The sequence below is a fragment of the Schistocerca piceifrons genome, chromosome 6 (genome assembly GCF_021461385.2).
Source record: "Schistocerca piceifrons isolate TAMUIC-IGC-003096 chromosome 6, iqSchPice1.1, whole genome shotgun sequence".
NCBI classification, from domain to species: Eukaryota; Metazoa; Arthropoda; class Insecta; order Orthoptera; family Acrididae; genus Schistocerca; species Schistocerca piceifrons.
In genome coordinates, this window is record NC_060143.1 from 398687308 (window position 1) to 398831486 (window position 144179).

Below are 144179 nucleotides of genomic sequence, written 5' to 3' on the forward strand. Positions count from 1 at the left end.
ATTTCACCCTCTAGAATTATTCTTGCCCGGAGCTGCGATATATTATACAAGCAGTCTGTTCGCATTTCAATCCTTCTGCGTTTAGTTTCCTTTGTCGTAAATTCTTTTCGTAGGTACGAAGTATCAAATCTCGTGAAGAAATGCTGAAAGTGCCATCATTTCGCATTTCACTCTTGTTTTGCGTTGAAAACGTGGACGATATCTGAGCCAAAATCAGCGACTATTTCTGCCCAGTTAATTGTAGACTTGACTATGAAGGGTGCTTCGGGAGGAATAACTAATATTTCAGGATTTGTCTCGACTAATTAGAGTAAAACATTCCCTATGATATGGATCCAGTTTTTATTGAATATAGGGATGTAGCTGGTTACAGAGAAGTTTTCATTTCGCGTGTTGGTACTCCAGTTCATACGGGTTTATTTATCGATCGTATTTTTTAAGTTGTGAAGTTGTGTTTGAGTAAGCATAGCTGAATTTTTCAGCTGTGATTTCGATTTGTTGGGCAATTGCACTGTATCGTTCAGGTATTCCACGCATGTTAAAAGATGTTGAGTGCTGTAAAGGAACAACATCGACCCTGTCCCTGACGGATCGAATCTACCTTTACGCATCTCTGCTTCTGTGAGCTAGCATCGCTGGCGGAAAGGCCCATTATACGGGCACGGTTGTGGTGCCCGTGGATCTTTAGACGGGAGAGTGGGCAGCGCGTATAGAGAAGCCATTTTTAATAGCTCGGGAAAATTTCGTGATTTGCAGAATTTCATTACTCAGAAAATAACATTTAATTCAACGGTTATCACAAAGTACCGAACAGCAACGGCTAATTCAAACAAAGTGGTATTTAGTGAACGACTGAGAATAGATTACGTAGGGACATAAAAATTGTGACTAAAGTACATAAAATCCATGTTACTGCTAGTGCTTTAGTGGGAATTACGAGCAGAGTTATAGCAGAAAGCTCACGGTCACGAACTTTCAGATCTGACTAGTGTGCCTTGAATGTAAGTTCGCTCTCATTTGTTGACAGAGCCGAAAAGTTCGATGCTTATTAATTTCAGACAGCCAAAGTACTGCGAGTATTTTTAATGGAAAAGGAGGAGCGGGTTACACTATTACGTTATGGTATTGATGTAGGGGTTTGGTAATAGAAACGCTACTACTGCTAATTGTGGAGAATACGGTTGACGACTTCCCATCTGCAGAATACCAGATTGAAGTGTGTTTTTATTTAACTGTGTGAGACTTGTTGAGTACCCAACAGTGGTACCTTATTTGAACACGTAGGTTAGCAGTATGAATCATGTAAAAGACATTATTCCGTTAGTAGAACGTACTGTAGTTGTTCACCAATCACACGCTGAGTTTCAGTTCGTATGTGCTCCACGTACAAGAACATGGCGGACATTAGATACGCGTGGCCTCTATCCTTATCTGAAGCGCGTTCAAGGAGATGATGGTAGACAGCTGGAATTTTGTCTGGCTAGTTGCAGATCGCTGATGTAGGCACTTTCATTCGTGGCGCTCTCAATAAGACTTGTAACTCAAATCAGCGGTCCCACAAAAACACACATGCGCTTGTAGACACACATTTTCAAGAACGCTTCAGTGTAAATGTGTGGTGTGATAGAGCAGTTGACTTCTATATTACCGCATCGTCTTAAGAGCACCGCTTAATCTAGACGTTCTAGAAGAAGAGCTTCCAGCATTCTTGAACAGGTTACTTTCGCTTCAAGGATGGGTATATTGTTCCAGCATGATGGAACCCCGGCACATTCTAGTCGTTACGTGTGCTTCTGTCACTGCCTTGCTCTTTCTGTTCTAACACTACTGTCTTCTTTCACTGTCAGTGCCTCCCTCTTTCTGCCTGTAACTATACTGCCTCATTCATTCTTTCCCATGGCTGCTTCTCGTCTCACTGTCGCGATCTCTCTCTTCCTCGTCATTGTCATAGACTGTCTCTCATCACTGGCTCTCACGCACTTATGCTTTCTCTCGGCGTCGACAAAATCCACAGCCACTCTTTCACTTGCACTGTCATTGTCTCTTTCGCTCTTTCTGTACCACAACTACTGCCTACTATCTTCCAGTATTTACTTTTCCATCTCTTTGCCACTGCCACTGTGTCCTCAGCGTAAACAATCGCGAAAATGTTCGTAGGCCAAATTTTTTTGGAAAATTTTTAAAGGTTGCCGAGGAAAGTAGAATGAGGCAGCTGGTAAGCCACTTCTCAGTCGTTTTTTTAAACAGGAGGGTACTCGCCTTTTTTGTGTTTCTATAGGAGCACTTTTCCGCTAGTTCCTTCTCTTCCTTGTTGTTGCAGGGCATGTCATTCGTATGGGGGGGAAAAAAAACTTTACAGGACAGTAAAATTTTGATAGTTCCCTTATGTGAAACTGAAACAGCGCAAAACAAATTTTTTCACTCAGAACGAATTTTACGTGCACACAAAATTTGCATGTGTTTCAGAATTAAAACATGGAATCCTTCTGCTGATAACATAGATACTTGACAGAATACGTACCCGCGCTACGTTACTTCATAAACTACGTTTCCGTCGCGCACCGGATTTTACGTGCGCATTTTACGTGTACAAGCAAGGTAAATTTGAACCTCTGTATCTCGACAACGGTTAAATATATGAAGAAAAGTTTCAAGGATTTGCGAGATAGGTGAAATTTTTACGATGTATTCTTAAGATCTCTATTTGTTATGCATTGCGACCTTGTAATCCTCGACTCGCTTTTGGTACTCAAAAACCATGATTTTGCGGTGTTTCTCGATAACGGATAGAGGTTTCTGAAAAAGAGAAGATTTAACTTCTAGATAAATTCCTAAGCAATACACCGTTAAAATTTGACCAATTTTCTGCGGTTAGTTGTTCGTATATCAACTGCTGACTGGGAAAAACTGGTGAAAAACGCTTTCCGATTTTCTCAGGAACCACCCACGAAATAAGTGATGACTCCTTACACCCTTTAAGGCGCATCGTAGACATCTAGTGCAAAAAGACCCACACGATTTTCTCCATTTGCCTAAGCTGGAGGAAGTGTGTAATGTTTAAACTTTGACCCTGTACCACGGTTTAGTTACAGTAAGACGATCCTTATGTTGGGCATACAAATGGTTCCTAGCCCAAGGGCTATCCAAAACGCTTAACCCTACCTTTTTATTGCCAAGAAAACCCGAGGTAAGAGTCATGGAAAAATCCCGCTTTTATGCGGGGCAGTTTGGATCATGTTGGTAGCGCCTGCTGTCACGTGTGTGACTATTACTGGTGTATCCATAAAGAACGCAAAGATGACCGCAGAAGAGCTACACGGAGCGTTGTCGATATATTTCGAAAATACGTTGAAGTTGGAAATGGAATTGATGGAAATCAATTTTAATCATTTTCCTTTGCGTGATACCTTCTGAGTATTTGTTACATTTTAATAAATAAAAATTAGTTACGCGTTATATGGAATATTTTATTTGAATTAATTAGTACTATCAGCTCCAAAAACATTTCCTATTTCTTCCAGAACATTTTCTGAGTAGACAGCGCTACGATATTGGTCTCGTTATAAAGGATGACGATCAAAATTTATCTCGTCAACCCTCCATCATCCGTGGCGGCCATACTTCGTGAACTGCGCATAGAGTACCAACGCACGATTTTCTGAGTTACAGATTTAAGTCTGTACATTTGGTCATATCGCAGAGGCTGATTAGATAATCGTACTAACCAGGCGTGGTTTTCATAGGGAATGTATGTGTTAATCCTCATTCCAGGTGAGTATCTCAGAAACACACAAGAACGAGACCGTGGATTAAAAGCGTTTGAACTTTTCTCTGTTTCAGTAAGAGGACCTGGATTTAAACATGTATCATTTTCATCCGAATACCTGTAAAGTAAGTTAGTGATCTACAATACGTTGCGGTTTTATCTTAACACTGCTTAACATTAACTAAAGCAGTATTAGCCGTTACATTTATGTATAATTGTTTAATTATTACAACACTTTCTCTACAAGATTAATTTTGAATTCTCGTTTAGTTTTCGCTACCGCTATCTAAGGCATCGAGCGTGTAATATCACTGAAACTGTGGCAGCTTACTCTCAACATCCATAAAAATATCCTACATCTTGTGGTATGGAGTGTAACTATCGAAACAAATTAATAACGAAGCTTCCTGGCGGATTAAAACGGTGTGCCGGATCGGAATTTGAACCTGGGACCTTTCCAAGACAAATTTCGTGAAACCTGGAAGATGGGAGATGAGTTACGGTCGGATGTGAAGCTTTTTTTGTGAGGGCGAGTCTTGAGTCGTACTTGGATACGTCTGTAGGTATTGCGCTTCCCTGAGAGAGGCAAATGTCCCACGTTCGAGCCCCGCTTAGGCACATTATTTAAATCTACCAGGAAGTTTCAAGCAAGTGCACACTCTGCTGTAGAGTGAACATTCATTCTAGAAACAATAATTCGTTTCACATAATACAATGGGTAGGTGAAAACGCTAGCTGTTAAAGTCCGCGTCCCCTAAGGACGTCACTTTGTATGAGGTCGAAATGCAACCAAAATACCAAAATCTGGCATGGAGCGAAAAATTTTAAATTGTACAACAACGTGCTGAACTACTGCTAATATAAACACGTAAGCACGCTCGGTCGACTTGCGCATATAACAGAGATGACACCAGAAACAACAGAAGAGAAACCATACGAGATATCACAGGTACACAGTAGGCAAAGCTCTAGGATTAATACCACGCATATGTGACCAGAGCTGTAAAATTTGAATAGTTTCCTATGTGGTTTCGTGTGGTTCTTGACCTTCCCGTTTTCGCTACTGGCGGCTTTTTCTATCCCGAAGTTCATAAGATTAGTCTTCTGAATGCGCTACATGCAGGACATTGCATTGTTTTTAGTAGTCGTTGAGTTTACATGGCCGGCCGCTGTGACCGAGCGGTTCTAGGCGTTTCAGTCCGGAATCGCGCTACTGCTACGGTCACAGGTTCGAATCCTGTCTCGGGCATGGATGTGTGTGATGTCCTTAGGTTAGTTAGGTTTAAGTAGTTCAAAGCCTGAGAACTGATGACCTCAAATGTTAAGTTGCATAGTGCTTAGTCATTTGAACAATTTGAGTTTTCATGCGACTTACATTACGCAATATATTTTGGATATATGGCAGCTACGGTCGTAAATACTGAAATCCTTTATTTTACACATAGATTACGGTCACTCTGTGACAAGAGCAAAATTGTACAGGTATTACGCAGGTGTCGGCGTAATAGCTACAACGACGCACCGCTTGTAATTTGACTCTCTTCCTCACAGGCTTGCGTAACATTATAATGATAGAAGTCTAGCGATAAATTCACAGTTACAGCTGTTTTTAACGTAAAATTTTTGCTGCGTAATAAAAAGCAAAAGCAAACGGGATAAAGGATAACAACCCATCTATGTCTCCCCCCCCCCCCTCCTCCCAGGTCCCAGGGCTCGCCTCTCTTTGGCGGGTTCGTGCTTGGCTACCAAGGAACCCCAGCCTTCGCAGCATCTTTGCCCTCCCGTGCTGCATTTCTATCCTCTTGCTGTTCTTTTTTCCCTTCCTTGAGGAACGTGCCTGGGGTGCTTTTGGGTATGTTCCGCATTGGCCGTAGATGACATCAGAACAGTCTCACCACTGTTTTTCTTTCCTTTATCCCTTCTTCGTTCACATTCTCCTATTCTTCCTCCACTTCGGCATTTGAGGTTCCTCTTTTTCTCCTTCCTTCCTGTCCGTTCCTGAATACCGGACCACGCGTCTGACGCTTAACGGGTGACTGAGTAACGCGTTATTCTCAGCCCTGGGTCGACAGGTGGGGTTCACACGTAACCCCTGGTAAAGACCAGGCCCAGGGAGGGATGATTGCCTGAGATGCTACCTTCCCAGGTGTTCGGGAGGCGTGATCTGAGCTGTGCACAATCACCTAAGAAGGTTGCACTCCTTTCTGAAGGGAGCTCCCAGTTGGAAGGAGGCCCGCCATCGGAGATGCTGCCAATCAAGAGGGATTTTCTCACACAGTGAGCCAGTCATCACCTTTGCATCCCACGTCTACATAACGTAAACCCAAAGAAGATCCAAATTCAAGGACCCTCCCAGCTGTACCACCGTTCCTCATGGTTTTACGTACTGAAGACTTTCATTCCTTTGCAACGGTAAACCCGTCTCCAATTCAGAAAGGTGTTGATACAGTTTCCGGCCCTGTCAAATACTGCTCTAGTTTATGCAGTGGAACTTTGTCTTTGGAGAAGACTTCTGATTGCAGCTTCGCTTCCCCATGGTATCATTTTCGTGTCGGAAACCATAGAACTCGGAATTCTTCTCGTGGGGTTATTTACATCAGGCTGCTCGATTGTCTGACCGAGGCTGAAATCCAAACGTACCTCTGTTATCAGGGTGCCATTGCCTTCCACCAGGTGATGAAAAAGGTAGATGCCTCCTTAGTGCCAACACGCACTCTTCTTGCCACCTTTGACAATGGTGCTTCCATCCGAGATCAAAGCAGGCTATGAAGTTACCACAATCTGGCCGTCTGTTCCGAACCCAGTGCACTGCTACCAGTGTCATCGTTTCAACCACACTAGAGCGCCTTGTCGACACATGGCCAAATGTGTAACCTGTGATAGGGATGCGCACAAGAGCCATTGTCCTTTTTTCTCCCCGCTGTATCAACTACAATGGCGACCATACCACCGACTCTCGAGATTGTCACATGTTCCTCAATGAGTGGCTGTCCAAGACATTCGGGTAAAGGGAAAAGTATCTTACCCGGTCGCTCGCAAGTTATTGGCTAGTCAAAAACCCTGTGTTCTACCGCCTGGCACATAAAGTACTGTACTTGCTACATCTCGCTCCATGGATGACATGGCCACTCAGACATGCCACCTCGAATTCAGTACTGACGTTGTGAAATCCCCCAGTGTCGTGGTAGTCTCGCTGTCTCCTCGTCCAGCTGCGCAACTCTTGCCTCAAGGGGTGAAGTCAGCAGCTCACAACCGGCAGGCCGGAAAAGATAGAAGGAATACTCCAATGAAGACTTCCTACGTCCCTCCAGCCAACCAACATCTGAGTCTTCCTCTGCTAACCGTAAAGGCTCGAAGTAGTCCAACAAAGGCAAACGGTCTTCTCCTTCGCCGACCTGAAGATCATCTTCGACGGTGACGCCTTGTGATATCCTCGCCCAGCCGACCTCCGTGTCCCCAGTGCGCACCACCAACCGTTTATCAGCGTTGGACTCCACAGACCAAGAGCAGGAAGAGGCCGACACTTCTGTAGATCTCTTGGAGCAGGATTATCCTGCCTCTGTGCCCTGTAGCAGTGGGTCTTCTCAGGTTGACTGAGGAGACACCCACTCATTTTTTCCTCGTCACGATTCTCTTCCAATGGAATGTTTGCTGTCTTCTATCGAACAAAGAGGATTTACAGCTGCTCTTAGAATAGCAGCGTCCACTTATTCTCTGCCTTCACGAAACAAAATTGCGTCCTCACGACCGCTCTGAGCTTTCGCATTTCTTCCCGGTCTGTTTTGACTTTACCACCGAGGTCAGTATTCCATCTCATGGGGGAGTCAGGCTGCTCATACGGGATGATGATCATAATCAACCCACCTTCCTGACTACCCGCTTTCAAGCTGTTACAGTTTGCCTTTGCGGTTCGCCTTTCCCTTAATCACTTGACCTTTCCCCTTTGTAACGTTTACATCCCTCCGTCACTGGATGTCACCAGGGCAAACTTTCTCCAGCTTATTGGGCAGCTATCTCACCCCTGTCTGCTGCTCGGTGACTTCAATGTGCACCAGCCCCTTCGGGGTTCTCCCAGAACGTATCAGAGAGGCTCCCTCTTGACTGACTTCCTTAATCAACTTAACGTCTTTGCCTTAACACAGGAACACACCTATTCTCATTTAGACCTATCCTTCTGCATTGCCCAGCTTGCACATCGTCTCGAGTGGTCCGTTTTCTCTAACACACACTCGAGCGATCATTTCCCGTGTGCTATTCGTTTGCTGACCCCCCCCCCCCCGCCCATACACACCCAAATTGCAACTTATTAACACCGGTTGGTGGCTTTACTTCTCCCTGGCAACCTTCGACGCAAAAGATTTTCCCAGCTGTGATGACCAAGTGGAATATCTTGCAAACGTTATCCTTACATTCCTGACACTTCATCTTCCCGGTCCCTTAGTGGACTGAGGCGATCCGCGACGCAATTCGTGCTCTCCGGGTTTTTAACCGTCATCCTACGATGGCAAATTGCATTCGTTATAAACAGATGCGTGCACAGTGTCGTCACATTCTTTGGGGTAGCAAAAATGTTGGCTGGATTTGATTCACTACATCTTTTAACAGTGCCACTCCCTCTTCCGTCATGTGGGCCAACCTCTGACGGCTCTCTGGGATCAAGATCCATTCCCCAATTTCCGGCAGGGCAGTTGAAGACGATGTCATCATAGACGTTATTGCTATCTGCAACACCTTATGCCTCCATTTTGCTAAGATTTCGAGCACCTCCCACTATCACCCTGCCTTCCTCCATCAGAAACTAGCGGAGGAGTCTTGGGCGATACCTTTCTCTTCTCCGAATCATGAGTGCTACAATGGCGCCTTTACTATGAGGTAGCTAGATCACGTTCTCACTTCATCCCGATCCTCCACCCTAGGGCCAGACGATGTTCAGATCCAGATGTTGCAGCACCTTTCTCTTGCGGGCAAGCATTTTCTGCTTAATACATACATCCACATATGGTCAGACGGCACGTTTCCTAAATGCTGCCATGAAACTGTCATTCCCATACCTAAGCCTGGTAAGGACAAACTCTTTCCTTTTAGCTACCGCCTTATTTCTCTCACCAGCTGTGTTCGCAAGGTGATAGAACGTATGATTCATGCCTGACTGGTATGGTGGTGCGAGTCAAGCAGTTTACTAACCACTGTACAGTGCGAACTTTGAGTGCGCCGTTCTGCAGTTAACCATCTCGTCACTTCGTCCACACATGTCATGAATGGTTTCCTGCGGAAATCCCAGACTATGGCCGTGTTTTTCTATTTGGAGAAAAATACTACACATGCTGGAGGTCTTGTATACTCTCTACTCCTTACACGTAGGGCTTCCGTGACCGCCTGCCCCTTCTCCTTGAGGAATTTTTAAAAGACCAAGTTTTCAAGGATCGTGTGGGTTCTGCATTGTTGGATGCCTTTATCCAGGAAAATGGTGTTCCTCAGGGTCCGGTACTGAACGTCGTCCTCTTTACTATCACCGTTAATCCAATAAGGGCCTGTCTACTGCCGGGCATCTCCAGCTTCCTTTTTGTTGGCGATTTTGCCACCTGCTGCTTTTCTCCAGAGACCTATCTCACTCAGCGGCGGCTCCAGCTATGTCTCGATCCCTCATGGAGCATCGACAATGGCTTTCGTTTTTCCACTGACAAAACCGTTTGTATGAATTTCTGGTGGCGCAATTGGTTCCTTCCACTGTCTTTACATCTTGGGTCTGTTGCTCTTCCGTTCGTTGAAACCACGAAATTCTTGGAGATCATGCTCGATACAAAACTTTCTCGTTCGCCCCCCCCCCCCCCCCCCCCCGCCCCCCACCCCATCTTACTTGCAGCCCACTGTATGCGTTCCTCCATCCTACGTGACCTTAATCTTTCTTCCAGGGGTGCAGATCGAACCACCCTCTTCCGTTTGTACTGGTCCCTTGTCCAGTCGAAACTAGACTAAGGCTCCTTAGTTTATGCATCTGCCCGTCCGTCTCTCTTGCGCCTTCTCAATACTATCCGCCATCGTGGCATCCATTTGGCCACTGGCGCCTTTTACACCAGCCTGGTTGAGAGTCTGTACGCTGAAGCTGCTGACCTACTGCTGTCCTTCGTCGTGACTTTCTCCTCAACAGATATGCATGACGTTTGTCTACCATGTACGGGCACCCATTCTATGCCTTCTTCTCTATTACCTCGTGTAGTTCGCTTTAGGCTCTTGATCCGGCAGCTTAACTTCACGCTAACTGCGACTTTCCCAGTCGATGTGGCGCCTTCACCACATTGGCACCATGCAGCGGCCCATGTTCACCTTGGCCTTCATTTGCTTCCTAAGGACACTTCTCCAGCCTCGCTCTATCGCCTTCAGTTTCACGATCTTCGCATGGAACTTGGCGATAGTACCTTCGTGTACACTGATGGCTCTCGGACTGAGTGTGGTGTTGGGTGGGCCTTCGTCACTGGCGCCGACGTTTTTCGGTATCGGCTTCTGGAACACTGCTCAGTATTTACAGCAGAGCTCTTTGCCATGTATGAGGTCACGGAGTACATCTGGCGACACAGGCTTTTCAATTGCGTCGTCTGCTCAGACTCTTTCTCAGCGCCGTTCAAAGTCTCCCACTACTGTCCATTGCAGTTGTACACCACCGGATCTGGAGTTCCTCCACAACAAAACACAGTACAAAGAAGCACTGAAGCAGAGGGCACAGTTCAGAATTTAAGAAGTAATTATGAAGCAACAAAGCCGTAATGGGATTGAGTACCTGGTGGCTCGAGCACCAATGCACTAGCATGCTTTGGCTAATACTGTGTCGATCGTCTTTCTCAATTTTATGGTAGACCTAGTGCACGGCCAATCTTCCCATGTTTCAGAGCGGGGTGTAATGTGATTGTTGAGACGTCGGTCACGCTGGTGAGCACAGCCATGGGCCGTGTGCTGGCGACTCTCAAGGCGGTGGCGACGCGCGCCGTGTTCGGCGGCCATGGGCTGCTCGCCATCTGGCAGGTGACCGTCTTCAAGCGCGACCCCCGCTTCTGGTACCTCTGCGCGCCCATCATCATGCTTGCCTTCGAGGGCGTCTTCACACTCACCATCAAAGAGTCGCAGGAGTGGAAGTGGTAAGACCTGGGTGTTGCGCTTCTACTCCATCAGATTCTGAAGGAGAATTTAGCTTTCCTTCGTAGCTGCCAACTACACGAGCTGGAACATTACGACCACCTACTTAATAGAATGGTGGTCCACTTTTATAACGCAGTACATCAGTGATTCTCTGTTACATGGACTCCGCTATTCCTTGCAAGTGTATGACAGCGAATTACAGGGTGGTTTGTACGCCCGGAGCTTCGGCCCAGTAGCATCCAAGACGTGTTCTATACGTTTCAGATCACGTAAAATTAGTGGCAAAAACATTCTGAGTTAACTGTCGTGGTTCTGAAACCACAGTAGCAAAGTCCTAGCCTTGTGACACAGTCAGTTATTCTGCTGGAAGACGACGTCGTGGTCTGGGAAGATATCAAGCAGTTGGTCCACAATATTGTTCACGTAGTCCACAGCTATCATCACGTCTTTCACTATCACACGTCTTACGGAAACCCAAGTGTCGCCCATAGCATAATATGGTCCCCATTGGCCTGTACTCGCGGTGGAGTGCATGTTTCGAGCAACCGTGCGCCTGGATGGAGGGAGTGTGTATGGACACGACTATCTATCTTGTAAGTAGGCTGTTTAGGTTTTTATGTTGGTAACGCCACGTAGCGCTCTGTATGAAAATCACTGACTGTGCTGTGTCCAGTCTGTGGCTGGTTGGCATTGTTGAAATATTCGCTATTGTAGTGATGGGCAGTTGGATGTGAACAGCACATAGCATTCCGCAGTTGGAGGTGAGCCGCCAGCAGTGGTGGATGTGGCGAGACAGATGACAGAATTTTAAGACCGGACGATCTGGAGGTGTGTCCACCAGAAAGAGTCCCTCCTGCGGGTCCGGGGTAAGAATAGGCCCGAGGTATTCCTGCCTGTCGTAAGATGCGACTAAATGGAGTTTCAACCGTTTCGGCCTTCCATGTGATGGTCCCCCTCGGGGTTGGACCTCCATTTTTCAAAATTCTACAGAAGTACAAGCCTTTTGGGGAAGGACGCCTTACGTGGTGTCTCACTGGTCCTCAGTGCACTAAGGCCTTGGCACTCAGCATTGTAACGGCGTTGTAACCACACCCACTATTCCTCAAATTGGGCCTAAACGCCTGATGGGTTGCACAAGTTACGCCCATAGTGCGTCCCCATCTGCACCTACGATCATGATGGACTTCCCATGGCACCCGAAATCCAGCACGGTAGCCAGCCCGTTGTGGTGGGCTCGTCATGTACCCTCTAGGTTGTAGCCCCCTGACAACACAGGGATCGTACTGCCGATACCTGAGCTGCAGCCTCCCCACGTCGGCCAAGGAGTAGATGCCCGTCTCCGTGGGGCATCAAGACTCCCGGCAATGGTCATCCTGCCAGGTGGCGGCGGCGCTCCAGGCGTGCAACTGACTAGGGGACATCCCAGTGTCCATTGTCCCGCATCTGGCACTGAATAGGACGCAGGGGGTTATTTTTCATCGGAACCTCCTGCTGCAATCTGATGAGGAGCTCAGGGCCAACCTGGAGCGCCGAGGCGTGCATTTCGTCGGGCGAGTCTAGTGCGGCCCCAAAGACCACCACATCGACACCGGGGCCTTTATCCTTGCCTTCGAGAGGGACGTTCTCCCGGAGAAGGTAAAGGTGATGTGCTACTGGTGCGACGTGCGACCTTATGTCCCGCCTCCTATGCGCTGCTTTCGGTGATTGCGCTTTGGGCACATGTCATCACGGTGTGAGGCTGAGCCCTTTTGTGGTGATTGTGGACGTTCTCTTCGTGAGGAACATACATGCACCGCACCACCTCGGTGCATCAATTGTCCTGGCATCCACTCGCCTAGATCTTTAGACTGCCCCGCGTATCAGATGGAGAAGAAGATCCAAGAATTAAAAACTTTGGATCACCTCTCTTTTTCTGAGGCCAGGAAAAAGTAAGACCGCCTCCATCCCGTGACGTTGACAACTTCGTTTGCAACAGTCATGTCCGCTCCTTCCACAGTATCCTCACCCCTATTCTGTCCCCCCACCACCTCCTCACCCCATCCAGGGTCTATGCCTCCGCCTCCCAAATCCCTCCCTTCCAAATCCTCCTCCCTCCTGGCCCCTGCCCCCTATGCCCCAGGGGCACCCTTCCTCCTCCTCCCCCTCTGCCGCCTGAGAAGCGATCCTCTTCTCAGGCGTCCATCGGGGAAACGTTCCAGACCCCGGCTTCCGAGGTTTGGCGTGAGGACCTTCTTCGGGTCCAGCCCACCATCCCCATGCCTCATCGGACTTCCCAGAAGGCCTCCAAGAATAAGTCTTTATCCCCCTCTCCACCCCGGCGCATTTCGTCTGACGCTCCATCTGTGAGTCGCTGCTCCCGGCGGTTCTCAGTTTCGCCAGGACGCTCTGCTGCCAGGTGCTCAGCTGGCCTCTCGTCGGCGAATGATGCTGCCCCTCCTACGCAACCCGGGAAAGCGGCCGCAGCTGGCGACGACTCGATGGAACAGGATCCGCCTCCCGCCAGTTGTAGCGTTGTTCCCTCGAAACCTGGCCCTCTGCGGCCGTCGAGGTGACCAGCTCTTCACCCGTTTCGTTCCCCCTTTTTTCTGACTAGCGATGGCTTTGTTACATTGGAACATAAGAGGAATTCGATCTAATCTGGAGGAATTACAACTGCTCCTCCGCCTGCACTATCCACTCGTCCTTGGTCTCCAGGAAACCAAGTTGCGCCCAACTGACCGTCTTGCTTTTACCCACTATACTTTGGAGCGGTCTGACCTCACCCCTGTGGACGGTATTCCAGCTCATGGTGGGGTCATGCTGCTCGTTCGGGACGATGTCTATTACCATTCCATCCCACTGACCACCCCACTCCAAGCAATAGCTGTCCGTATTACTCTTTCTGCCTTTACTTTTTCCGTTTGTACCGTCTACGCTCCATCGTCATCCACAGTTAGTCAGGCTGACATGATGCACCTGCTTGTTCAGCTTCCTCCGCCGTTTTTATTGTTTGGCGACTTCAATGCCCATCATCCCCTTTGGGGCTCTCCTGCATCCTGTCAGAGAGGCTCCCTCTTGGCGGATGTCTTCAACCATCTCAATCTTGTCTGCCTCAATACTGGCGCCCCGACTTTCCTCTCGGACTCTACTCATACCTACTCCCACTTGGACCTCTCGATCTGTTCTACCACTCTTGCCCATTGGTTCGGGTGGTACAGCCTTTCTGACACCTATTCGAGCGACCACTTCCCCTGTGTCGTTCGTCTCCTGCACCACACCCCATCCCCACGTCCTTCGAGCTGGAACATACTGAGAGCTGACTGGGGACTTTACTCCTCCCTGGCGACCTTTCCGCACCGCGATTTTCTCAGTTGTGACAGTAAGGTCGAATACCTCACGGCTGTTATCATCAATGCTGCCAAACGTTCCATTCCTCGTACTACCTCTTCTTCACGTCGCGTTTCCGTCCCCTGGTGGAATGAAGCTTGTAGAGACGCTAACCATGCTCGACGACGTGCTTTACGCACCTTTCGCCGCCATCCTACGTTGGCGAATTGTATTGGATAGAAACGACTCCGAGCGCAATGCTGTAGAGTCATCAAAGACAGCAAAAAAGCTTGTTGGGCCTCTTTCACCAGCTCCTTTAACAGTTTTACTCCCTCTTCTGTCGTCTGGGGTGGCCTGCGCCGGCTGTCGGGCATTAAGGCCCACTCCTCGGTACCTGGCCTGACCTCAGGTACTGAGGTCCTTGTTGATCCTGTGGATGTCTCCAACGCCTTCGGCCACTTTTTTGCGGAGGTTTCAAGCTCCGCCCATTACCACCCTGCCTTCCTTCCCAGAAAAGAGGCAGAAGAGCCTCGGCGACCTTCCTTCCACTCGCTGAATCTGGAAAATTATAATGCCCCCTTTACTGTGCGGGAACTCGAACATGCACTTGAACTGTCCCGGTCCTCTGCTCTGGGGCCAGATGCCATTCACGTTCAGATGCTGGCCCACCTTTCTCCGGCAGGCAGAAGCTTCCTTCTTTGTACCTACGATCGCGTCTGGACCGAAGGTCAAGTCCCCATGCGTTGGCTTGATGCCGTCGTTGTTCTATACCCAAACCCGGGAAGGATAGGCACCTTCCTTCTAGTTACCACCCCATTTCTCTTACAAGCTGTGTCTGTAAGGTGATGGAGCGCATGGTTAATGCTCGGTTAGTTTGGATTCTTGAATCTCGACGGCTACTTACCAATGTTCAATGCGGCTTTCGTCGCCGCCGCTCCCCTCTTGACCACCTTGTGACCTTGTCGACATTCATCATGAACAACTTTTTGCGAAAGCGCCAAACGGTAGCCGTGTTCTTCGATTTGGAGAAGGCTGTTGTAGAGGAGGTATCCTCCGCACTATGCACAGGTGGGGCCTACGCGGTCGCCTGCCCCTTTTTATTGATTCCTTTTTAACAGATCGCAAGTTCAGGGTACGTGTGGGTTCTGTATTGTCCGACGTCTTCCTCCAGGAGAACGGAGTGCCTCAGGGCTCAGTCTTGAGCGTAGCCCTTTTTGCCATAGCGATCAATCCAATTATGGATTGCATTCCACCTAATGTCTCAGGCTCTCTTTTTGTCGATGACTTCGCGATCTACTGCAGTGCCCAGAGAACATGCCTCCTGGAGCGCTGCCTTCAGCATTGTCTAGACAGCCTATACTCATGGAGTGTGGCAAATGGCTTCCAGTTCTCTGAAGAGAAGACGGTTTGCATCAGCTTTGGCGATATAAAGCGTTCCTTCCGCCATCCTTACATCTCGGTCCCGTTTTTCTCCCATTCGTGGAAACAACTAAGTTTCTAGGGCTCACACCGGACAGGAAACTTTGTTGGTCTCCGCACGTCTCTTATTTGGCTGCCCATTGTACACGTTCCCTTAATGTCCTCAGAGTTCTTAGTGGTTCATCTTGGGGAGCGGATCGCACTGTCCTGCTTCGCTTGTATTGGTCCATAGTCCGATCAGAGCTGGATTATGGGAGCCTCGTCTACTCGTATGCTCGGCCATCCCTCTTACGCCGTCTCAACTCCATCCACCATTGGGGGTTATGTCTTGCGACCGGAGCATTCTACACTAGTCCCGTCGAGAGTCTTTATGCTGAAGCTGCCGAATTACCATTGACCTACCGGCACGACGTACTGCTTTGTCGGTATGCCTGCCGGCTGTTGTCAATGCCCGACCACCCCTCTTATCAGTCCTTCTTCGCCGATTCTCTCGACCGTCAGTATGGGTTGTATGTGTCTGCCCTGCTGCCCCCTGGAGTCCGCTTTCGTCGCCTGCTTCGACAATTGGATTTTGCCCTTCCTACCACCTTCAGAGAGGGTGAGAGCCCGACACCACTGTGGCTCCAGGCTCCGGTTCATATTTATCTCGACCACAGCTCGCTCCCGAAGGAGGGTACTCCGGCTGCAGTGTATTGCTCACGGTTTGTCGTACTTCGTGCGCGACTTGCCAGTCACACCTTTATTTACACTGATGGCTCCAAAACTGACGATGGTGTCGGCTGTGCCTTTGTCGTCGGGGCCGGTACCTTTAAATACCGGCTCCTCGACCAGTGTTCCAGCTTTACGGCCGAGCTTTTTGCTCTCCATCAGGCCGTTCAGTATGCCCGCCGCCACCGCCACTCATCGTATGTACTCTGCTCTGATTCACTCAGTGCTCTTCAGAGCCTTGGAGCTCCATATACGGTCTATCCCTTGGTGCAACGGATCCAGCAGTCCCTCCATTCTTCTGCTGCTGATGGCTCTCCTGTCAGCTTTTTGTGGGTTCCTGGCCATGTAGGAGTGCCTGGGAATGAGGCTGCTGATGCTGCAGCCTCAGCCAGCCTCCCATTGTCCCCTGTCATCTGACATTAGTGGGGTTGTTTGTAGGAGGCTTGTGTCTTTGTGGTGGGATACCTGGTCATCACTTTAAGGAAACAAGCTCTGGGCAGTAAAACCGTTCCCAACTACTTGGACAACCTCCTCCCGAACATCTCGGCGAGAAGAGGTCCTTCTGACCAGGTTGCGGATTGGGCATTGCCAGTTTAGCCACCGCTACCTGCTTTCCGGTGACCCAGCCCCGCAGTGCCCTTGTGGTCATGCATTAACAGTGCGCCATGTTTTATTGTCGTGTCCCTGTTTTAGTCAATCTCGTGTTGTCCTGTCTCTGCCATCTACTTTACAGGATATTTTAGCTGATGACGCTCGAGCAGCTGCTCGTGTTCTTCGTTTCATTACTTTGACTGGCTTGTCCAAAGACATCTAACTCCTTCACTTATTTTATCTGCATCGTTGTAAGAACTTTCTGGTGCCCCCCCCCCCCCCCCCTTGAGTTTTACTAGATTCCATGTGCTCTAACAATTGTGACTGGGCGCTAATGACCTCAGTAGTTGAGCGCCCTTAAACCCCAAACAAACCAGAAAGAGTAAATTTATAATACTGGATATCATGAGCTGATATATGTATTAAGACTTTTGAACACTATTACGGTAAATGCATTGTTTGTTCTCTATCAAAATCTTTCATTTGCTAACTATGCCTATCAGTAGTTAGTGCCTTCAGTAGTTAGAATCTTTTATTCAGCTGGCAGTATTGGCGCACGCTGTATTGCAGTAGTTTGAGTAACGAAGATTTTTGTGACGTAAGTGATTCATGAAACGTATAGGTTATTGTTAGTCATGGCCATTCTTTCATATGAAACATCCTCTTAGAAAAATTATAAATGACGGTGCTTAAACTGACACACAATCTTTTTAGCGCAACGCAATCTGACTTTCAAAAATCCCTACTAAAGAATGGCCATTTTATCCGCATGGCTGTACGGATCGTGCAGTCACGTCTCGATGCCTGAGTCAACAGATGGGACGTTTGCAAGACAACCACCCTCTGCACGAACAGTTCGACGACGTTTGCAGCAGCATGGACTATCAGCTCGGAGACCATGGCTGCGGTTACCCTTGACGCTGCATCACAGACAGGGGTGCCTGCGATGATGTACTCAACGACGAACCTGGGTGCGCGAATGGCAGAACGTCATTTTTTCTGGTGAATCCAGGTTCTGTTTACAGCATCGTGACGGTCGCATCCGTGTTTGGCGACATCGCGGTGAACGCACATTGGAAGCGTCTATTCGTCATCGACATACTGGTGTATCACCTGGCGTGATGGATGGGATGCCATTGGTTACACGTCTCGGTCACCTCTTGTTCGCATTGACGGCACTTTGAACAGTGGACGTTATTTTTCAGGTGCGTTACGACCCGTGGCTCTACCCTTCATTCTATCCCTGCGAAACCCTACATTGAGCAGGATAATGCACGACCGCATGTTGCAGGTCCTGTACGGAAACAGAAAATGTTCGACTGCTGCCCTGGCCAGCACGTTCTCCAGATCACTCACCAATTGAAAGCGTCTGGTCAATGGTGGCCGAGCAACTGGCTCGTCACAATACGCCAGTCACTACTCTTGAACTTGCATGGGCAGCTGTACCTGTACACGCCATCCAAGATCTGTTTGACTCAATGTTCAGGCGTATCATGGCCGTTATTACGGCCAGAAGTGGTTGTTGTGGGTACTGATTTCTGAGGATCTATGCACCCAGATTGCGTGAAAATGTAATCACATGTCAGTTCTGGTATAATATATTTGTCCAATGAATACCCGTATGTCATCTGCATTTATTCTTGGTGTAGCAAATTTGATGGCCAGTAGTGTATTAACGATGTGGTTGGGTCAATATGCGACCACATAGGGAAAGTCTGTTGCGGAGCTCCATGTTCAAAATAGAGCGCTGAGTGATGTGCTCCGACACGCTTGTCACTGTACGAGCATTATACTGTGTTATATCTGCCGCAGATCGCCTCCTATTCTACTTCACAGACGATGCAAACCCGAGACTCCAACATTCTGTCATGAGGTATGAACCTGCATCATGTTGTCGCCTATTCGTGCATTCGCCGTCTTCCAAGCACTTTCCATAGATGTACATGAGAGCTGCACACGAACAACCCACCTGCTTCACCTTTTCTGAGACGCTCGTTTCCAGTCAGGCCGTAACGATCTGCCCTTTGCCAGAATCGCTAATGTCACTGGATTTTATGCCATGTGAGGAAGTGGTAGGACTGAGTTAAGCTGAGAGTGATTCTTGCTGCTTGCTAAAATTTGTTTCATTTAAACAAGTTCAGAGTATTTATTTTTTGATAGAAAATAGCACATTTTAGAAATTAAAAAATCGATTAATTTTTACAGATCAAAACCCTTACAAAATGGACAGACAAATCAGGTTAGCAGCTATTCGACAAGAAAAATTTACTCAACACCGATATGCTCACGTAATAGTATGAAATTCGATTACAGTGAAACAGCATGAAGTATGAGTGCTGCTTCGAAATAAAAAAAAAAGATTAAAAATACATACACATTCAAAGCTACACACATAACCATTGCGCAAGGAGCAATTCTAATTCAAGTCTTTAAGAGAACTTTTATAATAAAAATACGGTCCAAATAACCATCACATACAACATAACAGTTAAATAAGGAGCTGTTTAATTGTATAGAAGATAACAAAAGTCAAATCAGATCCAGTGGCCAAAAGAACAATCATCTGAGAAACTTACGGAGTCGAGAACTGACAGATACGTAGGATAGTTAAAAGGCAAGTACTGGTTGTATGTGTGCGTATGAGGCTGAATTCACTCAGTATACACAGCAGCGCATACTAATTAATAACATTTACATAGCTGCAGCACAAGAGAACAGACCTGTCTAGTAACACACTCATACAGGCAATTCCGCTCTCTTCTACTTCGATAACAGCCAGCCAGATAGCCCTGCAGCAAACTGCGCCCAATCTCGCCATATCGCAACTCTCCGGCCAACACCGTCTTTCTTGCAGCCAAGACGTGCAGTTACATCCAACGGTTGCTTCCACCATTGAGCTCTGGCCCTGGTAGATACTCACTCTCCGTGCAAAACCAGACTCCTCGTACTGCTAGCTGTTGTGCGAAGGTTCGCTCGGTGGTGCCTGTGTCGGGATGCACGCGGCGCAGCGCCACCACCGAGCTGGTCAACCACGTATGCCGCTCAGTGGCGCGGCTTTTAACGCGTGGCGGCTGCGTGACGTCTTGTGACGGCACAGGTTTCCCCATTCAAGTCTGCTCCGCTTACATACTTGACCAGAAGAGAACACAACATCATCAGCTGCTCCGTGGACACACACATTACATATGCTGCTAATTCTATCAACCATATCATATAAAATGATAGATTACCTCGTATGAAGTTAAAAGGCTATTGGAAAAATCAACTGTCACTCACATTGGAAACGTCATATGATAAGTTTCTCAACTCGTCAAGGACCCCGTCTATTTCTAATGGGTTGAGGACCCTGGCATTCAGTTGAATAAGTTACTTTACTGTTTGTGGAATCATGGTGTTTCATCTGGTAAATATGAGATTTACTGAGACAATATGCAAATTAACCAAAAACATATTCATTACACGATTATAACAACTTTACAATGTTTTTGCATGAATAGGGTAAAACAGTGATGAGAAAAACGAATGATTATTAGGGTCGCCACCCACACGATGATGGGAAATTACGGTTGAATTGCCGCCTGGGCACGCAAGGGGCACAAGTGGTGTAGTCAACTGTGATATAAAACTTAGTAATTAGACAATATATGAAAATCAACACGACATACAGTATCAAGAAATAAAGAAACAACCAGAAAGATCACCACCAGACGTGTGAACTTCAACAACGAAACGAGACATGAGTGGTCATCTGAGAACGAAAAAAGATTCACTTTGAAACAAGAACCAAACAGACGAACACAGCGTACATCAAATAATGAATAAGTTGAAAGCAGAAGATGGGAATGGAGTCCTCCTTTTACTCTCTAGCGATTTCCAAAGTTGGAGGGTTCCATTGCAAACACGGTCTTGCCGTTGCTCCCACTGAGATGGCTGCTGACGAGTCGACGTGCGCCGTGCTGCCGTGATGTGGGCCAGTGTGGTGTGCTTGCTAGCTTTGGCTGGTATGGGTTTGCAGACCTCACCTTCCTGACGACCGGTGGCGGTGCGGAAAAATCTCTTAAGCCCCGAGTAACTTCTAAGTAAAATTTCGAAGATTTTGGCAGAGGGCCGAAGTCAAGAAAACTACGGACGAATGGTTATCCATCAGTTGCGTCCAAATCCAGGATTCCAAGCGATAATGCCTCTGTAAGTTCTGTTAGTGTTCCTTCAGATCTCGGGAAGGCACCCGGCACAGTCTTTCTAGCCAATCCCAGAAGGGCCTACGTGCTTTTCCGAGGGACCTAGAAATCGGTTAACTAGGTCCCACCAAAAAGGTAAAGATGTCAGCACCAATGAGACTCCTGTTCACCGAAACGAGAACAGTGTATAACGACTTTCAAAAATGGTTCAAATGGCTCTGAGCACTATGCGACTTAACTTCTAAGGGCATCAGTCGCCTGGAACTTAGAACTAATTAAACCTAATTAACCTAAGGACATCACACACATCCATGCGGAGGCAGGATTCGAACCTGCGGCCGTAGCGGTCGCTCGACTCCAGACTGTAGCGCCCAGAATCGCACGGCCACTCCGGCCGGCTATAACGACTTTCCCATGGCCTGACTTGTTTGTAGGAAAGTTCGGGAAATTTTGGTGTGAGTTTCTCATCGCCCTCCCACGGAAAGGGCTGACGATGGAAATCTTGCAGACCCACTTGAGGTCAAGCATTCAGCTTACGGAACAATGTCTGAAGACCAAAATACAGCGGGACATCGGCAAGTGGACAGCTGAAGATTCCACGGAAAGTTTACTAATAGACGAAGTTCTCATCCCTTCCACCACCGTTTCCCGGTTTTCTGCTACTGAAAGCGCTGGTCAGTCTTTGCATTATCGCAGGTTCCGGGAGGATTAGCAATGAAAGTCACGCCCGGCGCCTTGTGTGGTCCGTTAACGTGAAACCCGAACTTCGAGTGACAGCTAGCTCCTTGAGAACATGCAAACGCTCCAACTGTTCCTGTCCTCAGTGAGTAGTAGCTCTCGTGGCTCACAGACGCATACCTTACACAGAAAAGCTGCTTCAAGTATGAAATGGCAAATTAGGTACAGAGAGATGAGTTATCGACATAATTGATAAGCTACGCCGTAATCACTCCTATATTCAGCGTGCAGTACAAATGAAATGCCGACAAAGAAAAACCGAATCACAAAGTAGGAAGAACCTCGTATGCAAATAAAAGTAATGTGAGGAGAAGGCCTGAAACACGTCGCTGCCTTAGACTTTTCCTTACTGCATCACGTGCCCGCAACGCCGCCAGGCGGGATTCAGTCTTGCAGCGGGTGGTGATCATGATTTGGTTCATCATTGTGTGTGTTCTAAATTGAGTCAGTTTATTATGAATACTTTTTAATGTGGTGTCTGTAGCGGGAATCGCATACTGTACATCACGTGATCTGAAGTCAGTTGTTTTACTATGGCGAATAATTCATATTCCCTTTGTATTCCTTTGTCTCAGTCCAACTGTTTTTCCGAACGACGCCAAGAAACTAGCGCTATTTTTCCTGCACATAAGCACTGCAATGAGTTCGATGTATCATCCAAAGAACACTGCAGGCTATTAAAATTGCCACACAATTTTAGCTCGTGGTCGTGCGGTAGCGTTCTCACTTCCCGCGCCCGGGTTCCCAGGTTCGATTCCCGGCGGGGTCAGGGATTTTTTCTGCCTCGTGATGACTGGGTGTTGTGTGATGTCCTTAGGTTAGTTAGGTTTAAGTAGTTCTAAGTTCTAGGGGGCTGATGACCTCAGATTGCTCGGAGCCATTTGAACCAACACAAATTCTGAGTGCAGCGACCAGGCTGTGAGAGTGAGTCTAGCAGGCAGCACTCAGTGAATCATACCAACAGAAGATCTTCTGGCCGTAGCACTCTCCTCCTTCTGCTTAGTGTTGGACAGGAGGTCGCCAGTTCGCAAAACATTTTACCTGAGCCAGTCGGCAGTCCATCACGAAGGCGGCTAGTTGGCGGGAAACGTGAAAATGGTGGTAAGCTCATAAAATTCCGTGCATTCTCATGTTAGAAGCTGGGACGGTACGGATAGTGTCTGGTGCACATATTCAGTGGAGGCAAGGCTGTAACTCCTTGACGCTGCGAAGTCGGTAGATTCTCTTAGCAAGCCGCAAAAAACATATCTTTCATAGGCAAGACTTACTAGTAATCTTAACAGACTTTTTCAGAAACAGAAAAGTGTCGCCCTGGAATGATTAAATCTCTCCGTAAATGAGGGACTGTGGCCCCGCCAATGTAGAGGTCTTTTTAACGATAATATGGCCATGCTTACCATGAGAACCACGCCACCCACCCCCTCTAAAGTATCCCATTTTCACACAAGAGAGATTTTGAGTCGCTGATTAGCTGCTCTCCGATTATGGAAAGTGGAGGCTTGCTCTCCCAGCGTGGGGACCCCGGTGCTGTGTCTGGATTGGCTACTAGGCCAACAGAACAGTATAGAGGGGAGATTCAATGAGTTGAGAATAGTTTTATTGGTTTGTGCAATGTGGGGTCGGTTTCGTTTTCGCTAATTCAGCTTCCGTACTGAGGACTGGTGGAAAGTAGTTGTCACTCTTGGCTGTCTTCGTCTTCTGGTCCTCCCTTGGTGCAGAACGTGTCTGCCTCAAATAGGCGAGACTTGTGGTTTGTATATTGTAGTGGTCTAAGAGCTAGAAGTAGCTTCCAACTGTACCCTCAGTGGAACTGCATATCATCTCGGAAATATCATGTGCGAGAGGGTGAACTAATTCGTCCTGAGTCGTCCGTCTGAAGCTTGACAATTCCAGCACGCTCTGTCGTGCCTATGAGTCATTGCTTTGGCCTGATCAGCAAACGGATGCCCTTCGCACTGAAATCTGCCGGGATATCAGGGCTTCGATAGGGAAGTTCCCCGCGTTCTGATAATCAGAATGCCAGACCATGTAGTTAGCATATATTCGTGGATGCGTCAGAACTTTATAGCTACTGCAGAGCGCCCCTCCTCGCCCACAGTGCGCCGTTTTCTGCTGCTGCCTTAATCCAGGTGAAAGAGTTAAATACTGCTGCATCGGCATAGCGTTGTTACATAATAATCACAGCGTCCTGTTCTCAGGTGAACCATCGTTTGTGGTATATTTTGTGATAGTTGATTCCAATTTAGTACTGTTGGGCCTAACAGTATATTCATGTAAACAAAGTGAGACTGCGTTGTAAAAGGGATTAATTCAGGGGAGAATTTGTATAGCTTTCACCCCAATGTATGCTTTGCCAAGAAAACGTCATTTAATTTCTGATTTGTTTTTGTCTTTTTTTGTGTAAGATTTATCAGTTCGTTGTAGTTATAAAAGGACTAATAAAACTTATCGTTACTTTGTAAACTTAAATACGCCACTCTTCTCATTCAGATCCCCTCAACTATTCAATGTTTCTATTTTATTGTGGTGGTACATAGGTACACCAGCAATTTAATATTCAATCTTATTGAATTAATTTCATTATTAATTTTAGTTCTGAAAGTGTCCGCAGTCACGTACAGCAAAAGAACCATGAGTAAATTAATTAATTTCATGTACAACAGTTAAGAGTGTGGCTCTCGATTTGAAGGATAGTGTGGTTCACGATTTGAAGGATAGTGTGGCTCACGATTTGAAGGTTATTAAGAAGATAATACTTTCCTTTACATAAAGATAATAACATTTGGCATCACTCAGACATATAATTATGCTTAGAGCTAGTGACGGCTTGCAGAACTACCATCTCTGGCGGCAACAGTGTCTAGAAATCCTGTTGAACTTTGTGTGGATGAGAGATACAGATACGCCGTGAAATTTGTACGAGAGTTCATCAGTCTTAGTGGTAGTGGTCGGCAACCCGTTGTTTTCAGTGGGTGAAGATGTAGAGAATATGCTCCCAGGGCAGTAGTCAGAATGTGTTTTGTATGGAGGTAGATAAAGACTGTATGAGTATCCTGCGGTCTCCTTGAGTTGCCTAGTTTAAAGAAATCCCGGAGACCTCGAAGAAAGGGCACAACCGCCAGCCTTAACACATCAAATGTGCTGGGATCGTTTGACGATGACGAATGCACTGTGCCGACATTCCTTCTCCTCAGAGGCGCTGAACACGGATACATCTGTTGTGAAGCTGCTAGCAAGCCAGAGCCTGTGTGTAGAGAGGACGTGTGTCCAGCCTTGTCGATGAGTGAAATGCTTTCGGCGCTACTATCTCTCTGCTGACGCATTGAGGGAAGCTGCGACAATAGTCACTGAGCTGACAGTCTTTGGTGCTCCAAACTCACTCCACTGTATGGGTGGGTAATTGTCTTGCTGCGAAAGACGCTATTTCCTGGATCGAGGTACGTGACATGGGTCTGAGATTCTGTACGGTTGAGTGAAAAATGTCTGTCCTCTAAATTGCTAGTCGCTTGGTGCTGTTGATAGCCTGAATGACGATGAGTATCCATGTGTTCCACATTCGCTTGACAGTCGTGAGCTCAGGACCAACGTCAGCAGCCACATCGCGGCACGATAAATCAGTCTCGATAGGCCACGATCCTGTGGCTGTCGAATTCTGACAGTTACTGTAGAATGGCTTCTTCTTACACGAGACATTACACAATCTTCTCAAAAGCTTAAGATTCAAATGCGGTCCCTGAATGGGAAGCCTGCCGCGTGAGAAACTCTTTTCGCGAGGCGCTATTGCAAAAAATTCGATCCGTAGATGGATTGATGGGGTTAAAGGAACAAAACTATAAGGTCATCGGACTCTGACCATTGTGTGTGCCAACTGTGCGCAGCGTACGCACTTACTGCTCCCGATGGACCCAATGTGTACGAGACTCGAGAAAACATAAAGATGGAAGCGCGCAGACGTGCAAGGGAGGTAAAAGGGTGAAGGTGGGAGAGTTACTCCGCCCGGAAAGCAGCTGGCGGTCCCTAACACACCTCACGCGAAGGGAGACACACCCTCTTCATTCGACAGATACTTCCACACTCTCCATTGTCACAATAAAACTAGCAATATGAACAACATGATAGTGTCTCAGGAAAGAGAATGTCAGCAGAATTTAAATGGCAGGAGCCAGGCTAGACCACTGAGCAAGGGCAGCAAAGTGCCCCTCAGGTTGGAGCAGGCGACTGGGCATCCCTTCAGTCCCTTAACCAGCCAACGAGGCCAATGTATCCTACGTCACTGAGACGAGTAGAAGTGAGAGGGGCGTAAAACGCAAAACCAGTTCAGCCACATTAGCGTCATCCGCTAGCACTAGAAGCAGCATGTCAACTAGTTTGTTTCGCCTGATATGGTTCGGAAGGACATGGGCCACAATTAGACGGGCATCACACTGACAGTGGGTTGGATCCTCAGGTCAGAGAATGTGGCCATTGCTCAGACAAGTGTAGTCAATGCGAAGTTTACAGAATCACAAAGTGAAGTCTGTTATATGGTCGTGGTGCTCCTCATGGTTCGCAGTTTATTCGTGGGACCCAGGGCACACCAATCCATGTTCCAAGCCTCCAGCAACTGACGGGATACAGTCGATCAAGGAAATGGAAATTTAGAGAAGTTGCCAAGATGGCCACTTCACCTACACTGACGCGTTTAACACCGTGACAGAACTTTCCTACTAAAGTGACATCCCCTTTCAGTTATGAATAGACGAAGTGACCCCTTACATCAGAATAACTAAAATCCACAAAAATATTCCAGTTTGGACGAGCAGCACAGCACAGCACAGCAGATGGCTTCACGAGGTGAATGTGCTCTCCAGGGAGAATAAATTGACGGCAGTCAGCTGTTCAATGACTTTAGCCGTATTTGAGCATTGAAGTGCATCAGTGGTAACAGATGAAAATTTGTGTCGGACTGTGATTCGTACCCGGATCTCCCGCTTAACGTGAGCAGTCGCCTTAACCACCTCGACCAGCAGAGCTCGCTTCTCATCCGGTCCAAATTTCCAGTCTGTTACACGCTACTAACGTAGCGTCCTCTTGTACACACACTCGCCATTTCGGGTTTCTGCATTAATAATGTGTATAGGCATTTCCCACGTGACAGTGGCACCTCATAGCTCTCGGCACCCCGATAGCCACTTTACCAGTCATGGCCACATTGCCAGCTCTTCCCAACCCACATCTGCTGTGAAAGACGTTAAAAGAAACTCTTCTAGGGCAGCCACAAGTTAAACTGCTAGCACTTCCACTCTGGCCGTTCCTCAGCTTTGGGCAGTTGTTCGAAACTGCCGGCAGGATGTGTAGTGGTGGCGATGTGTGTTGGCAGGTTCTGCCCGTCGGTGTTCCTGTACCTGGCGGGCACTGTGCCCTCCATCTGGCTGCTCGAGCTACACAGGATGGCCCGAAGGCAACAGGCACCGGCACTCAACATCAGCGCCATCACCGTCGGGGACCTGGACAAACTGTTTGGGGTAAGGCAACTTCTTCAAGGTAACTTTTGTACCAACAATAGGCGTTAAAGTGTCTGTGGGTTGTGGGGGCGCAAGTATGGTTTAGTAATCACCACAACTTATTGTCAAACCAGACTGAAATCTGGCACGAATTCCTTTATACGCCAGAAGTGTCTCCAATATTGAGAAACATTAAGTCGGGTGATGCTGAGGGAATTAGATTAGGAAATGAGACACTTAAGGTAGTAAAAGAGTTTTGCTATTTGTGGAGCAAAATAATTGATGATGGTCGAAGTAGAGAGGATATAAAATGTAGACTGGCAATGGCAAGGAAAGCGATTCTGAAAAAGAGAAATTTATCATCGAGTATAGATTTAAGTGTCAGGAAGTCGTTTCTGAAAGTATTTGTATGGAGTGTAGCCATGTGGGGAAGTGAAACATGGACGATAAATAGTTTGGACAAGAAGAGAATAGAAGCTTTCGAAATGTGGTGCTACAGAAGAATGCTGAAGTTTAGATGGGTAGATCACATAACTAATGAATAGGTATTGAATAGAATTGGGGAGGAGTTTGTGGCACAACTTGACAAGAAGGGATCGGTTGGTAGGACATGGTCTGACGCATCAAGGTATCACCAATTTAGTATTGGAGGGCAGTGGGGAGGGTAAAAATCTTAGAGGGAGACCAAGAGATGAATACACTAAGCAGATTCAGAAGGATGTAGTTTGCAGTAGGTACTGGGAGATGAAGAAGCTTACACAGGATGGAGTAGCATGGAGAGCTGCATCAAACCAGTCTCAGGACTGAAGACCATAACAACAACATTAAGAAACAATAAATTAAAAATAAAATACGTTCAAAGAGCACACTGACAGAATTTCAGGCAAAGACATCTTCAAAAAAAGAAAAGCAAGTGAAAGCAACATTTGTGATAACGTCAATAGAAAATCAGAACTACACTACAAATTGTGCTGTATCGGTTGCGCTCATTTGCATGCCCCTGCGATGCTTAAGGCCGGTCTCTGCTGGCCTAGAGAGAATAGAAGCACCCACATGGAAATTAATGAAAGAAAAAATGTTAGACAACAGAAACGTCTTGCAGGATGAACATTGAGGTGGCCTAATCAAACATGACAATATGGGTACCACACCACGCACATACACATATTACTGGGAGGAGGGATCATCTAGTCTATAACGGAAACAGTTGGTCACTATACGCATCACGTTTATTCTTGTAAAGTAGAACACACAAATTACCCAACTGAACTTCAAATACTTGGAGAAGGGGATCTAATGGTGAACTGTAACAATGGTGCAGGTGGGTGGGCGCTATAAATATGAAGTTACACGGATAACTCACGAATACGACCAGTCACTGTAAGCATGGTAACTAAATTATAGGAAGAACACCGAAAAAGAAGGGTCGAATACCAATGAGATTGACAGAGCGCATATTAAAAGCAAACTACACTCCTGGAAATGGAAAAAAGAACACATTGACACCGGTGTGTCAGACCCACCATACTTGCTCCGGACACTGCGAGAGGGCTGTACAAGCAATGATCACACGCATGGCACAGCGGACACACCAGGAACCGCAGCGTTGGCCGTCGAATGGCGCTAGCTGCGCAGCGTTTGTGCTCCGCCGCCGTCAGTGTCAGACAGTTTGCCGTGGCATACGGAGCTCCATCGCAGTCTTTAACACTGGTAGCATGCCGCGACAGCGTGGACGTGAACCGTATGTGCAGTTGACGGACTTTGAGCGAGGGCGTATAGTGGGCATGCGGGAGGCCGGGTGGACGTACCGCCGAATTGCTCAACACGTGGGGCGTGAGGTCTCCACAGTACATCGATGTTGTCGCCAGTGGTCGGCGGAAGGTGCACGTGCCCGTCGACCTGGGACCGGACCGCAGCGACGCACAGATGCACGCCAAGACCGTAGGATCCTACGCAGTGCCGTAGGGGACCGCACCGCCACTTCCCAGCAAATTAGGGACACTGTTGCTCCTGGGCTATCGGCGAGGACCATTCGCAACCGTCTCCATGAAGCTGGGCTACGGTCCCGCACACTGTTAGGCCGTCTTCCGCTGACGCCCCAACATCGTGCAGCCCGCCTCCAGTTGTGTCGCGACAGGCGTGAATGGAGGGACGAATGGAGACGTGTCGTCTTCAGCGATGAGAGTCGCTTCTGCCTTGGTGCCAATGATGGTCGTATGCGTGTTTGGCGCCGTGCAGGTGAGCGCCACAATCAGGACTGTGTACGACCGAGGCACACAGGGCCAACACCCAGCATCATGGTGTGGGGAGCGATCTCCTACACTGGCCATTCACAACTGGTGATCGTCGAGGGGACACTGAATAGTGCACGGTACATCCAAACCGTCATCGAATCCATCGTTCTACCATTCCTAGACCGGCAAGGGAACTTGCTGTTCCAACAGGACAATGCACGTCCGCATGTATCCCGTGCCACCCAACGTGCTCTAGAAGGTGTAAGTCAACTACCCTGGCCAGGAAGATCTCCGGATCTGTCCCCCATTGAGCATGTTTGGGACTGGATGAAGCGTCGTCTCACGTGGTCTGCACGTCCAGCACGAACGCTGGTCCAACTGAGGCGCCAGGTGGAAATGGCATGGCAAGCCGTTCCACAGGACTACTTCCAGCATCTCTACGATCGTCTCCATGGGAGAATAGCAGCCTGCATTGCTGCAAAAGGTGGATATACACTGTACTAGTGCCGACATTGTGCATGCTCTGTTGCCTGTGTCTATGTGCCTGTGGTTCTGTCAGTGTGATCATGTGATGTATCTGACCCCAGGAATGTGTCAATAAAGTTTCCCCTTCCTGGGACAATGAATTCACGGTGTTCTTATTTCAATTTCCAGGAGTGTAGCTTGCTCCGAAGTATTAAAACCGTATAAATGGCTAGCGAATGGCGTGAAGTAATACCGTATCTACAGGGAATTGCCGATTGCAAACGACGGCCCATCTTACCACACTCGTAGTGCAGTACGGAAGGCGGTGGCTGTAGCGGCTGGAGGCCCTGAGCTCAGCTCCATCCCTGTCCAGAGTACTTAAGTGGAAAGACCTTTCTGTGCGACCACGAGCCCCGCCTCATCAGTCGTCGAGCGACGAGTCTTTCCTCTGTATCTTCCAGCGGCATGAGTTTGCTCTCACCGCCTAGCGTGAAGTTTTTGCACTACAAAAGCCTAACATAAAGTGCTCTGAAACTTGGCTGCTTGTTGGCCAGAGCAGTAACTCACCGACCAATAAAGGGAGGAAGTGAGAGTTCCGTCCAATAAATAAGAGTAGTAAAACAATATTTTACTCCTTCAGATTTTTACTGTTTTTAACTAAACGTGCTCTGAAGTGGGAATTAGGGCAGAAAGTCTCTCCCACTAGATGGCACAATTTTAAAAAGTACCTGCAAGAAGCCTGACATTTACGCAAGGCAGAGGAATTAAGAGTTCCTCGAAAACATTACGGTAAGAACCAACCAGAACGCTTGATTGAGTGTTTAAACCGAACGTTATTTTGAGGCGGTGTGGCGAAAATTCACACGGTCGTCTAGGAATTGAAACCTGGCTAGAGATCTACCTTGCTGAAAGGCTTCTGTGAAGAATTACATGTATTTTTCAACAGAAGGCAAGACTCGCAAATCCTGCATGGAGTGACGGAACCGAATGCTTGTTCGTCTACTTGTAACTGCCACCTCGCCTCGGCTTCGAAACATTTTTATGGTAGCGAACTCTTAAAATGATCCTTATCTATCGCTTGTCAGCCCATAGGCTTCCCCTGAGCAGTCCCTCCACCATACTAAAAGAAGTCAGTGGAAAACAACAAAAGTAACGGCCCCTGGAGGCACTAAATCCAGATTGCAATTCCGATACACACCGTCGGTAATATAGTTGTATGATCAAGGAAAATGAACATAAAATATTCTAAAATATTTTTTGAAAGATATAACCGCTATTTGACTGTACAACATGTTTTATTCTACAGTCTAGATTTCGGCGTTAGCCATATTAAAGTGTCCATAAATTCCTGTTTAGGGAAAGTTTGCTCCTGAACAGCAAGTACGTAATTTTATTTGCTATTGTTAATTTGTTGTTCATCTCCCACCGCTGCATGTTGGATAACACGTGGTCTGCGTTTTCCTCACCTTCCGTCTGGAAGCTCTAGATAGTCAAGATACCATCAGCGTAAGTTGCATTCCATTCCCTTCATAACTCTCAGGTAGTAGTTCTAACAGCGAATCCGCTATCAGGTCCCAAAACATTGATACACGTATCGAGGTTTGTGTGTACCCCTTAGTGATCTCTTCTATTGTCCTGTGGCGCCCAGCAAGCTATTACAATTTGGAACCCTTACACCAATCCGTGAAACTTAAGCCTTTTTCGGATTCGGAGACTTAGGCGATTTAAAATAAGGATCACCGTAGATGATATGCGCCTGCGATGTCCATCGTAATTGCAGCACAACGTTAATTGTTTGCCCTGTGTACAAGTAGGAGAGCCTGATTAATGGAGTCATCTATCGACTTACCTTTGCAGAAGCCAGACAGACATGTGCCGAGAACCTAGAGCTCATTGAACTCCTGAACTTTCGCTAATGTATTTGTTAAACATGGTCTATTGCTGTTCGGCTCTACGGAAACTAGGCCTTGGTTTGTAATAAATGCATGTGTAGATTTCATTGTTTCTGGCACACTGCCCTGCCTTAATACGTCATCCATTAGATGTGTTATGAATGGCGCTGAGATTAGAGCTACTTTTTCTATCACTTCTTAATAGACACTGAGCACGGTGCTTCGTCGCGTTTTAGCGTGGCTATAGCTACCGCTACCGCTACTACATCTTGAGCAAACTGGAGTGCACATTCTTGTTAATACAGTTCGACTTGCCGCGCGGGATTAGCCGAGCGGTCTAAGGCGCTGCAGCCATGGCCTGTGCGGCTGGTTCCGGTGGAGGTTTGAGTCATCCCTTGGGCATGGGTGTGTTTGTGTTTCTCCTTAGGATAATTTAGGTTAAGTAGTGTATAAGCTTAGGGACTTGATGACCATAGTTGTTAAGTCCCATAAGATTTCACACACACATTTTTACAGTTCGAATTCAACTGCAAACGGATTATTAAATGATGGTCATTTGCAAAACACTGTTCAGGAATTATTCGACGGAGTTCCTTGCTCTTATTTTGTTCCATCGGCCTTGGGAAGAACGGACAGGTCGACGAGGGCATTAAATTTGTCAAAAAGAACCTTTTGCAGCTGATCCGAGAAGTGTTCCAGTTCTTATTCAGAAAGCGCTCCCAATATACTTTTTGTAGTGTCGCAGATCTTGTGTCACAACATTCGTTTACTGTTTAGATTTATCTCTCTCTTGTTCCTTCTTAGTGAGCGCAGGTAGTTCCTGCTTGCGTTACGGACTTCCGTGAGCATTTGTCAGCTCCCAATTTCAAGGTGTCTTAGGGATGGCTACATATGACGTCTTTGGATGTGATTTTCCTGCGCCAGCTGAGAGAGCTCTATAAGAGCTTGCGCTCCGGGGTCTATGTTCTCAGGTAAATAGCCTAGGTTGAAAGAAGCTATTTCGGCATTAAGTGCCTTCCATTTTGCTGTTTTTAAATCCCATGCTTCCAGTTACATATCGACTTCACTATTTCTAGAGATTTCAGCTACAATTCTGATGGACGGTAGTAGTCATAGATTACTTAACCTCACAAGATATAAAATTATTAGTAGCCGCTCAATTCTCCAGGGAGATGTCTAATTTGTCTCTGCATTGGCACTGTACGATCTCTGCACCGATACTCTAGGCTACATGCATCAACTCTTACAGCATTACATCCGGTTCAGCTGTCGTCCTGCTAGTATGACAAAGCGTGCGCTTTGCGTTCGCGTTGACGCCCATTCCAACGGTGATAGGCAGCATGACTGTACACTGCTGTAGCTCTTAATCTCACAACGTATAAATCAATCATGTGCGAATACTGCATAGGTAGGAAATAATCCAGGTGCATTGAGGAGTACACATTTCTACTGTCACAGCATGCTAATCGCTTAATTGCGTGAATTCAATGACAAGATAACTACGATGCTGTCTTGGCATTCTGGTGCCCAACAATTGTGGTAAGGTGTTTATAGAAGGGCAGAAGTTTAGAGTTCGTCGTGTACGGTTCCTGGAATAGTACAGCATCGACAATCCGTTCCTCTACGACCTTTCGCGGCTCACTCATTACCGATACTCTGTGCGTAACGTTGATCTGCAGAAACACAAGCTAATTCTGTAAGGCGTATCTTGTATGGACACAGAACCTAGGGGAATGTAGGGTGGGGTCGAAATTGTCTTCTCAAAATCTGTACACCTCTTCACGATATAAGACTGTATTTTTGTGTGTGAAGACGTGCCTGAGTAAATCGCACAGGTCTTTAATATCTGTAGGTAGACTAGCTTAGCGCTGGATGCTTCGCTCTCGTTTGCGAAGTAATTGCATCAAAAATAATTTTATGGACATATATCAGGCCTACTAAAAGATTTATCTACTATTATTGAGTCGTTTCTTCGTCTATGCAATTCTGACAAAGTCAATTTGATATGGTGACTGTTAACAGCAATTTTTGATTTAGTTCACAAATTGCAACACCCTTCCCTACTTTTCATGTTAATTAAGGCTTCTAAAAGAAAAGCTTTTTCGAAATGTACTTCAGACCAAAATGCGATTCTGGTAGCTGGAATCAAAGGTTTTCGTTATCATGGCTAATGCGTTCTTGTGGTGATACTTCCATAGAAGCTTCCATCCCATAATACATATTTCTTTATGTCTAACCGACAAATGAAATATTAATTTTCATGGATTTAGCCCTTTTTTAGTATAACGAAATACCTTCTTAAAAGTTTTCAACCCTATTTCGTCCACTTGGAGTAGTTTTTCCAAAAACAGTAAACCACGTATCTTTTTATTTCTAACAGAGATGCTAGTTACAAATTTTCATAGATTTAACTTTGAAAAGACTTTCATAATGAGTAATTTCAAAAATTAATTCCATGAGTAATTTCATTTCCCCTATTTCACGCCCTTATGGGTTGAATTTCCAAAGACAGCGAAATGTGTATTTTTTTACTTCTAACTGAGAAGCTAAATACAAATTTTCATAGTTTTAGCTTGAAAATTGCCTGCATAATATTTCCATAGAAAATTTCATCCTCTCTTTCACCCGCATAGGGGTTTAATTTCCATAAACAGTGAACTCGTATTCTTTTTGTATCTAACAGAGGTGCGAAGTGCAAATTTTCATAGAATTAATTTTGAAAAGACTTTCATAACGAATAATTTCATAAAAGGTCTTATTCCCTATTTCGAACTTCGGGGGTTGAATGTCGACAAACAGCGGAACACGTCTTTTTTTATCTATAATCGAGAAGCCAAAATTAAATTTTAATAGACTTAGCTTTAGGAATGTTTTCATAATGAAACCTTTTCATAAAAAAATTCACCCCTTAGTCGACACCCTTAGGAAATGAATTTCCAGGAAACACTAAAACAGATTTTTTTTATTTGCAACCAGGAAGTCAAATACCAGTTTTCATAGATGTAGCTTTAAAATGTATTTTTCATCCAGGATTTATTTTTTAAAACTTTTATTCACTGTTTTACCGTCATAGGAGTTACATTTCCAAAAAATGGTGAAACAAATGTTTATTTCTGATCTAGAAACCAAGTACCAATTTTGGAAGTTCTAACTTCAAAATGTTCTTAATACCAACATTTACAAAAAACCTTTCGTCCCCCATTTCACCTCTTTGGGAGTGATATTTCAAAACATTCGTTCTTAAAAGGCGTCTACAGTAAAAATTCAACATCGTCTGAAGTTTCTATCCGTAGTGGTTTGAGCTAATCAGTGAAGAGTCAGTGAATGAGTCGGTCAGTGAGTCAGTCGGGACATTGCCTTTTATATGTAGAGATTGTTGCATCAATTGCCTCTGGCGCTGTAAAAGTAATTTAGGTGTGCTAGACTTGTTAAAACTTATGGCTGCTTGGAGAATTATAGAATCCTCTAACCTATTCAGCTGATACTGTGTTCCGTATTTCCGTACACGTGGTTCGGGTTCTTTGATGGTGGACAAACAGTTCTGTTAAAATTTGGCATTCGCAAGATGGGGAGTGCTTTATATCTTGTGCGCTAAGGGTTCACCAGTCGCGCCGGCCGAAGTGGCCGAGCGGTTAAAGGCGCTACAGTCTGGAACCGCACGACCGCGACGGTCGCAGGTTCGAATCCTGGCTCGGGCATGGATGTGTGTGATGTCCTTAGGTTAGTTAGGTTTAAGTAGTTCTAAGTTCTAGGGGACTTATGACCACAGCAGTTGATTCCCATAGTGCTCAGAGCCATCACCAGTCGCGGATGTGATCACCATTTGTTTGTAGGCTCTGTTGGTACAGGAGCTGGAGGCATCTGGTACTTATAATCCGATAACCAGATTACTAGTTGCTGAGTCTGCAACCGAACAGCTGGAAATGTGACATCAGTCCATTTATTGACGCACGCTGTCGTCAGAAAAAATGGTCCATGCAGCCGGTGTTGTTTCTGATGTTTCAGTTGAATCAGATGGTACTGTGTCGCTGATTTCTACGTCAAGGACACAATTTATCACGATGGGCGTGTAGTAATCATCGAGGTGCCACCAGGTGTGAAGTTAACTTTGCCACGTTACAGTAACGAATTTGATATTTTGGGCCTTGGGATGGAAGGTTTTGCGTCATGTTTATTAAAAACTCACTCTGAAATATGACAACTGTCGTAGTACTTTAACTCTCATAAGTTACTCAAGCTTTTTCGTTTAACGCAAACAGAAGCTCGTCCTGAAAAAAAATTTCCCATTTGAAAGCTTTCTTCTTTAGCTACTGATCTGTCTATCAGTGACAGACATTATTTTGAGTATGCAGAGGATGCAGGATACCAATTGCTCGTGCCACGCAAGGTGACTTGCGTGTCTTGCGTCTGTGCATGGTTTCAAATCTACAGTACGTGAAAATTATTTGTGCCAAATTAAAAAAAAATTGCGGATTATTGAATACTTCCACAATCATTCCCAACTGTTTCTTTTTCTAGGAGGAATTCGTAAGGGGCATATACTTGTTTCCGTCATGTGAACATAGTTTTCCCTTTGTAAGGCATGGAATGCACTACGGTTTCTCACCACGCTACATTTGGTGGCAAGAGCGATTTTACTACCATCGGTCATGACCCAGTTTAATAGGCATTTTGTATTTGGTCACATTGGCCAGTAACTAAAATCTTTTATCTTACCAATCGCAAAAAATATTTACAGCTTCGTTCTCCATACCCTAGACAAATATTGAAACATACATATACATATGTATTAAATTATAAACCTTAAACGCTTCACATAAAAATGCATCAAATTATCTCTTAGATCTTACGCGCTCCATATAGCCCAAGTGCAAGAAGCGCAGTGGAGCGGTTATAAAAGAAACATCTGGTGACCGTAAAATTAAACCTTGAATCATGATAGAGCTCTCATATACTTGGGCACCATCTGTATATACTCTCGGCGCTACCAGCGCATAAAACATTTAGAAGGAACGGCTGGGGGCTCTTTCCGTAACTCAAGAAACGTCTCATTTGATTTCACCACTTTAAAATATAAATAATGAACAAGAAAGAAAAAAGCTAATTTTAATTAAAATAGAGCAGCAGTAGGAAAAACTTCGCCATCGTAAACGAAACCCTCACTTGTACTAGATAGTGTTACACTTACATAGTTCAACAAGAAACAGACTCACAGTAGAAGAGAACACTAACGTGATGCAATACTCGACACGAACATGACCAAAAATATACCACCTACAAGGACAGCGCCGTAATGGACAGGACAGCTTAAAACGACGTCGCTCGTACACCGACTAACCACACTGCCTCCTAACAAGGGAACCTCCCCATCGCACCCCCTCAGATTTAGTTATAAGTTGGCACAGTGGATAGGCCTTGAAAAACTGAACACAGATCAATCGATAAAACAGGAAGAAGTTGTGTGGAACTATAAAAAAATAAGCAAAATATACAAACTGAGTAGTCTATACACAAGATAGGCAAATCAAGGATAATGTGAGCGCAGGAGCGCTGTGGTCCCGTGATTAGCGTGAGTAGCTGCAGAATGAGAGGTCCTTGGTTCAAGTGGGAACTGTAGTAAAAAGTTTATTTTCTTTATTTTCGCAAAGTTGTGATCTGTCCGTTCGTTCATTGACGTTTCTGCCCACTGTAATAAGTTTAGCGTCTGTGTTTTGCGACCGCACCGCAAAACCGTGCGATTAGTAGACGAAAGGACGTGCCTCTCCATTGGGAACCGAAAACATTTCATCGCTAGGTCATAGGTAAACCGATTCCTCCACAGGAAAACACGTCTGATATATTCTATACGACACTGGTGGCGGCATGTGCGTCACATTACAGGAATATTGGTTGTCGACCCACCTAACTTGTACACTTGGCGAATGGGTAAAAAGATTCTTCTACCTTGCCCGATTTAGGTTTTCTTGTGGATGTGATAATCACTCCCAAAAAAGTGATGAAAACATAAGAGTTTGTCACATAAACTGCAACAAATGAATGCAACAGTTTCACAGTCGCACAGTTTCCCCTGTGCTCTGTCAAAACATATGTTTTTAACGTTTTCAAATTTTTCTGCGTGTAGACCGTCAAACCATGCATATGTCCAAACAAATCTGAACATGTCCTGGAATTTTGGAGAGCGAAGTTGATTATGTGTATGTGCCTGAACTTTGATAATTGTCTGGTAATAAAAAATTAAACTTTTCACTCGAGGGAAGACTTGAACCAAGGATCTCTCGTTCCGCAGCTGTTCATGCTAACCACGGGACCACGGCGCTCCTGAGTTCGCACTCTCCTTGATGTTGCCTATCTTGCCCATAGACTACTCAGTTTGTATATTTTGCTTATTTTTTTCATAATTCCACACAACTTCTTCCAGTTTTCTCGATTGATCTGTGTTCAGTTTTTCAAGGATTATCCACTGTGCCAACTTACAACTAAATCCGAGGGGGGTGCAATGGGGAGGTTCCCTTGTAAGTAATGCCAATCAAAACTGAACAATTGCTGCCCGGAACGTCGCTTGAACACTGTTAGCCAAGCTCTAGGTACGGGTCAGTCTGCTGTACCAGTGCGGAGCAGTACACGGCGGCAAGCAAATCACAGATGGCCCGTACTCGTTGCCAGAGGCTCGACACTGCCGATGCGGCTCAGTAATCGCACCTCGGTGAGGTCGTATTTATGCTGGCTAATCTCCAACACACTCCAATCTTTCTCGTTCACAGGCAAATTGTGACTGAGGCCCTGCACTAATTGACACTGCTCCACTCTCACCTTCGCCACAGGCAACACTCGCCAAGGTGCGCCAAGCCCCTCTAATATCTGTAGCTGCGAGGTTCCTAGAACGGCTGACTTTTACTGATCGTTTTCTCCATAGTGGAATCAAACCTGTTTTTTCTACTGTACAGGATTTGGAGAGTTGCGGCCGGGAGTTTTTTTCCGTTACATCGTTGTCACTATGCAGGCTCCAAATAAAAATTCACCTACCTCATAACGGCGTCTGCTCGACTTCCCTTCACTCGGCATCCGGGAGGACGACGGTTCAATCCCGCCCCCCAGGGGATCCACAACTCTTTTGTGGATACGTGTGTAGCGAGCACGGGACCCCGAGCTAATGTGGCCTTCCTTCCTTTCCGGGCTGCATACCTTCCCTTTCCATATCCTTCCCCATCCCCCATCTTCGCCCCCCCCCCCTCACCTCTGGCTCTTTCCTTCCCTTTCTCCCCCTCTGGGAGTATGGTTTGTGCCTACGTCCGGAGACGGACGCTCGTAAATGTACCGCACTCTTCGCCTTCCTTGCTTGTATGTCTTCATCTTTCTTCGTCCTTCTCTTTTCCTTACCTCTTCTCTTTACCTCTTCTCTTTACCCTTTTCTCCGCTGCGGCGTTTGAGACCTCTCTTCTTTCCTTTCCCTGTCTCTTTCTTCCTCCCTGTGCGTGTCTGAAGGCCGACCCATGCACTTAAATGCGTAGCCGGTGACGGGGTAACGCTTAATTCCCCGCCCCGGGTAGACAGGTAGGACACGTACGTACCCCCTGGTAACGGCCAGGCCCAGGGAGGGGTGATTACCCGAGCTGATACCTTCCGAAAGTGCCGATTGGTCCCTCCGTCCGTTTGTCGGGAGGTGTGACCTGAGGTGTGAACAATCACCTAAGGTGGGTGTGCCCTCGGTGAGGGCCCCCACAAGGGAGGAGCGCGCCATCGGAGACGCCGGTAATCATCGGGGATTCTTCCGCAATGGTTTCCTCACCTTCCACTATGTCTGCTCACAAACGTAAGTTCACTGAGTCTCAGCCACAGACGGTTCTTCCATCGTTGCCACAGTTCCTTGTTGTTTCTCGGTCTGACGAAGGTCACGACTTTTCCACGGTCAACCCTTTCACTATTCAGAAAGGTGTCGACGCAATTGCGGGTCCTGTAAAGTCTTGTTCCAGATTACGGAATGGCACCCTGTTGTTGGAAACACACAGTGCCCTCCAGGCTCAAAAATTGCTGCGTACTTCTCTGCTCCACACCTTCCCTGTCCGGGTGGAACCGCACCGTACCTTAAATTCCTCGCGTGGAGTCGTTTATACACGCTCCCTCGATGGATTGTCTGACGAAGAAATTCAGCACTACCTGTCTGACCAGGGCGTCACAGCTGTTCATCGGGTTATGAAAAGGGTTGACTCGAACATCATTCCAACCCGCACTGTCTTCTTGACATTTGACAAAGTTCAACTCCCATCAAAAATCAAAGCAGGCTATGAGATAATTTCCGTTCGCCCTTATGTCCCAAACCCTACGCGTTGCTATCGATGTCAGCGGTTCAATCACACCAGCCAGTCCTGTTCCAATCCGGCAAAATGTGTTACGTGTGGCAAGGATGCCCATGAGGGTGCTTGTCCACCTCCATCCCCTCGCTGCATCAACTGTATGGGTGACCACGCTGCTTCCTCTCGAGATTGCCCCGTTTTTAAGGACGAAAAACTCATCCAGGAAATAAGAGTGAAGGAAAAGGTGTCGACCTTTGCTGCTCGAAAGTTACTCGCCAGTCGACAGCCCACTGTGCCTCAGAAAGGAAAATACAGCACTGTCCTTGCTTCTCCTCGGCCAACAAAGGAGGCGGCCATGCAGACTTGTGACCTCACCTTTAGTACCACGGTCGTCAGATCGGCCAGCGCAAAGATCGCCCGTTCAACCTCATCACTTCCGCCTGCCCACTCTATGGCTCACCCTTCGTCGGGTTCTGCTAAAAGTCAGACGCCAAGTCTTCGAAAAAAGAGCATTCTCGTGAAGAGTTTTTACGTACCGCAACTTCACAACCATCGGTTCCTCCTTCATCTAAACATCATACTTCCAAGAAGGCTACGAAGAAACACAGTTCCTCTCCTTCTCCGCCAAGGCGTGTCCCATCTACAGCACCACCTGGCGGAAATCGCCCTCGGCCGTCTTCTGTGTCGCCGAGGCGCACTGCTGGTGGCCGGTCAACTGGCCAATCGTTGGTGGCTGGACCTGCTCCTGACCAACCTATGGATCAGGATCTTCTACCTTCGACTGAATGCCATTCCATGCTGTCGGTCGCAAGCTCTGAGCAGTCGTTGAGGTGACAGCACCCTTGGTCACGTTCCTCCATTTTCTGTTCACCCTATGTCCATTATCCACTGGAATATCCGCGGCATTCGAGCCAATCGGGATGAATTGTCGATCCTCTTACGATCCTACTCGCCGGTCATCTTCTGTCTTCAGGAAACAAAGCTGCGTCCCCATGACCGCTTTGTTCTCCCTCATTTTCAGTCCGTCCGATATGACCTCCCCTCTGTTGAAGGCACTCCAGCCCATGGAGGACTCTTGATTCTGCTCCACGATACTCTCCATTATCACCAAATCCCCTTAAACAGTTCCTTCCAAGCTGTCGCCGTCCGTCTTTCCCTTTCTGGATACACGTTCTCTCTTTGTACGGTATACATTCCATCGTCCACACCAATGGCACGAGCTGATCTCCTTCATCTTCTTGGTCAGCTTCCACCCCCCTATTTGCTGGTTGGGGAGTTCAATGCCCACCACCCGCTTTGGCGATCTCCACATCCTTGTCCACGTGGCTCACTATTGCTAGACTTCTTCCACCAAGCGGATCTAGTCTGCCTCAACACTGGGGTCCCCACATATTTGTCTACCTCCACGACAAATTTATCTCATTTGGACCTTGCGGTCGGTACTGTTCCGCTAGCTCGGCGCTTCGGATGGTTCGCCCTTGATGATACACACTCGAGTGACCACTTTCCATGTGTCCTTCGACTGCAGCCTCAACTGCCCCATATGCGCCCACGACGCTGGAAGTTTGCCCAAGCTGGTTGGACACTTTTTTCGTCTCTAGCGACATTCGATGACCGTCATTTTCCCAGCGTCGACGATGAGGTCACACATATTACCGACGTTATTCTCACAGCTGCGGAACGTTCAATACCACGCACCTCAAAATTGCCCCGGCGCCCCCCAGATCCTTGGTGGAACGAGGGATGCCGTGACGCAATACGTGAGCGGCGACGTGCTCTTCGCATTTTCCGTCACCATACAACTTTGGCAAACTGTATCCGATATAAGCAGCTCCGTGCGCGATGCCGTCGCGTCATCCGCGATAGCAAGAAGGCAAGCTGGAAATTCTTTATTAGCTCATTTAACACCTTCACTCCCTCCTCGGAAGTTTGGAGTCGGCTTCGACGGTTCTCAGGCGCGCCTAGTTTCTCCCCGGTCTCTGGGCTCACTGTCGCGCATGATACCTTAGTGGACCCCGTCGCAATTTCTAACTCATTGGGTCAGCACTTTGCTGAGATTTCGAGCTCTTCAAATTACCCGCCAGCGTTTCTCCCGAAGAAACGTGCAGCGGAAGTGCGACATCTTGCTTTCTCCTCTCAAAATCACGAAAGCTACAATTCTGTTTTCTCCATGCGGGAACTCCAACATGCCCTCTCTTCTTCTCGCTCCTCCGCCCCAGGACCGGATGGTATCCATTTCCAAATGTTGCTGCATTTATCAACCCATAGCCTGCGTTACCTCCTTCGCCTTTACAATCGAATTTGGACCGACAGTACCTTTCCCAGGCGATGGCGGGAAGCTATTGTCGTTCCCGTTCCGAAACCTGGAAAGGACAAACATCTCCCCTCTAGCTATCGCCCCATTTCTCTCACGAGTAGTGTCTGTAATGTTTTGGAGCGTATGGTGAATTACCGTTTAGCTTGGTGGCTAGAATCCCGCAGTCTTTTAACACCAGCCCAATGCGGATTCCGAAAGCATCGTTCTGCCGTTGACCATCTTGTTGCTCTCTCCACTTATATCATGAACAATTTTCTCCGGAAACGCCAAACGGTAGCAATATTTTTTGACCTGGAGAGAGCATACGATACCTGTTGGAGGACAGGCATCTTCCGCACACTGTTCTCTTGGGGCTTTCGAGGCCGGCTGCCCCTTTTTCTTCGCGAATTTATGGCAGAGCGCACATTTAGGGTGCGGGTGAACACTACTCTCTCCCGTACTTTCTCCCAAGAAAACGGGGTACCCCAGGGCTCCGTGCTGAGTGTTGTACTGTTTGCCATCGCCATTAATCCAATTATGGATTGTCTCCTTCCTGATGTCTCGGGCTCCCTCTTTGTGGACGATTTTGCGATCTACTACAGCTCTCAACGGACCAGCCTGCTTGAAAGACGTCTTCAAGGATGTCTCGATCGCCTCCACTCGTGGAGCATCGAAACCGGCTTCCGTTTCTCACCCAGTAAGACCGTTTGTGTTAATTTTTGGCGACGTAAGGAGTTTCTTCCGCCCTCCTTACATCTAGGTCCTGTCAACCTTCCGTTTTCCGACGTCGCTAAATTCTTGGGTTTTATGTTTGACAAAACTGTGCTGGTTCTCCCACGTTTCCTATCTTTCGGCTCGCTGTCTGCGTTCCCTTAACACCCTCCGTGTCCTGAATGGTACCTCCTGGGGAGCGGACCGAGTGGTCCTTCTCCGCCTCTATCGCGCCTTAGTGCGCTCGAAATTGGATTATGGAAGCATAGTCTACTCCTCTGCTCGGCCGTCTATTCTTCGGCGTCTCGACTCTATCCACCACCGTGGATTACGTTTAGTGTCTGGAGCTTTTTACACCAGCCCTGTGGAAAGCCTTTATGCTGAGACTGCTGAACCTCCGCTGTCCAATCGGCGGGCAGTCCTTCTGAGTCGTTATGCTAGCCATCTGTCTTCCATGCCTGCTAATCCAGCCCATGACCTTTTTTTCGACACCTCCTTTGATGTCGGGTATGCAGGCCGCTCCTCCTCCCTACTACCCCCGGGAGTCCGCTTCCGTCAACTGCTCCATTCTCTCTCCTTCCGCTTTCCTAAAACCTTCTTGACAACTTGGGGTACAGCACCGCCTTGGCTCCGTCCCCGGATCGACTTGCTCAGAGACCTATGTCAATTTCCCAAGGATGGTACCCCTACACTTGTCTACCGTCGGGCATTTGCTGCTCTATGTGCACAAATGACGGAAGCCACATTTATTTACACCGGCGGCTCGAAAACATCGTTAGGTGTAGGGAGTGCCTATATTGTTGGCGACACCCCAAATCACTTTCGGCTTCCCGACCAGTGTTCGGTTTATACTGCGGAGCTTTACGCTGTTCTCCAGGCTGTCCACTACATCCGCCGCCATCAGCGGATACAGTACGTAATCTGCTCAGATTCTCTTAGCTCTCTCCTAAGTCTCCAAGCTCTTTACCCTGTGCACCCTCTGGTCCACCGGATTCAGGACTGTCTGCGCTTGCTCCATCTGGGGGGCGTCTCAGTGGCGTTCCTCTGGCTCCCGGGACACGCTGGTATCTGTGGGAATGAGGCGGCCGATATAGCGGCCAAGGCTGCAGTCTCTCTTCCTCGGCCAGCTATTCAGTCTCTTCCGTTTACTGATCTACGGAGCGGTTTATGTCGCCAAGTTGCTCATTTATGGCATGCGCATTGGTCAACACTTCCCCATAATAAATTGCGGGAAGTGAAAGCCCTTCCTTGCGCTTGGACCTCTTCCTCCCGAACGCGTCGTCGGGAGGAGGTAATTTTAGCTAGACTCCGGATAGGGCACTGTCTTTTTAGCCATCGACATCTTTTAAGCGGTGATCCTCCCCCACTCTGTCCCCACTGCTCTCAGCTGTGGACGGTCAGACACCTTTTAATTGAATGCCCCTATTTTAATCCGTTACGCTCCCGTCTACAGCTATCGCCTGATCTATCGTTGATTTTAGCAGATGACACGCGCTCAGCTGACCGCGTTCTACAGTTTATTAGTGACAGTGAAATGACGTCAGTCATTTGATTTTTTTTTTTTTTGGGGACAACCAACCCCTTTCTATAGTGGATTTTTAAGCATTCCTTCTGCCTTTAGTTTCTCAAATTTTATGACTTTGTTCCCCATGCTGCTGATTTTAAATTTCGTTTTTTACCTGTTTCCTACGTCACGGGCTGGGCGCTAATGACCATAGAAGTTTTGCGCCTTAAACCACAAAAAAAAAAGGTTCAATCCCGCGTCCGGCCATCCTGATACAAGATGACGCAAAAGCAGCGTTGATAAAAAAAAAGATCTAATATCTACAATTACTGAGGCCGCGTAATTATAGTTATGAAAGAAAGTTCTGTAGAAAAACTGTCATTCAATTTTATCGGCAGTAAGAAAATGGATTGGCTTCTGGAAAATAATGTCCGAAATTTCCACGCAAAAACGTTTATTTTGTTCTTGATAGCCAAAAAGGTACTATTCAGTCCACATTTAACTATTGGCTATTTTCTTCCAGTTCACAACTCATACATACATTTCACCGGACTCGCATCCGGGAGGACGACGGTTCAATCCCGCGTCCGGCCATCCTGATTTAGGTTTTCCGTGATTTCCCTAAATATCTCCAGGCAAATGCCGGGATGGTTCCTTTGAAAGGGCACGGCCGACTTCCTTCCCATTCCTCCCCTAATCCGATGAGACATGACCTCGCTGTCTGGTCTCCTTCCCCAAACAACCCAACCCCATACATACATTTCACACGCACAGCAGCCAGAAAACTGCCCAAACCCGGTCCGAATTAAACAACGTTTTCACAGTCATTAATTTCACCAATAATTTGAGTTATCACATTCGGTCCTTGTTGTGGATTTCTAAAAAAGAAACTGCTCGCCAAAAATGCTCAGTGGTTGATTACTGAAACATGCCATGTGGGTACTATGAAGGCCAGTATTTCACTCGCGAATATCTGTCCAACTCATTTAATCAACATCTCTGAAATTTCGCCAAGCAGTCCTCAACAGCAACGTAGCTCACCAATACCTCAAGCACTAAGGAATTCTTCATCTTACACATTATTTTGACTGGCACTAGTAGCATGACCGTCAGCATTCAAAGCTAGTGAGTGACCGACCATCTCCTCCCAGCCTAACTCCCAGTATAATTATCAGGTAACGAGCGGGAACCGTCTAAATTCTGATTGGCTGACAATACTTGCTGCCAATCAGAATGCTCGCTCATGATAATACTTGGGTCAATCCTTATGCACAGACGCATTTGTGTCAATCTGAGATGCAAATATCAAAGTAATGTTTAATAAACGAAAACGAAAAGACAATAATTCTGGAAATATTCGTTAGATACAGATTTTACTCCAGCTGACTTTCTGGCTGCTCTATTAAAATAGCAATCACACCTAGACATACGTCATCATCAAAGTGAGCAAATCCCCTAGCATCATTTTCCCACGACAGGCTTCTGTAATTCTTGCAGTTTACTTAAGACAGTGTATAATGCAACATTGAAATTAAACGAATGTCCCACATACACACTCTCATTTACTCACATAACTATATTAGACACAAATAATAACTTTGTCTGATTTTTATGTTATGAAAACGAAAAATACAGTTTTAATATGAAAATCTCAGTTAATTAATTGTGCACACTGAGAGTTAGGTTTATATTTACCATTTACACCAAAAGATAAACTATCATATTTCCTAACTAAATTTAGTTCCCTAAGTGTCGGTTTTTTACTTTTTTAGTAATGTTTTTCTCTGACACTATGGTAGTTACAATGTTGAAATTTTTACGCAATCTTCTCCTGACTAACAAAAGATAGTGTATCGATTTTGAAAACGATTGAATAATATTTAATATAATTTATTTAGGTTCTTACAGGTGGTGAATGTACGCGTCCAGTGAGAGACCTTGAATAGCTTTTCCTAGGCAGGCATTGACAGACGCTCGTGTGTCTCCCGGTTAGGCCGACAGATGTCAGCCCCCGAGTTACATGCAGCAAGCTATCCTAAAACAAACGTTCGCTCGGAACAACTTGTGACGCTACAGTGTATCGTAGGTCACCTAGACTGTTATATCCTAGCCAGTAGTGCCACCCGAGCCCGCTGCCAAAAGGTTGGCAGCATCAAAGTCCGGACGCCGTCCGCATAAGCAGCGCCAGCGAGACAGGAAATCGCCGCAAGTCTGCGCGCGCCACCGCTGGCTTCTGGCTTCTTAAGCGCTGGAGTCGCGAGCGCTAGGACAGTTCTGTATTCGCCGCTCAGTTGTATACTCGCCACCGAATTGTGTACTTGCTAGTCAGTTGTGTGTTCATCGCAGCAGAGGTGTTGTTTGTCGTCAGCCGACGCTGACCTAGCCGCTCCGACTCGAACTAGACAGATTTCTGTAGACCCGGCGTTCACTACTGTTTCTGTATCTTCGTTAATAAAGATAAGTAGCGACTTTTATTTAATCAGAGTGTTTGGGTTTTCATCTTTCTGTTCACTGTTCCAACGGACCGGTCGGCCCGCTATTAAAAGTGTGGCGGTGACTTCGTAAGCCGTTTCTACAGCGAATTGTTTGTCGCTACGAACGCCGCCACAAAATAGACCACCGCATTTAAGACGGGTGGGACGCCAAACGGGCCGACTTGCAGCCGGAAAGGCACCCTACGACATTTTAATTTCCACTGCCTACACTTTTACAAATAAATTCATAAATCTTTGTCAGCATGACCAGGAAGGATTCAGAATTTACACTCACAGCAGTGGAAGTTCGAAAACATGACAAAATAATTTTTGTTTACATGTGAAATTTCATCATTTTTTCACTTACTAATGGCAGCATTTGTTGCTATAGGTACACTTTTCTTCATTAAGTAAGGTAAATTCTTCGATGAATTTTGCACAGCATACAAACCATACTCAAAGGTGTACGAAACTCCAGAATTTGACAACTCTATTAAAAACTGTGGTAAAAATTGAGGTAATTAACTAGAAAATTTGTGTTTTTTCTAAACATTAAGTTTGAAATATAACAGCTCATTCGTTTTTTCATGAATTAAATAAATTCTAGAGTTTCATACACCTGTAAGTATGGTCTGTATGCTGTACAAAATTCATCGAAGAATCTCTCTAACTTATGAAGATAAGTGTACCTATAGCAACAAATGCAGCCATTAGTAAGTGAAAGAATGATGAAATTTCACACCTAAAAAAAAATTATTTTGTTATGTTTACGATCTTCCAGTGCAATGAGTGTGAATCCTGAATCCTTCATGGCGATGCTGACAAAGTTTTATGAATTTGTTTGTAAAAGTATAGACAGCGGAAATTAAAATGTCCTGTGATGCCTCTCCTGCTCCAAGTCGGCCCGTTCCACGTCCTACCTCCCTTAAAACATTTTTAACTAAAATCTAGCCACACAAAAAGTTTTTGTAGTGACTTTTGGTCGAAAAGTTTCGCCCCATGTCGAAGGTTTGTGTTTGTCTGTGCGGTGTGGCGCGACAGGTGAAGCTGACACTGCCCGAGGTGGACGCAGACCTGTGGGTGACGCTGATCGAGCAGTGCCTGATGCTGGCTCTCATCCTGGGACGCTGGATGCTGCCGAAGGGTGACCTGACGAGGGACCAGCTCTCCCAGCTGCTGCTCGTCTACATCGGCACCGCCGCCGACATCATAGAGTTCTTCGACTCCTTCAAGGTACCCAAAACCCTGTTTACCACTTCACAAACCAAAATTAGATGCGCAGTGGACGGCAATGTATTAATCCAGCTACCTTCAGCGACCCAAGCCGAATAATTAATGGACGATACAGAACCCACCTATGCCAAAACCACCCCTGATGTAGCGGGCAATTGTGTAATTTCCAGTTTCATTGACACTAAGCACAACGGATAATAAATAAGTTACCCTCTGGCGACGTCACCTTAACACCGCCTAACATTGTATCCAGCCTTGATAATGACGTCAATTCGACGAGGAAGAGATTCCACAAGTTTCTTCAGGTATGCAACAGCCAGTTGATGAGATCCTGTAGACGATGTACGATAGCGTGAGTATTGTTTAAACTCAGAACTTAGGCATGCAGCCTTGTGAACAAGGCTATCGTCATTTTGAAAGACAGTGTCTACAGCATAGTCATCATGAACAAATAGCAATGGTAGATCAAAGAGAATGTCTAAATAATCAATCTGTTTCATGTTCACGATAGGTGGATCCAAGTTATGGTATGAAAAACACATCCAAAAACATCACAGAATCGCCTCCGGCCTGAACTACGCCGGCCACACTCTGCGTGTTAAAAGCCTAACTGGGTCATTGTCCACACATCGAGTCATTTGGAAAGAAGCACAGTCAGTGGCCGTGCGGTTAAAGGCGCTGCAGTCTGGAACCGCAAGACAGCTACGGTCGCAGGTTCGAATCCAGCCTCGGGCATGGATGTTTATGATGTCCTTAGGTTAGTTAGGTTTAACTAATTCTAAGTTCTAGGGGACTAATGACCTCAGCAGTTGAGTCCCATAGTGCTCAGAGCCAAAGAAGCACAGTCGCCACCTGTCAGACAACGCAACAAGCCTTGGGTCGGGTAGTGTACCGTTTCCGCAGCTTTGCGCCAGTTAATTCGCGTAACTTCAGGTGCTGTTGTGAGCAACGGCCTTTTGCGAGGTTCCCCACTCCCAGTGTCCATCGCACGCAGTTTCATTCGCAATGTTTCTTGTGGAAATGTATACGACGGATATTTTGTACATATGTGGGTCGACAGCCTCCAAGAATTGTGTGATCCTTCATTCATTGTACAGTTGGCCAGTTTTGACGTTAACACATTTTCAAGGACTTACAAAAGAATATACAACACGGACTCGTATTACATTATATATATATATATATATATATATAATATGCTGTTTCGAGCCACTTACTGATTTAACGTAAGACCAGAACTTCCTAGGATTTTCTGTCAAGTCGGTTCACAGAATTTTACTTTCGAATTCACTGAACGCTTCACGCATAGCCCTCCTTACGCTAACTTTGACATCGTTTAGCTTCCGTTTGTCTGAGAGGTTTTGGCTGCGTCTAAACTTGCAGTGAAGCTCTCTTTGCTTTCGCAGTAGTTTCCTAACTTTGTTGTTGAACCACGGTGGGTTTTTCCCGTCCCTCACAGTTTTACTCGGCACGTACCTGTCTAAAGCGCATTTTACGATTGCCTTGAACTTTTTCCATAAACACTCAACATTTTCAGTGTCGGAGCAGAAATTTTCATTTTGATCTGTTAGGTAGTCTGAAATCGGCCTTCTATTACTCTTGCTAAATAGATAAACCTTCATCCCTTTTTTTATATTCCTATTTACTTCCATATTAAGAGATGCTGCGGCGGCCTTATGATCACTGATTCCCTGTTCTGCGCTTACAGAGTCGAAAAGTTCTGGTCTGTTTGTTATCAGTAGGTCCAAGATGTTATCTCCACGAGTCGGTTCTCTGTTTAATTGCTCGAAGTAATTTTCGGATAGTGCACTCAGTATAATGTCACTCGATGCTCTGTCCGTACCACCCGTCCTAAACATCTGAGTGTCCGAGTCTATATCTGGTAAATTGAAATCTCCACCAAAGACTATAACATGCTGAGAAAATTTATGTGAAATGTATTCCAAATTTTCTCTCAGTTGATCTGCCACTAATGCTGCTGAGTCGGGAGGTCGGTAAAAGGAGCCAATTGTTAACCTAGCTCGGTTGTTGAGTGTAACCTCCACCCATAATAATTCACAGGAACTATCCACTTCTACTTCACTACAGGATAAACTACTACTAACAGCGCCGGCCGCGGTGGTCTAGCGGTTCAGGCGCTCAGTCCGGAACCGCGCGACTGCTACGGTCGCAGGTTCAAATCCTGCCTCGGGCGTGGATGTGTGTGATGTCCCTAGGTTAGTTAGGTTTAAGTAGTTCTAAGTTCTAGGGGACTTACGACCACAGATGTTGAGTACCATAGTGCTCAGAGCCATTTTTACTAACAGCGACAAACACGCCACCACCGGTTGCATGCAGTCTATCCTTTCTAAACACCGTCTGTGCCTTTGTAAAAATGTCGGGAGAATTTATCTCTGGCTTCAGCCAGCTTTCCGTACCTATAACGATTTCAGCTTCGGTGGTTTCTATCAGCGCTTGAAGTTCCGGTACTTTACCAATGCAGCTTCGAAAGTTTACAATTACAATACCGATTGCTGCTTGGTCCCCGCATGTCCTGACTTTGCTCCGCACCCTTTGAGGCTGTTGCCCTTTCTGTGCTTGCCCGAGGCCATCTAACCTAAAAAACCGCCCAGTCCACGCCAAACAACCCCTGCTACCCGTGTAGCCGCTTGCTGCGTGTAGTGGACTCCTGACCTATCCAGCGGAACCCGAAACCTCACCACCCTATGGCGCAAGTCGAGGAATCTGCAGCCCACACGGTCGCAGAACCGTCTCAGCCTCTGATTCAGACCCTCCACTCAGCTCTATACCAAAGATCCGCAGTCAGTCCTGTCGACGATGCTGCAGATGGTGAGCTCTGCTTTCATCCCGCTAGCGAGACTGGCAGTCTTCACCAAATCAGATAGCCGCCGGAAGCCAGAGAGAATTTCCTCAGATCCATAGCGACACACATCATTGGTGCCGACATGAGCGACCACCTGCAGATGGGTGCCCCCTGTACCCTTCATGGCATCCGGAAGGACCCTTTCCACATCTGGAATCATTCTCCCCGGTATGCACACGGAGTGCACATTGGTTTTCTTCCCCTCTCTTGTTGCCATATCCCTAAGGGGCCCCATTACGCGCCTGACGTTGGAGCTCCCAACTACCAGTAAGCCCACCCTCTGCGACCGCCCGGATCTTGCAGACTGAGGGGCAACCTCTGGAACAGGAAGGCAAACAATAATAGCTGTGAACAGTTCCGAAAGCTACTGCTCACATGTCTGTACCCATCAAAATGACGGGAGCTGATTCTTCTACGTCGTCGTCATTAATACTTCTCAGAAACGTCATAAATACTTAATTCGTTGCAGACGTGTACCTGACAAATATTTATTAAAAAGTCACAAAAAGATAATTGTAGAATAAACAATTTACAAAAATCTGCTGAAGCCAAGCACCAGTAAAAATAACGATTGCGGTGCTTCTCGTGTTTATGTGCAGCCGCGTAGTTCGGTTAGGGTGCTGAAGAGCCCTTTGCAGTGTGTCTTAAATGCCGTCACCTTGTTTGGAGGACGAGGCGATCAGCCGCGACCCCGTGCTGGTGCTGCTGACGCTGGCCATCTGGTCGTGGAGCCTGCTGCAGTTCACCGTGGTGCTCACCGCCACCAAGTCGCGCAAGTCCAGGCTCGCCACCACCGTCACCGCAGCCCCACCGTCTCCGGATCTCAGGCAAGCACTTACACTGTGAGAGGAAACCCTCAGAGTAGTCGCTAGTCTGCGTAAATGATACTCTTTGTCGTAAATTGTAGATATCGGTAATTTGCGGTTAGGAGAACTTAATGAATGTTCAATAAGGAAGTAATTTTGCAGAAATAGCAGAAATGTTCAAGGAACTTAGAGCATACAATATGTAAGCGACTTACAAGGGGAGGCCGCCAATTGTGAAATTCGGATTCGATTCATACTGCGCATAATAAAAGCTCATGGCCGGAGGTGTAATGTGGCAAAGCACCAAGATGCACTTCTCAGCCGTTGTCGAGAAAATCGACAGTTAAAAGAAACCGTTGCGGTGAAATACTCTCTACGATTTATAATTTCCTACAGCGCCGTGGCGCAGCGGTAAGTGCTCGGGTTCGTAATCCGAAGGTCGCCGGAGCGAATCTCGCGCCATGCAACCTTTTTCAACCTTTTTTTAGTATTTGTTTTTTGTAATGCAAATATATATATATATATATATATATATATATATATATCGTGGGGTCTCTACTCTAATTCGAACGTTTGACTTACACTATACGTATTCGTTTCGGAATATCGTTTCTACGTCTTCCGTTAACTACACGTGTAAACATTATGAAGACAATTAATAACATTTGTGAAATACAACTTTGTTTCCGGAAAACTAATCATGTTCGAAGTCGGCAGTTTTTCCACGACAAACGACTTTCAACAACTTATTATATGCATAATTGTTGCAACTGATTGCCGGGAATTATATATATATATTTGAATTACAAAAACAAATATTAAAAAAAATTTGCATTGCACGAGATTTTATCCGGCGACATTCGGATTACGAACCCGAGCACTTACCGCTGCGCCACGACGCTGTAGGAAATTATAAATCGTAGAGAGTATTTCACCGCAACGGTTTCTTTTAACTGTCGATTTTCTCGACAACGGCTGACAAGTGCATCTTGGTGCTCTGCCACATTACACCTCTGGCCATGAGCTTTTATTATGCGCAGTATGAATCGAATCTGAATTTCACAATTGGCGGCCTCCCCTTGTTAGATTGGTAACTTCCTTGGAGATACAATGGCAAAAATTTTGCTCCAAAAATGAAGTATTGTAGTCATAATTTCAGCAAAGATGTCACAATCAGAAGTAATCCGCTTATTATTTCTTTTCTCCTTGAATATAAAAATAAAGGCAGACATTGTAGATTTAAAACATGTTTATAAAATTCAGTAATACACCCCAGTACCTCCATCCATATATGTGAACAGGGCATTTACCAGGCATACACGTTAAGAGCGCTCTATCACTTTTAATAAATGTTATTTAGTTTTTGAGCCCTCAGCCTTCTCACTGGTTTGATCCGGCCCGCCATGACACCTTTCCTGCGCTAACCTCTTCATCTTAGCGTAGCACTTGCACCCTATGACCTCAGTTATTTTTGGATTTATTCATATATCTGGTTGTGTCAGTCAGTTGCAACGGACACATGGGCCAAGATCAATGAAGGTACTAGTTCCACACTGTGTACTTTGGTGTACAGAAGCTGTTCGTGCTATTCGGCACGTTATTGTGTGAATCATTACGGTTAATCTCGAGATGTGTGGTTCGAGAATGGGTTTGTCAGCCCTAAACTGGTAACTACTACAGTTGTATTTTATAGCAATGCAACTGAGACGGCTGAAATAAAAATTTATTCAATTTCTTCAGTACTGAACACTTGCGGACCTACGATACCGTAGCAGCATGCCTCGAGTAAGCAAGGGTTGCTTTATTTGTTTTGATTCATGCTACCATCCCTGAAAGTTGCCTACCCTACAGTCTTAGCAACAACAGTACTGGCCTGTGTAGTCCATCGTGAGAAGTATCAGAATGCTTTTCGCATATCACATTAGACTCGGTTGTTTCTGGATCAGGGTCCCTTACCTCAAATCGAAACGTATACCCTTTTCCATGGTCCATGAAAATTTGTATTATCATCACGGAATCACCCTGTCTATTAGAATAGGCGAAGGCAAATAAAAGAAATAGACGCGGGAAATGAGACGCGGTGCAACAACTTTTTCTACCATAGCCCACGCCTCCATCAACCACCTTAAAGTCAACAAATGACAGTTTGCGTTTGCCTTTGATCTTTCCATGTCGTCAAGGCTTTAGCCATTGTTACGTCATTAACTGATGTTCGGCTATAGCAAATTGTTCAAAACCGCTGTGCTTTCGATAACGATCAATACACTGGTACACTGAAACGGCGTGCTTTCAGAGCAGGCCTATAATACTGAAAGCACCAAATACAAAAAACTTTAAGCACCAGTAGGCATTTTCCCGTCATTTTATTATAACAAATTGTACCATAAACTACGGGCGTGGCACAGATGCTCAGTTGTTAGGTGCTTTAAAACAGTATTTTTTCATAAAAAGTAAGTTACAATATAAAAACCATCAAATATGGTCTTCAGTTGTAAACGATATAATCCAATACGGCGTCTCCCAAGTTCTAATTGCGACGCAAAAGCGATCTTGCATTAATTGCCCAATTTGCTCTCCGTTAGACAAATATCTGAGTAGTGTGATTGTGCCTTTCGCGCTTTAAAATGCTATGTAACGCGAAATTACACGTTATAAAGTCACAAAACTAGAACTGTTCCTCGTCAAGGTTTACTTTCGCGTCTTGTGTGAGGACAGTGTAAGGGTTGTTTCTGGGGAACAGAGCGAAGCAGTGTACTCGTAACACACTGGACTCACATAAGTGAGGTCTGCGGTTCAGTTATCCATCTGACGATCTGGGTTCAACTTCACTAGTTGCTACAAGGTCGCAGACTAAAACAGTGATCTAGAAAGTGTAGAATGAATTTATTTCATTCTCGCCAATGATCAAAAAATTTTTGGTCCTTAGACTATTGAACATGTGCGACTACGCTTTCCTCATTTTGTTGACGAGGTCACTATGGCTTTATTATATTAGGACATGATATAAAACAGATCTGAAAATGGTCGTTGCTGACCGTTGCCAGAGGTGTGCAAGTCGTAGGCTACTCTTAGCAGTGCCAGTTGTGTTGACAATTCGAGCGGCGCGATCTATTCCCCAACGAATTTGTAGCAGTTCTGAAGCGAATGCTGTGAAGGGTTTCCTTCAGCTTAGAAATTGAGTTGAACTCGAGAAGGCTTAAATCAGGGGAGTGCAGTAGGCGGTATAGTAATTGGCAGCCACATCAGTCAAACAAATCGGTAACAGCTTTCTCTGTACGTGTTTGAGCATTGTCCTGCAAAATGATGGTCAGGCCCTGCAGAAAGTGTCATCACTTCTGTCTCTAAGCTGGTCGTAGGTTGTGTTCCAAAAATGAACAGCATAGAGATAGGACCTGACCATCATTTTGCAGGACAATGCTCAAGCACGTAGAGTGAAAGCTGTTACTGATTTGCTCGTCTGATGGAGCTGCTAAGTGCTATACCACCTACTGCACTCCACTGACTTAAGCCCTCGTAAGTTCAACACGATTTCTAAACTGAAGGAAACACTTCACGGCATTCGCTTCAGAACTGCTACAAATTCGTTGGGCCATAGACCGCGCCGCTCTGTCGACACAACTGGCTCTGCTACGAGTATAATACGACTTCCACGTCACTGGCAACGGGTTATACACAATGCTGGTGACTACATTGGAGGTCAGTAAAACTTTTAAACACGTACTGTTTTGTACGAGCTGTAAATAAATAGTTGCCACTATTAAAGTTCCAACCCTCGTAGGTTCAACTTTCCCATGGTTTCCCAAGGAGTTTTAGCCGAGTGAGAGATCAAAAGAACGCAGCCGATTTCCTTTCCCAGCGCAATCTAGTGATTCCATCGGTGAAGGGACGTCAAACTCTAAATTTTTTTTTAAATTTATTATTTTTTCCGACTGCTCGCCAGGGGCGGCTGCTGCTCGGTGGACGTGTGGGGCATCGCGCTCAACATGCTGCTGCAGGACGCTCCCTTCCTCGTCTTCCGGCTGCTGCTCATACTGCACTACCGCATCATCTCCTACATGAACGTCTTCTTCACCTGCAAGAACACGCTCGTCATCCTCCTGCAGCTCTACCGCCTTTACGTTGTACGCGCCGAAGCGGCCGCCGCTGCCAAGGCAAGTATCCCTCCACAAGGCGGAAAGCTCGTGGCTTCCCATCCGCGTAACATTATTTACTTACTAGCTATGTACCTTGTGCTGGCTTCCACCTCCGCTCACTCAAATATATGAAATACAGCTTTACCAAAATGAAGTGTGTAAGTGTCCCAAATCTGTTTTGGGAGCAGCGCAACAGATGTGGACCGATATAAGATTAGAAAATGTAAATTGCATATCGCCATGTGATAACCAGTCTGTGCTGTATGATTGATTAAAATAAGAATCTGGTCGTACTATAAGCTAGAAAATCTGAAAAATAGAACTCGTAACCCAATAAATATTGAGATAAACGTGTGATCTGGTGGATTAATAAACATACAACACGTTGCTTCCTCAAAATCGGTTCCCCATGTTAGATACCATTCGTAACTACAGACCACCATTGGTACTTTCTAATGGGCAGAGCAAGAAAGGCAAAAGCGAACAGCCAGGCTTCTCCTAGCTGCTGTCTAAAAAATTTGAAGGCCGAGCATTATTTTGTCACACAAGCATATACACTCGAAATCTCTTACTGTTAACCAACAGACAGGATTTTTACACACACACACACACACACACACACACGTCACACAAGCATATACACTCGAAATCTCTTACTGTTAACCAACAGACAGGATTTTTACACACACACACACACACACACACACACACACACACACACACAGAATTAATTTTTAGAAAGGGTCATTACAGTAGCCAGCGTTATGAGGATGTGTATTTATTCCAATCTTCCGTTAGCCCATCTTTTCCTCCACCTTCTACCGGTAAATCTCCTCTTCCTTTCTTTGTCCATCCCCTCTTGTCTGTCCATTCCCTCTTCGCTGTCCATTTCTTCCTCCTGCCTCTCTCTGCCTAGCTCTTCCTCGTCCCCCTCTCCCCCCACCTTTCTTTCCTGTGTCATCTCCTTCTCTCCCCTCCCTCTCTGTCCATCTACTCCTGCCCCCCCCCCCCTGTCTAGTCCATCCCCTCCCCACCCCTTCTCCTCGTTATCAAACTCACCCCAATAAAAGCTGGTAGTTCTTACTGCCTAACTAACATGTGTACCAAATTTCGTTGAAATCGTTCCGAGGTTGAGAACGAGCTTTTTACCTGTGTCTCTGTCCATATAAGCACATATATATATTGCAAGTGTATGCTCTTTGAGGAAATCTATACAACCGGCATTTGAGGCTGACTGCAGAGCGATTCTACCACCGCCAACGTACATTTCGAGTGAGGACCATGAAGATAAGAGAAAGTTCGTACGGAAGCATATACACTGTCGTTATTCCCTTGCTCTATTTGCGAATGGAACTGAAAAGGAAATGACCAGTAGTAGCACAGGGATCCCTCCACCATACACTATATGGTGGTTTGTGAAATACGTATATAGAGGCAGATACAGATATATTGAACGTATTTCACACGTATCTGTCCACATATTTCACATGCGTCTCTCACAAATTTCGCCCTCCAGTTTAATTTTAACGCAGCTCAATGTCTGACGTCGTATCTTTTGAACAATGGGTTGTACAATCTAATTTTATAGGTACGTCTCATGGTACATGTGGCTACAGTGGCGAAAAGTGTTATGAATAATGTTAGTAGCAATGAAATAATAAATTTATACGTCTTGCATGATGCGGCCGTTTTTCTTGCATCTCATTGTTTAAAACGTCGTATCTTCTGAACTATGAGTCGTGTAACGATACAATGTTGCTGGTGCATTCAGAGGTATGTGTGAATACTCTCTGCAAAACTGGTGCGAGTGCAGATTGTAGTAAAGAAGTAATAAATCAACACTGGAATACAGATAGTAATAAAGAAGTAATAAATTAAAACGACGTGCTTCACGCAGCAGTTTTACTGCATGTACTGCGAAAATGCAGTAAACGATGAACTTTCTTTACTTTCATGTTTTTGTGGGGGTTGTCAGCGAGAAAAATTTTCGTAATGGTTTGCAATTATGTGGAAAGCTTGCTGGATGAGTAAAGTATAACTATTCACGAGTCATGGGCTACACGGCTTTTTCACAAGCACCAGGGACGTAGATAAATTTTTCTTCCGAGTGGGTTTCAGTTCTGTTAAAGTAAAAGATGTTCGTCCAGGTCAGTATGCCAAGATATTAGCAGCTGAACTCTCATAACTTGTGTCGACGTTTAGAACTGGAACACAAGTTGTATCTACTGAAAATTCGGATACAGATGAATGGAGATGAAGGCAGTGCGGTAGAAAAATAGCAATGCTTATTGATGTTGATGTAATAGCTCCGCAAATCTCTAGCACTTAACGCCTACAGAATGCATGTTATGGGACAGTCCATTTCAAATGCTTTCTTTCGCAGCATAGTTACCCATATATTGTGTAATGTTTCAAATTGGTAAGCATCGCTTAAGTTACTTCTGTCAACAAACAAACGTCACTTTTTACAGCAGGAGTTGGAAATGGAGAAGCATTAATACAATCGCACTTATCTTCTGAACTGACTACATCATACTGACAACAAAAAGTGAAACCAGAACTATTTTCCAGTGGTTTTAACATCTTCACCACTTTCTTTAAGGCATGCATTACGTGATCCCAAGTTACCTACTGTACCATGAAAAAATGATTTAATTTCTGCTTGTGAAGTTTATTTTTCAGTTGTCTGCTCCATGATAGTTCTTAAAAAGATTCAATGAAACTGTGAAATATTCGGTATTGAAATGTGGTGGAACTATTGGGTTAAAATAATCATAAAGTCTGCGTGTTAAGGTGAAAATGAAGTAAGTCTAAGTAAGGAGAGTATCTAGAACATTAATTTTCTAATGCGTAATCTGAAGGTGAGAAATTATATGGAATGAAATGTTTAAAAATTCCACAGACTGACTTTGGTAATCCTCCAGAACATGGGTTTCCAGACTTTTTGCCACTGCGTACCACATGGCATTTTTATAAATTCGGGTGTAGCTCTATAGTTGTTCAGTTCACAGTGAACCCTGGGGTGGGGGGGAAGGGTGGTGCAACAGACAGGACGACGACTGCGGCAGGGTGAGGAACGATATGGGAGTAATAATTTTCACCACCTCGCTAAGTGCTGACAACATTCGAGCGGTTTTTGCGTTGCGCCGATCAACTGCTGTGTGTGGTGGAAATGTGACACACACACACACACACACACACACACACACACACACACACACACACAAGTAACAAAGTTTAGTGGAAGCACTTTTTTACAGACTAGTTCATGTTCACATGTGGTACTCTTATTTGTGGAAAATAACACAAATTAAATCAAGCTGGTTGTGATACAAATATCCAATGAATAAGAGAAGATTAACATTAAAAATTTATATATCACTTTAATATCACAAATAATGTAGACAGCTGTGCGAGACACTAATAAACTGAATATCGAGTATAATAAATTAGGGTAAAAATACAAAACAATAGCACATCAAACTTCGACGCTAAATTATACTTCAGAATCAGCAATTAGTTTCCAAATTTAGATTCTGATGAAAGATGATTTACATGTTTACATGTTTTAGTTTGAAGTATGTCGCCGTTCATTTTTAATCAGAGCTTGAAATTCTGACTCGATCGAGCTCAACTTCACTCTCAAGTTTTCTTCAGCACTAACGCCGTTTCTGTATTTATTTTTAATGTTCGACAAGTCAGAAAACCCATTTTCAGACATGAAGATGCAAAAAGTAGGATTGGTTGTTTCAAAAGTGAAGGGTACCGTATTGTCTTTTTGTTCCCATTCTGATAGGAAGCAGAGGTTTCTGTCGCTAGGTATTTCGATGGAAGTTTCTTTCGTGATCACTTCTTCTGGTAAGTTTCCTGAAAATAGATTACTTATCAAACCATATTTTATCGAATCTTCGGGAAAGTCTTTTTTGTAACTTTCTTGAAGGGCCTCTAAATATGGAATAATGTCTCGAAATAAATATTGCATGGGAGCTAGTTCATTGTCTTTCATAAGTGATGTATAGGAAGCAATAAGAAAAAGTTATCGTTCAGCAATTGTGAACTAAAAAGTCAACTTTCTGTTGACAGCTGGCAGCAACAGAGACTCACCAGTTGTGTAAGTTTTTCCTTAGTTTCAAATTCTAAAACAAGCCAGTAGGAAGTTTTTATTAACTTGTTAGCATCAATGTTTATGAAATTTGGCATGCATTTGGAGTACTTTTTTTTTACAAAACCGAACTTCCTTTTCTGAAAAAAAATGTTGTTAGGTCTGCAAACTAACACAGAGTTCTTAGAAATGTGATCACGTGTTAGTAAAAAATGGCTTCTTGCTTTAATTTGAAGGCTTCTCTAAGCATACAACCAATGGGGGAAATTGAGTTCTCACTGGTTTCTGTACTGGCCTTCACTGTGACACCATATTGTAAGTAGCTTTCATCATATTTGCGGTTAGGCGTTGTTTTAGATTTTTTAAACTGCTTCCTTGGAGGTAGAAAGAGCTTTACAAATCGCTTCGTGGTTAACTTAAACATAGTGACGTACAAGCCACGCAATCTAGTTGAGCTTTCTTCATATCAGGATATCTTTCAGCATAACACCCAACAAAGCGACAATAACAATAAACCGTTCACTGCATGACGACTCCTGCAGCACCACAAATTGGTACACGCCAGAAGTTGGCAGCAGTTGCAAAGCCGCACGAAAACTTCGGTATAACCACCGACAAAATTCGATCGAAATATCACCAGCTTCAAAACAAGATGAATCATTCCCGACCACGGCAGCGAAGACTAACGTAGGGAGGTTTTGAATTTGATTGCATGGCTAGGTCCCCCCGTCGGGCAGGCCGTTCGCCAGGTGCCGGTCTTTCGATTTGACGCCACTTCGGCGACCTGCCGTCGATGATGATGATGATGATGATGATGATGATGATGGCAGCACAAAACCCAGTCCCTGGGAGGAGAAAATTCCCCGACCTAGCCGGGAATCGAACCCGGGCTCAGAGGATTGACAATCCGTCACGCTGACCATTCAGCTACCGGGGGCGGAAACGTAGAGAGGTGTGGGGAGGGCACAATCCGACCTTTCTGTGTTCAGCGTACATTCCAATACAAACATTCTGAGGTAAATCCATTACTTCAACATAATGCAGATGCTACTTTTCTCAGATTCCTATCCTACTATCGAATCAAGTAACGTAAGTGAATAATTTTATTTATATAGTTTTCTTGCAAGAAGACCACCTGAAATGCCATTGCGTACCGACAGTGTTGGGGACTCCTACTGCAGAAGATAAGACCCTTAAAAAGCACGTCGCTACAATTTTTATTCATTACAAGATAACTATTAACGTTGAAGGTATCACTGTGGTAGTCAGTAGATATTTTTCATTGTCTGATTAGCTCCGTCGGGTAAATCGAAGAGTGTGACTGGAGTGTAGCGAATTGTTTCTATGACTTTCACCTATATTTTTAAGTTTTTTGGCTTTAAAATAAAAAGTATGATTGACGTGCCAGTGTACACATGTAGCTCGCTGTTTTTTTTAAATTAAAATCAAAAAACTTCCCTAAAGAAGGGAAAGTAGTGGACATGTAACATACCATTCTCATTTCCTTCACACTCGTATAATGGCGATCCAAGCAGCATACGTAAATGTTTTCGTCAAGTAACATTGCAACTTCTTACTTTGTACCCTAAGGGAAATTGCATTCGCATAATGCGTGATCATGCCACAAAGCTCGTCGAACTTTTCTTAAGGCAATGTCCCCTAGTATAGCAAAGAATTCATCGACAGCATTTGGATGTTTTCGTGTCACTGCCAGCGTGCTTGCTGATCCACACGAGCCGACACTAACCGTAAGTGACACTGCAATAGCACTGCACTGCCTGATCTTGAGCTTTTTCATCAATTTCATTTTGTTTCATATTCGTAGCTACAAATAAGTTCCAGGTGTGAACATGAACATAGGCCTATATAGCTTTCACGAAACCTTGTTACTCCCTAGCATCACATCCTTTACAGCTAGCGCTAGATCGCAATGCGGAGCTGTAAGTGTCAACACTGTGGGAGATTTCCCTCACAATATTCCACTGTACTACTATTGGCTTATGGTCGAAAAACAGGGCTGCCGTGCTAAGTTTACGCGATTTCGCCGTATTCAACAGTTTTCAGTTTCCTTCACCATATTATCAATTATGCAGTTTTCTATATGAACAAAATTTGCAAACACTTTCGAAATTGCGTATTTTAAGACATAATTTGCAGATGTGGCGTATCAAGGAAATATCGGCATCCCTTTAGAAATATTACCAAAATGAAATATCAAAAACAAAACTATGTATTTAGGTATACCAAAAGGGTGGCTTCTCTATGACTTCCCCCTTCCCCCATACAGCATGATAATTATTACATCCCTGTGAATGAGTAGTGAGTTTTTTTCCGTTCGTTAACCAACATAATTCTAGACTCATCATTAGAACACCATCAAGTTACATTTCCATTCTTAATGTTGTTCCGAAATGGATCTTCCTGAGCATATTCCTTACCATTAACGCATTTAAAAGGCCGCTAGAAGCAGACTATTTATGTTTTATTTACGTGGTAACTCCCTAAACTTAGTATTGTGTGGATGATACAAAAGCTGAGTTATTGTCATTTAGGGTTTTCATGATGAAATTAGCTCGATTATTAATAACATTTCACTATCTCAAAATAAAAATAAAAAGGAAAAACTTACCATGAAATATCACTACAAGTGAACTGGCCAAACACAGTCTGTCACATTAAGTACTGCAACTCCCTTCTTGCTATAAGTGGGACGAAATGCTTTGAATTTTCCACAGACTATACTCGTACTTCTTGTTTAACCTCCAAGTAAACAAACAGCCTATCGGTGATTGGTCAGTGACTCAAGGACACAGCCATCGTGTATTGTTATACCATTGGAAAAAGTTCCAGCTTCCGCATTAGGTATATCCAAGAGCGTTCACAGAAATTTTTTCGCGGATGGGGAGGGGGGAGAGGGGCGCAAGACGATAGAATGTCTATTTTTATATAAATGAGATTTTCAGTTTCGAAACATGGCAGCCATAAGAGCTAAATTCAATAGGTGGTACAAGAACTTTATATCACAGAGAACTGACGGTTATCCACTCAATAGATGAGTAAAACCTATGTATCCCAGTTGCCAGGGGTGGTGGTGGGAGGGGTAGGCAAGTGCCCCCTATTTTCCCTACCGCACTCCTTGCAGACACCAATGGGTATATTGTTGTTAAATCACTACAAATTAAACTGTGAAACGCTCTAAGGTATTAAAAGCACTCAAGTTTCTGGTAATCACTATCATGTTTAAATCACTTTTATTTTACGGTTTAGTGATCTCAGACGCCATAGGTACACTCCGTAGATGTCGAGCGAAGTCGATACAAGTTGTCGGCGCTAAATTAAGTTTCGATCTCAGAGGAGAATGAGGTGCAGAGAAAGCGGGAAGGAGAATTTTCTCCTTGCTTTGAGGAAGGACGTACGATGTGGGATGTTACCTGTCTGCCATACAATGATGCCATTTCAGGCATGCATGGCCGGAGATAATCAGAGGCTGTAGTATAAATTACACACGGAAATATCAAGGTTATGTAAAAGTGTATCATAGAATTGTTCATATTCAAACACAATCATTATGTTACTTATTTTTCAGGTTACACACATGAATTCGCCACGCCACTAAAGTGCTACCACTGTTTGATGACTAAAGTTGGCAGCAATCCAAAGACAGTCGCCACGAAGTGTACTGAGAAGTAGGCAGCCGAACCTCAACTCAGCAGTTCAGCGTAATAGATATTGTGGCACTTCTCACTGCTGCCAAACTTTGAAATCTAATATTCACTGCAAGTAGTGGTCAATAGGCTATATTTAATCTCATACCTATTTTGGTCACTGATGGAATCGAGTACACAATTAAAGCTCCACCTCCCGCCCCCCCCCCCCCGGCCCCCCTCAGCGTAAGTTAAGGCCTGAAGATGGTGGATTGAGTCACCTAAACTGGTTGCTACATAATAAACATCGAAAGGACGAATGCAGGTGGTTCATTTTATTGCGTGAATGAACATCAAAGTCCCACAAACCTGCAATAAGAAGGATGGACATACTCAGTAGAACTGTCAGCAGGAAATTCCGGAAATGTACGCTACTCTGATAATGCGTCACTCCTGTTGCACAATGGTCTTAGCGTAAGAAGACACCCTCCCGGAGGTCACCACCACATCAGAGGCAACTTCAGTTCCGGACGGGAGGGTTTGCCTCAATCGCACTGACGGCTATGCTGGCGGTAGCATAACTATTGGCAGGGTCACCCAAGCCAGACAGGCCTCTACGGAGAGGCCTGACGACGAGTGTCCCACAACTTAGTGTGGGCTGTGTTTTTCTCAGGGAGCCCCACCAGGAATGATAGGTATGGGCACAGTGACCCCAGGTTTCCTAAGTTGGAGATTGACAATCGCCGTGTGGCAATGGAAAGTTGTGTGTTTCGGAGAACATGGGCCTTGGCTTCATCGGCTGGACCCTGAGGGAGGTACAATCCTCCATAAAAACCCTCAACATCAAGGAATGCTACGTGGTGATGAGATGAATGGCTGTTCAGGTAGAATAGTATCTAGTGGACAACCTCTGGGGACCTGTCGCCCCTCAGTTGCCTAAGGCTTGCTCGGGATGCTGGGCTCTGCCTGGGTCGATATTTGTTTTCCTAGTGGCTTGTTGGATCCCTGTGAAGCAACTTAAATTATAATCTCCTCCTGATGGGACACGTGTACCTCTGGTCGTACCTGCGCCCACCCTGGTTGGCCAGTCCTCCCCAGAACTAGGCATTTGTTTGCCATAACACTCACATTGTTATCAAGAGAGCGGAGAGAACGCTTGAAAAGGTACATTCACAAAGCAATGGGTTGTATTGCTGGGTCCTCAAAGTGTTAAACGTCTTTGTAATGGCTCACTTCTTGTTGATACTGCCATGACAAACCAAGCATCTAAGCTTCTGGAATGCAAAGCATTGGGTGACTACCCTGTGATGGCTTGGTTAAGTAGCACTCTCAACATCTGTAAATGCTGAGTTAAGTAGCACTCTGAACATCTGCAAATGCGTTGTTACCTAATTCAATATAATTTTATGGGCCCTGCAGAGTTGCTTGAATGAAAAATAAGGATATTACAGAAGTGCAGAACTATATGAGGAAAGTCAACTCTGCATTTGAAAATTTTACAACATTTATTCTGACGTTTAACACTCTGGAATTACTTGAAATTTTTCTTGCAGGTTATATCAGCCTCAAGGTTCGAGTGTTTGTTCCCACCCAAATGCGATGATTCAAAAAGTCAAACTTGTCATATGGATACAGCGGGAGGGCTGTGTGTGGAAATTTTGGAGACTCAGCTCACGAAGCAGGCGATTCTTGGAGACTTCCTTCAAAATGCGTAAACTTCTCTGGGGATCAGGAGGAAAGAAAAATTCAGAGGCTGAAAGTTACGCATGCATACCCTATGGCGAAGCTAAAAAAGCTGTTAAAGCTATGCAACCTCCAGTGGTCGCTGCTGCTTTTGCTTCGACCCCTAAGAAGCTAGTGGCAAAGTGTGATCTCTCCACACCAACCCAGAACACTGATTCGAGTTAAAGTACATGCACTTGTCAGTGCACTGGTGGGGGGAAGAGGTATACTTGAAACCGAAATTTTTCACAAGTCGTTGTTGACGGACTTGGAGCGTCACCACATACCACTGCACAAGACGAGAAGCCCACTAATCTGTCCTCTCAGCCAATGTGAGCAAGTCCTCCCATAAATAAGGAAAAAGTAACACAAAATTCGTACCAAATCGAAGAAAGTCGCAGCTAAGCCTTCGGATCGGTGACACCTCTCGCTTGTTAAACCACTGCTGCATGCTCCCAGTCAAAAGGTTACCCTTGCTGCTTTTGCGATGGGCACATGACCATCTGGACTCTAGTCATTGAGTACATTGAGTACTGCGAGTAAATTTTTTAAAAAAGTTCAACGATGCTAAACTATGCACATTAGGGTATTTCACGAAAATGAGTAAAGACAAAAAATGAAACAAATATAGATGTTTGTTGGGTTAGAGCTTGTTTAAGAACAGCAATCCCTATCAATTTTAGAAAGACATTCTCTGGCTCACTTCGTGTACTCATCAGAGATGAATTTTAGTGCTCTAAAATTCATCCCTGATTACATCATTCTGTTGCATCCTGCTTGCCATAGTAGGAATATGGAAGATTCATGAAGAATGTCGTCGTAGGCATACTGCACATCGGGTGTTTCCAACAACCAACTTATCCTTTCGGAGTCTTATTTCACTTGTTCGAAGTGAAATAAAAATTACGTGAAGTATGAATTCATTAAATGTTCTGTATTACTCCTTTCCTTGACAAGATAAAAGAAACGACGTCGTGAAAAAGACTGTAAGGACTGCTTGCGGTGTACAGATGTAAGTTTAGATCGCATCATGATGGCGAAGCTACGCTTTGCTTTAGTCGCTTCGATGTTCTCATCTTTTATCAGAGCTCCAGTATAAACGTGCCCTTATTTGTTGAACCACCTGCGTAGATGCGTGCTCAGCACTCGGCCCTTTCATCTTCACCGTGTGTCCTCAGGCAGCCCGTCGGGCGCGCTTGAGGGCTGCGCTAGCCAGGAAGGTCCTGCGAGAGAATGGAGAGTCGGCCTCCAGCGACGAGTCGACCGCCTCCAGCACCACCAACAGCAGCAGCAGCGGGGGTGGCAGTGACGTGGAGGCGGGGGGCGTGGCCCCGTCTGTCTGTGCCGGGCGCCGCAGCAGCCAAGTCGCAGTCGTAGACGCCGCAAGTGGCTCGGCTACCGTTTGCACCGGCCGGCGCACCAGGGCCCCCTCCAGGTAAGGCCGCCATAGAAACTTGTTGGCCTCCACATGGGGATGAGCAGGGTATACCAGAAGAAAAGGTAACATTTTTCAGGAGGCGGCTATTTCAGCCTATTGTACAATGAAGAGCCAAAGAAACTGGTGGCCCCACGAGAAAGCAGAAGTGCAACAACACGACGTGGCTTGGACTCGACCAATGTCTGAAGTAGTGCTCGAGGGAACGGACACCATGAATTCTGCAGAACTGTCTATAAATCCGTAAGAATTCGAGGGGGTGGAGATCTCTTCTGCAAGTTGCAAGCCATCCTAGATAAGCTCAATAATGTTCATGTCTGGGGAGTTTGGTGGCCAGCGGAAGTATTTAAACTCAGAAGAGTGTTCCTGGAGCCACTCTGTAGCAATTCTGGACGTGTGGGGTGTCACATTGTCTTGCTGGAATTGCATACGCAATGGTCATGAATGGATGCAGGTGATCAGACGGGATGCTTATGTGCGAGTCGTATCTACACTCGTCAGGGGTCCCATATCACTCCAATTGCACACGCCCCACACCATTACAGAGCCCCACCAACTTGAACAGTCCCCCGCTGACATGCAGGGTCCACGGATTCATGAGGTTGTCTCCATACCCGTACACATCCATTCGCTCGATACAATTTCAAACGAGACTCGTCCGATCAGGCCACATGTTTCCAGTCATCAACAGTCCGATGTCCGACCCGGGTGAGGCGTAAAGCTTTGTGTCGTGTAGTCATCAAGTCGATGATGTTTCGTTGAATGGTTCGCACGCTGACCTTGTTGATGGCCCAGAATTGAAATCTGCAGCAGTTTGCTGAAGGGTTGCACTTCTGTCACGCTGAAAGATTCTCTTCAGTCGTCATTGGTCCCGTTCCTGAAAGATTCTCTTCAGTCGTCATTGGTCCCGTTCCTGAAAGATTCTCTTCAGTCGTCATTGGTCCCGTTCCTGAAAGATTCTCTTCAGTCGTCACTGGTCCCGTTCCTGAAAGATCTTTTTCCGGGCGCAGCGATGTCGGAGATTTGATGTTTTACTGGATTCCTGATATTCACAGCACACTCATGAAATGGTTGTATGGGAAAAACCCAAATTAATCTCTACCTCGGAGAGTCTGAATTCCATCGCTCGTGCGCCGGCAATAACACCACGTTCAGACTCACTTAAATCTTATATGGATATATCCATACAAGTAATAGTTCTGGCAATACCGGCCACGACCTTCTTCTGTGCCGGTGCACACATATTCGCCGAACCTTACGGGACTTGGTAAGAATGTCTTCCACGAGTAGTGAGTGTGTTGCAAATATAGTGTGTGTACATACAAGGTGAGAATGTGGGTCTCGCGGGAGGCGTGCGCGAGATAGTCCCTGCAGTCGCGCTATCCTCTGTGCCCTCGGTGGCTCAGATGGATAGAGCGTCTGCTATGTAAGCAGGAGATCCCGGGTTCGAGTCACGGTCGGGGCATATATTTTCACCTGTCGTCATTGATATGTATCAACGCCCATAAGCAGTTGAAGGTATCTGTACAATTCTAATTTCGTTCACTTAAATCTTGGAAACCTACCATTGTAGAAGCAATAGCCGATCTAACAATTGCACCAGACACATGTTGTCTTACATATACGTTTTCGACTGCAGCGCCGTATTTTGCCTGCTTACATATCTCTGTATTTGAATACGCATACCTATACCAGTTTCTTTGGCGTTTCAGTGTAAAATGGAAGACTGCGCAGTTCTAATATTATGGTATACTGATGTTTTTACTTTTGGACCACCTCATTACAACTCAATGTAACACAGTTATTGTGCCATGTATGTTTCGTCTTTATTATTATTTTTTTTTCAAGCCATCTTCACTGATCTGGATCATAGTGTACAGGATGGCGCGTATAGGCAGGCGGTGGGCGTTATGGAATAATTGGGCAAGTTTTAGAGAAAGGCCATTTATTGGCTAAAGCATGTTGAAAGGGGGTACATAAGCCTAGGGAGGTGAGGGTGAGCCAGAGCTTACAATTTGGCGAACATTGTTAGCGAAGCTACCGAAAGTTGCTGTCTGCCAAAACTAAGTCCACAGTGCCGCAGCACGGGGAGAAGCGGGAGATGTTTAATGCTGCTACAGGGCGCGCATCCGACTCGCGGGTGAGCAAGAACACAAGAGAGCGGGCCCGGCGACGGGCGGCCGGGTATATTCGACGCACCACGCGGCTTCCTCCGCCCTGATTGGTCAGGACCGGGCAAACCGTGCGGGCGGTATGGAATTTTCAAGAGCGTTGCCTGCTAAGCGACGCCTGGGGGCGGCGTTACCTCCTAAGCACATGACAGAGGCGCGTGATCAAGGTGCCCTTCCTCAGTGCTGACTTCCTGTTACTAGACCGTGGGACGAAAGAACTTACAGGCAGCTAACACTGCCGGCCGTGACTTGGCCGCAATGGAAAAATGAAGTAACCGTTTGGAGCTCATATAATAAAGTAAAATCCCCTATTGTCTGGCTCATCCTTTACAATAGTTACTACAAAACAAATTCAGTAGCTGGTAATCACATGCGAGCATTGGTAATGACATGCAACAGTTGGTAACACTAGTTAAAACGTAATATCGAAACAAGTTCCTAGTGCCGTGACACCTGAAAGCAAAAATTTTCAAGAGGCAATTGCTCAGAAGAACAACAGCGCTAAGAAAGGGACAAAAGCCATGTGGAACACCATCCACTAAACTTGTAAGCAGAACTTATTACTACATCTCAGAAATGCTAATTGCCAGAATTATTTATAACCTACATATACAACATTCTAACGAAAACTAAGTAGCAAAAAAAAAAAATGTACATATTCCAGGACACTGGAGATGCCTTTCAAAAATTAAAAGCGAAAAGCGTATGGCATAAAAACTGTTTGATTTAGTTGTAATTAAACTGCCGCAAGGTAAAAATTATCCATCTACCGTAATATTATACGCAACTGAGGACGACAGGACTACAAAAATTGAAGATGCACGATCGTAATCTTTATTTGACGCAGTTTCCCCATTCACATCACTTGCCAGCTCTCCTCTACACTTCAGCATAACTGCTGCGTTCCACATCATCAACGATCTGCCTTGTACAGAGACATACTGCTAGGTGGGGATAAATTGCAGGACATGTTCCCTGAGAGGGAACGCAGCAAAGGAGACCATATGGACTTCCGGCAGAAATTGCATTCCAAGGAAGGTACAGTCACTTGAATATGGAGTTGATAAATCTTTGACAGTGACCTCGATATCAGCACAAGGCAGATGGCCCAGCAGCAACGGTTAAGCCAGACGACCGTGAGAAAAACTCCCCATGACAACAGCCACTATCCCTATCATGTAAGACTGCAGGCCAATTACCTGCAGACTACGCGTCAAAGGTTTTGTCTGGTTCGGCCCACAGGACTACCACGGTGCTGGGATTTCTGTCGTCCACCCTATTCATAGGTGAGGCACCAGTTCAGCTTCATTGTGTGGGTGCGGATTATTGACGACTGCTTCGTGAGACCCGGCATCGTTCCACAACGCCTCACAGGCGAGAAAACCTACACTACCTATGGGTGGCCCTGCCTTCCTCCTGGAAGTAGTGCGTTTGGTGATAGGAAGAATGATCTTTCAGTTCACTGTCCTCTTGAGTATGGAACTATAATACTAGTACAGTACCGATGTGTTATCATGTGTGCTTTCAATCATTGAAATCTAAACTGTCAAAGAACTTATTTGGTTCTTACCCTCTCAGGACCTTACCCTCTCAGGACCTTACCCTCTCAGGACCTTACCCTCTCAGGACCTTACCCTCTCAGGACCTTACCCTCTCAGGACCTTACCCTCTCAGGACCTTACCCTCTCAGGACCTTACCCTCTCAGGACCTTACCCTCTCAGGACCTTACCCTCTCAGGACCTTACCCTCTCAGGACCTTACCCTCTCAGGACCTTACCCTCTCAGGACCTTACCCTCTCAGGACCTTACCCTCTCAGGACCTTACCCTCTCAGGACCTTACCCTCTCAGGACCTTACCCTCTCAGGACCTTACCCTCTCAGGACCTTACCCTCTCAGGACCTTACCCTCTCAGGACCTTACCCTCTCAGGACCTTACCCTCTCAGGACCTTACCCTCTCAGGACCTTACCCTCTCAGGACCTTACCCTCTCAGGACCTTACCCTCTCAGGACCTTACCCTCTCAGGACCTTACCCTCTCAGGACCTTACCCTCTCAGGACCTTACCCTCTCAGGACCTTACCCTCTCAGGACCTTACCCTCTCAGGACCTTACCCTCTCAGCAACTTACCCTCTCAGCAACTTACCCTCTCAGCAACTTACCCTCTCAGCAACTTACCCTCTCAGCAACTTACCCTCTCAGCAACTTACCCTCTCAGCAACTTACCCTCTCAGCAACTTACCCTCTCAGCAACTTACCCTCTCAGCAACTTACCCTCTCAGCAACTTACCCTCTCAGCAACTTACCCTCTCAGCAACTTACCCTCTCAGCAACTTACCCTCTCAGCAACTTACCCTCTCAGCAACTTACCCTCTCAGCAACTTACCCTCTCAGCAACTTACCCTCTCAGCAACTTACCCTCTCAGCAACTTACCCTCTCAGCAACTTACCCTCTCAGCAACTTACCCTCTCAGCAACTTACCCTCTCAGCAACTTACCCTCTCAGCAACTTACCCTCTCAGCAACTTACCCTCTCAGCAACTTACCCTCTCAGCAACTTACCCTCTCAGCAACTTACCCTCTCAGCAACTTACCCTCTCAGCAACTTACCCTCTCAGCAACTTACCCTCTCAGCAACTTACCCTCTCAGCAACTTACCCTCTCAGCAACTTACCCTCTCAGCAACTTACCCTCTCAGCAACTTACCCTCTCAGCAACTTACCCTCTCAGCAACTTACCCTCTCAGCAACTTACCCTCTCAGGAACTTACCCTCTCAGGAACTTACCCTCTCAGGAACTTACCCTCTCAGGAACTTACCCTCTCAGGAACTTACCCTCTCAGGAACTTACCCTCTCAGGAACTTACCCTCTCAGGAAGCTTTTCCTGCTATTTGTTCCTGTTTAGCAAGAACCTCCTGACCAGTCATAATTGGGGCTGTCTCTGCGATTCTTTCTTTCCACCATACCTTCAATTATTGTTTGCAGCAACAAATCATGTCGTCTTCTGTTCGTTATTAGCAACTAGCTTTTTGCCTGCAGCTTCTCCTGCATATGCATGTGTCGAGTAGATGTGTTCCTTGACAATTTTTAATTTCTTGTCAGTAGTTTTCCTTGCGCTCCCACAGTGCAACTTTCCAGACAGTGATGTGTGTACCAAGTTTGGTTGAACTCGACCAAGTGATTTAGGAGCGAGTTGAGGAATTTACATATTTACACTGTCCAGTACCATTAATGGGACCATCTGACAAAAGCCTAAATAACCACCACCTGCAACGCTAAACGTACAGGAACAGTCAGTGAGATTCTGGAGGGTACCGACGGGGATATGGAGCGAAGACGATTCCAGTGCCGTGGCCATCTGAGGTAGGTTTTTCGGTTGAGGATCCATTTCTTGAACAGTCCAGTCGAGGTGGGGGCTTGGTGGCTCTTCGAACCACGAATCTACACTGCGCGTTTTGTGGGACATGGCACTGTCTTGCTGATAAATGTTATTGTGCTGAGGAAAGATGCATATTTGTGTTGATCAGTTGTGCCTTCCAGAATGTCGAGATCACCAAGGGAATACCACGAAAACATTCCCGAGACTATAACATCACCTCCGAGGCGTGGACCCTTCCGATGATCGTTGCTTGATGTTTGTTTTCAGGCTTTCGATGGATCATAAAACGTGATTCATTTGGAAATGCCACCTATCGGCACTCAGTGGACTTCCAGTTGCGGTATTTGCTTGCAAATTCCAGTCTTCGGCACCGAAGACCAGCAGCCATATCGGTGGATGAACCATGCGCCTGCTGCAGAGGCTCATACGCAGCTAAGTTCGGGAGGTCAGTTGCTCAAGAGTTGCACGCCTATTCTCTTGTACATATCGCCGCATACGTCGTTACCCTTTTCATCCATGGCCCGTGGTGCACTACAGTTCGCAGTCGATAGTTTATTGGCTCGCATTCGGGAGGACTGCGGCTCAAATCCGCGTCCGGCCGTTCAAATTTAGGTTTTCCGTAATTTGACTAAATCGCACCAAGCCAATGTCGAGATAGTTCCTTTGTAAGGGTGCGGTCGGTTTGCTTCCCATCTTGACACAATCCGAACTTGTGCTCCACCCTTAATGACCTTGATGTTGACGGACGTCAAACTCAATAATCCTTCTCGCGCCAAGGAACCGATTTTGTATAGCGCCATTTTGACTTGCGCAGTATACTTTAACCACGGCGGCACGCAGTTCACAGACTTAGCCGTTTAGGGAAATGTTTCCGTCCTTGGCCTGAAAGACATTGATTATGTACTTTCGGGCCTCAGATAAATCTCCTTTTCCGCATATCGGTGACGAGTGCACTATTTCGTGCGTCCCCCCTCCCCCCCTCCCCCACTCGTTTTATATACCCTCCACTGCTCCTGGTGCCAGGCAGCTGCTGCCTGTGAGCGATTATTGGACGTTGAACATAGGCGTTGGGCACAATGTGACTGGACCGTGTGCATTCTAAGATACATAAACAGAATAATTTTATGCATATCTGGGTCAATGCACTGTACGCTTCCGAAAACCGTCGTTACGGCAATCTTGAGAGATCCTGAAGCGTGGATTACCCAGCCTGCAATTGGGCAAATAAAAGTTCTCATTATTCTTTATGGTCCAGACCGGACACTCTACCAAAAATTTTGTCAGTCATCAGTCGTATTGCGATTAGCAGTAAATTGTGATCGTATAACTTTATCAGTCTCATTTCTCAAATCCCAGAACAACATAAGCATAATTTTTTAAAACGTGAACTTGTCTTTCATAGACTGGTTCTCAAAATCAATATAAATGACAACACAAAAACTTGTTTAGTAAAAAATCGTGGAAATCGTAATAACCCTGTTAATTTACAATTCTCAGTTGACCAGCGTAATGGTAGCAATTTAATCGCACAAAAGCAACAAATGTACAAAAATTTAATTTTTTTGTTTTACAATGTTTCCAGAAGACGTTTCTAGTGTGGAATCTTGATCTTATGGATCTGAAACTCCACATTCCTTTCGTTGAGAACGTGTACCTGAATCCTCAATAAAATTTTATTTTCAGTGGCTTTTTTTGTTATTTTCCTTCAGCTACAACAAGTAGTTACGTGCGTTTGGCAGATCGGAGCGGGGCATCTAATAAGAAACTATCTGAATTTGCAATCTTCTTGGCAGGCTCTGGAAAAGTGTATTCAGAGAGAAAGCTTTATGCCGTCCTAGCAATGCAGTTGGTCCACACTATGGCCGCAAGTCCCCTTTAACGACAGAGGGCAGTCTGTGAATCTCATTAAGTGTCTCGAGCGACTTTCGAGCAAGCCTGGCTGTGGGCTGCTGTGCTGCCGTTGTGTTTCTGCACAGTGAATGCTGCGCCCGTCTTGCCACCTCCTAAAGATAAATATAAGCATGACTGTTTTGCATTTTTGCGCTGACTTAACATGGCCAGTCACTGCGGTGCCGTTGAACGTCGATTCCGTCTGTTCCAAAAATTCGGTTTATCGAATGAGATAGTGTTGTACCACAGACATCATGGTGCACAAAGGCCCAACAGTCGAAGTAGCCTTGTTTTAGTCCCGTGCCAACCTCGTGATGGTAAAATGCTGCTCTTGTACACAAAAATTGGGAAGTACGATGTTTCGTAAATTGTTTCATTTCTCGTGGGTGAAATTGGCAATAGCTTGGTGTCGTCCCCTGCACGTTGAATGTTTGGAAGGTTGGAAGTTGGGTAAGAGGAAGGAATGTTTTGAGTGTTCATGGCCGAATGGTGGAGCTGAGAGAGAATCAGAGCTAGTTGTCGGAAGGGATGGTAGATGACGGCAATCTGAGTCTATTTAAAATGAAGTGTCTGCAGTCCATTCCGGATATTCTGATTTTCGTTCTTACTTTTTCCTTCTGAAATTCAACAATAGTGGCTGTGAAAACAAAAACTCATTCTAGGCACGTACTTTGACTTAACTAATGCACTTTGCAGTAATACATAAAGTCTCTGTACTCTTCATTCAGTTCCGTTAAAAACTGTTGCAACTGACAATCTAATAATGCGTGCGACTTCTGAAAATTTACTATCGCACCAGTAGTTCAAACACGTTTGCCATGTCTGCGTATTCAACACAAAGCGCTTCTTAACTGAGTCCCGTACACATCATTTGTCGATCTCTTTCATCTTCAACCAAATCTTCAAACTCTTTCTGCATGGCGTAGTAATGCCGTTTCGTGATAAATTCGCGATACCTGTCGTTAAGCGACTACGAAATAGATACTGCGAGCTGTCATTAGTCTTCTCTGTGATTCCCATTTATTTTTAACGGGTTGCGATGATAGATGGCCAGACCGCCTATTTTTGTACAAACAGCCACTGTATCAATGAATCTCCTTTAGACCTTGAACAATTAGCGAAGGATAAACAGCGGTTACACCACAATTCAGCCGAACTGAAGAAAGTCGTGCCGACCAAAAATCAACTGGACAAAAAGCTGGAATCGCATTGCTAACTAAAATACCGAGAAGGACAGATTAAGAGCGCCAAGTGCTGAGTACTTCGGAAACAGCCGGAGCAGCACGTTGTGTACGTATGATTTGCACGCTGTGGCCGTCCCTGTTCTACAAGCCCCCAGGGGCTCAGCATTCATTTGCTGAGTACGGGCTTGGCGACCCCGGGGTCCTGAGCTGGGGACTGGTCGGCGCCGCCAGTCTCCTGTCACCGTAACCCCCGGACATGCTTCAGCGACCACCGTATGGCGCGGCGGTGGAATGTTGTGTGCTGCGGGGAATGGTAATCTTGGCTTGACCGCCTGGATTGCGAGGAAGGCCGACCTCTATAAAAACCCATCGATCTTCCGGTGTGCTCCGCGCCTATGAGATGCATGGCTGTTGAGGTGGAACAGTCGCAAGCGGGCAACCTCTGGGGCACCTGCCGCACCCCAGTTGTATAAGGCTTACTCAGGCACGCGGGGCTCTGTCTGAGCGGACCTTTCGTTCCTTAGCTGCTCGTGGGACCGCAATGGACCCTTCGACCTCTACATTTCCCCCTACCAGTGGCTTGGGTGGGCCACTGGTAGGAAAACACACCCCATCGAAGAAGCGACTTCGTGCTGCGAGTCCTCCAGCGCCTAGTGTTGCTCGAGATTTGTCAGACTGTCGTAACAGAGCACATGCTGATAATCAGAATGTGTTTTTGATTATTAAACGGAAGGAGGGTAGCTTTGAGAGGGTTTCTCCCTTTTACATCCATAAGGGTCTTGAGGGAATTGCAGGAACACTTAAATCTGTGAAGGGACTGCGCAATGGGACTCTGTTAGTTGAGACATCTAGTTCCCGTAAAGTCGCTTCTCTTCGGAAAGCAACCTGTCTCGGTGAGTACGCTATCGAGACCGAGCTCCACTCCACTCTGAATTACAGTAAGGGTGTTGTGACATGTAGGGACTTGGTGGATATCCCCATAGACAAGTTAAAATCTGACTGGGCTGATGAAGGTATTGTTGACGTGCAGCATATTATGAAACGAGTTTATTCTCACGTTCAGTTGCCCACGACTCCCAGAGCATGTTAAAGCGGGGGTTCTTACGTTTGCCAGTAAGGCCATATTTCCCCAACCCAATGCGCTGCTTTAAATGTCAGCGCTTTGGGCATACTACGTTGGGGTGCAATGGGATAGCCACTTGTGGTAAATGTGGTCAGCCTGCCCATGAAGGAGCTGATTGTTCATCGCCTGTGAAGTGTGTGAATTGCTCTGGGAATCACCCTGTCTGGAGCCGGGTCTGCCCCATCCATCTCGACGAACGGAAGATACAGGAGATAAAAACATCTAAGCGCATCCCCTATGGTGAGGCCAAGAAGTTCTTTAAGGCCATGCAACCTCCTGTGTTTACTACATCTTTCGCTTCCGCTCTGAAAAAACCGGTACAAATGGCCACTGTTGCTACGCAAACGGAGGTTGCTAGTGTTAGCACTAATACCTGCGTTTGCCAGTGCACTTGTGCTGCTGCGGTTGTTTTGCAACCTGCGGCTCTCCCCGCAACGCCGGACAAGGCTGTGGTTGCTGACATTGGGGTACTTCCTCCCTCTCCCAATATGGGGCTTTCTGCCCAGGCGAGTAATGCTCCACCTGTTGACAAGGCTCTGCATTCTAAGCCCCCCAAGACAAAGACGCCGAAGCTGAAGGTTTTGCCACCTGCGGAGACTAGTCAGGGTCGGTCCGATGACGAGGCCATCGTACTGTCTGACGTCTCCCGTGGGTCGTCATCGGAGCTGATGGACATTGACGTCGACCGGGGGCGATCTTCTCGCCCCAGGAATAAATCTCCGGCCAGTACGGGCTCTCCTCCAAAGCACAGAGGCAGGGTGAGAGTTCATCCCCCCTGATCACTGGCTCCCATATTACAGTGGAATCTGAATGGGTTCAGGACGCATGTGGCCGAATTACAGCTCCTTGTACGAGAGTGCTCTTTGTGCTTATGTCTCCAAGAGACACATTTTCGGGCCACTGATGCTCCTTCTTTATGGGGCTATACCGTCTATCGGAAAGATGATCCGACGGGGGAAAGGGCAAAGGGTGGTGTTGCGGTTTTTGTCCGTGACATGCACCCCTCATCTGAGCTCCTTCTCGTTACAGACTTGCAAGCAGTTGCAGTTGACCTTCTTGTGGGTCGGAGGCTCACAGTCTGTTCACTTTACTTACCACCTCAGGATGCGATAGACTCTGAGGCTCTTGCAGACCTTATTAGCCAACTCCCCCGGCCATTTCTTCTTCTGGGGGACTTCAATTCTCATAATGTCTTATGGGGCTCTTCGACTACTTGCCCCAGGGGTCGCATTCTGGAAAGCCTCATGATGTCTGAAGAACTGTGCATCCTCAACTCTGGTGCTCCCACTCATTTCTGTACTGCTTCTGGGTCGTCAACAGCTATTGACCTTTCCTTTTGCTCTCCAGCACTAGCGGATTCTGCTATGTGGGAGGTTGCTGCTGACCTCCATTCTAGTGACAACTTCCCTCTTTGGATTCGCCTCCTGGATGAGGCTATGGCATTCCCAGTGCCGCCCCGGTGGCACCTCTGCCGAGCTGACTGGACACTTTTCAGCCAACTGGCTGTTTTGGAACACCGTGCCAGCGTCCACGAATGGGTAGACCATGTTACAGCCGTGATCTCCCATGCTGCTGAATTGTCAATCCCACGGTCATCCGGTCATCCCAAGAGGCGTCCTGTCCCTTGGTGGACCACTGAGTGCCGCTCAGCCATCCGAGCCCGCCGTGCAGCTCTGCGCCGCTTCAAGTGCCGCCCCTCAGCTGACAATCTTGCAGCCTTTCGGGTGGCAAGGGCCAAAGCGCGGCGCGTGATTAAAGAGAGCAAACGACGGTCATGGCATTCGTTCTTGAACTCCATCTCCCGCTCCACTAATTCTACGAAAGTATGGGAAGCCATCAGGAGGATTTCCGGGAAACGCAGCCAACTACCTGTCACGGCATTGCTGCATCAGGGAAGTCTTCTCACGGCGCCGAGAGACATTGCCCAGACACTGGCCATGCATTTTGCGGCGTCTACCGCCACTATTACCTGTGATCCAGATTTCTGCCGCTACCGCACTGCCATCGAGAGGGGTCCCTTGGACTTCCGGTCTCCAAATTCTGATTCCAAGGAAGTTCTCCTGAATTGTTTTAATATGGTATTGTTATCCGGCACGTACCCTGACTCGTGGCGGGAGGCGATTTTGATTCTCCTCCTCAAACCGGGGAAGGACCGAACGCATCCCAGTAGTTATCGGAGTATTGCTTTGACAAGCTGTGTCGGGAAGACATTGGAACGCATGGTCAACCGTCGCCTGGTTTGGCTACTCGAGACCAGGCAGCTCCTTAGCCCTACTCAGTGTGGCTTTCGGAGATGTCGTTCCACTATAGACAACTTGACCCTGCTTGAGGCGGCCATCCAACAGGCCTTCCTGCGTAACCAGCATTGTCTAGGTGTCTTCTTTGACATTCATAAGGCGTATGACACTACTTGGCGCCGCCATATCCTCAATCAACTCCAGGAGTGGGGATTTCGTGGCCGTCTCCCCATCTTCATTCGGTCCTTTCTTTCCCACCGCCTCTTTCGATATAGGGTTGGTAATGTGCTATCTGATTTGTATGTGCAGGAGAATGGTGTTCTTCAGGGAAGCGTTTTAAGTGTCACCCTCTTTGCCGTCGCCATTAACAGTATCACGTCCACTATCCGGAGTCCTACCCAATGCTCCTTGGTTGTGGACGATTTTGCTGTTTTCTGTTCTTCCTCCAGTCTTGTCACTGCTAGTCGGCAGTTGCAGCTTACGATACAGCGATTAGAGGCATGGACTGCGAAGACGGGTTTTACCTTATCTGCAGACAAATGTGTATGTGTTCATTTTAATCGTTCTCGACGTCTTTTTACCTCCCCTGAATTGCGTCTGAGAGACACCATTCTTCCTTTTAGCGACATTGTGCGGTTCCTGGGCCTCACTTTTGATTCCAAACTGTCGTGGTTGCCTCACCTTAAAGACCTCAAGGTGCGGGCCCTGAAGGCACTGCAGATTTTGAAGTGTCTGAGCCATCGGTCCTGGGGAGCAGATCGGGCGCGTCTGCTGCAGTTTTATAGGGCTTTCGTCCGATCGCGTCTTGAATATGGTTGCACCGTGTATGGGTCAGCAAGGCCTTCGTATCTGAAGATACTTGACGCAGTACACCATGAGGGTATCAGGCTGGCCACTGGTGCCTTCCGTACCAGTCCCATCCCCAGCCTGTGTGCTGAGGCAGGGGAACCGCCGCTCGCCATCCGGCGGAAACTCCTCATGGTGCGACGGGTGTGTCAATTCCTTGCCTGTCCTACCTCCCCTGCGTACCCTACCGTTGCCCGACCGCCTATGGAACGTCTCTTTTTCCAGTCGTCCCAGGGCAACGAGACCATTTGGGACTCGTGCCAAGCATTTGCTTGCGTCCCTTGGTGTGGAGCGTGTGGCCCCCCAACGACTGGGTTTTACCCGTCTCCCTCCCTGGTTGCTCCAGAGGTCCGGCGTCCTTCTAGACTTGTCGGAGTACCGGAGGAGCTGCACTCCTGCATTTGTTTTTACCTCCTTATTTTCCGATATTTTACACCAGCATCCGGACCATGTACCGGTATTTACGGATGGCTCTAAACAGGTGGACTCTGTTGGTTGTGCTGTTGTTTTCCCTGATCGAGTCGTCAAGTTACGGCTTCCTGTGGCGTTTACCATCTTTGATGCCGAATTGTTTGCGATCTTGCGGGCATTGGAGCAGATGAGATGTGTTCCCAGTCGTAAGTTCCTCATCTGTTCTGACTCCCTGAGTGCCCTTCAGACCATGCAACACTTGTACCCAGCGGATACGGTCGTCCAGAACATCCATGATGCCCTACTCCACCTGCAGCGGCAGGGGAAGGAGGTTTCCTTCTGCTGGGTGCCGGAGCACGTGGGTATTAGGGGAAACGAACTGGCGGAAGTGGCTGCCAAAGATGCATGTTCCCTCCCTCACGTTGTTGAATGTGCCGTCCCCCTCCATGCTGTGACCTCCCTCCTGCGTTTTCGCGTTATGCGTCAGTGGGAAGAGGAGTGGCTGGCAGTCGGTGAAAATAAGCTGCGTCTGGTCAAGGTCACCACGCGGCCATGGCGTACGTCCTACCAGTCATGCAGGCGGGATGAGGTTCTCCTCACTCGCCTCCGCATCGGGCACAGTCCTTTCACACATGGTTTTTTACTCCGGCGGGAGGATCCCCCAATCTGCAGTGCTTGTGGCGTCCAGATTACTGTCCGCCACATTTTACTTGGCTGTCTTTTATTCTCTGACCAGAGGGCGGTGGTTTCTTTGCCACCGGATTTGCCCCCTATTTTGAAAGACGACGCAACGTCTGTGGTTAAGATTTTACTGTTTTGTGTCCTGTCCAATTTGTTGCCACGGATTTTAGGGAGAGGGTTTTAATGTGCTGCTGGATGACTGGCTCACCCAGATTTTAGGTAAGAGGTCCGCCAGTCACGAATACCTCCTTGTTTCCCTTCGGTTTCTGTCCTCCCTTCCTTGTGTTTCCTTTCCTTTTTTAGTGCGCTCCTTCTCCTCTTGTTTTGCCTCTGTATGTGAGGATTTGGAACTGCGTCAGGTCTGTGTCTTTTAGCTGTTCCCCTTGTTCGCTGTTCGTCTTAGTCCCTTCACTGCAAGTGTTTCTGTTTTTGTGCGTTTGGGCGCTGATGACCGCGCTGTTTAGCGCCCGTAAACCTCAAACACACACACACACACACACACACACACACACACACACACACACACACACACACACACACACCCTGTTCTACAACGACTAGCACACTTGAAATTATAAATAGTAACGTCATAAATACAGTTATATGTGCCTACTGTGCCTTAAATATAAAATGAACTGTATTTTATCTGTGTTCCATCCGTTCCGAAATCAGTGGAACGAAGGTGGTTGTCATCTGTTGTCAAAAGGTGAAGTAATGAAGTTATGCAGGAACAAAGAATAAAGAGAGTGAGTTCGGGCTCACGCCCTACCTTACACACTGCGCTATCGAGCTGTCTCAAGGACATCGGTCGTTTCAGTGGATGATAAGTAAATACATACGTAGACATGTTGAACGAAGTACCAATAGGGTGGACGGCTTTGCTGTGGGACAACTGACACGATCGACCATATCACTATTCAGTCCCTTCTCTTGGTCCAATTCCCGACCCCATGCGTTCTGCTTGGCAGTCTTCGGTAAGCTTTGTACCCCCCACAAACTGTGAAGTTCTCGCAAAAGTAAGTATTAAGTTATATCGTTCATAAAATAGCAGAAGCTGTAACCCAATAACACATTTATTTATATCGTTGAATATTTATTGTGTGCAGTCTACTACTTTTCCTTAAGGGTAAATATTTGAATGCCATTTATTTTTCGTATAGGTATGGAGTCTGCCCGTTCGCAAAAAGCTACATGTTCGTACGTATCTGAGCAGGTCTCACATCCACCCCAAATCTCCATACGCCACACACTCAGAGTAGTGTCCTCTGTAGATTATCGTTGTATGCGGGTTAATGTGAGTTCGAATCCCGCTCTGGCACAAATTTTCAGCTGTCGCCGTTGGTTTATTTCGACGCCCCAATGCAACAAAAATTGGAAATTTCTCTCGTCATCCATTCATTTGGGCATGTGCGCCCTCTGCACACCACACACTTGCTCAGTTTCAACATTTTTATTCCACATTTCGCTATCTTCTTCGTCTGTAATGTCACTAATTTCTCCTTCTGATCGACGATAAAAGTAATTTTAACACCAACCTTCCACTGTCGCGTGACAACATAGACTACTTTCATTGGAGAAGGGCCATACTAAATCACGTGACGCAGTTCCAGATTTGCCGAGTAACTACTGTGAATAATTACTGTGCATGTGTTGCAGGCGTTGTCGGCGTCACGATACGGGCTACTCTACGGCCTCCAGCTCAGTGAGGGAATCCTCGGCTTCAGCACCAGCTTCGGGCAGTAGGCGTGCCACCTCTGTAAGTAGTACTGCTCGTTCTAAACATCTATTTTTTTAGCCTTAGACCAGAAATTTTGTTAGTTAATCGACTAGGAGAGTAGCCAGTATTGCACTGGTATTTATCTATTCCAGTCCTCTATTACTCCATCTCCTCCTTCCCCTACTGTCGCCGGTCGCTGTGGCCTAGCGGTTCTAGGCTCTTCAGTCCAGAACCGCGCTGCTGCTACGGTCGCAGGTTCGAATCCTGCCTCGGGTATGGATGTGTGTGTGATGTCCTTAGGTTAGTTAGGTTTAAGTAGTTTTAAGTGTAGGAGATTGATGACCTCAGATGTTAAGTCCCATAGTGCCTAGAGCCATTCGAACCCTACTCTGTCCATCCCCCACCTACCCCCCCCCTCCCCATCACGCGGTCGCGTTCTCGCTTCCCGAGCACGGGGTCCCGGGTTTGGTTACCGGTGGGGTCAGGGATTTTCGTCTGCCTCGAGATCAGTGGGTGTTTGTGTTGTCCTCATCATTTCATCATCATTCATGAAAGTGGCGAGATTGGCCTGAGCAAACGTTGGGAATTAGTACTGGCGCTGATAACCGTGCAGTTGAGCGCCCCATAAACCCATCATCATCATCATCCTCTCTCTCTCTCTCTCTCTCTCTCTCTCTCTCTTTCTCTCTCTCTCTCTCTCTCTCTTTCTCTCTCTCTCTCTCTCTCTCTCTCTTTCTCTCCCCCCCCCCCCTCTCTCTCTCTCTCTCTCTCTCTCTCTCTCTCTCTCTCTCTCTCTTTCTCTCCCCCCCTCTCTCTCCCCCTCTCTCTCTCTCTCTCTCTCTCTCTCTCTCTCTCTCTCTCTCTCTCTCTCCCTCCCTCTCCCTCCCCCTCCCCCCCTTCTCTCTGCCAATTTCCTCTTCCTCTCTCCCTGTTAATCTCCTCCATTCCTCCCTCCCCATCTATCTGTCTACCTCCATGTCCACCTCTAGCCTATTTGTGCCCATCTCCTGCTTCACTGTCGATCTTTGCCCATCTTCTCCTCCCCCTTTCTCTCTTCACGCTATTGCGCTCACCCGATTAGGACGCTGCTGGTTCTTACTTCCATTGTATTTCTTTCTAACTAATAAGTGTACCAAATTTGACTGAAATCGTTCCAGTGGTTTAGGATAAACTTTTTACCCGTGGCTTTGCCCACGTACGTACATGTCAAACGTATTCCACATACACTCCTGGAAATTGAAATAAGAACACCGTGAATTCATTGTCCCAGGAAGGGGAAACTTTATTGACACATTCCTGGGGTCAGATACATCACATGATCACACTGACAGAACCACAGGCACATAGACACAGGCAACAGAGCATGCACAATGTCGGCACTAGTACAGTGTATATCCACCTTTCGCAGCAATGCAGGCTGCTATTCTCCCATGGAGACGATCGTAGAGATGCTGGATGTAGTCCTGTGGAACGGCTTGCCATGCCATTTCCACCTGGCGCCTCAGTTGGACCAGCGTTCGTGCTGGGCGTGCAGACCGCGTGAGACGACGCTTCATCCAGTCCCAAACATGCTCAATGGGGGACAGATCCGGAGATCTTGCTGGCCAGGGTAGTTGAGTTACACCTTCTAGAGCACGTTGGGTGGCACGGGATACATGCGGACGTGCATTGTCCTGTTGGAACAGCAAGTTCCCTTGTCGGTCTAGGAATGGTAGAACGATGGGTTCGATGACGGTTTGGATGTACCGTGCACTATTCAGTGTCCCCTCGACGATCACCAGTGGTGTACGGCCAGTGTAGGAGATCGCTCCCCACACCATGATGCCGGGTGTTGGCCCTGTGTGCCTCGGTCGTATGCAGTCCTGATTGTGGCGCTCACCTGCACGGCGCCAAACACGCATACGACCATCATTGGCACCAAGGCAGAAGCGACTCTCATCGCTGAAGACGACACGTCTCCATTCATACCTCCATTCACACCTGTCGCGACACCACTGGAGGCGGGCTGCACGATGTTGGGGCGTGAGCGGAAGACGGCCTAACGGTGTGCGGGACCGTAGCCCAGCTTCATGGAGACGGTTGCGAATGGTCCTCGCCGATACCCCAGGAGCAACAGTGTCCCTAATTTGCTGGGAAGTGGCGGTGCGGTCCCCTACGGCACTGCGTAGGATCCTACGGTCTTGGCGTGCATCCGTGCGTCGCTGCGTTCCGGTCCCAGGTCGACGGGCACGTGCACTTTCCGCCGACCACTGGCGACAACATCGATGTACTGTGGAGACCTCACGCCCCACGTGTTGAGCAATTCGGCGGTACGTCCACCCGGCCTCCCGCATGCCCACTATACGCCCTCGCTCAAAGTCCGTCAACTGCACATACGGTTCACGTCCACGCTGTCGCGGCATGCTACCAGTGTTAAAGACTGCGATGGAGCTCCGTATGCCACGGCAAACTGGCTGACACTGACGGCGGCGGTGCACAAATGCTGCGCAGCTAGCGCCATTCGACGGCCAGCACCGCGGTTCCTGGTGTGTCTGCTGTGCCGTGCGTGTGATCATTGCTTGTACAGCCCTCTCGCAGTGTCCGGAGCAAGTATGGTGGGTCTGACACACCGGTGTCAATGTGTTCTTTTTTCCATTTCCAGGAGTGTATATTTAACATATTGCATACATACCTGTATGCACATTTCGTCTGTATCTCTATCAGATTTCTCCCTGTAGTTTCATTTTCACGCAGCTGAATGTTTATGACGTCTTACCTCCTGATTTATGTGCTGTACAGTCCTATAATTTCGCAACTGCATCCAGTGATAGATGTGGCTGCTGTCCGCGAAATGTACTGTGAATGAAATTGGTAGTAAAGAAGTAATAAAGTAATACGTCATCCATGATCCGACAGTTTTTCACTCATATCTGTATTTGAAGTCATCTCTCTTGAAGTACGTGTCGTACGATGATATGATTATTCTAGTTTCAGTGATGTATGTGAATGCTGTCTACGAAATTTGACTGCGAATTCAGTTATTAGTAAAGAACTGTTATATTAAAACGTCATGTTTTATGCATAAGTTTTACTGCATGAATGGCGAAAATGCAGCTAGCGATAAACTTTTTTTCCTTTCATCATTTTGTGGGGGTCATCGGGAGAAAAAGTTTCGTAAGGGTTTCAAATTATGCTTGAAGTTTGTTGCAATTCTGTAAGTCATCTGACTCTCAAATGCCGCGCGGGATTAGCCGAGCGGTCCAAGGCGCTGCAGTCATAGACTGTGCAGCTGGTCCCGGCGGAGGTTCGAGTCCTCCCTCGGGCATGGATGTGTGTGTTTGTCCTTAGGATAATTTAGGTTAAGTAGTGTGTAAGCTTAGGGACTGATGACCTTAGCATCACACACATTTGAACATTTTTTGACTCTCAAATACTGGATGACTTAAAGATGGGTATTCACGAGTGTAGGCTACACTGCTTTTTCAGCCGTCCCCCCCCCCCCCCCTTACCACCTTCTCTCCTTTGATAGGTAAATGGTTCTAAACCACACAGCTATGATTTCCAGACAGTATGTTACATGTGTACCAAGTTTGGTTTGGAACACAGATAAATACATCCATTTTTGGTAATATGAACGGATTATTCGAATCATGTGCTCCTCCGGTGTATTTCTTTATCTGTAATGTATGGTGCGAGTTACGATCACAGCACCATCAGAACAAAACTGTAACTGAAATATTGGGCTAACTGCTGGCTGTACTGGAAAGTTAGTACAAATATTTTAGAGTCACTATTGGTACAAGTATCTTCCCTAGTCGACAGAGTAAGAATTTCCAATAAGCTAAGTGTACAGGCTAAGACTATGGTCTAGCGTAAATGGCATGAGGATGGTGGAAAACTTTTGGCACCTCAGGGTGAAAATTGTGGTAAGAAAAAATGCAATGTGGAGTCAATGCGAATTGTAATAAACAGTATAGAGAAAGGATCAGTATTAAAGTTAGTTACTGAGGCAGAAGCCCTAAAATAAAGCTGAAGTACCGATTAGGTGGGAGGCAGAGTGCTGGAAGGGAGGCAATTCTCAGAAGCTCTCTAGGCGTAGAGGAATCCTGGGGGGTCGCCGTGGTGTCGTCCAAACTGCAGTAAGTACGACTGGAGACCTATGGAATAAGTGGAGGATCAATTCACGGAATTTTGATTTCAAATCGGAGTAAGTGGCCCAGACGCATCGGTGGAATAACAGTTGAATTTGAGAGAGAGAGAGAGAGAGAGAGAGAGAGAGAGAGAGAGAGAGAGAGAGAGAGAGAGCTGTCACCGTCTTCATTTAATCGGATTTAAAGTGTCACTGGCGGAAGCGAGTTGAGCATTTTGACAAGGAATGAGTTACTTTCCGTCGGAAGTTTTATGTTCGAACATATTGCTAAGAACAAGATGGAGAGGTCCTTAGTCGAAGGGGTGGGGTTGATTCTCTTGCCTAACGGTCATGCAGAATCTTGTGTGTCTTACGTGTTTAGAGACCGGAGGATCAGTACCGTCAACTGTTAGGTAGGTATGGCAAGCCCCGTTTACAATTTAATCCAAATCGGGGAGTTCTGAACAATATCAGGTAAGAAGAAAGCACAAGTCAGTGGCGCAGAAGCAGTGTGACACTAAAGCCTTGCCTTGGGTAAAAGTGTGGGCCGTCTGCTCTAAGATAAAAACAGACGCACTACGAAGGATCTATCCGAATGGGACAGAAATCGGTAGATGATTGCAGATTCAGAAAAACTGGATGATTTATTAAAAAAAGAGAGCTTCAGAAGTTGACAGTCAGTTGGTTCACCTCTGGCCCTTATGCAAGCGTTTATTCGGTTTGGCACTGACTGATGGAATTGTTGGATACACCCATGAGGGATATTGTGCTAAATTCTGCCCAACTAGTGTTTTAGATTTCCGAAACTCCTTGTCCCGTAATGTTCCAAACGTTCTAAATTTGGGAGAGATACGGGGACCTTGGGAGACCTAGGGCTACGCTGCACAACCAAGATACCTCGGTGAGGATGGGGCCGTGAGAGGTGGGAGGCCGGCCAGGTCAAACACAAGTGTAATTTCTTTTCTTAGTGCGAATTAAAAACTAACTTCTTCGTTCGTTTCTTCGACAATACTCAGGTTGTACATCCATAGCGTGTGAGACAAGGCTCCCGAACGAAGTAAGAAATTCTGCCAACAAATGGTACATGGTGTTGAACGTTAAATGCAACTTCTTCCTGTTGCTTCTAGTTGTGACTGAAATCGCAGCCAGATGTTGTTAAGTTGTTGCTGTGAAAACTTCAACTTCTCAATCACTGTGCTGTGAAACAGCTGCGTGATTTTTTGCCCGCCCCTGCATGGTATTGAGGTGCAAGTGCTGTATGATCAGCGAGTTGACCACAATTAGTCGAAACATTTTAACACGATTTAGTGTTAGCGGAGGTGTCGTTTGAGAGTGACTGCGCCTAATGGTCACCGTGATGGGACAGACAGACACACAGACAGACACACAGACAGACAGACACACAGACAGACAGACACACAGACAGACAGACACACAGACAGACAGACACACAGACAGACAGACACACAGACAGACAGACACACAGACAGACAGACACACAGACAGACAGACACACAGACAGACAGACACACAGACAGACAGACACACAGACAGAGAGAGAGAGAGAGAGAGAGAGAGAGAGAGAGAGAGAGAGAGAGAGAGAGAGAGACAGACATTGGGAACAATTGTTTGACTCAAACAGAACTTTGGAAGGCTTGTGATCCAATGTGTGGAGTGAATGTGCAACATTCTTCGACAGTTTCTAAAATCATTATGGAAGTGAAGTGACAAACTAACAACTATTCAAACTAGTTTGTAGAATCTATGAGTCTGGAGACATACTATCAGATCATCAAAAAGCATATCATATGCACAATACCGAAGATACCAAGGGCAGAAAAGTGTAGAAATATCGTACAATCACTTTAACAGTTCATTCATCCAAGTTGGTGACGAGACTAACAGGAGAAGAAAAAGAAAACTGAAGATGCCGGCCGGAGTGGCCGAGCTGTTCTAGACGCTACTGTCTAGAACCGCGCGACCGCTACGGTCGCAGGTTCGAATCCTGCCTCGGGCATGGATGTGTGTGATGTCCTTAGGTTAGTTAGGTTTAAGTAGTTCTAAGTTCTAGGGGACTGATGACCTCAGCAGTTAAGTCCCGTAGTGCTCAGAGCCATTTGAACCAAAACTGAAGATCTGAAATGAAATGATCGTATGGCATTGATGGCTGGGAATCCTTACCCGGAGAAGTTCAGCCTCCGGTTTCAATTTTTTTTTTTCAGCTGACCCCACAGTGGGCGACTTCTGTGTCGCTGATGATGAAATGATGATGATAGCGCAACACCCAGTCCACGAGCAGAGAGAATCTCCGACCCGTCCGAGAATCGAACCTAGGGCCAGCTGCAGGGCGCTCAGGCGCTCTGCCCATCTAGCTAAGACTTCAGAAAAATGAAGACACGTACATAGGATTTATCAAGATAGATATATCCTTCGATATCGTAGCAGTCTTAGATATTCGAAATTCTCAGGAAAATAGGTTTCAACTGAAGGAAAAACGGGTAATATGCAATATGTATAAAAACCAAGAGAGTAAAATAGAAATGGAAAACTAAATTCGTTGTTTTAGTATTACGAAGTGTGTCAGACAGGCGTGCAGTCTTTCGCACCTACTGTTCAATTTATCCGTCGAAGAAGCAATTACGTAAATCACGGAAATGTTCAGGAGAAGAATTAGGATGGAGGTGAAAGAATGTCAATGACATTTTCTGATAACATTGTTATCTACAGTGAATGTGAGGAAGATTACAGGACATAGTGCATGGAATGAACAGTGCACTGACCATAGAATGCGGATTGACAATAAATCGATGAAAGACGGAAATAATGACGGGTAGAAATATGAGAGATTAGCGATTAACTTAACGATGGAGACAGCAGAGTAGACGAAGTAGACCAACAGTGCTGCATCGAAGCAGGGCAACATAAGTCTATGAATATCATACTTCGGTCTTAATTTCAGAAAGAAATGCCTGAGAATTTACGTTTGGAGCACAGTACTGTGTGGAATTGAATCGGGCTGAGAGAACACTGGAAAAGAAGATAATCGAAGTGTTTGAGACGCGGTTATATTGAAGGATGTTGTAAAATTAGGTGAACTGATATGGAAAGGAATGAGGTTCTTCGCGGAATCGGCAAGGAAAGGAACACTTGAAAGCATGCTGATTAGAAGAAAGGAGAGGATGATAGGACATGTGTTAAATCATCAGGGAATAATCTGCATAGTAGTGCGGGGAGTTGTAGAGCTTAAGAAATGCAGTAAGAACAGAGATTAGAATACATCCAACAAATAATTGAAGATGTTGGGTGCAGTAGATAGTCTGAGAGGAAGCTATCAACTTGGTCTTGAGAACAGATTTGTTCATACTTTTGAAACAGGATAAAGTAATGGCGGGGAGCTCAAACAAAATAGCGACTTCTTACAAAAAAAATTGTGGTTGCTAGTGAATAGTTCTTTGAATTTCTTAGGTTGCTTCCCATGACTTGCACTTGTGATTTAATTTAAATTAATTTATCCGCTTAGAAAGCCTACATACTGTCACATTCCCATTTTTGTCTCCTGAGCACAGACTAAAAGCGGCCGCATCCATGTACAAAGTCCGGCAACTAGCCGCTAGCCGGGCTTTGTGACCGAGCTGTTCTAGGCGCTTCAGTCTGGAACCGCGCTGCTGCTACGGTCGCAGGTTCGAATCCTGCCCCGGGCATGGATGTTTGTGATGTCCTTAGGTTAGTTAGGGTTAAGTAGTTCTAAGTCTAGGGAATTGATGACCTCAGATGTTAAGTCTCATAGCGCTTAGAACCAGTTTTTTTGAACTAGTCACTTGGACACTTAAAGCGTCAGTACCAGGGATTTTTCTCACAGGGCTAGTGAAGGTGGTCAGATCGGTTTCAGGAATAAAATGTGTTCGTTTCTAATGAAGAGGAGTTGCTTTACATACGGCAAAGTCAGGTCTACGCAAACAAATTGTGCTTTTATTTTGTTGCTACATGTTGTACAATAACGTAAGTTAATTCTCAGCTTGACCCCGAGAATAGTTTAGTACATACGTGTGAAGCAGTAGAATTTCGGTTAGGAAAACTGACTCGAATGAGACGCTGTCGTGAATACCCTTACTCTGGAAGTTGGATGGTAAGGGAAATGCGTACAAAGCTGAAGGTTTGAGGAACCTGCCTCTTAATTTCCACCTACTTCGAAAAAATTGCGTGAATTCAAGCTGTACTTCTTTGTACTATGCCCCGAGTGAAAAATGTAAAACGAAAACCACAGATGAAAACATAGAGGAAGTGCTTATTAAACTACTGGACTATCGGTGATTACGAATAGATTAAATAGATGATGTTGTAGGCACCTAAGAAGAATGACATTATACGCGAGAAAGTTTAAGATAGAAGGGCGCTGCATTTGTTGAATTCCGCCAAAAACAAGTGCAAAAAAACTATGTTTGTGAATCGTTTCTTTCCCTTTACGGTGAAACTATGATGTGAGTGGACTAATGTCACTAGGACCAACTTTCATGAAGACCTCGGATCTACAGAGACGAGGTACTAGGAGAACTGAAGCTTTGGAGACGGATTGAGAGTCGTACTTGGCTAGCTCAGTCGGTAGAGCACTAGCCCAAAGTGAATGTTGGCAATCTTAGTACTTGAAGGCGGAATGGTAGAGCACGATGTAAAATGTCAGCATTCTGTAAATAAGAGGATCATCATGCTGGCGATTGTAAAAGTAGTAGTATGCTAGAGCACAAAAACCACTGTATCGGAAATCGTCCATTTGTTTAAAAATCGGCCGTCAGGGTACTGGGCCAAAGCTTGTATGCATAAGCAAGCCGAATTTACTTTTGTTAAATTAGTAAGTATTCAAGTTAAACCAAGATTTTACGGAAATACTATTTTGTCTTTAAAATCGTAATGACGGCTTTACCTGAATGCCGTGATAAGCTGCAGTCCTCAGATTGCAGAAAAAACACAATCTAAATTTTTGAAGGACTTTTCTACATCTCTCGCGTCACATGCTAGGATCCAGGTTTACCATTAATAAACTGCCACTGGCACAATTCAAGTCAAACCTGCGACCAACCCGCATTAAATAGATTTTTGTCTTACTTATTTGGTAAATAGACGCCATCTACGTTTCTTTCTGAAAATAAAGGCCTAATCGGTTTCCACCTATGAGCCATGTGGCCCGATTTGCATTTACTTAACACCAACAGCAACGCTCGGGGTTTATTTCTTGCTAAAAGGTATAACTGAAAGCTTTGAAGGAAATAGCAGGTTGCAGTCTCAATAGAGAAAAAGACCAAAAGTTTTTTAAACGATTTGTATTGTATTGTTGTTTAGACTGAAATACAATTTTCATTACCTTTCGTCAATTCCCAATGATTTTTCGTACAGCCTCTGAACAAAGTCCTTTTTCATGTCCATAAGCTTGCAGACGAATATATCTCTATTTCAGAAAAGTCCGGAATAGCAACTCGTAATATAAAAAGTCCGAGAATATTAATATTAAGTTTTGTCGAGTGCCAACAGCAAAGAATAAAAATGGTTTTTATAATTACATCCTGCCACTCAAAAGATAAAAGAAACTCGCTGACGCTGTTTGGGTTTTCTGACTCACTTGGACCTCTTCAACATGTTATGTTCTCTCTAGCGAGTACTCCATATTCCGAATAGATGGTCTCGCCTGTCATGGACTCTCTCTCTCTCTCTCTCTCTCTCTCTCTCTCTCTCTCTCTCACACACACACACACACACACACACACACACACACACACACACACACACTCACAAACTCATTTGCAGCACTAAAACGAAATAAGAAAGCCATTCTACACTCCTGGAAATTGAAATAAGAACACCGTGAATTCATTGTCCCAGGAAGGGGAAACTTTATTGACACATTCCTGGGGTCAGATACATCACATGATCACATGATCACACTGACAGAACCACAAGCACATAGACACAGGCAACAGAGCATGCACAATGTCGGCACTAGTACAGTGTATATCCACCTTTCGCAGCAATGCAGGCTGCTATTCTCCCATGGAGACGATCGTAGAGATGCTGGATGTAGTCCTGTGGAACGGCTTGCCATGCCATTTCCACCTGGCGCCTCAGTTGGACCAGCGTTCGTGCTGGACGTGCAGACCGCGTGAGACGACGCTTCATCCAGTCCCAAACATGCTCAATGGGGGACAGATCCGGAGATCGTGCTGGCCAGGGTAGTTGACTTACACCTTCTAGAGCACGTTGGGTGGCACGGGATACATGCGGACGTGCATTGTCCTGTTGGAACAGCAAGTTCCCTTGCCGGTCTAGGAATGGTAGAACGATGGGTTCGATGACGGTTTGGATGTACCATGCACTATTCAGTGTCCCCTCGACGATCACCAGTGGTGTACGGCCAGTGTAGGAGATCGCTCCCCACACCATGATGCCGGGTGTTGGCCCTGTGTGCCTCGGTCGTATGCAGTCCTGATTGTGGCGCTCACCTGCACGGCGCCAAACACGCATACGACCATCATTGGCACCAAGGCAGAAGCGACTCTCATCGCTGAAGACGACACGTCTCCATTCGTCCCTCCATTCACGCCTGTCGCGACACCACTGGAGGCGGGCTGCACGATGTTGGGGCGTGAGCGGAAGACGGCCTAACGGTGTGCGGGACCGTAGCCCAGTTTCATGGAGACGGTTGCGAATGGTCCTCGCCGATACCCCAGGAGCAACAGTGTCCCTAATTTGCTGGGAAGTGGCGGTGCGGTCCCCTACGGCACTGCGTAGGATCCTACGGTCTTGGCGTGCATCCGTGCGTCGCTGCGGTCCAGTCCCAGGTCGACGGGCACGTGCACCTTCCGCCGACCACTGGCGACAACATCGATGTACTGTGGAGACCTCACGCCCCACGTGTTGAGCAATTCGGCGGTACGTCCACCCGGCCTCCCGCATGCCCACTATACGCCCTCGCTCAAAGTCCGTCAACTGCACATACGGTTCACTTCCACGCTGTCGCGGCATGCTACCAGTGTTAAAGACTGCGATGGAGCTCCGTATGCCACGGCAAACTGGCTGACACTGACGGCGGCGGTGCACAAATGCTGCGCAGCTAGCGCCATTCGACGGCCAACACCGCGGTTCCTGGTGTGTCCGCTGTGCCGTGCGTGTGATCATTGCTTGTACAGCCCTCTCGCAGTGTCCGGAGCAAGTATGGTGGGTCTGACACACCGGTGTCAATGTGTTCTTTTTTCCATTTCCAGGAGTGTATTTTAAACACTACCTCCTTTTTACTTACACACTTCAAAAACATTTTACTTAAATTATATTTCATTTGTCTGCTGTGGGAAATTATTTGCATTTCTTTGGAGATGAAAAGCACTCAGCTTACGAACAAAAATCGCATGAAAAAAATATACGCGACAAAGTGTTACCCTTAAAAGTATAGTAGTAGCATCATTAACTACGGATCACTTTCACAGAGTCTTTGGACAAGGGCCAAGTCATGGTACTGCAGTTTAACAATAATAGAAAAACGTAATTCATATCTATTTTCGTATTAGTCAATTTCTACAAGGATCATTGTAAGGCATTTGCCTGAAGTAATTTAAGGAAACCACCGAAAACCTAAATCAGAATGTACGGCTGGAGAATAGCTAATCTGTTCAAAGCAGAGCAACCTCATTCTCTTTATCCCTAGTGTGCCATGCTGTTTTGCAAAGAAGTTATTTAGTGATGTAAACAGCTAATTCATTTCTCACTACCAATTCCATAATGTAACAAAAAATGGCTAAAACGGCTCTGAGCACTATGGGACTTCACATCTGTGGTCATCGGTCCCCTAGAACTTAGAACTACTTACACCTAACTAACCTAAGGGCATCACACACATCCATGCCCGAGGCAGGATTCGAACCTGTGACCGTAGCAGCAGCGTGATTCCAGACTGAAGCGCCTAGAACCGCTCGGCCACTACGGCCGGCCGTAATGTTTCACCAACACACTGTCAATTCACATCATGAACTTGGTGACGATTATTTTGTTTCCATTTTGTTCACCGATTCATGCCAGTTACCTTCCTCTCCCCCCCCCCCTCCCCCCTTCCCCCCTCCCTCCCAAAAAAGAAAAAGAAAAACACTTCTGTATATCTCCATAAGGAATGACCGTTGTACTCAGAAAAGGATATGTTCGTGTAATCCATTACAGAGCTTTGCAGTTAACATTTTCCAGGAAAAATTAAAAAAAAATTGTTTTAGAGGCAAAGTGTTGTGAAAAGTAACAGATATTTTATTATTACAAAAACTGCTTTTAAATTTTCTAATTGAAGTTTTCTAAAAATCAGTTTCACAATACTGTAATCGATAGTCATTTGAAAAAAATATACAAAAACATTCAATGTGGATTAGGAGGAAGTGAATAACCATTCATATTGGGCACCTAAATCAGAAAAAGAGGGAGTGAAAAAACTCTTATAGCTAATCTAATAGTAGGCCATTGAAACATTACCGGCTCCCAACGTTCGAAAGGTATTCGCAATAAAAGAAAACTAGGAATTAGTGGTTGTAGGCTGTATAACGGAGCGCTGCAAGTCGCATTTTTAGACCTAAAAACATATACGTTTCGTAAGAAACCCAACGATGAGGAAACTAACTTTCGCTAAAGTAATGGAATGATGGCTCACCATTGCTGCAAAATCTTCGAAAACGGCAAAGAGCCACGTGGGGTGAACGCGGCAATGCCTGCAGCAGGTTTGTGCCACTACATGAAGACGTGGACACGACCAAGTGTCGGGGAGAACTGGCGTGTTCGGCAATGTGCCAAGTGAGGGTAAATAGGGTAAATCAGAGGTAGTGTATAATATTCAAATAAAGGATTATGAACAGCTAACACTGTTTCCAGAAGTTTGTTAGATGATTGTAAAAAAAAAAATTAAAGGAATCGTATCAACTAACGGGTGGATGCCTACACCGTAAAATCATATTTTATTATTAAGATCTAGTTGTTACTCTTTTACCAAAAGAGTTCCTTGTGTAAGCTAAGTAATTTTTCACTGTATAGAAAGTATTGTTTAAAATGTACCTTCAATGCTTTTTAAACCCTAGCAATTCCAACAGCTTTTCCATAACGCGTAATACCAAGGGCGGGTGGGGGTTGGGGGGTTGAAAATACGAATGTGACAGTTAACAAAAGTGGCATTCACTATAAAGACTTAAATTTTTGGGTTAAATTTTGCTGAAAAACTGCTAACACTTAGTTTTTCATGGGAAATCATGAAAAACGATAAATATTTTTTCAAAATTTTAAAATATCAACAGTGCTAGACTCTGATATTTTCAAAAGATGGGCACAAAGTACCCTCCGCCCTCCAAATCTTAGTTTTGCAAGGGTTAAGTATGTTCGTTTTCGCTCTCCCCTTATCTCCATAGGCAGTTTACTCAACAAAATTAGAACTTGGTAGAAAAATCTGTTTTGCGTTTCATGTTCGTTGTTTCTTGGTAAACGTAAGTTCAATGTAGTTTGTTTCATAGTCATAAGCACAGCTGATGAGAATAACTGATTGGTCAATATATTCACATGGTACAAAAATTCCCAATATTTTGAACCGATAATAGCAAAGAACTCTGCTACTACTTTTGGTTGTTATTCTTGACACGAGAGTTCACTGAATCCCGATGTGTGTGGAGTATCGAAGTAGACCGTAGGGCCTTCACGTACGTTGTTGGTGTTTCATTAAGCAAAAATGCTTTATTTCCCTCAATGGTCTCGAACACGGCTGCTGCTCTCTGGCGACGGGTAGAAGTTTTGTAGGAGTCTCACGTTTTCTGCTTCACAGGACACATCGACGTCGACGTGCCCAGTGAGAAACGGGCCAGAGAGGAACTACTGTGGCCATTGCTCTGAGAACACAAAGTGGGGAAAAGCGCTATTACAACCCCTACAGTCGTTAATCCATGTGAAACTATTCTGAACAAGAGTCCATCCGTACACAACGGTACTTCCACTATAGAGGATGTAATGTTTCGCGAAAAAGTGTCTTGCCACACTTCCCGCTATTGCGTTTGCTGAAGAAAGAGAAACTCAGGAATTCTAAGTACTTCGCTAGCTCCCAAACTGTCTCGGTATTAAGCCAATTCAGGTACGGATGAGCCATCTTGACACTCGTTTTACTCGTGCGTATCATCTGACCCACTCTTCGAAAGACTTCAGAAGGCCAGATACCAGTGGAACACTATAAGCAGGTAAATACTGCGATGTAGACGAAGGCTATTTTATACGGGTAGTTCAAGACGTTTTGGCTCTCGTTGATATTTACGGTAGAGACATGGAACAAATGGTTGGAAATGAAAATTAGAGGTGGCGCAAGTGAACACGACGTAATTTTTTATTTACAACCAATCCAGTCACATTATTGTGTGCGCCGCGTATGTTCGACGTCAACGTGCGATGACCACTCACAGGCAGCAGATGGCAGAACTAGCAATGGAGCGTACGTAAAGAGCGAGCGCGCGCGCGCGCGCGCGTGTGTGTGTGTGTGTGTGTGCGTGTGTGTGTGTGGGGGGGGGGGGGGTGACAAGGGGAGAGTGGGAAAACCTGGAAACGGTGCGATATATCTGACGTCCAAAGTGGCATGATCATTGCCATGGAAGCATTTCCGAAATGGCTGTTAAAGTGGCGCCGTGGCTAAACTATACTGACGGTTCCAAGTCCGCCCACGGTGTTGGCTGTGCTTTTGTCGTCGGGGCTGATACGTTTCAATACTGGCTTCTCGACCAGTGCACGATTTTTACTGCAGAGCTTTTTTCCCCCTCTATCAGGCTGTTCACTACGTCCGTGGGCACCACCTCACTCGCTGTGTGATCTGCTCTGACTCCCTCAGTGCCCTTCAGTCTGGATGATCCAGATCCAGTCCACCCCATCGTTCGATGGATCCAGGACTACCTCCATTTGTTCCCGGATGGGGGAGCCCAAGTGATGTTCCTCTGGGTTCCAGGTCAAGTTGGTGTGCCCATGAAAACTACATCTACATCTACATTGATACTCCGCAAGCCACCCAACGGTGATGCTGCAGCCAAGGCCGCAGTCCATCTCAGTCGGCCCGCCTCTTACTCTGTTCCATCGCAAGATATTCGTACTTTTGTCTATCGACGTATCACGTCACTTTGGGACGACCATTGGTGCTCCCTTCATGGAAACAAACTCAGAGAAGTCAAACCTCTCCTAACAGTCTGGTCGACTTCCTCCCGGCCGTATCGCCGTGAGGAAGTAATGTTAGCTCGGTTGCGAATAGGGCTCTGCCGCTTTAGTCACCGTCACTCGAGTGGCGACCCTGCACCCAGCTGTCCTTTCTATAGCCAGCCATTAACGGTCAGACATTTCCTGATCCTCTGCCCCTATTTTAGCCACTTACGTCTCAGGGTCGGACTGTCACCCGCTTTGCCGGACATTTTAACTGTTGACCCTCGAGCTGTGGCTCGCGTTTTAAGTTTTTTTAAAAAGCTGTAATATGACAAAAGATATTTGATTTCTACCTGGTGACACCGGTGTCTTGTCTACGTCTTTTAGCTACTCTTCCCTACCGTCTTGACGTTTTAGATTTGTTTTTTCTTCGTTTCTGTATTGGACCTCGAAACAGTTTTTTACGCTCGCGGTCCCAGCATTCTCTGGTTCTATATTGGGCACTTATGACATTAGATGTTTTGCGCCCTAACCCCCCCCCCCACCGTTAAAAAAATAAAATAAAATAAAACTAAACTATACTGTGTACGGCAAAACGGCGCTATCCAAAACTGGCGCCGAGGCAACTGTGGTGCAACGCTTGCCATAAATGACACGGATGAACGACAGCTGCGGAGATACGTACGAACGAATAGACATGCAATTGTTGGCCAACTGACCGCCCAGATGAACCAATGGTCTATAAACGGTGCCTTCTTAATGATCGTTCAATGAACGTTGGAGCATATGGGCCTTTGCAGCAGCACTTTGTTCATGCACTCATGCTGACTGCTATTCATCGGCGGCCAGGGTTGTACTTTGCACGGCAGTGCTGCAACTGGATGTCCACTGAGTGGCCACATGTCGTCTTTCCAGATGGCGGATGGCCTTTCGCGTCAACGGCGTGATACGTCTGAATGGAAACAAGCTGCAACAATCGTCGGCGGAGTCCAGGCAGGAAGAGGGAGTGCTATGGTCTGGGGAATGTTTTCATGGAATTCCCTAGATGATATCATTCTGGAATGAACTGTGGATCAGTACAGCTACAGCAGTTCGTTTTTGTCCCCGCGATGGCATCTACCAGCAGACAACGCAACGTATCACACAGCTCTCAGTGTAAGTGTGAAGGTTGAAGAGCACGAGGATCAGTGTACCGTACAATCCTGGCCACCAGACTTTCCCAATTTAAATCTGGCCCAGAAATATGGAACCACGTCAATCGGGCTCTTCGCGTCGTTGGTCCTCAACCGCGAAACCTAGCGCAGCTGGCCAAGGCAGTGGAATCAACATGGCTCCATGTCCCTATCCATACCTTCCAGAACCTCACTCACTCTCATCCTGCGCATCTCGCAGTGGCCTACGCTGCGAAAGGTGTTAGTCAAGCTCTTGACAGGTGGCCACATTAATGTGACTGGACAGTGTAGTTCATGATTGGTTCTCGAAGAAGTAGCGTTACTCTTTACAGAAAGAATCATTGATGCATTTTATCTCTAGAGCAGCAGGGTGTAATGTCGAGGTAGCCGAACGAATGTGAAGTGGAAAAGCTTCGCAACATGCGCTACGTTTCTTGGAAGATACTTACCTCCTTGCATGGAGTATTGACAGTATCGATGATACTCGAAATAGAATTTTTTGCACAGTTGAATTTCAGATGGTGGTGGATCACGGGGAAAACACTGATCAAAAAGCATTTGTCAAATTTTCCGCGAAATGTGTGTTCTCAAGAATCTAATATGCAGACCACTGGAGGGTCAGCGATCACGTCTGTTATACACACCGTAGGCAAACTACTTTACATTATTAAGCTCTGCAAGATCCATGAACTATTTTATATTTACGTGACAAACCCTAATTCTAGGGCTATATTTTATTTTTGACACATGCATCTATGCCGACAATTGTAAAAACGGCGATGGTACATTAGTCCTTAGTAATGTAAAATTGCTACCTTCTGAAGACGACAAAATTAATATTTGTCGAAACCTAGGTAAAGGATTTCTTTATCCATTACAACTGGTCTGCTGTTTATAATTTTATTACGTGGAACCGTTGCTGTTGTGCAGCTATGTTTAAAATATTGAAGTTCCTGCCTGACCTGCCGAGGTATCAAAAGCTGCATCCAGGTACATGGGCATCAAATTAAAAATTGTGAATGCAGGTACGGCTATTGCTTTTAATCAACAGTGCCTAAATAAAGACATTACCCCTGATTATGTGAAGGCGTACTTAAATTTGAAACAGTGTAACAAAGTGCTTTCTGTTAAAAAGAAATTCGTACGTTTAGTCATTTCTGATAGCACAGTAAATTTGTACAAGAAAAAATATGATCTTAATAATGAAGCTTACTGTATACACCGATTTTTAACAAAAGCCTTTAAAGATCTTTTTAATTTTCAAATTGACCACCTGTGGAATAGTATTAATGAATGGCTTTTTAATCGCAAAGAAGAAATCAGGGCCAGACGTGAAAGAAAGTTGTTGAAGTTTAGTAATAGGGCCACAAGTAAAAATGTTAATATAGCAGACAATAGTGTCAAACATCAGTTTTACGAAAGAATAAAACCAACATTAGTTTTACGCAGGCTGAAAATGGCTTGTTATGTGAAGGCCTTAAATATAATTTGCCTGCTCAACTCGATAAAGATCCAGTTATCTGTAATCTTATTATAGATCTTAAAATCGGTTTGGAATCCCTTAAATTACAGAGAACCGAGCAAGTCAAATGCGCCTACGAATGTAATAACATAATAGAAAAAGAAATTAAACTACTTTCTAATGTTGAGTCGGGCGAATATAGAATAGTAAAAAACATTAATCGTAAACTGAGAGAACACGACGCCTTAGTCACTAAGGGTGACAAAGGGAACACTGTTGTCGTGGCTTATGAAAATGAATATATAGAAAAGACTGTAAAGTTTTTTGAAGAAAATGACATCGCTGAGGTTACCGTAGATCCAACCGCGGAATTGCAAAAAGAAATCCGGCGTACTTTATCTAGTTATGTCAGCTTGTTCAATAACTTCCTAAAGAAATGGCTTATAAATATGAACCCGAAACCACCCGTGCTCAGAAGTCAGTTTAAACTGCACAAACAAAATCACCCGATTCGCCCTGTAGTGAATGGAATAGGTAGTCCACATCACACACTCGCTAGGCGCCTCCATTTTAAAATTAAAGATGCTTTCATATTTGAAAATAATTTTTCAGTGAAAAACAGCAAGGAATTGATCAACAATATTCAAATTGTAAGATTACATCTGACACTAGACTGGTTTCCTTTGACATCGTCAGTCTTTATACAAATGTCCCTGTCGATGTAACCATAGCCCTTGTAAGAAAGAATCTACTAAAACATAAAAAGCTAAGTGAAATCCAGATAGCGGAACTGATTAGTTTGCTTAAAGTCGTTTTGAAATACAATTATTTCACGTTCGATGGGAAAACTGTACAACCAGTTGGTTTAATAATGGGCAGTCCCCTCGCTGGTATTTTGGCATATGTTTTCATCAACGCCCTGGAAATAACGTTCTTCAATTCAAGTTCAGAATTACGCCACAAAATCCGCTATTATGCACGTTATGTTGACGACATTATCATTGCTTTTGACGGTACTGATCATGAGTTAGAGCTTCTCTTCAATACTTTCAATGGTTTACATGAAAAAATTTCCTTCACAAAAGAACTTCAGAATGAAAAAGGTGAACTTAACTTTCTTGATGTAACAATTTCTATACAGAATAGTTCCTTCAATTTCAACATTTTCCGTAAGGAAACGTATTCAGATAATGCCATTCCTGCTGACTCAACTCATCCAAAAGCTCATAAACTGGCGTTTTTTCACTCTGCCATTCACCGTATGGTAACTACTACTTTATCACCTGCCGATCAACAACAAGAATTGAATGTCATCAAAGCGATTGCGGTTAATAATGGGTACAATCAGAATATGATTGATTACATGTTCAGTAAGAAAACTTCCCAAAACTGTTCGACTTCGGGCAACAACCTCCCCACTGACAGCAAAGAAGCTAAAAAATTTATTTCTATTCCTTTCTTGGGCAATATATCGGATAGGATAAAACGTCTTCTAATGAAAAAATACAACTGTAACGTCTCCTTCTCTACAGATAACAGTTTAAAGAGAAATCTTGTACATTCAGTTCAGATCACCGGCGATTGGTTTCCCAATTCAAGGATTTACAAACTAACCTGTAATAACTGTCCTTAATCTTATATTGGTCAAACAGGCAGAGCTGTGAAAACAAGATATAAAGAACACCTATTAGGTAAAAAAGGAGTGAATATACACAGTTCCACTTTTGCTGAACACCTCCTGGTAGCCAATCATACGCCAAAACATTTAGAAGACACTGTTATCCTACACAGAGAAGGCAAAGGGCGTAGATTATATCTATGGAAAGAGCTACAAATTTTCAAACATCTTGAGCTCAAGGACGGTAATATACTGAACGACCAGTTGAACCTTGCTTGTAGACAATTTTTCGAAGGCTTTAAACCTGTACTGTTTACGGTATAACATTAATGCTGGTAACCTTAGTGGTTTATTTCCTCAGGAAGCTATGATGCACCTTCAGACCTTTAAGCTCGCTACCCCTTATGTAATGGTGGTTTTGTCACGATGTATGTTTGCTACTACATCGGCCCTTATGTGATTTTGCCTGGCTCCAATATTTTGGTATTCCCTGCGAATTTGTGTTAACAGGATCGTGTACCAGTGTTCGTAATTCTTTCTTGACAAGACACGTTATTGTAAAGTTTAAAGTTCTGACACATATACCGTTTGTGGGCTTCACTAATATAGTAGTGTAATTTTTTATATTTTGGTTGTATAGGCCGCTGGGCGTAAGTTTCTCGGTGTAAGCGCCACCTGCTTTTTTGATGTACAACTACAAAATGGTTCAAATGGCTCTGAGCACTATGGGACTTAACTTCTAAGCTCATTAGTCCCCTAGAACTTAGAACTACTTAAACCTAACTAACCTAAGAACATCACACACATCCATGCCCGAGGCAGGATTCGAACCTGCGACCGTAGCGGTCGCGTGGTTCCAGACTGTAGCGCCTAGAACCGCTCGGCCACACCGGCCGGCTGGGACTTAACAGCTGAGGTCATCAGTCCCCTAGAACTTAGAACTACTTAAACCCAGCTAACCTAAGGACATCACACACATCCATGCCCGAGGCAGGATCGGACCTGCGACCGTAGCGGTCACGCGGTTCCAGACTGAAGCGCCTAGAACCGGACAGCCAGACCGGCCGGCCTGATGTTCATTATTTGTACCAATCCTCCCATACTGTTATAACGGGAGTGTTAATTTCCTTCCTTTTTTATTGTTACTTTACCTAAGGACGTTATTAATACTGGTAATTTACACGTTGCCTTTGTACGCCAATTGGCACATGTTTCTCGGCACGAACGCCACCTGCCTTATTTCCAGAGTGTCTACGCTCACCGATTACACTCAGTCGGTTGTGAGCTCTGCAAGATCCATGAACTATTTTATATTTACGTGACAATCCCTAATTCTAGGTCTATATTTTATTTTTGGCACATGGACCTATGCCGACAATTGTAAAAGCGGCGATGGTATATTAGTCCTCACTAATGTAAAATTGTAAGTACCAGTCGTCGTTATCATACTTCTGTAACGCAAGAGTCCTCTAATTTGTGTTAAAATTTATTCTTGGCTCAAGTTTCATACTTTTCTAATGTGAGCTATGATGTTCATTGTCCTTAGGCTACCTTCTGAAGAAGATAAATTTATATTTGTTGAAACCTAGGTAAAGAATTTCTTTATCCATTGCAAATGGTCGGCTGTTTGTAATTTTATTACGTGGAACCTTTGCTGTTGTGCAGCTATGTTTAAAATATCAAATAATCTAATTTTGTTTTCAGGTCCCTTGTAGTCCTGGAAACTTTTTTTGGAATATTCATCACCAGTGCTGCCATATATTACATCCTTTCAGCACCGATTGTAGTTCTGGAAAGAAAAACATGTCACACAGAATGAGATGTAGTGAGTAGGAAGGATTAGGAGAGGAAGTCATCTCATTTTTGGCTAAATGACAGAGCAAAATGTATGCAGCTGTCACAAAAAAGTGAACATTGTTTTGACGTCTGTCAGTACTGTTTCATGCTCTGTCATTACTTAAGTTCTGCCCCAGTGCTGTACCCAAAGATCAAAGACTCATTTCCCATGATGCTGTTTTGCATGAAAGTTTCTTCATTTCATCAACTTGTTTAACGACGTTCTTCAAATGCCCGTTAAGTGTTCTGCTGCTCTTCGGAAGGCAACAAACTTTACTGTGACTGGTTCATGTTCTTTTTTTGTTTATTATTATTATTTCATGACGTTGTTGTTGTTGTTGTTGTTGTCTTCAGTCCTGAGACTGGTTTGATGCAGCTCTCCATGCTACTCCATCCTGTGCAAGCTTCTTCATCTCCCAGTACCTACTGCAGCCTACATCCTTCTGAATCTGCTTAGTGTATTCATCTCTTGGTCTCCCTCTACGATTTTTACCCTCCACTCTGTCCTCCAATACTAAATTTGTGACCCCTTGATGCCTCAGAACATGTACTACCAACCGATCCCTTCTTCTAGCCAAGTTGTGCCACAAACTCCTCGTCTTCTCAATCCTATTCAGTACCTCCTCATTAGTTATATGATCTACCCATCTAACCTTCAGCATTCTTCTGTACCAGTTGAAATTCCAATAGATTCTAATCTCTCTACAGCTCTATTCGACGTATGGATCACTTGCTTTTATTCATCAGAGACTACGAGAAAGACTACATTTAGGTTTTTTAGTGTGATGTTAAAGGAGGATCTGTTTCCGCAGCCGTAGCAGTAGTAGTTGTCTGTATGGTGGCGCTCGACTCGCAGATTGCCAGGTAGTATTCTGCATGGCAAACTAAATACCTTTCAGCCGTCTAGTTCTCAAACTTATTTTATTTGGCGATCAGTTTCATCCTTTTACTACGTCATCTTAAGGGCCCTGACCGACGTGTAGGAAGAGTCTACCTCGGTTCTGATCAAAACAAGGCCCAGCAATACTGGTATTAGTGGATTTCTGCTTGCTATAGCGATCGTCTGCCAAACAGTCGGCACATCTTCCTACACGTTGGTCAGGGCCCTGAAGATGGCGCAGTAAACTGGTAGCCAAATAAAATAAGTTAGAAAACTAGACGGCTGAAAGGTATTTGACATCCTGTATCGAACAGCCGAGTCCCGCAACCATCTCTAAAAAGATGGACATACAGAGTTAGTATTCTGGTGTTAGGAGAAATTTTCACCATCAATATTTGAATGGCACGGGGGAATGTTCCCGATCACCAGACTCTGTGCCACTGGCTCTGATTAAATTCCAGACGTCTCCGCAGTGTATCATGAAGTGAGGTATGTGACACCGTTGACTGTGATCCGGTCTTCGGATTGGGCGTTAAGTCCAGAATTTCCTTTGCTTGCTGCTTGTGAAGAGTAGGCTATGTGCCAGCACCGGGTTTCATCCTCTCCCTCCCCTTATCATACAGCACAAATGAGATCAGACAACAGGCACGCCAGTTACATGTACTCAGGAAATACTCATACCGTGAAGAAGAAAAGGCTCTCCTAATCCACAAACTCACCCCTCGAGGTATCTCAGTCAACAGTGCCATACGATTATCTTTTTCTTTATAAGGAGACAGAATTCATACTACTAATAAACAGTTCAACCCATCATCGCTTTCGTAATCTGGAAGTAGTGAACACCCACCTCCGCTCTAAAAACGGAACCACAAAGGCCGCGTACTGAGAGATAAATATTAGGCAGAAATAAAACGTCGAGCGCTCGACTGACTATACGTGAGAAACACCGAAACTAAAATCAGCATACATGTAAGATAACGAAATTTTTACTAGCTGTTCCCGGCAACACTTCGGTGTGGTTCAGTCTGGCTAAATGGAAAGGGGAAAAAAAAATCCAGAAAGCATACGTTTCCAATATGTATGGAAATTTGATGACGTCCTAATCTCCTCCTCCTCCTCCTCCTCCTAAGTGTCTCCTTCCATCTCCTTTTTCATCTCCTCCTCCTCCCTCTCTCTCTCTCTCTCTCTCTCTCTCTCTCTCTCTCTCTCTCTCTCTCTCTCTCTGTGTGTCCATCACTTCCTTCCCTCTTTTTCTGTACATTTCCTCCTGCCAACTCTGTCCATTTCATCCCACCCTTCTCTCCATCTCTTCGTCCCCCTTCTGTCTGACTTCGATACTTTTCTATTGTTACAGCTAATTCATATACCCTAGTAGTATTCTAACTATTAGCCGATACAACTTTCCTGTTTGCTAACAATATTTCACTGTTGTGTTATATATATTCACATATATTAGAAGCATGTAGCCCAAACGTGTTCAAACGTTTATGATACGACTAAGAATATGAAGTAAATCGATCAAGTACAATTTGAGACTTTTGGTAAAGTTTTCCCCTTAATACATTACATATATATTTATGTAGTATAGAAATTAAAATACCAGGTGATCAAAAAGTCAGTGTAAATTTGAAAACTGAATAAATCACGGAATAATGTAGATAGAGAGGTACAAATTGACACACATACTTGGAATGACATGGAGTTTTATTAGAACCAAAAAAATACAAACGTTCAAAAAATGTCCGACAGGTGGCGCTTCATCTGATCAGAATAGCAATAATTAGCATAACAAAGTAAAACAAAGAAAAGATGATGATGTTTACAGGAAATGCTCAATATGTCCACCATCGTTCCTCAACAATAGCTGTAGTCGAGGAATAACGTTGTGAACAGCACTGTAAAGCATGTCCGGAGTTATGGTGAGGCACTGGCGTCGTATGTTGTCTTTCAGCATCCCTAGAGATGACGGTCGATCATGATACACTTGCGACTTCAGGTAACCCCAAAGCCAATAATCGCATGGACTGAGGTCAAGCATGACGAAAGTGGCGGCTGAGCACACGATCATCACTAAACGACGCGCGCAAGAGATCTTTCATGCGTCTAGCAATATGGGGTGGAGCGCCATTCTGCATAAACATCGTACGTCCAGCAGGTGTTTTTCAGCCAGGCTGGGGATGATGCGATTCCGTAACATATCGGCGCACCTCTCACCCGTCACGGTAGCAGTTTTGCTGCCCAGCGCCATCTGTCGGACATTTTGTGAACTTTTTTGTTCTAATAAAACCCCATGTCATTCCAAGCATCTGTGTCAATTTTTACCTCTCTATCTACATTATTCCGTGGTTTATTAAGTTTTCAAATTTATACTGACTTTTTGATCACCCTGTATATCGCCTATGTCCATCTGAGTGTTTATTAAAGTATTATGTGAAAATGTGAAGTTATTCGCTCAAAGTTTGAGATTTTTGATAATAACCTTTCCCCTTTATATGTTACACATTCACCCGTATATCACGTTTATTAAAAAGAAGAGTAGGTCTAAATAAAAACACACGCTTAATGGAATACAAATTTGTGTCAAAATTATGAATCTATCGGAGAAGAACTTCGTAGGATTTAAGATGTTGAACACATGAACGTTTGCATTTTTACATAGATTTCTCTATAATTATTACATACAAATTTATATATTTGGCGCTCCAGTAGGTATATGAAAACACGTGCATATTAAACTGCGACGTTGTCTCAAAGTTAGAGGGGAATAGGTGAAGAACTTTCGGAGATACAAGATTCTGAATAAACGCGCAGTTACATTTTTGTTCATATATATATAATTAAGAAATTAAATCTATGAAACTGCACAAAAAATAGCGTTCTCAGGTAACTTCAGGCTGTAAAATGATCCACTGCATACGGCAAAAATTTCGTACTTTGTCGGCCAAATACTCTGTGGAAGACTAATTAAGGTGCCTTGTATAAAGAACACTTTCTCTGTACACAAGGCAGAAAGCTATTTTCTCCTTCCATTTATCAGCGAAATAAATGTAACTGTAATGTTTGCAACATACCACCATTTAATGCATGCTGGGAGCTATAAATCTAAGCCTGAGTAGACTGGGATCTGAATATGCAAGGATTAATTACGGTACTGGCAAATATGAAGTAGTCACTATGAAACTGGAAAAGAAGTCGCATAATGAATGAAGAAAGACAACGCAACAGGATTTTTCTTTTTCCGTAATTTGACTTTAGAGAAAGTAATTAAGAGAATGAAAGAGAGATTCGAAAATATTACAGAAGAACAGTAAGACGGAATAAAAATTAAGATTCATGAGTGGTATTTATCTTAAGCCAGGGAAATTAACTCGAATTTAAAATGAAATTAAGAGTGCTCAGTGGCAAGTGGGTTTCAGTAAGAAGGCAACCGAGTTTGCTTGAGAAGCAATAAACACCGGAGTCTTGAATCTTTAAAGAGTCGAACTCCCATGTAAAATACAGATTCATACGTCCGATTACTTTGCAAATGAGTTGATACGTTAAATGTTGCACATTAGGCAAGGGAATGTGAGCGAGAAAATGTTCAGAAAAGGTTTGAAGGAAAGTTTAAAATTCTTCGGAAATCGCTAAGTGCACTCATTATGAACCACTGGCTGAATAGCCCGAGTAATGTGAGCTCCATTTTAAGCAAAAATTAGGTTCTTATGCCTCTCGATGTTTAAGATGTCAATCAGCTGAACTATGTGTCGTACAGTGATAAAATTAGGCAGGTACATTCAGCGGTATTTATTACTATTGTCCGCAAAATATGCTGTGAATAAAATTGCTAGTAAGGCAGTAATAAATTAAAACGTCATGACTTACGCTGAAATTGTATTGCATGTACACCGGAAACGTAGTAAGCTACAAACTTGTTTCTTTCAACATTGTAAGAGGAATGACAGTGAGAGAACTTTTCATAAAGGGATGAATTTATGTTTAAAGTTTGTTGGAAATCGCTAAGTGCTCTCATTCTCAAATACTAGAAGACTACGGCCTGTGTAATTTTCACACCCTGAGTTAGGCTGTCGCGAGATATATAAACAGTTTTTAACTGTAATAGTTGTCTTACGGTAGTGAACCTTTGAAATTAGGATTTTAATCTCTTAATGAGTAGACTGACAGTATTTTAACTTTTTCATTCGGTCAGTAATTAAACGAAATATTCAAAGGAAATTTTAGTTGCCCTCCTCGTCGTCAGATGGGCGACCTCCAACTGAGTTTTTTAACGTTTATCAATATAGATTTCCAAGACGTTAGCTCTCAATATGGCCGCTTTTTGTGAACTAGAAGCGTTTTCGTCGTCAAGACGTAGGATTTAAGTAACATCACCAAATATACATCTACATGACTACTCTGCAATTCACATTTAAGTGCTTGGCAGAGGGTTCATCGAACCACAATCATACTATCTCTCTACCATTCCACTCCCGAACAGCGCGCGGAAAAAACGAACACCTAAACCTTTCTGATCGAGCTCTGATTTCTCTTATTTTGTTTTGATGATCATTCCTACCTATGTAGGTTGGGCTCAACAAAATATTTTCACATTCGGAAGAGAAAGTTGGTGACTGAAATTTCGTAAGTAGATCTCGCCGCGACGAAAAACGTCTTTGCTTTAATGACTTCCATCCCAACTCGCGTATCATATCTGCCACACTCTCTCCCCTATTACGTGATAATACAAAACGAGCTGCGCTTTTTTGCACCCTTTCGATGTCCTTCAATCCCACCTGGTAAGGATCCCACACCGCGCAGCAATATTCTAACAGAGGACGAAAAAGTGTAGTGTAAGCTGTCTCTTTAGTTGACTTGTTGCATCTTCTAAGTGTCCTGCCAATGAAACGCAACCTTTGGCTCGCCTTCCCCACAATATTATCTATGTGGTCTTTCCAACTGAAGTTGTTCGTAATTTTAACACCCAGGTACTTAGTTGAATTGACAGCCTTAAGAACTGTACTATTTATCGAGTAATCGAATTCCAACGGATTTCTTTTGGAACTCATGTGGATCACCTCACACTTTTCGTTATTTAGCGTCAACTACCACCTACCACGTGCCACACCATACAGCAATCTTTTGTAAATCGCTTTGCAACTGATACTGGTCTTCGGATGACCTTACTAGACGGTAAATTACAGCATCATCTGCGAACAACCTAAGAGAACTGCTCAGATTGTCACCCAGGTCATTTATATACATCAGGAACAGCAGAGGTCCCAGGACGCTTCCCTGGGGAACACCTGATATCACTTCAGTTTTACTCGATGATTTGCCGTCTATTACTACGAACTGCGACCTTCCTGACAGGAAATCACGAATACAGTCGCACAACTGAGACGATACCCCATAGGCTCGCTGCTTGATTAGAAGTCGCTTGTGAGGAAAGCGAAAGCCGCAATGACGTAGCTACTATAAAGACTACTGCAGATTCCTCACGCAAACTAGTTTTTATTGTTGAAAAGACTCACTTATATACTATAACAATGGGTGTGTGTATATGTATGTAAGTTCCATATTGAATTGCTGTAAGGGTAAAAACCATCTACGTGTCAAAGAAATTGCGGTAGGAGTGAAAACGCAGTTTTGTTCGCCAATAGCCACACTTAATTCATCCAGTTTTTGAATGAGAGCATTCAGTGACTTGCAACAAACTTTACTATAATTTCAAATCTTTAAGAAACATTTATCTCTGACATCCCGGACAAAAAGCAGAAAGGAAGAAAATTTATCCCTTACTACATTTTCGCTGTTAATGTAGTAAAATTGCTGCATGAAGAATGACGTTTCAGTTTATTTACTGGTAACTCTATTCACATTTCACAGACAATACACACATATATCACTGGCTGTACAGCACATAGTTCAACAGATACGTCGTCATAAACATTGAGCTGCGCCAAAATGAAAATGAAGGGCGAAATTTGGTAGAGATAGAGGTGAAACACGTGTCCAAATACTTCAGATAAGTTAAACGTAAGTGAAATGTATTTGACATGCGTGTATGCAGACAAAGCAACGGGTAAAAAGCTTATCCAAAAACACGGAAGTGATTTGAACCAAATTCGCTTCACGTATTAGTTACGATCTGGAAAAAAAAAAAAATTTGCTGTGGGGGAAGCGTGATAACTTGGAGACAGAAAGGGAGGGGGTGGAGGAGGAGACGGATGGACAGCAAGAGGGAATGAGAAGGTGGACACAGATAGGGATGATTAGGAGATGGACAGAGATAGCGAGAGGGAGAAGATGATACAGACAGGGAGAGAAGAGGAGGAAATGGACATAGAAAGGGAAAAGGTTGGTATGGACATGGAGAGGGGAGGAGGGAATGGACTAATAGAAGACGGGGATAAATATACACACGGGCAATACTGCGTACTCAGCTAGTTAAGGTGTAAATCCACTCGAGTTAAAAATGACGGGTTAGGAGAAAGGAAGAAAGTGGTAAGAATCTCAGACACTAGAAAACATAAAGCAAAATGAAATGAGTTTTATTACACGCCATTTAGAAAAATCTGGCGTTATAGACGTTCTAATGTGAGACCATAAAAATAGGAAAGGATACTGAAGGAGATTATGACCTGTGACTAAAAACTTTATTTTTATTCTTTCGATTAATCGGCAACGTACTCTTGCTATATACTGCTTGTTTTTGGTGCCGTGCCTACGTCCTGCATAAATTCTTTTGCGTCTAGTCTAGTTTACGTCAGTCCCTACAATTTTACCACTCAGCCGATCCCACGTGCGCCAAATTAACTGGTACTAGACACTGCACAAGTGACTGACATAAAAAAACATCATTACCCCTGTATTATTTTACGAGCCCGCATCTTGTGGTCGTGCGGTAGCGTTCTCGCTTCCCACGCCCGGTTTCCCGGGTTCGATTCCCGGCGGGGTCAGGGATTTTCTCTGCCTCGTGATGGCTGGGTGTTGTGTGATGTCCTTAGGTTAGTTAGGTTTAAGTAGTTCTAACTTCTAGGGGACTGATGACCGTAGATGTTAAGTCCCATAGTGCTCAGAGCCATTTGACCCATTTTTTTGTTATTTTACGCAGCTGTCACGTATGAACGTCAGCTAATTACTGTTGCAGATTTAATATGTACTGCTGATTATTTCTCTGCTTGATCGTCGACAAACATTTATTTTGAGAGTACACATATATTACTTGCTCCAGCAATAATATCGCGTCTGGTGGCAGCAAAGTTTTAAATCGCTGCGCTCTTGTTATTACAATTCCACACCAGCGAACCTCTGACCTTATTTCTCTGTACGTTACACAGTCTAATTAAACTGTGGTACGTAACGAAATTAAAAAAAATCTGCACCCCTTTAGTTTTAATCTGAATATTACTCACCTGACTATTCTTTTCGTAAACTGATGACGTATATTTGATTACGCCTGAGAAACATCACGAGCTGCTTTACGAAGAATTGGTAAATGGCGTTGAATATTAAAACGTTTTACATTTAAAACCACGAACATGGATATTCAGCCTGCTCTTTTTTCTATCTTTTTCACTTCCTTTGATTCAACAAGATTGTAGCGGGCAAGCAAATTCCTTTCTTTATAACGCTGTAACCATATTGGCTCAAAATTACAATAACGAAAAACACTTTTTCTTTTACTTTCCGTTGAACTATTCGTATGAGTCAAAAATAATATCAGCCCACGTATTTTAAAACTCAATAGGCATCCGAGGTTGCTAACTACTTACTGAAAAGTCAGTATCTTTAATGTTAAACAACTCATTTGTTATAGCCGTTTTATACAGTCGTGGTATAGCCTACCGTTATGAGCAACTTAAATACTTCATTCCGACGGATGCCCACAGCCTTTGCCTAGTATTTCCCGTACAAAATAACGAACTCTGAACAACTTTTACTGGAAGGCAGTACTTTTAATATACCAGTTAAAGTACACTTCCACTACAGGAGCGATCTTTCTACCCTAACCTCTTCCCACGAATACAATTACACACATTACAAAGCTCAGAAGCTACTCCCTATAATTCGGAATAGACGAAGTGTTGTATTTGTGACATACATTACCAGAAAATGCTATATAACTAACTCTCGCCGAGTTCAGAATTTTGTGGATTTAAGACAACACGCCACGACCATAGGCTTCGACCAACTCTTACTATCTCAACACAGGGTGTGTTAGGAGGAATGTTCATTATTCAGGGATGTGACAGGATTGATCATTCGGAACAAAAAAAATGTAGTTAACGTAGGCTGTAAAACGTATACCTCAAGAACTACCAGCACTCATTTAGTCGAAGAGAGATGTTTCTCAATAGTGAATATAAACAACTGTTCATAGCTCTTAAGATAAGCATCTTAGAGTCCATGTGTACTAGACAGTTTTGCTTCAAGTGATCGCTCATTTCATGACCCTGAATATTGAGCATTATTCCTGAAACAATCTGTATATCAAATTCAACAACACTCCGACCCCCTAACAACAATGCATTTAAATTCATTGCAGACTGGCCGGATAGCTATGTGTAATCTAGTAATTCTAAGATTTTCAAGCCAGGAGTCGCATCCATCAACAAACAATGTGCAATATTACTGGAATATAAGTTTATAACCTAAAAATTGTAACTGTGTTTCTTGTACATTTTTTGTCGATGTATGCGACTCTCGGCTTGAACTTCTTAGAAACAGTCGACCACGTCGTGCGCAACTTCAAACACGCAAAACTTCACTCGTGCACAATGTGCTGCCGGCAAGCTGTCTGAGGCTCGACCTGTCGGAACCAATCGGTACTTCTCGGCTCGGCTCGGCTCTGCTCGGTTCTTCCCGGTCTAGTGAGACATTTCATTTATCCGTGTGATGTGACACTTTGTTTGCTGCTGCTTACTTTGGTCGTCACAACTTTGTTCCGTTCGGCAGACTCCTGGTGTAAAGGCTGTTTATACATCGTTCTTGGTATAAAGGAAGTTCGTAGGTCCAATGGCTGTTTGCACAAAGAGTGGCGGTTTAGCGATCTAACGTGACAATCTTTTAAAAATGAAAGGGAATCGCAGAGGGGACGGATGAGAACTCGCAGTATGTATTATGTAGTCGCATAATCGAGGGTATCTCAGGATTGTCATTGAACTGCATTACTACGCTAAACAGAATTTAATTATTTAGTTGACTATGAAAGGGCTAAAAATTATAATGATCGGCAGACAATTTTTACAGGATTCAATGTTCTGTACATCAAGAAGCACTTTGTGTCAAATATGCATGCATGGAACATGTGCTGAAATTAGTGATGCGAATAGCAAATTTTGTGCAATTGCAACAGCCCTTGATGGAATTAAACGAAGGGCTTGGAGACACTATATATTATTGGAAAGTAGGTTGGTTAAGTTAAAGGACATACCTAAAGTGAATTTTCGACTTAAGACCCACTATCGTTGAATTTCAGAAGGAAAAAGGAAAGGAAGATCGAGAACCGGAGGATCTGGAATGGTATACAACACATGCATTTTAATTAGAGTTGACTGCAGACGTTCCCAGTAAGAAATTGCAAGGTGAGAAGCAACTTACTCCTGATTTCTTGGTGAAAGTGGATGTATTTTAAAAGAAAGTCGCGTTGTGGGAAGGACAAGAAACACCGTCCAATTCCCTAAGCTGACTGGCATAAGAGAAAATGGGAAGTACGAGCAGTCCACTGTGGCGTTGAAAGAACTACAGGAATAGATTTCTAAAAGTTTGTGGACATTGTCAACCTTATATCTGTTTTTGAGGTGTTCTCCGCGAACTTTCGTCACTTCAGTTGAGAGCTTCCATGTGCATTTGCAGATGGTAATGGTCGTAGCACAACGTAATTCCCGTTTAAAAGCCACTTCTACGTTAATAACCTGCAGGACATCTACACTGTTTTCCTTGCCAAGAGTTTCCACCTTTCCATGACGATGATTCAAACGTGATATCAATTTTTCAATCAAAATATGTCCGTGGAAACCATTTTCCAATTATGAAGCTGAAAAGGTCACCATTATGTGCCAATCTGAATGACGACACTCGGTCTCTGCCCTCATGCAGACAGTTTGTGGCAGATAAAAATCTTATCGTTTCTTCAGCGTGCGAAAATAAGTAAACTTTAAGAATATTTCTAGCCAACATCCAGCGTTGCGATATTTTCTTCCTCAATGATTGATTTTGAAAGAAACTAGCTGTCGTCTTGAGATCTTCTGGAAATAACACTACTGTGCATGAGCCGCACAACAAAAACGAGAGCGCGCCCAGTTTATAAAATAAGAGCGCCACATTGGCTTGTCAAATACATAAAACAGAGTAAATAAAAAGTTCATAGCACCAAGAATGTGTCCCGTAGTGGAGCCTTTCCTCACGGGTCGTAGTTCTTTTTAATTACTCTATTTCATGTATCTGACAAGCCAATGTGGCACCCTTATTTTATAAACTGGGTGTGCTGTCGTTATTGTTGTGTGATTTATGCGTGGTAATATTGTTTCCAGAAGATCTTAAGATGACAGCTACACTAATTGAAGAAGTAAAAATATTTCAACACGCAATCTTGACTGAAAAAATTCTTATTTATCACAAAATATCAGATCGCACCCGGCGACATGTGCAACTAATACATTTAATAATATTAAAAAAATTGCTTTGATTGTGAGCTAAGTTCTTGAGAAATATGAAATAAAGAACTGCTTGTCACATGTGGTGTTTACACAGATTTCTCCTTCTCCCGCACAGACAGCGTGGCTAGGAGGAGAAAGTGAGCACTCTGGCGACTGCGATTGGCATGCCTGCATGAGCACCACATGAGAGCAGAGTTCTTGGCGGTCTCTGTCGTAGAACACAGGATTTTGTCCCCAGCAAAACGCTCTCTTATCAAATGGTACGTTACCCACTGTGACGAATTCCCCCTATAAATACCTACACGGCATGCTACTTTCAATCAGTTATCCAACTGCCGTCCAATCAGAAACGTCAGCCTGTCACTTTCATTTTTCTGGAGATTTTGAAGTTGTGGAAGGACACAATAACGTACTAAACTCAGTTTTGTTAACTTGCATCTTTCTCCTGTCAGCGTTACTCCCTAGTAACAATATATCAGTTAAGGGCGCAACTGTAAGGGTGCACGATCTTTCCCGAGACACGAGAAATGTATCAAATTTCTTGTTGGATCGTACACTTACATTGGGTAGCAATCATGTTGGATTAAGACTGAATATACGAGGTGGAGTCACCTTACAACGTTAAAAAGTGATTTCTAGTCTTGTGACTGTGTGAATATTTTGGTAGTGAATTGTTTGCCTACAGCCTGTGTACACTAAACTGTTCGCAAAACGGTTGGAAACGATAGAGCATAAAAATGAATTAGCTAAATCGCTAAAATACGATAAATAAATAAACAAAAATCTGATTATTTACAGGTCGATTCAGGACAAAGCAAGAAGAGAGGGAAAAGCAAAACGAAGTCCAGGAGCACCATGACTGAGAGGTAAGGTCGCATCTGAGTGAACTTAAGTACAGTAGTTTGGTGTGAAATATGGGTCTACAGCTTTTGTGTGATCGTTAAACATGGTAATCTCCGCTTGTGGCTTTCAAAAATGTTTATTTCAATTCAGCTTCTAGTAATTCTTATTTTCATGCAGACATCACGAAAGAAGCAGGGTGTATATATTTGTAATAGCTTTGTCGTCGTCGTCGTCGTCATCGTCGTTGTTGTCGTCGTGTTCTAGGCTGATCTATCCTGTGCAAGTCTCTCCATTCTGCATAGTTACTGCAGCCTAAATCGATTTGAAACTGCTTACTACCGTTAGGTCTTTGTCTTCTACAATTATTATTGCCCATATCTCTATCTAAATGACTATTCCTTGTTGACTTCGTGTGTATCCTATGTGCTGTTCCCTTCTTCTAGTCTTACCGACTTAATTCAGCACCTCTTCGTTGGTTATTCTATCTACCTCCCTAAGTGATATGTTTCCTACTTCAGACTTGACAGGCACAATGCTTTCCACAGTGGAAGCTAGCAACGCAGTCGACACACAGTGCCTGGCTGCCATTGGTGCCTTGCTGGCAGGATCAGACCAGCAAGCTCATTGTCAGGAGCGACGTAAGCCGCTATTAACCTGTTGACTGCTGTGCAATAGTTACCTCGTCATGTTCTGCCGCCTCCCAGGAGCTGAGGGCGTGTTTAAACGGGGCCTCTAGGTATTCTTTATGGGCTGTTGACGTATTTACGCGTCCAACTCCGCCGACTCTCTCACTGGTTTGGATGAGTTACTTCCCTATATCGGCAACTAAAAACGTTTAGAGTATTTATCGTATATGACTCTTTGAGTGGTATCGTTTGCAAAAATCCTCGTACGAAATATGACGATTGTTACGACAGCATGATTCCCGATGCGCATAGGTGAAATCGGGCCTGCCGCGCTCGATCGTCCAGCGTATATAAAAATCAATACATAGTGAACGAAATAAGATATCGTTCTGCTCTCAATTTTAAATAAAATTCCACTATCTGTTATCCACACACAGCAATGTATGAGCTAAAATCAACCATATTCAACGTTTACACAATGCGTTTTTACCACTGCAATCTCTCTGATTTCTTGCAGTGCTTTACTTAATTTGATGCAACACAGTAATTATGACCAATAAATAATTTGAGTTCTTTATCAAGCAAAGATGCCAGACTGTAAGACGTGCAAAAATCAAATTTCTTTAGCCGAAAATTTCTCTTAAAATTAGATGAGAAGTATTTCATAGCGGCTGGGACGTCCTCTCTCAGCGCAGGCAGCAGCGTTTGGCATACAGTACAGTGATAAAGCCGTATTCAGCACGGAATGCAGAAAGCAGTTCTGTAGCATTCAAGAGGTTAAGTATGCTCTAGGAGTAGCGTTTTGGGCTAGAAATAGTTTTCCTGGTTCGATCTCAGCCGCTAATTAAGTTTAGAATAAAAATCAGCAGCAGTGGCAACCGTAGACTTCTGCTGTAAGGAGTCAGCCTTGTTCTGCCAATTGGGTTGTCAAAGAGGGCGGTGGACAGAGGTTCGGCGCACCCTCTTGCTCTTGGGGTGGCAAAAATAGAACGATCAGCAATGATCAACAGCGTGAGGATGCACAAGGCAATAGCAACCACTACATTAAAGTCATGTAAGTGTAACCACAGGTCATGTGACCTGTAATTGAATAACTGTAATGGTGATCCTTCCACTGGCAAAAGTCCATTACAATCTCCGAGAGGGGTAATACCAAGGGTGAGGTAACAATGAGAAAAATATAGAATGACCAAGAAAACGGTAACATGACCCAGCCTACAAGTCAACGAAAATAGTTCAGGTTTACCTGTACGCTAGCAGAAGATGAAGAGATGGAGGAAGTACGATGGTGTGCAAAACTTAAGGAAGAAAGTATCTTTCACATGATGTATCACTGCCAAGTGACACAGCTCAATCAAACTTGGACCATAAATAGGAAGAACTGTTACAGTACAGTACGGAAAGCAACTAAACGAAATACGCAATGAGACGAACAGAAACGACAGTATTATCACACACAATAAATAGTTACCATAAATGATAGTCACGTCATGACCCACATGGTGGTGGGTGTACTGGGATGCTGCTACATCAGGATGAGGTGCAGTTCGACTGTGGTGGTGGTGGTCGTGGTGGTGGTCGTGGTGGTGGTGGTGGTGGTGGTGGTGGTGGTCGTGGTGGTGGTGGTCGTGGTGGTGGTGGTGGTGGTGGTGGGACTGAAGTCGAATGATGGCCCATCAATAAAATACCTCTGGTTGAGAATTTCTTTATTCATAACTTAAAGTGGAGGAATCGAATCTGGATGGATGGTCAGTCGCCTTTCATGAGGTAGTGAGCCACAGTTGCAGCAGTGTACTAGCATCAGAAGGTACCGACCGTGGAGGTGACACATATGTGATGTGGCTGCCGGTGGCGTGCTGATTCAGCACTGCAAGAGAGTGCTGATGCAAGACAGCTTGGCTGTTGGTGACCGACAATGAAAAGTAATGTTGGGCCCTTGCCTGCTTCTGTAGGGGTGGCATAAAACGCACTGAAGTGAGCTGGATCAAACTGAATGACTTATGACAATGGTGTATGTCCACTCTGGATGATGGAGAACAACAACGTAGACCCACTTGGGATGTTGGACAGCAATATGCAGATACATTGCGCAGGCTCAAACCCCAGCTCACCAGGTAGGTGGCCATCAACGAAAGGTAGTCACCCAGTGGGTTACCCGATGGTACAATGGCACCTAACTGACTGTATACATACTTAATTCAAGCAGAGGCTTGCAGCTATTCACATTAAAGTCTGTCAGCAGTGGTTGGCTGCTTCATCTTGGACTACAAGTGGCCTTCTTGAGGTCAATGGCTAGTGTCAACTGCATCACTTGACACACTGTGTACAACTGAACACGTCTATTAACACTGAGACCGAGAGTCTAAATGTGTGTGTGTGTGTGTGTGTGTGTGTGTGTGTGTGTGCGCGCGCGCGAGCGCTGAAGACGATGTAGGAGGGCTGATAGCACGCAAGCTGTGATGTTGTGCAGCAGTCGCGGCAGCCGTGGGCGGCGCCGCGGAGCTACTGGCGCAGTGAAGTCGGTGGCGTCGGACGCAGAGGTGGCGCGGGTGCTGCTGGAGGAGGGGGCCCGCGCGTGACGCAGGCGGCACCGGCTGGCGCTGTGCGCGCTCGCGCTGCTCTACGCCGCCGTGCTGGCTGTCTGCATGGCGCTCGTGCACGCCGCCGTCTCTCCGGACGGACTCTTACTGCTCTCCTACACCAGGCTCAGGCCGGCAGCCTGACTCTCTGACCACTGTAGTCCCTCTTTGTCTCGATAAATATGCGGCTCCGAGTGTACAGCGGATCGCTAACGCACAGTGCAACTCATTTCAGCAGGAACCGTTTAACGTAATCTAAGGTGCTGGTGGGGAGGAGGAGATGCTACTTAAATTTTCCAATCACTGTCAGCTGCTTTCATGTATACTTACTTAGTCATTTCCAAGCATATGAGGTGGTGGCTGTTGGCTGGTACGCTATGTACTTCAAAAAGGCATCCCACATTCTTACAGGAGATAGTACCGGCCAAAAGTAAGGAAAAAAACTTGATATAAACTCATGTAAGGGAAAAAAATATTTCCTGAGATTTGGTGACGTTACAAGTGGGAATTACTTAAAACACAATACTGTCTATATTTATCAAATGTTTGATAACGAGAACACTTAGTGGCTTCCAAGAAACTTGATATGTAAGTTTATACATTTTTGGGACGCCATTAGTCTCTCAATGAAGAACCCAAATCTAATAAAAGCGGTATAATTAGCGTTTTGAGTCTTCAGCGTTGAAGGTTTTACACTCACAGCGCCAAATATTCTCATTTCTAAAGCAACTAGGCGTATGAAGTTATTTTCTACATTGTAGTTCCTTTCTTCAACGAACCGGGGCCAAGACAGCGTTGTTACTGGTATCAAAGCAACCTTTTTCACTTAAAATTGGAGAAGTAGTAGTCATAAAGAAGAGAGAGTCGTTTTCATTTTAGGAAACAATCGGGTTTTGTTGACCGTCCGTTACCTATGTCCTATCGGCTCATAGGTAACTGTTTTTATCATCAATCGACAAAACATTTCAGTAAGGTGTTTTCACAGTCAGTGCTGAGTGGTATGGGCTGTTCCTGTATTTCCATTCGGTGTTGATTGATGCTTGTCTCGTTTTGTTCTGCACCTTGATGCCGTTGTCATACATAGCATCAACACTGTCTCCCGTATCTGTTGGATACCACCACATTTTCTGTGCATCGTATGACATCACCTAATACAAACGTTTCATGGCCTCCCCATTCACAAGAAATTAAACCCTGCGATTTCTGCTTTTAGAGATGTTTAATGGCATACTTGTTGTTGTGTACGTGAGAGGAGACGCTCAACTTGCCAGCCAGACACAATAGCCACCTAGCACTGAAGCTGGCGAACACTTATGCAGTCTGGAGCCACGAAAGACAGAGGTGCTTCCCCAGCCTCCACTGTAAGACCAAACATAACGGAACAGTCGTCGACAGTTATCCATATTGTCAGAATGGGAATGAAAGCAGACGTTTGCAGATTTAAAGGCTCATTTCGAAGAAAGAGGACATGGACACGTCCACCTGACACTGGATGTCAAGTGAAAAAAGGGCTTCTAAAACTAACTTTCTCTTTCATTGGTCGCTGTGAGCTGTATTTCTGACATCGTAATTGTGGACGGAAGGCAACTGTTTAGAAGCTGCAAAATAATGACTGGATAGGAGCAGCATATTAGCTAGCCAGTTGGATGCTTGATCACGTCAAGGGAGAAGTCTTTGCAAAACAGGCGATAGATGTGCCAGTAGAGAGACTTCACTTCGAAACAGCAAAGGATATATTTGACTGCGAGACTCGAAAGTAGACGCCAGACTAGAGACACTGATGATGGACTCGATGAGCCCTGGCTTCTGAGTATCGCACGCTACCAAAACCGGATACCAACCTCCGGGCACTGCAGAAAGACACACACTGCCCGCCGCATTCACGCCAGCCAGAGGCACTGTCAGCCGAATCCAGCACGCACCAGCAGCCCAATCATCGCCCGGCAAATGAACGGCTTGCACCGTAGCAGAGAAGTCCCAACAGTATCCGCCTGCCAGTTCTGTTTGTCTCGGCAACCATGAAGAAAAAACCCTTGGTAAAGACCTTGAGACTTTTTATATTGATAACGAGCTTTTTATATTGATAATGAGGACATCATTATTTTATTTATGGAAAGAGATCTAGTCTTTTGCAGCTGTTATTTGTAAATTTTTCATAGCAGTAGTGCATAAAATTTTGGTTTGTTGAAGGAAATGTTGGTATCAATCCAGTTACATTTTGAGGTGGATGCCCCAAGTATCATTTATTTAAGTAGATTAAAGTATGACAACGTCAACACTAAGAATGAGGAAGCCTCTACTGTGTATTTCGTACACATGGACAGTATGTACACGTTACAGAAATGTTTGTCCTATGCAGGTGACCAATTCTGAAAGCAGCCATGTACATTTGTATGAATTCGTCATTCCTTAAGGAGGAGGGCCCATATTTCAACAAGTATACAGAACTATTTATTCTAGTTTTGTCCTGTACTGCGTCCTGTAACAATATGGAACACTTTTAATGCTTTTCTGTCTTAATACAGTTCACCATACTTGACAGCAGTGGTCCCCGCCTTAGTGGAGTGTAGGAAGGCCTTGGGAGAGCGGAGGGGTAAAAAGAAATTCTGTGAGATACAAACATAAAGGGTTTCTTCATAGTTTGGAGCGTGACTTAGCACATGTGCACTGGAAGACACTGTGATCAACACATACACGTAAAATAATGTTGCAAATAAACGGTACCTGCCACCTTAAAACGCTTTATTTTTAATAGAAAAACCTCCAAAAACAAGTTAGTTTTATTTTCATCAATATTAACTAAAACTATCATTCGTCACTTTAAAAATAGCTTTATTTTTCCTCCATCCTCAAGTTTGGTTAGATCCTGAATTAGGATGTCAACGATGGTTGATACCTTGTCTTACTCTGGGATAATGGCCTGAAAAAGATTGAGAGTTACGGCTTTATAGTAATATTCACAGAACGCAGCAACGCGGTACGAACTTCGAGGGTCTGATTACTGAGTTGTCAGTGTTAAAATCATTTCATAGAAACAACAAAAATGCACACAGCAGCCGAAATTGTCTAAAATTTGTTACTAGCCAACATGATGACTTTTAGTGCAACATAAATTATTACGAAAACTATCTTATTTTTGTATTTTTCATTGATTTTTTTTTATTACGACAGCTAAATGATGGGATACTTTAAACTGAGTGTGTAACTGTTCAGTACATTGCTGGGCACTGCAATACCTTGAAGGTAGTATGCAGAATTATGTAAAATTGGGGTCACTTGTACTAAATCCTTGGACATGCAAATGATGAGCGTTTCGCTACAAACTCACAACGTAGTTAGGAATAACGCCATTTAAATTCTCTATTCAAGGAAAGATTCCGCAGTTGGTCTTAATTAAGACATAGCGTTTGAATGACGTTTGTTGGTGAGAAGATTCTGCTATACTTTCTGTAAGGAGGACAAATGTTTACCATCACATGTTTGAGCTACACCGTGGAAAAATCGTGTCCTATCGAGATAGGAGATTGGTGTTTCACAATAATGCTGCGTGCTAGGCACCATGGCTGTCATGCTCGTGTGGAATCCATAGATTCAGGAGGGCCATACTCAACGCCATGCAGATTGAAGGATCTCAGTGACCCCACGTGACCAGTGCTAGAGGGACCTCACATTGTCAGCTCGACCGTGCACGAGCGTGCAGTCACGTCACGCAGCTTGAATCAAGTAATGAGCCTTTTGTGGTAACAAGACAAGTATTCTCACAAAAAATGTGACGATGTCTGGATAACCACAGTCAAATGAAAGCTATTGCTGTGGCTTCACTCACGTTCACTTGAGAAAGGCACGCAATTCGAGATGGGGCCAATAAGGAAACTGCATATGATGGAAGTGGCACCAAATCTTCTCTGGCGAGTACAACTTCTGTGTACAGCATTACGATGCACATTGTGTGTGTGTGTGTGTGTGTGTGTGTGTGTGTGTGTGTGTGTGTGTGTGTGTGTGTGTGTGTGTGTGTGTGCGCGTGCGCAGTATGGTACTGCTCGAAGATCTCACTATTTCTTACGGACTCAGTTATATAATCGTACAGTACTTAACTCTCGTTTGGAAGAGATCCGATGTCACTTACAATATCTGACAAGTAGTACTCTGATTCAAAGACCTACCCAGTTGGCGGATACGTCCAAGTAAGCTATGAAATGATGGGCGAGCGGCGGCTATCCAAGACTTGTTGCAGACGGTTGTCCGCTGGCGTTCGACGAAACTAGAAAGTTGGGCGCCAGCTTCGGAAGTGGAAGCGCCGAGTGACTCTTCAGCTCACTCCCACGTCGCCGCTGCTGCTTTATGAGGGATTCTAGACCCAGTTCGTCAGACAACCGTAACAACAGGGTTTCTTTCCTTATGTTTGAGTCTGTGGTTTCGAAATGAGGAAGTTATGATATCAGAGAATGTTCGTTCTTGGAGTGTCAGGCTCGGACGATGGGATTTGTTCTAAGGAGTGACTGAGACGAAAGAGCAAAGACGTTATGTATTTCGAGAATTTGAAGATCTGTCTCAATGACCAAGTACAGAATATAACGGGGAGCCTCAGTTGCAATTCGGAGAAATTTGCTCTGTATGATTTTTACTTTCTTGAAGTTGATGTTTGCTGTGTCACATACACGCGAGTGGAACAGAGAAGGGTCAAGTAAGTGTAGTGTGGTTTATTACAACATTTAGTAATTATTAAAGCAATTAAATAAAAATTCAAAACACAGTAAAATTAAAGCTTTTCTTTGAAGCCTCAGTCAAATATATCCCACCAAAATTAGTGTTTATATACACAATACATAACAGTAACTAATCTTCTAATCTTCTCAAACCAGCCGGGTCCACCACCTCAGTACATTCAACGCAAGTGGACGCCTTAGTCGTGTATAGTGTCACGCTCCACAGACGGCGTCAGAACCAGGCCGACGCAAGTAATATCACAATAGACTCGTCTGAAAGGAAAATGATATTAAAACCTGACCACAGAAACATTTAATAATGTCAGTACATTCCAATGTAACACCCGTACATAAAAATCAAGAAAATTAAAAGTTCCCCAGTTGATAATTAAAGTATAAGTGTGAAACTGAATTCTGCCACCTAACCCAGATACCACTAAATTAACCAATAATCTAAAACCCAAGCTATACTAACAGCTGCAACACTCATAAAATAACACAATCGTTAGGAGAAGGTGGCAGAGGTAGATTTCAGCTTCCAAGCAGTTCTCAGTAGCCACTTACAGCGTAGTAACATAGTTTTAAAAGGTATCCATAGGTTACGTGAACTCACTCAGCTTTACTACAAATGATACAAGGTTTATGTGAGCTTATCTTCACCTAGTGGCTTGCGTTCACACACATTGCAGGACGCGGCCGCAACCACCACAGCAATAGCGTGCTCTAGCCATAACAAACCAGCGTAATACGAGAACGTACAGAGAGTAAATCCACTGACTGCAACCACTGAGCTGGCACTCAACACTAATTACGTGCATCGATTAAAATACAACCATCGTCAACAAGACCGGGCAAGGCACGATAAACAACAACAAGCTTCACCATCAACCGAAAAAATACCGTTCCCTTTGCGCAGTATCGGAGCTTTAAGCATTAGCATCAGTATATCCAACGGCCAAACCATTACGGATTTCACTTAGAACACCTAGGGCATACCGTCCATAAGCCAATTCTTTACGGTACTGTTTTAACTTCCGGGCGTCGTGTCATACCACTGCTGGTGACAGTACATGCATTTCTGACAGTTCGCACCAACTGACTCCGTGGCCATCCTTCTCTTCTCGCGCCATCGCATTCCGATGGGCTCGTATCGGGCCATTCTGCACACCGCCAAGATGATGCGCCCCGACACAAGCAAAGATGTACATGAAATGTATTCGCAATTGGGAACACGAAAAGCCAGCAGCTATATAAAGGAATGACGACAGTGAAAATTTGTGCCCGAACCCTTATGTCTCGCATTACGCGAGCGATCGCCTTAACATAGATGTATTTCTGTTCTACTAAAATCCACAGGCACTGCAAAATCGTATTTATCCGCTGATATCAGGCAGCGGCTTTCAGTCAAAATATCCTCCCTTGCACGAGAACTGCTTAATGCGTGTACGAGTAGAGGTTGTGACGAAGGAACGTCGACATATGGAAGTTTGGGTTTGGTCGCGAGTCTTGTCCGGATAACCTAATGTCCTAATACTAATAGGACGGCATGCATGTCCCAAGGAGCATTACATCGTTCGTCTTAACAACATAGGCCTTGCAATATCGTATATAAGCAAAGATTTGCCTTCTTACAGCACACCAGCTAACTACATGTCGGATCGTGCAGCCCCCGTAAATATCCGATCGGCAGAATGATACCCCGTGTTCCCGCCTTGGTGACAGACGATGGTAATTAGTGCAGCAAAGTTGTCACACTCTGTAGGCCAAACCGGAACTGCGACTTCAGCTGTACGTCGTCTTGGCGTACACGCCTGCTGGGCAGGCAACCCAAATAACAGTGCTGTACCGCGTCGAGCTTCTGTTCGCCTTAGGATACAACAAAAGTAACACGGTCACCGCTGGTTCGCATAGTTCGTAATATGAAGTGTGCTTTAGATTTGTGATGTTAGGAGCATAAGCTGTGCCCCACTTTCGATACCTCTGTGATGTGGGGTAAAGCCATTGTCGCAGCCAGATGGGGCAGCTTGGTCTACAAAATTTTGATCCCTGTACACCCCCAATTTACCTACTAATTTAATCATGTATTTTCCTTATATACTGTATGCGCACAATAGGTAAAATTTCGTTAGTTGCTATCCCTCCTGGTGTTGTTGTTTTTGTGGCCAGCAGTGTAGAATGCAACGATGTGACAAATGTTCATAGACGTTTGTGGGTGAACTCAGATATATAAATGGTATTCTGTGCCTTTTTAGTATGCCGCTCGTGGTCTCGGGGTAACGTTCTCACTTCCCGAGCGCGGCGTACGAGGTTCGATTCCCGGAGGGGTCAGGGATTTTCACCTGCCCCGAGATGACTAGGTGTTGTTGTGTCGTCTTCATCATCATCATTTATGCCCATTACGGTCGGAGGAAGGCAACGGCAAACCACCTCCACTAGGACCTTGCCTAGTACGGCGTTGCGGGTCTCCCACATCGTTCCCCTACGCTCTGTCAAGAAGCAAGGGCTTTAATTTCCATCGCCTTTTATTTTAATTTTCATTTTTATTGTTTTTCGACGTAACCATTGATGTTCTAACCATTGATGTTCAGATGATTTGAATATAGCAAGGAACGTCTCTATCGCTTCACAATGATCGTTTACCTTTGTAATTCATTAAATAAAAATATTTTAATGTAAAAAAACTTTTGATAACCAGACCACAAAATTCATTATACAAATTAACCCAGAAAATAATGTTGAATTATTTTTTGTTTCCATTCTAAGAAAAACTTTAAATAATCAATTATAGTCAACGTTTTACCTGTATGGTAATTTCACATTTTTTATTTGCATAGTTCTTGGAAAATCCAACCTTCTGGAAGGACTTCATCTGTATATACACGCACTTAACGCAGTGTAACTAAGCGTCAACTCAGTACCGTCCTACTATTTTGTATGGAACAGTATGAAACGAGGTACATGAAATGGTACACAGTACTTTCTTTTAGATTTCGTCTGACATTGGCGTCGGTGGAGTTATTACATCTGTCTTGAAACAAAATCTACTGGCAAATCTAATACATAAGGTTCCAGATCGTCGTGTCTAAAACCAGTTTACATAATTTTAGATCTTTCTCTCTGCATAGCAACAAAGGAATTTCATTCCAGAGTTTGTGACAATTCGACGAAATGCCATGTGATCCAAATTACCACCATAGCTGTCATGAGCTGTGCTCGACTTCATCAACAAAAAATGTAATAACGGGGAAGTAGCATTTATTACCCCCGATAGATACTCGGTAGACATATATTTTGATCAGCTCTATCAATTTCATCCATAAATTTGTAGCGGTAAATGACTCTTGGTTGTTGAATTATTGTCTGTCTTTTCTACTGATGTGAATGTCACGTTACTGGATGAGTTGCATTTATAGTATCAAAGTTTGTTGCCACTGTCGTTACGCTGTTGTCATTCCATTCCACGAAGCCACTTATTTATTGGCTGAACTGTCAGATCCGAAGCCTAATGTCCCTCTGTGGTTTTTTCAATTCTTTATAACCTTTATCAATTCTGTTGCCTCTTATTATACGTTTGGCCTGAATATTACTTAGATGCAAAAAACACAGTTGGTGAAACCAAGTTGGTCGACATACATCATGACTATTTCGTAACGAAGGCCACTGTTAGCATATTTTTCTGGTAATGCTCCAGTACCCTGGTATGGTTCGAGCCATGTCATATTGATTAATTGGCCTTCCACACTAGAATTTAATCCCGTATCTTATAGGTGTGTGTCCAATAAACGTCTTCGCCACAAGCTGTACAAAATATAGTATCTTCACGTGTGTACTTCTGTTACAGCAAAACACGAAAAGGCAGAAAACAATGTATCTGATTTTTGTATGCATAAAGCTAATGTCTTCCTAGAAGGATGTGCTTGAAGAGACAGTCACTGAAGTTATTCTGGGCTTACAAATACCCGTATTATCCTTAAAGATGTTAATATGATATTCTGAGAGAATATGTGAAGCATTGTTTCTGTAGTACATATGTTCATAGAGAAATTATACTTACCAATTAACTAGGTCCGGCAGATAAAACGTTTTCAGCAAACCAAATTTTCTCATACACACAGAATTATGCTGACTTAACAATAAGAGATATTTGTTGTTTTGAACAATGGTATGTGTAAGTTGGATAAAGTATATACTAATGTCATCTGCTGGAAGGTAGAATAAATAAAAAGCAAGAGAAGTTTTAGGCTTCTCATCAATAAACTTCCTGAAGACAACTGTATCTGGGTTAAGTATGATCACTAATTTCGGTTGCTTTCTACAACCATCATCACATCATAAAAACGAGTTGAATATGAATTTAAAAATTCATCATTAGCTAAACTCATGCAATAACACACATTCGAATTGTGAGACAAGAAGACTAGGGTGGAGTGTAGAGAGCAAGACGGGTTGTAAACCATACTCTCGCAAGACACAGGTAGTAACTACATCTTGTTGCCACATAATATGCATGCATATCATTACATAACTGTAGCTAATAATTTTTCCCAGTGCATGTTTACAAGTAACTTCATTTTACGATTTGAGCAATGTGAAGATGGTTGCAGAATGCCACTGAAACTAGTCATGTTTTAATTACATAATGAAAACTTCGGTCTAGGCATCAAAGGATTTTGCATTAAAATTTTCATTTAATACATTACATCCCGTCCGCTGTTTCCTTCTTGACAATGTCAGACTTCACTAATTTATCTCTGTTATGTGAATGACTGAGGCAGGCTCCTGGCTAGAATCAAGTCATTTGTACTTCAGCTTTTGATTCTACAACATGCTTCTAGTTAAGCTGACTCCTGTACTGTGATAGTAACTGCTACACGTAGCTTCTAGTAAGTTTTACTCTCCCACCCCCAAACCAGCCCTCCCCATCTCAGTGTCTGGAGATTAATAACATAAATAACGTACACAAAAAGATTCAGATGGCTCTAATCACAATGGGACTTAACATCTGAGCTCATCAGTCCCCTAGACGTAGAACTATTTAAACCTAACTAACCTGAGGACATCATACACGTCCATGAGCGTGGCACGATTCGAACCTGCGACCATAGCGGTCGCGCGGTTCCAGACTGAAGAGCCTAGAGCAGCTCGGTCACAGCGGCCGGCTAACGTACTCAATTCTACTGTCATTATCTACATTAATGTGTGTGTGAAATGTGGCTGACGCACTGATTGAGCAGATGTGACAGTGATGTGCACTGCTACCAACATCGTGATGGTACAAAAAATGTGTAACCGCCTATAGTTTGTAATTCACTCTTGCTGGTGACAGACTGCCACCTCCTGAGCATTTTTCATCACTTTATTACGCAGTTCCTTGTAAGATGGCAACAATTATGCCCCTTACATGAAGTCATTAAAGATCACCTAACTCACGTTGAGCGAACAGTAGGGCTGAACAAAAATGACTGACAAGGCACAATGCATTTTGTACAGGGGATAGTATGGACGTATTGGAATAATTAATGTCGGGTGATGGTTTTAAAGTAATTCACATGACATGAAAACTTTGTGGAAATGCGTCGATTTACTGGAGGCTAGTTTATCCCACGGAAGTATTCAGAGTTGACCCTGGCTGGCTGGGGAGTGGCAAAGGGAAGCGACAATAGGCAGCTTAGGGCAGCTCAAGCACTAAGAAAGCAGTAACGGGGCGCGGCCTCCAGCAGCCTTAAGATGAGTGACAGTGAGTGGGTGGTTGACCCAGTGCTGGTGTACTGGGAGGCAGATGGAGAACTTGTACACCTGTTGATAAATGTCTGTCGTCCCATTTTCAGTGAAACACGCGAGAAAGCTGCACAAAGCTACGGTGGAGTGGTCAACAGAGGCCAAAGTATGCATGTTCGTGACTATAGCAACTTCACGCTGAATTCACGGTCCGCAGAGTCTGAAGTAAATCAGGTGAAGAGCGACAGAATGAAATACTCTGGCCTCCGATGGGAACATAGGACCAAGGAATTTCAAGTACTCTCCTGGGAGTCAGAATTCCGGAAAAACTGGTGTTTTGTGCAGACGCTAACCTTGATGGGTGGCCTGGGAGGAGCTAAATAGCAGAAGTTCAGAGGAAGGGAAATTTTGTTGGAATTTGTTCACTTTACAGAGCAGGCATTGGTCGGCGCTGGGAAGTGATGCATAATTAACGCGACTTGTGCTGCAATTGGCGTAAGTGATTTTGCTGGAGGGGAAACCGAGGCGAAGAGCAGACTGGGAGAAGTCTCCATAGTGGTCTTCCATTCCCAGCTTGTCTAATATGGATGTGGCGTTCTTTACTCAGCTTGCCTGAGAGAGAGTGAGCATCTCTGCAGTTTAGGACTTAGCAAACAGAACGATTGAGCTTGGAGATAGAAAGTTTTGGTTCAGCTGTGTACTGAGCAAGATAGCTAGGAGTGCGGTTTTGCAGCACCATGAGGCCGACCGACGTCCTCACAAAGACGACGCCCTGCCATGCTGAATTTGGTGATATTGCACCCACTCTGGCTTGAATTAGGCCACTGATTAATTTGTTGGATCACATCGTCAAAGTTTCCATGAGGATTTCATGGGCTGTGTGTTGGGGAGTTCTTCGCACACTTGGCATTACGCCTGGGTCAGTCGATAGGAATTAATTTTGATTTATCACGCTTTACTCCACATAAACGCAGTTTATTACCACTGCCTGTTAGGAGAGTCATGTAATGTGACGATTGAAGGTCGGGAGTGAAAATAAATTTGTGCTAATCGACTGCATCTGTTTTTAATCAAGTAGTTGATATTGCAAGTCATTTTCTTAATTTTATGTTCAACATTTGCATCTGGTTTTCAATAGCTGAATATAACATCAATGTGCACCACGTTTTAATTAAAAGTGATCAATTCTGAATCAATTAATGTCAACACTGCCACCGCAGTTCAATCAAGAGTCACAGGGCCTTATTACTTTGCTTGCATTATCCAATATTGCGGCAGTTTTGCACACTCTGTTGATCTGTTAGTCAATTAGCTGGGAAGAACACATGCCAAAACGAGATAAGTGATGGGTGGGGTGTTACAACCTTGATGCTATTCATTATAATTAATTTTACAAACAGCTAAAATTAGAAGAAAATATTTGTAAAATTATGTAATTACGAATCTGGAACTGTAATCGACGAATTGTTGATTTAACATGACCACTTAGAAAGTGAAGAAAATGTATATACTACAATAATAAATGTATACAGGAGAGCAAAAATAGATTCTTTTTCATAAACCAAATATCCAAAAGCCATAAATTATGGAAAACATTCATTTTGTTACCAGTTTCGACGCTACATTGGCACATCATCCTCAAGCAACATAAATGTATTCCATCATTTATGGCTGTTGGATATCTGATTCCTTCAAGTCACCATACAGCTGCAGTCACTTTCTTCCATTCATAGAACGTAGAATTACAGAAACTTAATTACTGCAGGTTCTGCGCTCCTTTGCTGTGAATATTCGCAAAATGAAATCTTAGTAAATAAAAAAAATACTGTATTATATGTGTATATGAAACAGTTGAATTGGTGGCTGTCGGAAGGGCGTCTTGCAAAAATTTCGGAAATAAAGATAAATCCATTTTATTCCCAGAAGGAGGCTATGAGGCGATGTTGTTGGATTCCCTCCCTGGACCAATACAAGACCATCACTCAAAGTGGCAAGAAACGGGAACTGCCATTTGAATTTGCAGAAGTCAAAATTATATTAGGTTTCAAACAGTGGTGGGCCGTGTACTTCGTAAAACCACCAATAAGACAAACACTGTCATTTTCTGTAAGTAGACGTTGACACAGCTTACGGCAATGAGTTTAGTGGATATGTAGAACGCCGAAGCTTATTGACAGCCTAGTTACCCTTAAATTCAAGCTGGAAAATTCACTCGGGCTTAAGTAAGTTCATCCAGTACATTCCAGAAACATATAGACAGTTTTACCATGTGCGACGGACATGGCCTACTGCCGAGGGCATATTCCAAGAAGACACAGTGACGCTAGAAGTTAGTTGAGAGGTGTACATATTATGAGTAATGATTATGAAAGATGTACAGCACATATCGTGAGAAGTGCCAATTTGTTTAATATATCTGACAGATTTTTTGGAATACTTACCACTTAGAGTATCTTTGATGCCGAGCACGTGAGTAATACTTAATCTTTGATTACCACAAGTTTTAGTATTATTTAGTGGAGCTCGGGCGACTAAAGGAGTCGGAAGCAGTTGTCGGCCAGGGAGAGAGAGTGAAGGTTGTCTCAGAGCAAAGCTTTTATGGCGGATGTGTCGCACAGAGATTTTTATTTTACTTGTCCCATGATACGCAGTTAGGGATAGGGAATGATCTGATATGATTGTACGTAGGGGCTCATTTAAAAATAATCTGCGTTGAGTTTATTTTGCTGAAAGCACTAGCTTAATAGCTGTGGCAGCTAACAACTTGATTGTTTTTGATAATATTATTTGCTATAACGACTATGCGAAAGGGCATTATCTCGTTTTGGATGCTTCGTAAGACGCGCTCGAACAACCTGAAAATCTTCTTAGTCCTTGCTTGTTTTGCCGATAAAATGTGCACATGCGAAGGAGGAGAAGCTGAGGCTCTTACGAGAGCAAGGAAGACATTCTCGTGATCACCGTTCCGTAGTGTAGCAGTTATCACGTTTACTTCACAGAAGGTCCTAGTTTCGACCCCACGTGGGAACACTACCTTCTTCCCTGTGTTGGATTCTACTCCAATCCACTGCATATACTTTCGTTGTTCAGTATTGAATTGTGTTTAACAATATCCACTTAAACAGTCACATGTCTAATATTTAATTAGTTCCCCCACCAGGATTAATCTACACATATTTCATGGGGAATTTAAGAGAGTAAATTTTATGTGATTAAAAAAAGTGCCTATTAAAAGTATTCAGTACAGTGTATGACAATAGTGAGAAAGATAATGTTCATGCTAGCTAGAGTTTTTTTGTGTTATTAAAAGGTTTCAGTTTAATTGCTAAATACCCTCTCACTTATGTACAAAACTGAAGCTTATCCTCGCTATCTGAATTAAAAATGTTTGCTAACATATTACACTGTCACGCCTTATACCATTGCGTGAACAGCGACAACCATTTCTGTAAAAAAAAAAAGGACAAAATAGTTGTTTCTTAATGCAGCCTGAAAACGAATTAAGAAGGTAAACCGTGCATGGTGATTCATTTCAGCTAATGAATTTTGTAGTGCAGACAGAGCAGAGTCGAATTGTCCATTGTCAAGGTCAGAGAGTGTTGTATGACCTAAATGAACCTTTGAGAGAATACTGACAAGTTTCCATTTACAAAATTTCATGTCTAATAAGTACGTTTTATAGCAGGCCACAGTTTATGTAACATTTATCTATTGTGTGTGACTGCTTCACAAGAAAAACATTCTGAGTATTACTGATAATCATTATTTGCATTCATTTACATACTCAGGTAAAGATTAGATTAATTTATATCACAAACATCAAAGGTAATATGCACAATCATGTTCATGTTTTAAAAGTAGAATAGAAATGGCCATATATCAGACTCTGTAATCGAAATTTAAAAAACTTGCTTTCACGTTGCTAGCGAGAGGTTTTCTCACGCAAAATTCCCAGATAACTAGTTTCACCTTCTCCATTAGATTCGAAGTTTATAAATGTTTAAATACCTGCAGTGAAACTGATTACATGTCTAATGTGTATTGCCATCTCTATGAATTGCTTTAACATTTTCTGTGTTCATATGGCGCTTTTCCACCCTCTGGGAAGAAAAAGTAACATGCTGCAGCATGCGTGAAACTAATTTACTAGGTAATTTAGGGAATACAATTTATTAAACTTTCAGAGTGATTGTATGGTGACTAATGTTACAAATGTCGAATTGTAAGTTTTTTAAAATTTAAGTGTACCATTTGGCCATAAAAAGTTTTATCTCCTTCCAAAGTGAAGTTTTTCTTGAATGTATCCCTTTTGTCATTCAATGATTCAATTAACAAACGTATTTTTGGAAGCTGATTTCATGGCTGAATTTATTTAGTATTGTTTGTCGTGTTCTACTCATAGTAGTAACGTACATAACAAAGTGATGCAAAATATATGAATATCAAGAACGACGTAGATTCATTTGATGAGATGAGTTTTGCAGCAGCACTGGGCAATGGAGTGGAAGCCCGTGGGAGTTGGACGCAAGTATATTTCCCTATATAACACCGTACGATTACAAAAGCAAATTGAACTCTAAACACAATACTTCTATACGCCAGTAATACGTCTGGTATCAAGAAGCAACAATAATGAAGGAAAAATGAAGTATGCATAGAAGCGAAAATTCAAGCAACGAAATAATGCTAAAAGAAGTAGCAATTTGCTCTGCAACAAACTTCAACAGGAAATCTGACCGACACGAATTACAGAATGCGATAAGTGAATTAATGTGCATAATCATGCCCGCCCGGTTGGCCGTGCGGTCTAACGCACGGCTTTCCGGGCGGGAAGGAGCGCCTGGTTCCCGGCACAAAACCGTCCGACGGATATGTGTCGAGGTCCGGTGAACCAGCCAGTCTGTGGATGGTTTTTAGGCGGTTTTCCATCTGCCTCGGCGAATGCGGGCTGATTCCCCTTATTCCGCCTCGGTTACACTATGTCGGCGATTGCTGCGCAAACATAAGGGTTACACTCGTCTGGTGTGAGACGTTCCCTAGGGGGTCCACCAGGGGCCGCACCGCACAATAAACCTGGGTTCGGTGTGGGGCGGCGGAGGAATGAAGTGGACTGCGGTAGTCGTTGTGGGGTTGTGGACCACTGCGGCTGCGTGGGGGACGGTGCCTCTCCATCGTTTCTAGGTCCCTGGTTCACATACAATACAATACATAATCATTCCACTTTAACTCCCAAACGGAGCTGTGACTTCTTTGTATCATAGATGGTGTTGCGGGGTCCAAAAGAATACCACTTTGTTGTATCCATGAAAATAGTTTATTTTACTTTCATCACAAATATTTATTCATAAATTTGATATTTTGTTATATTAAATGTAACAAAAAACTCCAAACAAATTGCAAAAAGAAAACAAGTTTATGTAATCCTGCATAGGAGCAAAGTGAAATAAAAGAAAAATTCAAATTTGTTTACTGTATTAGAAATATCATGAAACGGTAAAACATTACTGTAAGACAGACATATAGGACGTGAAAAATTAGTAGCATATAATAAACTGAAATATGATTTGATACACATTTGTTCACAAATGTTCGGTATAAATCCAAGATATCCTCTCCATAGTCCTTACAAATCACTAAATACAAGTTTTGCAAAGTGGACGACAGTTTGGTCTTTATCTTGTTAGCACTGGACACAGTGAAGTTTCATGTTCACTGTTGTAAGAAGGGTCATCATCTTTGAGTCCACTTGCATCGCTACCTTCATCTTCTTTCAATGTTTTCCTCACAAAGTGTGGAAAATTTGGATCAGGTGCTGAAATACGTGAGCGGGAGGTCGATACCACAATAACGATGAAAATAAATGAAAACACTGATTAAGCTCAACAATAAAATATGATAAGAAATAAGTTTTGACCATATACAAAACAGAAACAATTACAGAGCAGTGTGGTTATAACGGCACCACCCAAATTTTACAGCTGTGTCCTGAGGAAGTGTATGACTCGACAATATTTGTAGTTTGTCTGCAGGTTGGTTATCAATAACTGACAAAGTATTTGGAACCACCATCATCAGAATTACCAGTAGAGGAAATGGGAGGGGTATACAGTTTCACTGCTATCGAAAAGGACAAACTTGACGTTTAGTGCTCTCCCCCTTGCTAGCTCGTTCTCCCATTAATTCGCCAACTGACAAGTGCTTTCCTCGTGCCACGTAACAGTTGCTTCATGTTGATGTTTATTACCTATACACTGAAGAGCCAGAGCTGGAACATGTGGGTATCGCCACTTACATGTCAGTCGCGCAGTGAGTTGGGTTTAGTGCCACACCATGGACTACGTCCAGGATGTAGGCTGTGGTGACGGGAATTGATGAAGTAGATGTTTGCCGAAAATGTCTTTATTCTCCACGAAAGATTAAACTAAGACTTGGCAAAATGAATTCTGATTGCAATGTCTCTTAACCAGATATCGCGATAATCGTGATTACATTACAATTCCATTTGAACATCGATGGCCAAGCCAAGGCAGGATTCGGCAAGCACGTAGACAAGCAGTAGAATCCCTCGCCGCATGCGGATGGTCATTATCATGTTAAAATGTAAACCCTGGACAACTTGCCATGACGGGCAACAAAACGGAGCGCAGACTATCGTCGACGTACCGCTGCGCTGTAAGGGTGCTGCACGTGACAACCAAACGGGTCCTCCAATGAAATGAAGTAGCGCCCTAAACCGTCACTCCTGTCTGTCGGGCCATTTGGTGGGCGACAGGTACGTTAGTGTCCCACCGCTGTCCAGGGCGTCTCCAGACACGTCTTTTCTGGTCATCAGGACTCAGTTCGAAACGGGACTCAATACCGAAGACAATTCTACTCCAGTCAATGAGATTCCAGGCCGAAGAAGAGAGTACCGACAATACAATAGCACCGAAAACGAATGTTGTGAAAAAGTGACACGTAGAACGTTTACCATCGCCACTTTTCAATTAACGCGTGTCCGGAAGGAACGAACTTTCTTCCTGATCGCGAGGCGCCGTGTATTTCGCGGACGGGACGAAGCGAAAGCGAAAACGAACGGAGAGCGCTGAATAAACTTTCGTTCGCGTCGGAAGGAATCTCACGTTAAGCTGTTGCTGTTGCTTTTTGCTGGGCCGCGTCCATGCGCGCCACACGTTGCCAGAATTTTGCCTTTCGGTAAGTTTGCGCACCGACGGGTGTGTGTATTGTGTAGTGAACCGGGGACCTAGAAACGACGGAGAGGCTTCGTCCCCGCCGTAGCCCCCAGTGGTTCGCAACCCCACAACGGGCTACAGCAGTCCACTACTCCACCACCACCCCACACCGAACCCAGAGTTATTATGTGGTTCGGCCCCCAGTGGACTACCCCGGGAACATGTCATACCAGACGAGTGTAACCCCAATGTTTGCATGGTAGAGTAATTACGGTGCACGCGTAAGTGGAGACAGTGTTTGCGCAACAGGCGCCGACACAGTGTAACTGAATAAGGGGAATAAGGGGAGCCAACCAGTATTCACCGAGGCAGATGGAAAACCGCCTTAAAAACCATCCACAGGCTGGCCGGCACACCGGACCTCGACTCTAATCCGCCGAGCGGACTCCTGCCGGGGACCGATACACCTCGCTCGGGAAGCAGCGCGTTAGACCACGCGGCACACCGACGGATACCTGAGACAGCTAACAATTCTAGTCTAAGGCACTGGATATACAGAGCTGAACAATCCGCCATTTTGAATCCGAATCTGAGGACAGTGTTGTATCCTTCACGTGTCGTAGGGAAGCGAATTAACGAATCTTGCTTGTGTTGTTTCGCAGCGTCAAATGGTTGGATGTGCATCTCCAAACTGCTCAAATGGCAAACAAGTTCGCTGTAAGTTTTATCGGTTTCCTTTAGGTATAGATAGACGTAAAAGGTGGCTCGTAAATTCAAGGTGCAAAGATTGAACACCAAAATCGAGCAACTACTTCTGTATAAGTATTAGCCAATGGTGAGGGGTCTGTTAGTTTATTGCTTTTTCAATCAGTTTGATATTATTGTGATTATCTGACCTAGCACTCAATACTCTTTTAATAACTTACCAGATTGCTTTAGTTTTGTTCCTAGATTTACTAAAGAGTTTTTTACTTTTTAAATAACTTCTGACAGATTTCTTTTAAAGCTTTTAAAGCTTTTAAAATAGTCAAGAAAATTGGGATCAGTAATATACTTTGAATATGCATTCAATTTAATGATTACAAAGAATCCGCCCCGACTGCAAATTGAAACCGGGTGTTGACCTAGGTTTCGGAGCGGATAACCACTCCTTCTTCGGAACATATTAAAACTAGAAACTGCCTAAAGAGGCATGGTCCAACATTAATACAGATGCCCAAAAGGCGTTCTGTATTAATGTTGGACCATGCCTCTTTAGGCAGTCCTTCGAGAGCAATTATTACGTCCATTTCACTTACAGCGTCTCCACAACCTGGAACCAGTTGATTATCCACCCAGAGCACAGTTTTCGCAGTGGTACCCGGAACAGTGTGAAATGCATCCTACATATCCATCCTCTGTGTTGTTTACCGATGAACCAACGTTCGGGCGTGATGGAGTCTTTAACATGCACAATTCATATGTTTGGAGTGAGGATAACCGACATGCCACAGTTGCTAGCGCTCATCAAGTGTGGTTCTTCGTTAATGTGTGGCTCGGTGTTGTTGGGGACTGTTTAATTGGCCCGTATCTGCTACTTAGGCCATTAAATGGCAGGCACTATTACAGTTTTCTCGCCAGAGCATCGCCGGAATTGCTGGAAGACGTCCCGCTCCCTACAAGACAACGCATGTGGTTCCAACATGACGGGCGCCGGCACATCTTAGTCGTCGTGTGCGTCGATTCCTGGACCGACAGTTCCCAGAAATGTGGATTGGCAGAGGTGGTCCTGTACCATGGCCTGCTCGATCCCCAGATATGTCCCCTCTGGACTTTTTTGTGTGGGGAGAGATGCGCAACCTTGTTTACGCAACTCCGGTTGCATCAGAAGAGGATCTGGTTGCCCGAATAGTAGCAGCAGCAGGGACAATTCCGGATACTCATGGGATATTTACCCCTGTCAGACAGAACATGATCCGACGGTGTATCCTTTATTTACGTGTCAATGGAGGCATTTTTGAAAATCTACTGTAATTGAAATTGGGTTGTGTTAATGTGTTGTCTCTTGGTCATAAAAAATGGAAAAGTGTTTGTTGGTTCAATTAATTTGCCGCCAGAGAAATATTTCTCAGCCGGCCGGGGTGGTCGAGCGGTTCTAGGCGCTACAGTCTGGAACCGCGTGACCGCTAAGGTCGCAGGTTCGAATCCTGCCTCGGGCATGGATGTGTGTGATGTTCTTAGGTTAGTTAGGTTTAAGTAGTTCTAAGTTCTAGGAGACTGATGGCCTCAGACGTGAAGTCCCATAGTGCTCAGAGCCATTTTGAAAATATTTCTCTACCGGTTTACAAACTCCTCATAGGAAAAAATGACCTTAGGGGAAAAATATTTATTTTGATGTCTCCTACAACCTCCCAGAGTTTGTTGGTTTAAATACTTTTCACCCTATATACTCGCGCAAGTACGGTGTCCTCTCGTGAACGCGCTTCCCGGAACTGCGACGGCCAAACCCAGCGGCGCGGAGGGCGATGCCCGGAGCTCGACGGAAAACTGGTGCGGAAGTTAGTCAGGCCTCAACGCCCAACGTGGCGGACGCACAGGGACGCGAACGCGAGCCCAGGAACTTTCAGTGTTCAAAGGAGCCACTCAGCAATGCCATTAGATGCTGGGTGGTAGCTGGTAGTTGCGTGTAATTGCACGCCACAAAATCAGGCGCTGTGGGTGAACAGCCCATAGTGAAACTGGTGGTCATGATCCATTGTGACATGAAGAAGGTAACGGAAGCATGCCACAAAGGAGTCGATGAAGGTAGTGGCAAAGATCTCAACGGTGATGTCCACAATGGGCCTCGCCACCGGCCAGCGTGTGAAGCGGTCCACCACTGTTAGTAGATAACACTTGCCTGGGGACACAGGGAGCAGGCTCTTCATGTTCAAATGTATCACATCACGAAGAACATGAGTTTTGTTATCAGCAATAAAAACTGTTAAGGGATAAATGTATTGGGAAGTGAGTGTAAGAATACAAAGATTTTTAAAAATTCTCTTCAAGTTGTATTGTTACATCCCATTTCTTGGGCGTACTGCTGGATACTGCTGATGCTTCAGTGGACAACCATTTTGTCATTATCAAATGGTGCTGATGGAATGATGTGTGGGTTGTGGGCTGGCTGTATTTATACCTACTAGTCCAAAGTTCAGGCCTTGCCAGTTTTGCAGTGTGCTCAGGGGTAAGTGGGGCTGTGATAGTTTGTTGCTTTCAGTGTGTTGATGATACTTTTGTTAGCTGGTCGCATGGACCTGAAAAATTATGTAGTTTCTTAAGACTTCAGAATTCCATAGAAAATGGAAAAAGATGGCAAACTTACTTTTCTTATTGTCCTAATTCTGTGTAGGCTTGGCAGCTTGCTTGTCCACAGTTTATGCTGTAAGCCAATGTATACACATTTATGTCTCCATACCTCTGGCTGCCACCTTCCCTCACAGAAGAATAGTGTCCCCTACACTCTAGTTCACTGGACATTCTCCACCTGAGTTGAATAATGTCTGACAGCAGAGTTGTGGCACCTGGGATCCATATCTCACAAAAATGGATACAGCAGTCAAAAGGCTGGGCCGGCACTGTGATTCAAGGGCCCCAAGAACGACACTGAAGATGAAAAGACAGAAGAAGAAGATAATAAGTTCGCTTTCATTCTGTTTGCTGGCCATGTATCATAAAAAATTGACATATTTCTATAAAATCTCCACGTAACCCCAATTTTCCTCCCACCAGCCAAAACATGAGCTTTATTAGGGAAAGTGAAAGCTTACCTGAGTCTCAGAAATGAGAGTGTCTACCAAGTACTGTGGGAAAGTAGAAAAACATATGTTGGACAATCCGCACAATTGGAGATTGGTGTGTAGAAAATGAGTGCCACGCCCACTCACTGCAGCCCAACAAGTATGTAATAACAGAACATTGCGTTGGAAATGGACATAAAATGAACTGTCAGCAAACAAAAGTAATGGCTACCACTGATACAATTTGAGACTGTGATATAATTTAGTAAGCAGGAACACTGGCTTCCAGCTGAGCAAGGCAAGGGAGCCAATTGTAAGCTCCATCAAAGCAAAACATGGCATCTGGATGCAAGATGTGACTGGGACGGTTGTTGAATGGCAACAGGGATTACCCCCCCCCCTTATTCCAATTACATTGCAGAGCAGGCAAGTCCTCAAATCTGTATCAGGAGGTATAAATAACACAAGCCCACAACACACATTTCATTCCAACAGCACCACGTGATGAAGGTGGAATGGTTGTCAGCTGAAATATGAAGGAATTTCGATGATCAGATCTGGCAGTATGCCTGTGAACATAGGAAGCAGCATGTATGCAGGGAACACCTCAGATAACTATTCTTGGAAGGTGCACTGTTCAAAAGTTATTACATAAGATAACAGGGAGGGAAACTATGCAAAATGAGTCAACATACTTTTCTTTATCTTGACAAAATACGAAATGCTTTGAAGGGCATTACACACTGAACTGTGATTTTTGATTAATTTATGGATGTGTTGACTTAATTTTAAATTATTATCCAGCAAGAAATTTTGTACAGTTTGTTTTATTTTGCATGTTATCATTAACATCTATTTCTGGTGCTAACAGGTCGTTATCGGTTGTCTGGAATTGTATAAATATGAGACTTTTAGGCTCGTTTCACAGTGGGACACTTGTGACGGTCACCGGTGATGGTCACTGATAGAGATACATTTGTTTGAATTGGAGCATTCACACCGGGACACTGCACTGAGTCACCGAGTCACAGTGACCCAGCAGTGACTTTTAGCCTTACAGGCTTAAAGTGATAACTGTGAACCACTTGTAAATTTTGTTTAGGTATCAGCTGAACTGTGTCTACGATGACTGATTTTGAGCTCTTTATTAATAAACTTATGACAGCAGGAAATATTTTAGTTTTTGTACCATACTTAGTCTTGGAAGATTTGTTATGTATTGTAGGTTAATAACAAGAGTGGACCCAATACTGATCCTTGATACACCCCAAAGATTACGATCCAGCTTTCTAAAGTTAACACTTGTAACATGGTATATCTCTAAGACATGGCATATCAAATTGACCTGCTTTTTGTTGGAAGGTAAGTTTCCATCCATTTAAGAGAGCAGCTAATGAGTAACAACAAATTCTTTTGGATTCTAGGAAATGTGGGATTATCAGATTCAAAAGAAGAAATCCTTTTAGTTCCACCCTCTATTTTGGTAACCACTTTGTTTCTGGAGTGAGGTCTTGGACTAATATCTCAATGACAGGAAGATACTGAACTCAAATTCAGTTGAATTCTTTTCTGAGTGGTGTAAACTATTGCAAGTCCTTCACCTTATAACTCACCAATCGTCCAATACTGCATGTTCTTGCACTGCAGTTTTATTTGTGTCTGCAATTTTGAGATCCCCTTTGAGTGGGTAGCCATCAGGAGACACACAGCCCATGTTTTGAATTCAGTTAGTCATTTATAAGTAACTGGAACTATTAACAATACACACTAACTCTTCTTTTTGTAACAAATTTTATGATGGTACAGTATTCCATTACATCTATTTCAGCAAATAAGTTCATTATGACTAACTTACATTGTTTATTAAGCATAACATTAATTGTTCTCAAAAATATTTTAGAAGTATAAATGCCTGGGAACATATAAAGGATTTGTGTGAAAACTATAGCATATTTAATAGTCAAGCAGACTGTGAAATTGCAGAAATAAGAAGAAAGAATGCAGCAAGATGATAAGACAAGCAAAATCTAGATGTTGTAAACACGAAACTGGAACTTCATGAAGTATCTCTAAGACAGTCTGATCACACAAAGTATTAGGTCAGTGGATAAATCTGGAGAGGTTCTGTTTTGCATGTTGGTGTTCCAGTTGATATAGGGTTATTTATCAATAGTCAATTTTTTTGTAGTTCACTGTTGCTGTTTGAGTTTACGTATTATCATTTTGTCATTTGGAGTTAGTGAGTGGAGTAGCAGATGCCAGAACATGGACTGCTAAGAGGAGAAATTGTAACATTTCTGTTTGAGTTAAAGAGAGTGGTGACAGCAGTGGACACAGCAAGAAGCATTCACATTGTGTGTGGGGATAATGTCATTGGACAGAACACATGAAAAAAAAAAAAAAGATTTTATCATTTTAAGGAGGATCATTTTGACATTATTGACTCCCCACATTCAGGAAGATCTTCTGGGTTTGATGGAGATAATTTAAATGCATTAATCCATAAGGATCCACTTCAGTGTACTCAAAAACTGGCAAATATGATAAACTGTGATCATTCCATCATTGTGTGACATTTTTATTCTATGTGTGAGGCTCAATGTATTTTGCTAGTGTGTTAGTCCCATAAGGGAAATATGTGTGAAATGTAAGAAGTTCAAAGTATTTAGTGCTGGGAGGTGCATCTCTTGTTACTTAATTGTGAAGGTTTTGGAAAGAAACATGAAACATAGTGCTTGTGTAACATCAACTTCATCATACAGCTATGGAACTGGCTTCAAGAAGAAACATAAACTGTGCTTGTGCAAAAAGGAAGTCATTAAAGGTATCGTGTGTTTAATGTGTGAAGCTTTTTACCGTTAGAACTGTGCAAATGCAGACTCAAAACAAAAGACCTGGGTATGTGATAACTTCATAAAAGTGGCCACTAAAGACAGCAAGGAAGAAATAATTTCCATGTTGTTAGAAGATCTGCAAATGCTGAAAGCTCAAAATGTCAAATTGGTTGCCAAAAGCCAACAGAATAAATGTGAAACCCAAGATGACAGGACAATTTGGTACCAGTCCAGGAAGATAGCAAAACATCTTGTCTCTCAGCAGCTATATCATCTGAATACAAGCAACTGTTTTACTGC

At 44.6% G+C, this 144179-nt stretch overlaps 1 protein-coding gene across 1 annotated transcript; it reads left to right on the forward strand.

Moving 5' to 3' along the window:
* The first annotated feature begins 10702 nt into the window (after positions 1-10702).
* LOC124803344 (transmembrane protein 26) lies at positions 10703-119835 on the forward strand. The gene is made up of 7 exons (XM_047264530.1): positions 10703-10896; positions 27197-27360; positions 48260-48420; positions 51953-52110; positions 56030-56240; positions 66869-67125; positions 119697-119835. Exons 1-7 carry the CDS (start codon positions 10703-10705, stop codon positions 119833-119835), a joined length of 1284 nt encoding a protein of 427 aa, XP_047120486.1.
* The last annotated feature ends 24344 nt before the right edge of the window (positions 119836-144179 follow it).

Coding starts and splice junctions, on each gene's coding strand:
- LOC124803344 (XM_047264530.1), top strand. CDS start 10,703: ATGGGCCGTGTGCTGGCGACTCTCAAGGCGGTGGCGACGCGCGCCGTG. Junction 52,111..56,029: donor CCACCGTCTCCGGATCTCAG/GCAAGCACTTAC, acceptor ACTGCTCGCCAG/GGGCGGCTGCTGCTCGGTGG. Junction 56,241..66,868: donor AAGCGGCCGCCGCTGCCAAG/GCAAGTATCCCT, acceptor GTGTGTCCTCAG/GCAGCCCGTCGGGCGCGCTT.